The sequence below is a fragment of the Neovison vison genome, chromosome 7 (genome assembly GCF_020171115.1).
Source record: "Neovison vison isolate M4711 chromosome 7, ASM_NN_V1, whole genome shotgun sequence".
NCBI classification, from domain to species: Eukaryota; Metazoa; Chordata; class Mammalia; order Carnivora; family Mustelidae; genus Neogale; species Neogale vison.
In genome coordinates this window covers 203,526,388-203,635,044 of record NC_058097.1, presented here as the reverse complement: position 1 = coordinate 203,635,044, position 108,657 = coordinate 203,526,388, and the positions used below count along the sequence as shown (strand labels likewise).

General features: G+C 56.6%; 3 protein-coding genes and 1 pseudogene across 3 annotated transcripts; all 4 read right to left on the bottom strand.

Moving 5' to 3' along the window:
* Positions 1–37,386: 37,386 nt before the first annotated feature.
* LOC122913714 (peroxisome proliferator-activated receptor gamma coactivator-related protein 1-like) lies at positions 37,387–46,001 on the bottom strand. Its single transcript, XM_044260355.1, has 4 exons — positions 45,966–46,001; positions 45,590–45,907; positions 45,225–45,439; positions 37,387–37,483 (listed from the first exon to the last, which is right to left on the bottom strand). Exons 1-4 carry the CDS (start codon positions 45,999–46,001, stop codon positions 37,387–37,389), a joined length of 666 nt encoding a protein of 221 aa, XP_044116290.1.
* Positions 46,002–80,737: 34,736 nt separating this feature from the next.
* Positions 80,738–87,659, bottom strand: LOC122913713 (pre-mRNA-splicing factor CWC21-like; the record flags this gene model as incomplete). Its single annotated transcript, XM_044260354.1, is given in 4 exon segments — positions 80,738–80,927; positions 86,745–86,824; positions 86,826–87,190; positions 87,389–87,659. Coding segments are annotated over 4 exon segments (906 nt in total), but the record flags the coding sequence as incomplete, so codon positions are not given.
* Positions 87,660–91,201: 3,542 nt separating this feature from the next.
* On the bottom strand, positions 91,202–95,980 carry LOC122913712 (CLK4-associating serine/arginine rich protein-like; the record flags this gene model as incomplete). The annotated part of the gene is made up of 3 exons (XM_044260353.1): positions 91,202–91,337; positions 95,271–95,582; positions 95,733–95,980. Coding segments are annotated over 3 exons (696 nt in total), but the record flags the coding sequence as incomplete, so codon positions are not given.
* Positions 95,981–107,473: 11,493 nt separating this feature from the next.
* Positions 107,474–108,395, bottom strand: LOC122913711 (annotated as a pseudogene).
* Positions 108,396–108,657: the final 262 nt, after the last annotated feature.

The window sequence follows — 108,657 nt, the reverse complement described above, 5'->3', positions numbered from 1 at the left end:
CGGCCGACGGGCTGACGCGTCTGGGTCTCTGGACGGGGAGCTGCAGACAGCCAGGGTCCGGGGAGGCCGGTGTCCCCGCCGACCGCTGAGTGCTGGAATTGGAGGGGGGGGGGTGTCCGTGCCCGACAGGACGGAGTAGACGACGCTGTCTGCGGACCCCCTGCCCTGAGCCGGCATGTGGGGGTGCCCGGCGGAGGACGGTGTGCTCCCCGACCTGGGTGTTCCCGCGGGGTGTGAGGCCTTCAGTAGACGGTCACAGGGCGGGGGGCTGCAGCTCAGACAAGCTCCGTGGGAGCACGGCGACTCGGTCCAGACACAGCTGGGTGTCCCAGAAGGTGCCGGAAGGACCGTGGGTCTGAAGCACCGGTGGGGTCACGCCCCTGGGCATGGGACCACCTGGGCGTGTCCAGCGGCTTGAGGACAGAGACCCCAGGACGTCCCGTTCGGCAGCGTGTGGGGCCGGAGGGGTCCCCTGGTCCAGAGTGGGGGTCTGCAGAGGGAGCACCGGCCCCCAGGAGCGTGAGGAGGGGCCCGAGTCTGGAGAGCCCCAGCGCCCAGGCCCCTGCGGTCATGCTGCCGGCACCCGAGGGGGAGAGGGACGCGAGGCCCAGGGGAGGCAGCACACGGCCCAGGGACCCTGGTCGGGGCGGGCAGAATGCATGTCCCGAGGACCACAGAGGACCAGCTAACTGCGGGAGGGGCCGCGCACCCAGGTGATGGAGGAGGAAGGGGGCGATTGTCACAGGGGAGGGACGGCGGCGGGACATGGACTGGAAGGAGAGGTGCGGTCCAGCCCCCCTGGAGAAGGAGGGCCTGAGGTCGGCCTCTGGGGCCAGGTGCAGCCAGTGGACGCCTGGCCTGGGGAGGGGGTTCCCGGGAGTCTGGGGACAGCCGCAGGGGTCTCTCGCCACACCCGCAGCCCAGCGGCCCCAGGAGCAGCCCGGCAGCCCGTGGTTCTAGCGGCCCGAGGGCAGAGCGGCTCGGACGGGCAGGTGCGGAGGAGAAGGTCGGGGCCTGCCGTAGGGGACAGGAACCCCGTGAGCCCTCCGTGGCCGTGCCTTCCCAGGGCCCCTTCTGTGACCCCCGGCCGTTCCTCTCGGGCTGCCCCGACCCCCACACGCCCCTGCGGTCGCTGTCACTGCGGTGGACCCCGGGTCCCCCGTGCACGGGGCCCTCGCTCGGTCTGTGGACAACCCCGGGTCCCGCTGCCCCCTCCGGCCTCTGCTCTCAGGACGCCCCAGAGGCTTCGGCCATGGTGTCCAGTGTCCTGCCACGACGCTGGTCGTGGGGGCTGGCGAAGGCCTCCTGGCCTCCTCCTGGGGCCTGCTCCCGGGCTGACGGCCGGCTGGGTTGTGTCCCACCTGCACGGCCGGCCCGGGCTGCGGCTGACCACCCGGGTGGCCGGGCTGCGGGCTGATGCGTCCCCCAGATGGGGCCGTTTTCGGAGATGGCGAGCCTCGCGTGATGGCGCAGACGGTCCCCGGGGACCCCGCAGACCTGCAGAACATTACCCCAAATGAAAGGGAAGGAGAGGGAGAGACAGACGCGGTGTCCTGTAAACAGTCTGATTTCTCGATGTAAACCAGATTCGGGCCCGGGACGTCAGGTAAGCATCTGTGCCAGAGCCCGGGCCCCCCACCCCCGGGGAGGCCCGGCGGTCTGCATCGCCTACTCTGGGACACGTCAGAGTGACCGCCGAGACATTTCGTAATTAGGCAAAATTGGTCTTGCATTCCTTCCCTAAATCCCCCAGATCTCCGCAATTTCAGGTCTTCTCAAAAACGAAAACATTTGGTAATTCAATGACACAAGTGAAAAAAGCATAGGATGTTCTCTCAACTGGAAAATACCAATTAAGGAAGCAATTCTGACTTTCCACCCACCTCGGGCCGAGCGGGAGCTTCTCTCCGGGGAGAGGGATCTGCGGGGACCGGGGCCCCGCGAGGGCCGAGGCCGGGGCTGCTGCCGGCGGCTTCACCGAGAGCGCTGCCCCGCGTCCGGGCTCCGGGGAGGGCCGGGGGCGGCTGCGGGGACGCAGGGGAGGGGTGCGGGGGGCCCCCCGCCGTCGAGGTGGGCATTTGGGAGGGGCCGAGACGGCCTCCCGCTGTGTGGCAGCACCAAGGACAGTGTCTGGGCCCTGGGCAGCCGTGGGGGTGGTCGGTTTCCCTGCAGCCTGGCCGTGGGCCGTGTCCCCCACCTGGTCGTGGCTCCTGCGGCACCCCGGGCCCCTCTGCGGAGGGCAGGGCGCTGAGCAGGACGCAGCCGCGCATGGGAAGTCAGCGGATGCTGCAGTGGCCACGTCAACCCCGTTTGGTCCCGTCGCACACGGCCGGTCTGTCCATGCCGTCTGTTTGACAGAAACGGTGGGAGCGCTCGGTCGTCCCCTCAGCCCCGGCCGCTGGCTCTGGGCGGCCTTCCCTGGGGGTTTTGCTGTCGGTTAAGTGCTCACCTGCCCGTTGCTGCTGCTCCTTCTCTCTCACACGGAGGGAGAACGCGGTGTGTTCTCCTCTTCATACTCATCGTTAGGAGGAACCTCTTTATTCTGAAATAGTTAGAGATTCGCAGGAGTCTCTGACACGGGGACCCCGGTGTTCCGTTCAGCCATCCCCCCGGGGACATCCCAGCCAGCTGGCACCCAGGTCCCGGCAGGAAGCTGGCCTCGCCGTGGCTCGTGCGTCACGTGGCTGCTCAGTGACACGACTGTCTGTCCCACCACAGCCACGGTCCCCTTGCTACCCGGGACCTGCCTCGCCTCCCGTGGCTAAAACGGCGTCATCCCGAGAATGAGGCGTGGGCAGAACCACACGCCTGCGGCCTCGCAAGGTTGGGGTCTCTTCCTGGAGCAGATGGCGGTGAGGTCCTTCGAGGTCATCGTGCGTGTCCCCCGTGGTACGTGTGACAGGTGTGTCTCACGGTCTCCAGGGCAGCGTGTGTCCAGCGGTCAGCGGTGCAGGAGGCTAGTTTGCAGCGGGGTCTACGGCAGCGGCGACGAGCCGTCGCGGGCGGTTTCCTGTTTGCGAGCTCGGGTGCTCGTGTCTCAGGTACGTGTCCGGGAGCGGAACTGCCCAGCCACGGGATGAGTGTCGGTTTCGGTTTTTAGGAAACTGTCCAATGACCCTGCAGGGACCCTGGGGGTCGCGTTCCACAGTCCCGGCAGCTCCTGTGGCCGCGATCCCCCGGTGCCGGTGGCAGCCGGGCCGATGTCCCGAGTCCGTCTCTGAGCGGCTCTGACGGCCGATCGGCGGCGACCTGTGGCGCTGCCGGACCCGCCCGTCCCCCGGTGTCGTGCACGTCCCTGCGTCTCCTCGCCCTCCCACCCCGTCGACAGCCCGTCTCCGCGTCCGTCCTCGTCCCTCTCGTTCCCGCCCTGTCTGTGTCCGGGTGCGCGTCTACGGTCGCGGGTGTGGCTGTGAGTACTTGCGCCCGGTCGCGGGGTCGCGGGCTGTGCGCGGGGCCTCCGGCTGGACAAAAGTTCTCTGTCTGTTCTCATTCCGGTGCAGTTAACAGCGTTCTTTATGCCGGACAAAAGTTTTTAATTCTGACTAAGTCTAACTCATGGATTTAAAAAATATTGTAACGGATCGTGCTTTTGGGGTTACGTCTAGGAGCTCTGCCCAGGGCCGGGTCCTGAAGATTTTCTCCTATTGTTTTTAAAGGCTTTTATTTTGTGTTTAAATTTATGATCCACGTGGAGTTCACTCTTTCTATAAGGTGGCGTGAGGTTCGGGTCAGGGGTCTTTCTCTCCCCTCCACGGACGTCCGGTTCCGGCAGCGCCATTTGCCGAAAAGCCCGTCCTTCCTCTGTCGCCGCCAGCTGTGTGCCGCACCTCTGCACCTCCGGGCTCCATCCCGCCCCTCCCGACGCACACGCGCGGTCGCTGCCGCTTCCCAGAGCTCAGCACGCTGCTCGTTCCCTCCACCTGATTCTGCTTTACAGAAAACGTGGAGCTGACCTAGCTTTTTTGTCCTCTATGAGTTTTAGAATCGGTTTTTCTCTTTCCACAAAAAGATTGTCCCTGTGCTTTGATAGGAACCGGGTTCATTCTGCACGGATCAAGGTAGGAAAAATCCCGACAACCATTTCCTACGTTCACCAGCGTAATGAGGCACACGGTGTCGCCCACACTGTCGCCGGAAACCCGCTCCTCCGTGCTCAGCATGCTTTTCTGTGCAGCGCCGGTCTCTGATTTAGGGATTTGCGTAGCCAATGTGGCGATTGGGATATCAACATTTTCACTGTTACATTTGCTAGAAATGTTTTTTTCTGGTCTGCGGGGGCCACGGCCGAGAGATGTTCACGGAGGAAGAGCCGAGCCGCGGACCCCGGCATCCACGCTTGTCTTGCCGACCCCTCCCGTGTCCTGCAGGAAATGTCATGGTTAAGTGTGTCTCTGTGGGTTCTGGTTGCCATCAGCTTCCTGCCGTGTGTCCATCGGGACCCAGACACCTTGCCCTCGAGGAGTGAGTGATCACGGCGATGGCCTTGCCATCGTGCCACGGGCTGTCCTGCCAACTGGGGCGCCCCTCGTCTGTCCGTCCATCCGTCCATGCATCCTCTGGTTCCGCGCCACCTCACTTGCCTCTGACCCCGAGTCCGCGCGCCGCTCCCTGACCGTGGGCCGTCGTCCTTCGCGCTCGTGGCTGTTTGGAAAATTATTCTTGTTATTCTTTCTTCCCATGTTGCCTTCAAAACCGCCCAGGCCTCTCCGCGGACACACTCTTCGCTGAGACTCTGAGGGAAACTTGGTCACATGGAAACCATCGCCGAAGTGGGATGGAATGAAGTTTGTAGATTCACACTCGCAGAACTCAAGTGCAAAGTCTTTCCAAGCATAAAACAGGATTTCTCACCCTTTATTTAAATTTGGGGTGAGTCGACTCCTAAGACTTTTTTTAATTAATTTTTTTCATCTACTTTAGTTTTTCTCTTGGGAATTCCCTATAGCTTATGAATGGGGAAAGCCACATGTTTTCTACACACGGCACACAAAAGTCTGTTAGTTTGTGGTGTCGAGTGCCACACGGGTGTTTGCTCGCCGTGGTGTCCCTGCCCTTAGACGGCCCGCGCCCGGTCACCCTCCATCCTGTCCCTATGCTGTGGCAGCAAAAAAAAATGATAGAAGCTGCTTTCTTCAAATGTTTCCCGTTTACCTGAGGGCCAGTGGCCATCTCTGGTGGACATCTCTCAGAAGACAAAGATACTGGCAACCAGTCAGGCTTCCCCTTACTTCTAAACACCGGACATTGAGCTCGGAGTGTTTGGGCGTGGAACGGTGTCGAATTTACAAGCCTCTGCGGCTGAGGCTCCAGACACTCACAGATCAACGGTTCGAGACGCTTTGGGATTACCCAAGCATGTTGTTTTCTGTCTGTCTTCCTGGAATAACTCGTATTTGGCTCGGCACCCAGACGTAATAGATGCTCAATAAATAATCCCGTTGCATAAATGAGTGAATGACCAGCAAGGACGTGGAGGCCACCCCACTCCATGGCCTGGAAGTGGCGGGCTCCCTGATGGGGGTGGTGGACACTGAGGAGCCCCGGCTGGTGCCCGGGCTCCACGCGGAAGCCCGAGGCCATGACCGCTGCCAGAGATGCGGCCCAGACGCGGGAGCCGTACAGCCAGACACGGGCCCTACCCTGAGGCCCTGCTGCAGGCCACACAGCCTTGCTCTGGACCGCAGGCACCTTGGTCTCTGCCGTGCATCACGGGCCACTGATGGCTTATGAAGTGACGGCGAGGCAGGTCCAAAGGTGCCCAGATGGCGGGAAGCCTGTCGTCAGGCAGCCGCATGGGGCCTGTGCACACGGCGAGGCTCTCCCACAGGGACGTGACAATAAGGGACTGGCCCGCGCTGGGACCTGGGGTGGGGGAAGCAGGACACACGCACTCACAGGGGAGGAACCCCAGCAGGTAAATGAAAACACACAGAAAACGGTCGCGTGGAAACAACGCAGGAATCCCCAGCGGCTCGGGCAAGACGCGGGCAAGAGCCTGTGCACCGGAGCCCGCGGCAGAGGACGGTGCGAACCGTGGCACGAAGGGGAAGACCGTGGCCGCGGTTCCCCAAAGTCGTGGGAGACGACAAGCCACAGATTCCTGAACCACGGAGAGCCCCCAGCCAGACACACGTGTGCACACCTGTCCGAGGGGACGCGCCAGGCCGGCGAGGCGGCGGGTGCCCGCGTCCCCAGACCGAGGGCCACTGAATGTCATTGTGTTAGCGACAAACACTCTGAACATGAACTTAAGAAACCGGTTCCGTTCGTGACGGTGGCACACAGAGGAAGATACGTAAGGGTTCCAGCAGCAGCGTCGGGGCCACACCACGTGCTGGCTTCCCCGGCGTGGCCCGCGGCACGAGGACGGCTCAGCACGTGGGGCGCACGCCGTGCTCCTGGACAACGGGAGTTCACCCCGGAAATGACTCGTAAGTTCAAAGCCCTGTCGCAGTCCCAGCAGGCCTATGTGCAAAGGTTCCCAAACCGACCCTCGTGTTGATAGGGAAACAGAAGACCCCGTGGAGACGAATAATTCTGAAGAACAGAGCGGGACGGTCCCTTCCCGGTCTCGGAACTGGCCGTGTGGCTACGGTCACTGAGACGCGGCCGTGCCGGGGGCTGGTAGACGCACCGGAGGAGCGCGGCGACCGGGAATCCGGAAATCACCCTCCGTTGACCGCCTGTGAGCGCTCGCCACAAGCGCAAAGGCAATTCGACGGGAAAAAAAAGGCCTTTTCGCCTCCGCCGCGCAGGCATCTGGATGTGCCCGTGCAAAGGGGCGCGCTGGGAGCCCCCCTCGGGCGGCCGCGGAGGTGAGTGCCAGGAGGAGGCGCCGGGCAGCCGTTCGCGGCCTCCGTCTGGGCGCGATTCCGCAGACACAGCAGCGAAGTGTCATCTGCCGCAGAAAACACGGGCAAGTTAACGTTCCGTTATGGTTACAAAGACGCCACTCGGGAAAGAGCAAGATAAGCTGCGGGTTGGAGGCAGCATCCGCACACCGTGCGCCTGCCACGGGATTGTGTCCGGAATGCGCGTCTGTGCGCGCGGAAGCTTCCGGTAGGAGCCACACGAACGAGCTAATTAGGAGCCGGCAAAGTGACCGAGCAGGCGGCCCCCGACTCGTGACTCGTGATGGATTTATTCGATGCCACGTTTATTTACTTAACACCGTACACGCCCCAGCGAGGACGGGCTCCGCGGGCTGCGTTCCGTGCACTCTGAAGTGCGCTGCTCTTATCAACGTGATTTTCAGTATTTCATGCTTCCGCCGGTGAGTGCCTCTTTAACCTCGAGTTTACAGAGTAATTTAGCTACCGCTTTTGTGACTCGGTTTCTCACGCTTCTGCCTCGGGGTGGCAGGACATGGGCTCTGCGTGCTCACCCCCCGCCTCTCAGAACCCCGCTCGGGCCTTGTTCCCGAGACCGCTGCGATGGCCCAGCGCGGGGTCCTTTCGTTTAAGCCGTTCCCCCCGCGGGCCACTGCGCGCTCCTGTGGTGGCTCCTCCAGGCCGGGACCTGCTCCGGCCCTCCGCAGCCCTGCCTGCCGCCGGCCTGTGTCCCTGTCCTGCTTCTTACTCAGTACCGCGGAGGCGACGCACCAAGTTTGGTCCTACGGCCTTAGCACGGATACACTGTTTTTATTCTTATGTGGCTACACTTAACTTTTAATTTAAACAAAACAGCGTCTACGTCTTCAAGGTAACAGAACCCGTGCCTTTGCCAACTCTCATGTTTATCCCCACACGTGACTATTGCACAGAAAATGCAAGAATATAATTTTTCTTATCTGGTTCTTACCTTTTTTCTCCCTAAAGGTAATGAGTTTAGTAAAGGAAAAATATTTGATCATCCCATTCTATGGTACTGGATATTTTTCTTCAATCATTTCGTGTTTTTGCAGAGCGGTTTTGTAGGGTAATTCCCCAGACTCCGTGTTTGTCTGAGAACGTTTCTTGACACCCTCACGTTATTATCCGCTCACGGATCCAAGTATTTTTGTCTGGAAATGATATTTTCTGTTGAAGGTTCCTTTGGGCCAGCCTGGCGCTCGCTGCCGTGGCAGCGACTCTCCTCCGGGGCGTCCCGGCTTCGTCTTCCCTGTGTCCGCCCGCTACCGACACACGCCGGCCCGCTTCTTCTCCAGCCCTTTCCATAAAAGGGTCTTCCTTCCCTCCCTTCCTCTCTCCCTCTTTCTTTCTTTCTCTCAATGAAGTCTTTCTTTAGCTCTGGGAGAATTTCTCTCCATGACTTTTTCTCCCCCAGAGTATTTTCAAATCCCATCATTTACGAGGCGGACGTCCCGCCATATCACTTCTTTCTCCTTTCAGATTTTCCTCCCTTCGCCCTTTCCTGCTCATTTTTGGAGAGGATCCTCCACCTGTCGCCCGCCCCGCTCCCGAACACGGCCCCTGTGGCCCATGAATACACGTGAGGGGGGACCGGTTGGACACGCCTGGGACACAGGAGGGCATCTCTGCGCGTTAGCTTGGAGAAAATAGCAGCGAGAGGACAGATCTCTGGGTTTAGAGAAAGACTTTATTCAGACATGCCGTGGCATTTGGTTTTACACACGAGATGGGGACCAACTGGTAGAAGGAGGTGGGGGACACTTGAATACACTGGTTCACAACTCCCAACCACGGGGGTCTCTGGTCAGAGCTCAGATCTTGCACTGGCAGCAAACTGGGACACAGCAGCTGGACTGGGAGCAGCAGGGGACACAGCAGCTGGACTGGGAGCAGCAGGGTTTGCAACAGCTGGACTGACAGCAGCAGGGGACACAGCAGCTGGACTGGGAGCAGCAGGGAACACAGCAGCTGGACTGGGAGCAGCCACAGGAGCCACAGGAGCCACAGCCTCCCTTGCAGCCCCCACAGGAGCCACAGCCCCCCTTACAGCCCCCACAGGAGCCACAGCCCCCCTTGCAGCCCCCACAGGAGCCACAGCCCCCCTTGCAGCCCCCACAGGAGCCACAGCCCCCCTTGCAGCCCCCACAGGAGCCACAGCCCCCCTTGCAGCCCCCACAGGAGCCACAGCCCCCTTTGGAGCCCCCACAGGAGCCACAGCCCCCCTTGCAGCCCCCACAGGAGCCACAGCCCCCCTTGCAGCCCCCACAGGAGCCACAGCTGGAGCAGGAACAGGCTGGCACACAGCAGCACACGGGCTTGCAGCAGCAGACGGGCACACAGCAGCCGGAGCCACAGCCCCCACAGCCGGAGCCGCAGCCCCCACAGCCGGAGCCACAGCCCCCGGAACAGCCACAGCAGCCCATGGTTCTGGTGGGTTGAGGGTGGATCAGGTCAGAGGAGCAGGTGCGGAGGACAGTGCTCAGGTGCAGGGCCTCCTGGGCCCGGAGCCCTTTATACACCTGCCGGCTGTCTCCAGGCACCTGCTCACTTCCTTGTGTCTATTTATGCCATTACCCAGAGAAATTTGTTTGTTTGTTTTAGTCTTAAAATAATGACATTAGTCACTAGGATTAGGTCACGCTTAGCATGTTTACTGTTTTGCAATTAAGTAAAAGTAAACCTAGGGAGTCATGGGGTTCAGGTCACCCCAGCTTCACGGCAGTGGACGCGGTTCTAGGGACCCTCTCGCTTTCTTCCAGCTCTGCCCCTGCCTGGCCTCCGGCTCTCCCTGGGGGAATCTGCAGGGAAGGGGGACGCTGAGGCCAGATGCAGCTGTGTGGAGGTGAGCTGCTGCACAAGATTCTGCTCTTGGGGTGGCAGAGAGGCAAAGGCTAGGGCCTGGGGGTGGACCCCAGTGCTGGGCTCAGGGGTCTTCAGCCCTGCTGGGAGCCTTCCGCCGGCAGAAAATTTGAGAAGCTGGTGGGAAGCGCAGCCACGCCGCGTGGTTGGGGCACAGGAGACCCGGGAGCACAACAGCCTCCGTCTGAGGCCACAGCACAGGATGGTGCCCCTGGACGTCTGGTTCAGAAGACGCTGCCTGTCACCATGGAGAGGGGGACCCAGTGACCTGATTGCCCTCCCAGCACATTTCTGCTGCCCGAGGGCCGCTGGTATGAAGCCCTTCTCTTGTTCAGCCTCCAGAACAAGAGAGGCCTCCGTGGTCAGTGGGCGTAAGTGGGTAGGTCCGTCCTGTTGTATGTCAGAAACAGGCCTCAGCAATCACTTCATAACAACGGGCATGAGTGACTCCTGGAACTCTTGCACAGGACACAGGTGGTAAGGGACGGGTTCTCTGGGAGGCCTGCGGTCAGGACGGTGTCCAGGAGGCCCGGGCTGGGCTCCGCCACACACACACGCTCCCCACCCACAGGGGCCGCCTCTCCGTTTCCCCACCCGCAGCCCGCCCCGCCCCGACTGCTCCACAGCATCTGCCCACAGGCCCTGGGCAGCGTCCCCTGCTGCCAGAGAAGGGCTTCGGGTCCGCCCACAGTGCACAGCGAGGGCCGGGGGGAGTGGCTTTGTGTCCCGGCACGGGTCATTTGAAGAATCACCAAAGGAAGACCCCCCCGTTGCCCACAGCAGCACCAGCAGCAGCAGCATCTGGAGCCGCCCCCTGAGTGTGGGGCCCGGTGCAAAGGGCCCGGAGCAGTGGGGCAGGTGCAAAGTGTGCCCGACAGACACGTAGGGCCTAAGTATTTTCGGAGCGAATTCGGGAAAAACCCGAGAAAGCTGGCAGCTCCGAGCCAGGAGCAGTTAGTTCCTGTCCCCAAAGAAGCGGTGGCTTGAGTCCCCTGGGAGTACGTGCCGTCTCAGTCTGGGGAAATCAGTGCACGGAGCCACAGTCAGGAAATGGGGAGGCGTGTCCGTGCGTGTCCCGGATCCAGATGATTCAGAAGAGGAATGCGGAGCTCGGTGCAGTAATGCTGATTTCTGCGCATGTTGGCACTCCCGCCTGTTTTTGCCTTGACCCCGCGGCAATGCGTGGCATTCCCCAGCAGGACGCCCACGAGCCCACGTCTGACACGGGGCCAAGAGTCTAGATGAAGCCCTCCTCCCTCCCACTGAGCATCTCCTCCAGGTCCTTACCTCCTGCCCCAGGATCAGCCTCTTCCTGGCAGGACTGGCGTGGGGAGGTGCCCCTCGGGACACTAACCGAGAATACGAGGTGGATTTCGGGGGCTCCGTGCATGCAAGGTGCCCAGCAGAGTGTCCAAGACAGCAGCGCCCAGTGGTCCCCCGAGGCTCCGGCCTCCAGGGTCTGGGGGGTGTGCAGCCCACCCTGCCGCGGGCTCTACCCAGATCCCTCATCTCTCAGAATTCGAGAAAGTCGCCGACACCGAGGCTTCCCTTCCTGGTCTAATCAATAAAGGAAAGAGAGAGAATCCGGAGGGCGTGGTCACGGCGCTGCAGAGGGGAACGGGGCATCTTACCAACAACTTTCTGTCCAGGAATTTGACAGTTTCAGTGTCAGGGACAAATTTCCTAAAAGACACAAAACCATCGAAGCTCTCCACAGGCGAAACGGATAAAGCGCGCGGCCCGAGGTCTGCTCAGGAAATGGCGATTGTCGTCACACGTGTCCTGACGGGGAGAAGCAGGGACTGGATGCCCCACAGCTGGGTCTCAGCCCCTTCAGCAGAGACACGGTGTGTCCTCCCCACGGCTCACCCAGGGAAAGCGAGAGCCGTTCTGGGAGCTGGAATCCCTCTCGTACCCAGAGCAGACGGACCACAGACCAGCCTCACAGACACGGACGCACCGGCTCCAGCAGGTGGGAGCCCAGGACGCGTCTTCAGGGACGTGGCCACACGGGAACCCCGTACATTGTCGCCGGGACTGTAAGACGGAGCAGGGACGTTGGAAACCAGTTTGGCAGCGCCCCCCCCCCGGTGCCTGGCAGTCCTGGTCCTGTACACACCGAGAGACCCAAGACCACGTCCATGTGTTCACAGTTCACGTTGTTTGTAACAACCAAACCGTGGGAATAACCCAAACACCGATCAGCTGGTGGACACGTGAGCCAGACGCGCTCTGTCCACACAGTGAATAACCCTCCGCCACCAAAGGAGGGACGGCCTGAGCCCCGAGGGTCACAGCCCGGATGGACCTTGAAGACATCGCTCAGTGAGAGACGCCAGATGCCGAAGCCCCCAGATTTTACTCCCGCCGAGCGCCCGGAGTCTGCCGGTCCGTGGGGACCGGAGGCAAACTGGTGGTGGCTGAGCCATCGGGGTCATCGGGCGGGAGTCACGGGGAGTGCCAGCTCGGGGGGGTCATGAGAATGTTCCAGAATTGCATCATGAGATGGGGATGGTGCCCTGCCTGCGAACATACCGAAAACCACGGGCTTGCTGCCGTCAGCGGGTCCGTGCCGCGGTACACGGAGCGTATCTCCACAGGCCTGTTAACATCAAGTGCATTTGCGTATTCCGCCGATTAACGACTGAAACTCTGAGAAAAAAAAAACATGTAAAACCAGAGGAAAATCTGAAGTCTTGAGGAGTGAGTCAGACAAAAGGTGTGCAAACCCATTCAGCAAGAAGCCCGAGGCTCTGCGGACAGAACGGGAGACGCATCAAGTGCCCAGAGACGCGCACCTTGTCCCTGGGTCACAACGCGACGCGGTGCCGGCAGGAGCTCGGCTCCTCCGTGGGACTCTGCCGCTGGCTGCGCGGTCCCCGGAGGTCGTGGGCACGCGAGGGGCCTAGAGAGGGAAAAAGCACTTTGAGGAGAGGAAGCGGAAGGGCGGAGGGGCCCGTGTCCGTGAGGCTGCCGCCGCTCAGAGGGGCAGCGTCGACCCCAGGAGAGACACGCAGGCGCGGGCGACTCCGCGGACGGGCACCGCCACGTGAGTCCGGCGGAGAAGGACGGGCTTCTCGACGCGGGTGGGTAGCCAGGGGCTCAGCCATGGGATGCCCGTTTGCCGAAAGATACAGTGAAATGCTCGGCCTGCGAGGTTGAGCAGCGTCAGGTCTGCGTGCGCGGCAAGACGCTAGAAGCCCCTGAACGAAATGTCAGCGGCGGCCTCTGTGCCACGGCCGGGGCCGGGCTTCCGGACGCAGCGCCGGAGGCACGGTCCTTAGCACAAGCCCATCAGTCAGACAGCACCAGAATTAAAACCTGCCACCTCAGCACCTCGGAAGACACGCGCAGGGCAGGGACAGACAGCACAGATGACGGGCATTTGCAGGCCGAGCGGAGAGGCTCGCGTCCAGGATGTAAAAATAACTGCGCAGCTCCGACAGGAGGAAAACGTCCCGATTTGACATCGGGGACAAAGGCACAGTCCCGCCACTGAAATGCGCTGATGGGAAGGGAGCGCGTGAGGAGACGGCGCGTCCGGGGAGCTCGGGCCTCAGCGCGTCCTCACCCCAGAGCTCCGCAGCTGCCAGGACGGGCTCCGGCCCCCGTGGGCAACAGGTGGGGGCCCGGCCGGCTTGGGGCTGGGGACGCGCAGGGAGACGGCTGCTTCGGAGGACGGTTGGGGGTTCTCAGCCGCGGGAGCGAGCACCTTCCCGGGGACCGGACTCCCGCCCCGGGTGTGACAGAGACCCCGGGGCCGTGGCCAAGAGGCTCCTGCACTCCGTGACGGCCGCTTCCTTGCAGCAGCCGGACCTGGATGTGCCCGGATCCAGCCCGCCGTGCCCCTCGAGGCGACGGAGAGAAGAACCCACCGTGTTCAACGATCCCACGTCTCTGAAACCGGCAGAGCACGTGCGCCGGCTGGGGGGCCCGGCAGCGGGAGGACGGCGGCGGAGGCGGCGGAGGGCCCGAGGAGCCTTTGGGGTGACGGTGCGTCCCTCCCGGTCGTGCCGACGGTTTCATGGGTGAACACGGGTCGACGTTCGTAAAATTACACACTTCACGTGGAGCTCACTGTACCCATGTGCGCCTCTGTAAAGATTCCCTTAGCACACGTTTTTACTGTTAAAATACACGTGACGTGACATCTACCCTCTGAGCCACGTGCACGCGGGGGCTCAGCTCGGCGGCTGTCACGCGCCTCCCCGCCGCGCAGCGCACCTGCGTCCGAGTTCTTCCGAGTACGAGGCCTCGAGCGGGAGGCCCCGTCTGCGTCCGCGTCCACCTGGGGAGGCTGCTCCCTCGGCCTCTGGAGTGGTCCTCCCTGCCCAAGCACGCGTCAGGGTGAGGACCACGGTCTGAGTGTCCCCGGCGTGCTTCTCCACACTCCTCCCTCTCTCTCTGGCCAAGCCTGACCTTCGAGCTGAAGGTCAAGTTGAAAAGTCTCGTTTTGAACATCACGAGACAAACATTAACGATTCTGTGAGGGTTACTTTCGTGCGTCAGCTTGTTGGGCATCTGGGGAGACGAACATTTAAAACCGTGGACTCTGAGTAAAGCAGGTTGCCGTCCGCGGTGTGGGTGGGCCTCATCCAATCAGCCGAGGGCCTGGATAGAACAAAGACGAACTCCCCGCCGAGGCCTTCCCCCGCAGATGGCCTCCTGCGCTTGCCGGCCCCGTCGGGTCTCCTGGGTCTCGGGCGGGCCCTGCAAGGTCTGGACTCGCCGGCCCCCGCGGCCGAACGAGCCTCCTCTTTCAGAGACGTGGCTGCCCATATTTATCTCTGCTTCTGTCGGCTCTGCTCCCTGGAGAGGGCTGACCGACCCGACTCCCAGGGAAGGCTGGAGGCCCGCGTTCCCGGGGAGAAGGGAGCTCCTGCAGCAGTCCTCGCGGGGCCCCAGCCGTGGGCCGTGCGTGCGTGCCGTGAGAAAGCGGCCAAGGACGCAGCTGCTCGGAGGCCGCCGTCCCAGGGAGAGGTTTCAGCGCGCGAGGGCCGGGGAGGCCGGCCAATGTGAGGGGCCCAGGCTGTCCGCGGAGACCCGGGAAGGGGCCACGTGGTGGGCGGGGGGGAACAGCGCGCCGGCCTTGACTGACTCACCGTGACCCGCTGTACTTTTCCTGCTGCCAGAAGAAAATGTGCTTGGCTCTGCCGGGGCTTACCTCATCTGGATCCGTTACCGACGTCCGCGCACGGGTCTGATGCAATCAGCCCTCGGAGGTGACCGCCCCGACCCCTCGTCGCCTGTGACCCTGGACCGCCTGTGACCTTGGGCTGCCTGCGACCTTGGGCTGCCTGCTTGGTTTCTGGGAGCCTCAGTCTCCTCACACGGGAAACAGGGCCGGGGCGCAGACGCAGGCCCGGGGCTGGTCGCGAGGCCGTCTGGCATGAGTGGGCGACGGGAAACGCATCCGGAGTCCGCCCAGGGCAGGCAGGGTCGGGGGGATGGGGACAGGACGGATGAGCACCCACCCTGCGACGGCCCGCCCGTGCGAGGGACCCCCGCCCCTCGTCAGAGCCCCACACCGGCGGCTTCCAGGGCCGCCGCTCTGCCCAGAGGCCCCACGTCCTGGCAGGTCCTCCTTGCTCTGCCCGCGCCGTCAGCGGGCTTGACGCGGGACCCGCTCTTGCTTCCAGCTCAGTCCTGCAGAGTGACCGCAGCTTCGGGCTCACTCCTGTAGTGCCCGCGGCACACCCCCATCCCGACCCACCTGTGCTCCCGTACACGCTCGGGCCATGGGGCGCCGTGCAGTGCCATGGGCGTGCCCAGACCGTGTGTGTGTGTCTGCCTGTCTGCGTGTCTGTCTGTGTCTGTGTGTCACTAGGACCCTGTCATTGTCACCTCACTGAACCCAGCAATTCTGTTCTAAAAAAAAAGAACGAGCCCCACCCCCGTAACCGCTGGCTCAGAACCGTGCTCCCTGGCGCGAACGGACCCAGCACCCCGAGCGGTTCACCTACGTGATCCGGGTCCTTCCTCTGGAGCTGGCGCTATCGTCCCTCCCGGCCGAGCATCCAGGCCGTAGCCGGGCTCCGGGGGACCGACTTCTGTGTGTTTCTGGGAGGACAGGGACGCCCGTGAAGACCAGGGCCACGACTCCGTCTCCCCGCTGGACGGCCTGGCGCGAGCGGGTGTCGGGAACGTGTGTGCCCTGACGGGCGTGTCTGCGCAGCTGCGCTTGGGCCGGAAGCAGCACCTTCTACGGGCGCGTCCGCTCCCCTGAGAGGGGGTCGCTCGGCGCAGGTAGAGACCGAGGCCGGCGCTTTTCAGCCCGGGGCCTGCACGGTTTCTGCGTGTGGACTTGGCTCAGGACACAGCAGCCCCAGAAAATGGGTATTTCAGGCTCTGCAGGCCACAGGGTCTCAGGGGTCACAAAGGACACTTTCGGGTTTCCGGGTCAGCAGGCCCCGGGCCCCCAGGAAAGCTACACGTGAACTTCCACCAAGGTCAGAATGACTTCACCAAACCTCAAAACACGGGCTCTATTTCTGCTGAGAACTGTGCATCTGCCTCGTCAGCAAATAGCCTAAAGGAAACATTTCAGTCTAAAGATAAGAGGAGAAATCTCTGCGGGTTTCCATCCCAGGGCTCCGCAGCTGCAACCTTGCACGTCCCGAGCACACGACATCGAGTGAGTCCTTTGTCCTGAAAGTCTGTGAGTCTTGGTGCAACAGAGACTGTCGATAACCCCGAGTCCCCCCTCCCTTCCCCAAGCCCCCCCATCCCGGGACCCCATGCAGCCTGAGCTGGCCTCACCCTGGCTCCGGCTCTAGAGAAACCCTCTTCCTCTCTTGAAAGAAATTTTAAAGGTTTCTCGTTTTGTGTCGATGGGGCCCCCCGGCCAGCTCTGCCTTCACAGCAGGAAGGTGGCCGAGGACGGTCGGGAAAGGATGGGCACCCATCCACGGCTCGTGCGGCCACCGAAATCAGAACGCCGTGTAATTTTCCTGTGTCACAACGTATTATTCTGTGCTTGATTTTTACTCAACCGTCTGAAATGGAGAAGTGACTGTGACAGTGTGGGCCGCACAGAGGCAGGGCCGAGCAGGGCACCGGCTCCAAGCCGGTCTGGGGGTCACGGTCACCCACAGGACACAGGACCACGTCCCCTGCCGTGGAGTCCGTAGCACCAGTGTGAGGTTTGGACGCGAAGAAGACCCCGAGGACCCCGGCTCTGTAGCAGCGAGAGACTCGAAACCCCGAGTTAGCAGAGCAGACCCCGGCGGGATCCACACACAACTCACAGACCGGAGGACACTGGACGGGTCAGGACGATGCACTGAGCTGGGCCACGAGCAGGAGGAGGTGCCGAGGCCAGACAGTGGGGATGGTCAGTGACTAGATCACACTGCCCTCCTCAGAGGGGCCCGGGGTGCCGCAGGAGCCACGACCAGGTGGGGGACACGGCCCACGGCCAGGCTGCAGGGAAACCGACCACCCCCGCGGCTGCCCAGGACCCAGACACTGTCCTTGGTGCTGCCACACAGCGGGAGGCCGTCTCGGTCCCTCCCCAAATGCCCACCTCAGACGGCGGGGGCCCCCCCGCACCCCTCCCCTGCGTCCCCGCAGCCGCCCCCGGCCCTCCCCGGAGCCCGGACGCGGGGCAGCGCTCTCGGTGAAGCCGCCGGCAGCAGCCCCGGCCTCGGCCCTCGCGGGGCCCCGGTCCCCGCAGATCCCTCTCCCCGGAGAGAAGCTCCCGCTCGGCCCGAGGTGGGTGGAAAGTCAGAATTGCTTCCTTAATTGGTATTTTCCAGTTGAGAGAACATCCTATGCTTTTTTCACTTGTGTCATTGAATTACCAAATGTTTTCGTTTTTGAGAAGACCTGAAATTGCGGAGATCTGGGGGATTTAGGGAAGGAATGCAAGACCAATTTTGCCTAATTACGAAATGTCTCGGCGGTCACTCTGACGTGTCCCAGAGTAGGCGATGCAGACCGCCGGGCCTCCCCGGGGGTGGGGGGCCCGGGCTCTGGCACAGATGCTTACCTGACGTCCCGGGCCCGAATCTGGTTTACATCGAGAAATCAGACTGTTTACAGGACACCGCGTCTGTCTCTCCCTCTCCTTCCCTTTCATTTGGGGTAATGTTCTGCAGGTCTGCGGGGTCCCCGGGGACCGTCTGCGCCATCACGCGAGGCTCGCCATCTCCGAAAACGGCCCCATCTGGGGGACGCATCAGCCCGCGGCCCGGCCACCCGGGTGGTCAGCCGCAGCCCGGGCCGGCCGTGCAGGTGGGACACAACCCAGCCGGCCGTCAGCCCGGGAGCAGGCCCCAGGAGGAGGCCAGGAGGCCTTCGCCAGCCCCCACGACCAGCGTCGTGGCAGGACACTGGACACCATGGCCGAAGCCTCTGGGGCGTCCTGAGAGCAGAGGCCGGAGGGGGCAGCGGGACCCGGGGTTGTCCACAGACCGAGCGAGGGCCCCGTGCACGGGGGACCCGGGGTCCACCGCAGTGACAGCGACCGCAGGGGCGTGTGGGGGTCGGGGCAGCCCGAGAGGAACGGCCGGGGGTCACAGAAGGGGCCCTGGGAAGGCACGGCCACGGAGGGCTCACGGGGTTCCTGTCCCCTACGGCAGGCCCCGACCTTCTCCTCCGCACCTGCCCGTCCGAGCCGCTCTGCCCTCGGGCCGCTAGAACCACGGGCTGCTGGGCTGCTCCTGGGGCCGCTGGGCTGCGGGTGTGGCGAGAGACCCCTGCGGCTGTCCCCAGACTCCCGGGAACCCCCTCCCCGGGCCAGGCGTCCACTGGCTGCACCTGGCCCCAGAGGCCGACCTCAGGCCCTCCTTCTCCGGGGGGCTGGACCGCACCTCTCCTTCCAGTCCATGTCCCGCCGCCGTCCCTCCCCTGTGACAATCGCCCCCTTCCTCCTCCATCACCTGGGTGCGCGGCCCCTCCCGCAGTTAGCTGGTCCTCTGTGGTCCTCGGGACATGCATTCTGCCCGCCCCGACCAGGGTCCCTGGGCCGTGTGCTGCCTCCCCTGGGCCTCGCGTCCCTCTCCCCCTCGGGTGCCGGCAGCATGACCGCAGGGGCCCGGGCGCCGGGGCTCTCCAGACTCGGGCCCCTCCTCACGCTCCTGGGGGCCGGTGCTCCCTCTGCAGACCCCCACTCTGGACCAGGGGACCCCTCCGGCCCCACACGCTGCCGAACGGGACGTCCTGGGGTCTCTGTCCTCAGGCCGCTGGACACGCCCAGGTGGTCCCGTGCCCAGGGGCGTGACCCCACCGGTGCTTCAGACCCACAGTCCTTCCGGCACCTTCTGGGACACCCAGCTGTGTCTGGACCGAGTCGCCGTGCTCCCACGGAGCTTGTCTGAGCTGCAGCCCCCCGCCCTGTGACCGTCTACTGAAGGCCTCACACCCCGCGGGAACACCCAGGTCGGGGAGCACACCGTCCTCCGCCGGGCACCCCCACATGCCGGCTCAGGGCAGTGGGTCCGCAGACAGCGTCGTCTACTCCGTCCTGTCGGGCACGGACACCCCCCCCTCCAATTCCAGCACTCAGCGGTCGGCGGGGACACCGGCCTCCCCGGACCCTGGCTGTCTGCAGCTCCCCGTCCAGAGACCCAGACGTGTCAGCCCGTCGGCCACCACGGCTCAGGGGACAGAAGACAGTGCCTGAGCCCGGCTGCCCCTGGGTCCCGGCCCCACGGGTCTAAGGCTCTACCCTGGGGTCGCTGTGACCCAGACCCGAGTCCTGTCTGGCTGCCGCCCCCTTGCCTCGGGGTCTGTGGCTCCCGCTGCCCCTTCACACACAATCACGACCCGGGGACGGGTCCGAACGCCGCCTCTCTGTCGTGGGAAAGCACGGGCTATGCCGAGCCGGACGGTAGGCTCGGCGCCTTCTCTCTTGCGGCCTGACCAGACGGTTCGAGGTCTCCCGCTCGAGGCGGGGGGGTGCGGTGGGACGTTTCCTTTTGCTCCTTCCCGGTGGGTCTGGTGCTTGAATCCTCAAGCTCTCCGGCAGGAGGGGCGGCAAGCGGGGACGTCGCGCCGAGCTGCCGTTTTCCCGCCCTCGGGCCTGGCGGCTGCGAGCCCAGCTCGGGCGGTTTCTCGGAGCCTGTGTTTGCTCCTTAAGGACCGAGCGGCACGTGCTAGGGGGACGGAGGCCACCCGTGCCTCCGTGTGTGAAGTCGCGAGAGGAAGCCCATGTCTTTTCTCAGCGGCCACGCGGACGGGCGGGCGGGGAGCGATAAACACCACGGGTCACCGGCGCTGATGGAGAGATACGGTGCGCACGGTCGTGCGGGGGCTGAATCCTGCCATCGCCCCTCCGGCCTGTCACGGCTGGGAAGGGCCCCTCTCCGTCATTCCGGAGCACACGCGCGTCCTGCAGGCCCCCGCCCCGCTGACCCACCGTGGCCCGCAGCGGCTGTCGGCGCCGTCGGGAACACTAAGGCTCGTCTCGGTGTCCAGAACCGGTGGCTCCGTCCCAGAGAAGGTTCTCGAGGAAAAGCCATCCTTGGGCCGGTGGGATGCTGTGATTCTGGATGTAGGGCCGATGACCGCAGCCTGGCTGGAGGCCCTGTGCGTCCCCCTCTCCCATGGCCCCCGCCCTGCCGGGACCTACAGTAGGGGAGCCTGGAACCCAGCCCAGCGTCCTATGCACATGGACAGCGGTGTCCTGGCAAACCTTGGCCTTCAGGGAACACCTGAGACCAGGACGCTGACAGCATGAAGCCTGTAAGTCACGTCCTGTTACGTTGCGGCCGTGCCGGCGGTGCTGGGCTCCATGGGCCCGAGCATCCATGCATGTCCTTGTGCTCCAGACCACAAGGTCTGACCGTCCCCGGACGCTGAGCCCTTTCTCTAGCCAGTCACACAGGACACTCCGTGGGGGGGAGGCGACCCCAGTGTGACCACCCAGGGGCTGCCTGTGCCCAGGCTGGGGGATGAGTTAGCTCACTGCCCGCTTCTGCTGGCTGCACGCTTACTGTCCAGCTGGGCAGGGGTGGACACGGGGTGCCCGGTGTGCTGTGTGCTACGCTACTGTTGGCTAAAATGTTCCGGGCTGTGGGCACAGCCCCGGGGCCCATTGTCATGGTGTCCCCGGCCCTGCTGGGCACCTGGGGGTGTAGAATGGGCCGCCAGCGTGAGAGTGTGGGTCGCCGGGCAGCAGGGAGTCCTTGTCTGACCCAGGATGGATGGGCGCTGGCCAGAGCAAGGTCCTTCTGCAGGAGCAGCAGCTTCCTGCGTGATGCCGGTGGCCAGAGGCTGTGGGCCACAGCGAGTGTGGCTGTCTGTTGGCCTCTGGGTCTGATGGTATCTGTCACCAGCACAGATCTTCCAAACCACCGAAGACAGTTTTCAGTTCTCCTGTCCCTCGGCACCCACAGTCACCCTCGCAGCCGCCTTTTCCCCGAACAGACCCCGGCCCGGCTTCCCGGCTCTCTGCTCAGTCCTCCAGCAGCTGCTTCTCCTTGTCCGCTCAGCATGGAGCTCCTCAGGGCCTCACTGCTCCCCTCCTGCTCCTGCTTCTTCTCCCCCGTCCTCCTTCCGTTCTCTTCCCCTCCCCCTTCTGGCCCCGTCCCTGCTCTTCTGTCCTTGTCATCTGTGCGTCCAAGACCCGACACCACCCCCGAGCCCACAGCGTGTGCACAGCCCACTCCGTGCCTGGCACTGCGGGCGCCTCTCAGACACGTGTGTCCCCGGGTGCCCCCAGCCCCTGGTGAGTAGCCGGCCCGCTTGTCCTGCTGGGGACGAGCTCACTCCTGCTCCAAGATGCAGTCTCAGAGCTGGCTGATGGCCCCCTCCGGCCGTCACAGCCAGCATCACCCGTAAGGTGCCCGGGCGCTTGGCGGGTCCCCCCCATCCCTCCTCCTGTCTTCACAGGGCAGCGACGGGGCTTCTAACCAACACAAGCTGGGCCCCCGCACTCCCCTCTTCCAAGCCTCAGTGGCTCCTGCTGTACTTAGAACAAAAGCTAAAAGCCTCGGAGACTAGACCGATGACTGGGATGGGGTTTTCTCTTGGGGACCGTGTGAACGAGGCCACGGGGCGGGGTGCGACGGGCCTCCAGGGGGTGCATCTCCCAGAACAGGTCTGTGGTGGGGCTTTCCTTCCTTCCCTATATTTTACGGATTAAATAAAGTGAGTTAATTTGGTGTCCAAGCCCAGGGCCTGTGGCTCTGTATCTTTCTGTTAAATGTCTATCTGGTCACACTTGGCCCCTTGGGCTCCTGGCGATGGCAGGTGCGGTGACAGCCCGCAGAGCGTGTGTATTTACCTTGTCCCACTGTCCCCGCGCGTGTAAACACGTCTCGGTCCCGCTGGGGGACGCACACAGCCTCCAGCCCCCGGGCCGCCGGCTTCGCTTTCCCAGCCAGACTTGCCAGGACCTTGTCGAGGACCCAACACCAGCCCTCCGTTCTGTCAAAATCTCTGGATTTTCTTTCTTTCCTGTTTTTTAATGTATGCCTTTATCTTTACCCATTCACTTCCTTTTTCTTTCCTTCTTTCTTTCTTATACTATTATTATTATTATTGTATTTATTCAGTTAGAAACTGTGTCTCCAATTCACCCATGAACTGTTTTAACTGAGCGGGAGGGTCCCAGGCGGGCGATGTCTCGCAGCCGACGAGATCCCCTCACTCTGTGCGTCGCTGTCTTACAGAAGGACGGTCCGGTTGGGGTTACGAGGTGACATGGTGGCAACTGGACGAAGAGGGAAGGCTTCTGCGAGCTCCCTCGGGTCCCCACCGTGCACGGACGACGTGAGCCGGTGTTGGGAGCAAACGCTCCCCGCGTCGCGAGCTGGGGTGGCCACGTGCGCCGATACACCTCGTGTGTCGCAGACCAGGAATTCTCTCGGCCGGCGTGTGTCGGTGCGGCTCCTTCCGTCCCGCGGTTGCCCATGTTCCCTCACGTAGGTGTGTCACGTGCATGAAAGAATCACCCTATTGGTGGAAAATCACGTTATTTCCAGATCGTCCGTTTTGTATTGTTTTGCTGTTCCATGACACGTAGTGCGGCGGGGCAGACATCCGCGTTTGGGAATCACGCGGGCACGCTTCCGCGAAGACTGAGATCCAAAATGGCCTTGAAGAGCCGGAGGATATCTGCAATTCAAATTAAAAAGACAAAAACAAAAGGACTAGTGGAAACAGGGACAGATAATGTAAACGGGAAATTCACGAGTGAGAAGAAACGCTGACGGCCGGGCACATCGGAGAGAGCCCAGGGGGCCGCACACATGCGAAGGAAGCCGCAAGTGAGCTCATCCATCCTGGGTGCACGGGGGCGCGGGGGTCCCGTCCGTCACGGCCCGGAGGACAACCTACGTGTCCCCGGTGCCAGGCACTCTTGTTGCGTTCACACAGCAAGTGTCCAGAAACCCCCTGGGCTGGGGCTGACTGGGCAACCCAGGGGTCGGAGCGAGTTTGAACGTCTACGAGTACTTTGTCAATAGCAAACAAGAGGTCAGGCCACAAGCCTCCCACCCGGGCACCCCACGCGGCAGGCTGTTCCCTTCCTGCACACGCGCCACGAGCCCCACCAGCCCCAGCCCCAGCCCCAGGCCCGCCCAGCAGCAGGATGGAGAGTGATCGTGACTCCCCAGGAAAGTCAGATTTCATCCCGTCTTAGTGACGACGCATTGGGTCTCGTAGCTTTAAATCGCGCTTCCACTGGCCTTTGAAACCAAGCGCGCAGCTTCTTCCTGCCTTTGCTTGACCCTGGGTTTTGTTATAAGTGGGTATTAAGTTCTATAAAGTGCTTTTGGGGTTTAGGTAGAGAATACTCGTTACGTCATTTGGTTTTCCAGCAACCAGCCGTCTCTCCTACTGGTTCCATCGTTTCTTTGCAGGGACGCCCCCGCGGTGTACCCTGCGCGTGAGGGCCAGTAGCGTCTCCCCACCACGAAGGACCAAGGAGCCAGATCCTTCGTGTCGGCGGCCGGGGACAGGTGAGCTCAGCAGACCAGCCCTCGCTCGATGTGCGCCCACACCTACCGGCCTTCCCCAGACAGCCGTGGCCTTCCACGGGCACAACCGTCTCGAACCGTCCGGGGACTGCTGAGCCCAGATTCCTGGGGGCAGAGCACAGCAGGGCCGTGTACCGGTTAGAGCTGGGGGTGCGGGAAAATGACAAATGGTCGACCGTCAGCTCAAACCCAGCTCCGGGCAGGCCCCGCACCGACCTGCGAGCCCGTTCTCAGTCGCCAGACCCCCAGCAGGAGGAGAATTCCCCGAGCGTGTGAGGCCCTAGAAAGCAGGCAGGCACTAAAAGGGCTGCAGTCCGCTTGTTTGGGCTAATTTTCAAAATAACGAATGTGTCCAAATTTGAGTTTGGTGCGGGTGGGCTTTTGAGCTAAGGGATCAGGCCCGAAGTGAAGAAGTGAACAGCCCAGCGGCCACGACCCAGAGACCAGCACGGGGTCCCTCTCCCGACGGCCGCACAGCCCCTGCCCAGAGTTCGGTCCGCGCGGGGCTAATGGTTCCGTGCCCAGGAAAGGCCCAGCTGAGAGACGGGGCGGCTCGGGTACAGCCGGAGCTGCAAGTGGCACGTGGCGTCTGGGCTCTGTAGGCCGCCGGACACGCAGCAGGACGGGGCTCCGGAGCCGGCCGGGGAGGGCCTGGGCCTCGGAGTCCCGCTGCGTGACGGCCGCTCGAGGAGGACCCCCCGCTTGACGGCACGTGCTTCCTTCCCATCACCGGGAGGGCCGACGAGAGACCCGAGCTCACGTCACCTCTTGCCAGAGCCTCGGCCCGATTCGAGCTGTGCGGTGTGGGGTCCGAGGCCACCGACTCAAGAGGTAAACAGACAAGCAGACAGGGGCTATCACAGGCCTAGGGACTTCTCGCCCAGGTGCCCATGCTTTCGCCCTCCGGGGGGAGGGAGGGACACAGACCCAGGGGACCCTTAAGATGCCTGATGCTATTCCGTGGGCTCACGCTGACGGGGTGCCCGGTGCGTCCTGTCTGAACTGCCCGCTCGGGGTTCAGGGCAACGACTCCTCACCGAAGGTCGGCGGCTGAGGGCAGACAGAGCAGGCGAAAAGGAAAGACAGGGGACACACTGACAATGCCTACAGCATGCGCAACCGGGGCGGGGAGGGTCAGGGCAGGTGGCTGGGGAGATGGGGCCCGGCATCCTGACCCAGGGGACCAATGATGAGCCTCCAGGAAAATCTGGTGCTTCTCAGGTCAGCCTGCTCTAAGGGGGACACCCAGCTCGGCACCTCACGGGAAAACCCACTCACAGCTCCCCAAGGGCCCGCTGCCCCATCTCCCGCAGCCCTGCCATGTGGACGGCCCTCCCCGCCCACCCAGGCGGGTCCCCCGCCAGGCCAGCCTCCCCTGCCACCCCTTCCCGGGACCCTGAGGCCCTGGAGCCGCTTTCTTTCGCCGGACAACAGCGCCATCTGGTGGCCGGCTGTGCCCCGCCGCCTCTCCTCTCCCGTCTCCATTCCAGAACCCATGTCCGCAGTAGCACCGAACAGTCCAGCCTCCAGGAAGCTCAGTTCCGGGATCAGGAAATCCAATCTCCCCTTTGGGCTTCAGGTTTGCTAGATCCCACCGTCTTAGGAGCTAATTCCTTGAGGTAAACTGAGGGAGAGAACGGGCCTGCGTGCCGACAGCCCATACACGCACCACCGGCCCGTGTCTGCAGAACCCGGATCCACCCTCATGCACACGCAGAAACAACAGTGAGAAGGTCCATGTGGACGAGAGCCGGGCCGGGCAGGGGCCACGGTGCCTGAGGGTAAGGGGAGAGCGTGGGGTGCGGCGGGAGCCTGGGACTGGGACTCCCTCCCGAATCCAGACTCCGCCGGGAAACCTAGCAGCACGCACCTGTCGGCTGCCACTGAATACCTCCCCTGACCCACTAGCGGACGAACCCGGGGGCCTGTGGTGGGGCTCTAAATTTTGCGATTTGGTGCTTTTTCTGAACTGTGGGCTCTCCGCTGGCAAAACAGGAAAGAGAGAGTGCTGTTTCTCACGATCCGGAGCAGCAGGGCAACTCTGGGTGAGCCCTGTGAGCTCTGACCTACGGGCGCTGGAAACAGGTGTGCAAGCAGGTAGCAGGACGCGAGCCCGTCTGGGAGCCCAGGCGTCCCACGCTGCATGCGCCTTGCGTGGACTGTGTGTCCTCTTTCTGTGCCTCCCAGGGTTCCGCTGATTACTGGCGCGTTAGAACCGGCTTGGAATCTTGTACTGATCACTGACGAGCTACAGCACCTGCAAGGGTTTCTTCTCGGGCCTCTGGCCTGGCAGTCTCGAAGGCAGGATGAGTCTGAGGCCCTGCTGAGAGCAGCGGAGGAGAGCTTCGGCCTGGAGAGACCTGCAGGAGCTGGAAGGTGGGCCAGGGGCACGGACCCCGAGAGGACAGAGCTCAAGACACGGGTCTCAGGGGAGCTGCCGGGGCGGCCCCACCATCCCAGGGACGGGAAACAGGCGCTGATGGATTCGGCCACAACCGCAAACCTGGGGCATCGGCTGGTAGGCAGGAAACCGCCCGCACGCCTCTGCCGCGCCATGCAGAGAGCCACCCACCGCTGTCCAGGTCCTCGGGTGGCCGCGGCAAACCCAAGCAGCTTCTGGTTTTCCCCCAAAAGGAACTTTCTCCCAACCAGGAGCTGGTGCTCCACGAGCCGCGGACGCTCGCGGACCACACTGGCCTTCTCGCCGCCAGAGGGCGCAGAGCGCCAGCTCCCCGCCCCCCCCACCCCCACGCCCGCAATGTGGGCTCAGAGGCTGTCCCCGGCCGGTGGCATCCAGGCCAGCGTGACCGCCAACGAGCACAGCTGGGCTCGGCTGCAACCAGAGCTCTGAGTTACTGACCGAGGCCGGGCTTCTCCCCTACCCTGTCTGTCTGTCATCCTTCCCCACGTGTCCGCATTCAGGGGCCTATAAAATTCAAACTACCTTTTATATCATTTTAAAGACCAGCAAAACCTCAAGCTAAAACACAATTGTTTGGGGCGCTTTTACATTCAGAAATCAGGAATCCGGAAAGGTTACCCCTCCTCACAAGACAGAGGCCTCCTTCCCCTGCCATGACTGTCCCCGGTGCCCCAGGCCTGGGACGCCGCCGCGCCTCTCCTGCCCCTTAGCACGTGTCCTCCCGTGCCCCTCCCCGCCCGAGGGACAGCAAGCGGGAGGCGGCAGGGACTGGCTCTCCGCAGGAGCCCCACAGTACAGATTTCCCAGCAAGTGTAAGGTGTCTGTGGATACAAAGTTTCAAACCTAATGTCGTACAAAGTTGCCGAGGCCCACCCGGAGACAGGGCTCTCGGCCTCTGCGGCTCTAACCCATCAGGCAGCTGAGAAGTCGGGTCCCTGCGTCCGAGCCCCCGCGAGCTGCTGTCAGGTCTGGGGCACGAGGCCGGGGCCTCAAAGGCGGACGGGCCGCTTCTCTGAACATCTAGTCTCACTGTGGCTCACCGACCCCCCACTTTCCTTCAGAGCAAACCAGCCGGATTTTGGTATTTTAATGTGCAAGGAGTTAAGAAGGCGTCCTTGGGACGTGATAAGCAGATCGGGAGCCTTTGAAACTGCCTGTGGAATCTCTGCAATGCACGCGGCTAAGTGCGGAGAGACTGGGAACAGGCCGTCCGAGCCAGCGAGGACTCGGAGCGGGTGGTCCCCCCCGATGTCCCCGGACCCGGGGGTCATGACCCCCATGGACACAGCCCGGCCCTGAGTCATCCCGGCTTCCTTCTGGAGCCAGAGCCGTGGGGCAGGAGGGGATCCGGGGGAGCCTGGCGTGCAGCTCTGACGGCCGCTTCAAAGACGCCCACCTCCGGCTTATCACATCGCCCGCTCGGCGGCCGAGATAAGGAGGCCAGCCGCCTACCCGCAGAATTCCGCGGGGGAGAAAGCGGCGGGTGACCGGGACAGCACGCTGCCCGGCTGCATTCCCTTGCCGCTCCCCCTCACCCCGCTCCTACTCTCATGCCTTTCATGCACCGACAAAGAGTGAACCCGTGAACCCTCAGCCCCCACCCCAACCCCAGAGTTAGAGACCGAGGCCCATGCGGCCTCCCTCTCCTCTCCCCGCTACCTTGACCTGTGGCCCCAGATGTGCCTACGCCCTCCAGGGCCTGGGAGTCGGGAAGCTTCCGCAGAGCCCCCCGATGGCTCTTGCTCAGGTGTGTCCTGTCATCGTGAGAAGGACCACCGGGGCCCGTCCAGCCACGACACTGGCCCCCATGGGGAAAGGCGTCTGGTGGCCCCCCACCAGTAGTGCGGGCGCAGGGGAGGGTCCAGGCATCCCCAGCATCACTACCCAGGCCGAGACCCACAACACGCAGGCAGCTGGCTGCGGGGTCTCTCCTGAGTCAAAGACCTCGCCTGACCAGAGCCAGCTCCGGTGACAGGCAAACCAGGACAAGACTGAGGGCTCTAAACAGAAGCCCAGACCCACCAGGACAGTGAGAATGCAGAATGCAGAGCCCTGGGCTGTCCCAGGCACCCCCGAGACCGAAGCTGAACCTGAATGACACTGCCCCGTCCCCAGGGGGCGTGGAGCTGCTCACAGTGCCCGTCCGCCGCCGCGCCCGGTGCCGGTCACGGTCAGCCATGCTAGAAGCCTTCAACTTTGGGGCACCTGAGACTCAGCGGGTTACACGTCTGCCTTCAGCTGACTTCGGGGTCCTGGGACCGAGCCCCACAACGGGCTCTCTGCTCAGCGGGGAGCTTGCTTCTCCCTCTCCCTCTGCCCCTCCCCTCCCCTCCTCATGCTCTCTCTCCCCCTTTCTGTGTCAAATAAGTAAATAAATAAATGAATATTTAAGAAGAAGATGGTGACAAGGAGGAGGAGGACATGGAGGGAGAAGAAGGGGGAGGGGGAGGACTTTCCGACTTTGCTGGGCCCCCAGGGAGCCAGCTTATTGTTTCGCGGACAATTCTCTTTCCCGGTCCGGTTTCCTTGGTTGCATCACTTTCTTCCTCATGCTGCGCTTGCCACCAAGTGCTCAGCGCGGGGTACCTGCTCACTGACTGATGAGGCGCCTTTCCGTCCTCCCGATGCCCCTGGGGATGCAAGGCCCCCACTAAGCGCGGCCTCCGCGGCCTCTGCTGCGCTGCCCGTTCATTGTCACTCAGGTTCAAAATATTTTTTTAATTTCCGCGGAGACTCCCTCTTTGACACTTGGGCTGCTCCGAGGCGTCTGGTTTGGTTTCCAGTTCACTAGGGAGAGCTTCGGCTGCAGAGGTCAAGGTTCGTTCTGCGGCTTTGGGAGAGGCAGTCATGAGACCCCCACGCGGCCGCGGGAGGTTGGACCTCGCTGGAGGCCGGGTTCCCGGGAGTAAGGAGCCCCGCGCCTGTGCTGGTCTGTCACCTTGCGGGGGACTCTCCCTGTTCCAGACTCCCTGTGTGTTCCTTGGTTCTGCTTAAGCGCGTGTGTCTGGTGGTGTCTGGCCAGACCTGCTGCCCTCTGGGTCCCCGTAGGGCGAGGACAGGGTCCTTCTGCGGTGGCACAAGAAGGGGGCGTTCAGGCCAATGGCCCCACGTCAGCTACCAGGAGGGGACCCGCTGGCCGTGGGGCGCCAACAGCCGCGGCTGAGACTGACCCCGCTCTGTCTCTTCCTGTGAGAAGAGTATTGTCCCGTCCAGCACGTGACTGCCGTGTGTGTTTCTTGGCGATTCCAATGCGGCAGGCAGAGGACAGAAGCGCTCAGACGTCTTCTCCCGGTGACGGGAAACAGATGCCACTTGCTCAACACATACTTCATGTGATTTGCATTCTTCTAGGTCTGGCAAGCTTTGTTTTATGGCCCAGAAGATGCTCTATCATGGCAAATGGTCTATGTGTGCTTGACAGGAATGAATTTTCTCAACAAACAAGTAAAAAAGGCTGAAGCAGACCCATAAATACAGAGAACACACTGGGGGGTGCCGGGTGGGAAGGGGAGATGGGCAAAATGGGTGAAGGGGTAGGGGAACGGGCTTCCAGTTTGGGAGGGAATGAGTCACAGGGATGAAAGGTCCAGCCCCGGGGATACAGGCCACGGTGTGTTCTCTTGGCGCGTGGTGGCCACCGGCGGCCGCTCCCTTGGGGGCCCAGCACAGCGTACGCGCTGGCCACATCCCTGTGTCGTACCCCCGCCCCCAGTGCTAACGTGGAGGCCTAACTCGACGTCAGGTCTTAAAAGCCGCTAAAAGAGAGTAAATTTTCCCTATTGTTGGGAGAAACGCTCTACAAACGTCGTGAGGTCAAGCTGCCGATGCTGATGTCGGGTCTTCTCTGCTCCCGTTGACCTCTGTCTGCCCACTCGCTCGGCCGAGGGCCGGCAGGCCGGGCCGAGACCGCGGCCGTTCTCAGGGCGGGTCCTCCGGATCAGCCTTGGCCTCTTGTGTTTTGGAGCGCTGTTATTATGTGCCTAGTGTTTGCGATTCTCGGCGAGTTGGCCCCTTTATCGTTGTGTGACATCCGTCTGAGGGTCAACACGGTCTTTCTCTGTCCCCTCACCGTTGGCCGGCTAAGCTCTAGTACTGAAGTGGGTTTTGGACATCGCCTCTATCCACCCGGACAATCCTGGCCTCCAGCTGTTGTGTCCGGAACATTCACATCTTCAGCGACAACTGGCGTAGATCAAACTCTATGACTTTGGGTGGCTGTTTGATATTTTTCATGTTTGCCCTCTGTTTCTTTTTCCTTCTTTTTCTGTCTTCTTTAGGTTTAATTCGGCAATTTTTATGATTCCATTACTTGTCTTCTATTGACTTATTTATATCTCTTTTTTCAAAACACAATTTTTAGGGGTTGCCCTAAAGTGTACAACATACACTTGAAATGATTTACGTCCACCTGTAAATGTGACACTGCTTCATGTGCGTAGTGAGGCCTTGTGCTCCCGGCCCCTCCCTCCTACACCGATTCAAGGGGCTGCCCTACCCCCCATTTTACCCAACTTATACTCACCCAGTTCAGTGTTACTATTACTGTTTTGAGCAGCTGGTTATCTTGTAGAGCAAGCAAAAATACAGACAATATTTTACTTTCATTTTGTCCATTTCCAACATTCTTTTTGTAGAACCAAGTCTCTGACCTACCTCTGACCTTTCTTCCACCTGAAGAATTTCTTTACATATTTCTTATAGGGTTGGTCAGCTGGAAAAATGTCCCTCTGTTTCTACCTGTTCAGGAAAATGTTTCTCCTTTACTTTTGAAGGATAGACTTACCGGATATAGATTCTGGCTTGATGGTTATTTTCTGTTAACATTTTTTTTTAAGATTTTATTTATTTGGCAGACAGAGATCACAAGCAGGCAGAGAGGCAGGCAGAGAGAGAGGAGGAAACAGATTCCCTGTGGAGCAGAGAGCCCGATGTGGGACTCGATCCCAGGACCCGAGATCATGACCTGAGCCGAAGGCAGAGGCTTTAACCCACGGAGCCCCCCGGGCGCCCCTTTCTGTTAACATTTTAAAGACACCAGCCCATTCTTTTCCTCGTGTGGTTTCTGGTGAGAGCCCTGCTCTAATTCTCATCCTTGTTGCCCCGCAGGTGATGCGGTCCTCATGCTCGCGGTCTGCGAGATTTTCCCACGGTCACGGGCTTTCAGCAAGTTCCATACGATTGGCCGCAGTGCGCGCGCGTGTTTCGGTATGAGCCGTGCCTGGTACCCTCCGAACTGGTGCGGTGACTATCATTGATTTTGGCAAATCCTCAGCCACTATTTCTTCCGCCTCCTCTTTTCCTTTTCTTCTTAAGCAGCCGGGATTCCAGCTGCCTGTGGGTTGTTTGGTTTTATCGTGCGGCTCCTGGGTGAGCTGGTTTTCTTTTTCACTCTTTGCATTTCAGTTTGAGCCCTTTGGGGGCGTTTTTATTTCTGTTGCTGTGTTTCCAATCTCTACTATTTTCATATTATTCTTTCTGGTAGTTTGCACGGCTCTGCTGAGCAAAGCATCTGCTGAAATTACCCATGCGTGTAAGGCTCCCACCTGTTTCCTCTCGCTTAAAGCCTGCAGACCTAACCGTCATCCTCACCTGAATCACCACAGACTAATGTCGTCTTTTTTGGTCAGTCCCAAGTGTGGACTCATGCAGGATACATTGTTTTGTCACTGGCTAATGGGGTCAACGTTTAGGACTGTGAAGTTTGTCCCCACGCTTGTATGTGGCAATTCCTTCTTTTACTTGACACGCAGAGTTCCATCACACAAATACCTCTCGATTTACTTACCGGCTCTGTATTTCACGGACATGTGAGGTGCGCCCGGTTCTGAGTCTTAGGAATACGATGGCTTTGGAAGCTTTTGCATGGTCTTTTGGTTGACAAGAGCATTCGTTCCTGTTGGGTATATAACCGGGGGAGGGGGTTGCTGAATCATAAGGAAATCCCTTTCAGAAGTGATTGTGCCAGGGACACGTGGGTGTCTCAATCGGTTAAACCCTTGGTTCAGGTCATAATCCCGGGGTCCTGGGATCAGGCCCCTAGTTGGGCTCCCTGGTCAGCGAGGAGCCTGCTTCTCCTTCTCTCTCTGCCCCTCCCCGTGGCTTGTGCTCTCTTTCTCTCTAATAAATAAATGAAGTCTTAAAAAAAAGTAATTGTGCCAAGTTGTGCTTCTTCCAACAACGCACAAGAGCCCCAGCCGACCTGCATCTTTACCACCACGTGGTAGTAGCACATTGTGACTAATTCTGTACTTTCCTGATGACTCATGAATCTGAGCAGTGTTTACTATGTTTAGCCATTTGGCTATTTTCTTTGTGAAACGTCTGTTCAAATCATTTGCTGATTTTTCTCTTGGATCATGTGTCTTTTAAAAAATGACCCATGAGAGTCATTATTATGATTATTATATTTAACTTATTCACAAGATCCTGATACTAGTTCTTCATCAAATACATGCTTTCTCAGTATCTTCTCCAACTCTTCTGCTTGCTTTTCATTTCTGAAGGTTTCCTATAACGGCAGATTTCTTAAAATTAAATGCCACAAACTGTTACATTGTATGCTTCAGGAGAATGCGGAGCATCACAAAATGGCTCTAGGTTTCCTATAGAAGTGTCGCTGTTTTTCATCTTTCACACCTGGAAATGCAATGCGTCCAGAATTATTTTTGTGTATGGTACGAGGTGAGGGTCAGCTACCTTTTCCGAAATCCGGGTAGTCTCTTTATCTCAAAGCATCATCGCACACTGCACTAACCATCACCTTGGTCATAATAAGGTTGTCGTACAATATGTAGGGCTAGAACTGGACACCGCGTGCCGATACCATAGTCATGACCACGTGTACCTATATACATTTGAAACCTTCCCTCACGGCCACTTTCTGCTAGATACTCTCCCTTCCTACCAGGCTTGATATGTGGCAAAGCAAACCAGCTTTGTTCTTCAAGACTGCTACGGCTTTTCTGGGTCTTTTGAATCTCCATATAAATTTTGGAATCAGCTTATCAACGTCAGCAAAATTTACTTTCTGGGATTTTGATACGAATGACGTGGATTCCACATATTAAGTTTTGGAAGAATTGACATCTTTATAAATGTGACTTTTTTTTTTTTTTAGATTTTATTTATTTGACGGAGATCACAAGTAGGCAGAGAGGCAGGCGGTGGGTGGGGGGGAGCCGGCTCCCCACTGAGCAGAGAGCCCAATGCGGGGCTCGATCCCAGGACCCTGAGATCATGACCTGAGCCGAAGGCAGAGGCTTTAACCCACTCAGGCACCCAGGCGCCCCTAAATGTGACTTTTCAAGCCCATAAATACAGTACTTGGCTTTATTTACTTAGAACTTTAAATTCCCTCAAAAATAGGTTGTAAGTTTCTTTGTTCTTTTTTTGCCTAAGTAATTGATTTTTTAAATACTTTATAATTTAAAATTGTATTTGATCTGTCTTAAACTTAATTTTTAAGAGATTGTTGCTTGTCATCAAAACATAATTAATTTTTTATGGACTCTGTTCCATCTGTATTGCTATATCAACTTTTTAATAGAAGTATTGGAACTTCACACGTTAAAAATCACATTACTAAGCAGAGCGATTTTATTTCCTCTTTTCCAATCTGTGTGGTGTTATTTCTTTTCCTCGCCTATTGAACTGGCTGGGCTGTGTAAGTGAACACTTAACCAACCGAGTGATTAGGCACATCCAAGTCTTGTTTCTGAGTTTAGGACAAAATGTTTAATATTTCAACATATAGTTTGATTTTGTAGACTTAAAAAAATCAGACAGGATTGTTCATTTCCAGCCATAGATATTAAATTTTTATGATGCTTAGGCTTCCAGCTGGGAGAAATTTTGCCCCACAAGGACATTGGGCACTACCTGGAGACACTTTCAGTTGCCACGACTTGAAGTGTGCGGGCCTCCTGACATCCAGCCGAGGGAAGCCAAGAGTCCCTCTGAACATATGACACACAGGACAGTCCCTGCAGCAAATCCCCATCTTGGTGCTTCAATGTTAAACTCTATTCACGAGGGGCGCCTGGGGGGCTCCGTGGGTTAGGGCCTCTGCCTTAAGACTCCCTCCTGAGATCACTGCTGAACGACCGGGAAGCCCAGGACAGGGGCACCTCCCTCAGCCCTTGTGGACAGGGGGGGCTCACCCCGCAGCCCTCTAACCTGCATTGGGCAGCCCCCAGGGGCTCAGGCCATGCCTGACCTCACAGCCGCCCCGCAATCTGCATTTCAGCCTCAGCCCCTGTGGGGGAAGAAACTCCAGGAATTGTCTCAGCAACGGGGATGAGCAAGGAGGAGCCCGGGGTCCCTCTGGATGTGATGTCCTGCGCATAAGGAAGACCGTCCCCCACTGCGGGGTTTAGGCTGGGGCTTTGTTTCACTTGCAGAGGCCCTGGGGCCGTGAGTGGGCCAATACCGGAGCAAGAGAAGCAGACGGAGGTTAACAAACCCCTGAAGAGACAGGAGGAGTCGCGAAGCCTCGGGTGGACGCGGGGGCAGGGGGTCCCGCTGCTCCCGAAAACCCAACCTGGACTTGGGGGCAGCCTTGCAGGGGGGCTGTTGCGATGTTCCCAGCCCCCGTTTCCCCTCATCCTTTTGGGGGACGTGGGGGTGAAGGGGTGGAGGAGATGGGGTTGGTGGGGTCTGTGCGGCCCAGGGTGTCGGCTCAGAGGAGTCACTGCTTCTCGGGGAGGCCGGAGGGCCCTGCGGGCTGAGGCCGCGTCAGAGGGCTGTGCCTGGGGACCTCCACCCACCCTGGGGCTAGAGCGCGTGAGCATGCGAAGTAGGGGTGGGAGCAGGAGGGGGAGAGGGAGGAAGGGGGTCCCTTTGGAGACTGCCATGCCTGCGTGGTCACCAGGGTCTGGGGCAGGGACTCGGCCCGGGAATCTCCCTGAGCCTCGGGCTCCGCCGGCATCTCCTGGTCAGCAGCGCCCCCTGCCGGCCGGCCGCCTCCAGCCGTCCCCCCTAAGCAAAGTCTGGCCACTGAACCACACCCCCCCACCCCGTCCACAGCAGGCCAGGGGCACACGACCCGTGCACGCCTTCCGCGAAGTCATCCAGTATCTGCCATGTGCGGGGCACTGCGGTTGACCCAGAGCAGCGGCCAGAACGACAGAGGCCCTGCTCCGCAGGCCAGTCCTGCAGCGCACTCCCTGGGTCGTCCCCCCACGAGGGGCGGTGTTAACAAAAGCCTCCCCAGCACGTGCTTCCCTTCCCGGCCCAGCGGTGCCGCGTGTCCTCGAGGACGGTGACTCACCCTCTGCTCTCACTTTCGGGACTGTCCCGCCGGCCTCGATGTTCCGGTTCTGTGAACTCCTTCCAAGCACCGCCTGCGCTCCCTGTCCGCTGCGTTCACCTGGAGACCCCTCCTTGGCTGTCCCTGGGTTTCTGTCCCTGTTTCCAAGCCCACCCAGCCGGCTTCTCTCCACTGCTGTTTCCTAGAAGAAATGATCTATGGTTCATCACTGTCGTGTTTTCCTGTGATGCTCAACCTAATCCCGATTGATCAGGCACTTTCCGGTCGACGGGTCACAGCTGCCGCCCACCTTGGGTGTCTCCTCAAGCGCGTGCATTAGTGACTTCTCCTGGGGGGTCGGGGGAAGTGGCTCCCACAACCGGATAGCAAACACCAGTGTGGCTTGGAGGGGCCACAGTGGGGCCAGACACCAAGGGGCAGGCCTGACCTGGGGGTGGCCGCCGCGGACCAGCAGAAAGGTGGTCAGAGAGGTGGGAGCAAGGCCTGGGGAGCAGGCAGAGGGGCGGGCGTGGCATGGAAGGGTTTCCAGAGTCTGCACGGCCCCTGGGCTGCTGTCGCCCTGGGATGAAGGGAGGACCTGTTCGGGGCCCGCGTGCCCGGGAGCTTCTGGAGGCAGGGGTACGGCTGCCCGTGGGTGTCGGGGATCCAGCTCCAGGTGAAGAGAAGCCATCGAGGGGGACACTGCCACCAAGCTGGGAAGAAGGGCGGGAAGTGTGGGCGACCCCTCTCATGGCTCTCCGGAGCCACCACCGGGTCCCGGTGGGCTCAGGTGCTGCCCCCGCGTGCCCCCAGCCAGGGCCTGGAGGCAGGAGGTGGCAGCTCCCCACCCTCCCGTTGGCGGCCCCGCTGTGGGGTCTCGCCAGCGCAGCGGCGTCTCAGTATCCAAGCCACGCTCGCTGCTGAGCCACGTGGACGGACCACAGACACTGCTGCCACCACCCGTGGGCATCGCAAGGTGGCTGTGGCCCCTGGGTCAGCATCCCTATGGCTCTCGGGCCTGGGACCCGGTCCCAGGGTGTGCTCGGGGCTCGCAACAGAGCCAGAGGCAGAGGCCGAGGCCCGCCCCTGGGCCAGCGCTGTGGACTTGGGGGAGTCCTGGGGGTGTGGCCTCTGGACCCGCCACCAACCGTGGAAGCACCCAGTTTCCATGTTGCCCCCCTCAAGGCTCCCAAGGCCACTGCACACATTCCGTGGGGCCACGGAAACCAAGGGCCCCCTGGGGGCATAGGCCGCAGACTGTTGGCACAGTCTGGAGGCCGGGACGTCCCGTCCTTCCGTCCTGGGTCTTTCCAAGGAACCCGGCTATGCTTGGGGTAAAACTCGGACTCTTTCAGCAACTTCCCTATAGCTTCCTCCGAGCCCCAGGGGCTCCCGCAGGTTCCTCTCCTGCACAGATGCCACCGACTCGCTTCCGCTTGAAGAGTCTCAGCCTCCAGGAAACCTCCACCCCACCCCCGCACAGGATGGCCCGCCACGGCCGCCAGCCCCAGCCCCCCTCCAGACGGTGGAGCTCCATTCCGCACTTGACCCTCAGAGCCTGACGCCATGGGGGCAGAGGGCAGAAACCCATAAATGTCAGATTTAGATCATGAAGGAGATGAAGGCAGGAGAGATGGAGCAGACTCACGGACGTGGCTGGGAAAGGATGCTCCGGGGGTTACAGAGAGGAAGGGAGGGACGGAGATTTCTGCTTATCAGCTGTTTATTTGGAAGACTGGGATCAGGTTTTGACATACAGGGAGCCAGAGGGTCATTCCAGCTCCTGAGAGGAGGGGCCGCTCTCATGGTCCCAGGAGTCCTAGCTGCCTCGAGGGCCTCTGTTGGCCAGTTTGGGTCTTCAGTTGGGTGAGGGGGAGAGAGGGTCCTGGAGGGAGAGGAGCCAAGTGGAGGCCCTGTCACTGAGAAGGGGGTCCCAGGGTCCTGTCCATCCTGAGAACATGTTGCCCAAGCTGGGGTGCAGATGGTGAAGTCAGGGCGTGAAGTCAAAGAGCCCCAGAGCAGTGGGCTGGGGGTGGGGGCCCCCGCGTCAGCACGGGCCACTTGACATTGCTGTCCAGACCCTCAGATCTTGCACTGGCAGCAGCAGGGGCCACAGCAGCAGGACTGGGAGCAGCCGCAGGAGCCACAGCCCCCCTTGAAGCCTCCACAGGAGCCACAGCTGTAGCAGGAACAGGCTGGCACTCAGCAGCACACGGGCTTGCAGCAGCAGACGGGCACACAGCAGCCCATGGTTCTGGTGGGTTGAGGGTGGAGCAGGGCAGAGGAGCAGGTGCGGAGGACAGGGGCTCGGGTGTGGGGCCTCCTGGGCCAGGCCCGTTTATACACCTGCCGGCGGTCTCCGGGCACCTGCTCCCCATGGCCGGGCCTGTCAGTGCCGTGACCACCTGTGTTCTCCGCCTTCCCAGGCGACGTGCTGAGGATGGGTTTTCAGAAGGTCCCTTCCCCCAACAAACGCCTCCCACTGGCCCACCATGTCTCCGCATGATTAGTGGCACACGCACGATCCGTTGCTGCTCCTAGAGCACAAGCTGGCCGTGCCAGGAAAGAGACTCAAAACACAAGGGGAAATGTTAAAAGAACCAGTAATCTCATCACACAATGGTAACATTTTGGTTAATTTGCCCCAATTTACCTTTCCCCTTAGATAGCTCCATTTCATTTTAAATCTTAAAATTTTCTACGTAAACCTGGTTTTCGTATTTTTGCCAAACTTTCATCCATGTCATGAAAGAGGCGTAACTGAGGAGGGGACTTCCTAGCTCTGGCCCGTCTGCAAACACGGGCGAGCAGGGCGGACTGTGCCTTTCGGCTTGCGCGGGCCCCGGACGGCGCCCGGTGCCGGCTGCTACGGGGCGGCCGAGACGCCGAGTGTGTCGGTGTGACCTTCTCTCGTCTCGTGGCTGTCACAGTCGGAAAGGGCACCGCATTTTTGGCTTTACTTTCTTTTCAGTGAGGGTGATTTTTTTTTTTTAACTTTCTTACAAATTATGTTTTTTGGTTTTTTTTTTTTTTGCATTCTCTGTTGCTTTGAGACGTAATTTACACACAGAGGAGATGAGTTTCCTCGAACAACACGCTCTGCTTTCCACGGCCGCTCACGTGGGAGCTCGGACGGGACGTATGTATTTCGTTGGGTATTCGGTTAGCTATTGCAGAGAAAGCGTGAGAATGCGGCAGACAGAAGGAGAGGGAGAAGGAAGCGGGCTCAGGCCCAGGACCCTGAGATCATGACCGGAACCGAAGCCGGGAGCCCCAGGTGGGGACACGCAAGGACCCCACCATGTTTTCATGGTCTGGTGCCGTTTGTCTGTCTTCCTGGCAGAAATATCTCTTCGTGACTTCTGCCCCTTTCTTGACTGGGTTTCTTCGGGGGGTGGAGGCTGAGTTTAACAAGCTCTTTATAGGTCCTGGGCACCGGCCCTTTCTCTGCTAAGACCTTTGCAGATGTCTTCTGCGTTCTGTGGGCTGCCTTTTCGCTTTGTTGACCGTTTCCTCTGCTGGGCAGAAGTTTCTTATCTTGATGAAGTCCCCATAGTTCATTTTTGCTTTTGTTTCCCTGCCCTGGGAGACGTGTTGTTGCGGATGGAACTAGAGGGCATTACGCTCAGGGAAACGGGTCGGTCCGAGAAAGACAAAGACCGCGTGATCTCACTCCTGTGGAATGTGAGAAACAAAACAGATGAACATGGGGAAGGAAGGAAAAATAAAATAAGGAGAAAACAAAGAGGAAAACAAGCCATAAGAGACCCTTAACTCTAGGAAACACACTGAGCGCTGCTGGGGGGGGGGGCTGGGTGACGGGCACGAAGGAGGCACGTGATGTCACGAACACTGCGGCTTAACCCCGACGGGTGAACCCCTGAGCTCGACTCCTGAAACCAGTGACATGCTACATGGTAACTACATCGAATTTAAATAAAGAATCGAAAATACATTAAGAATCTGAAAAAGGAAGCCCGGGCAGAGGCGGGCGAGCAGGGGCCGGGCGCCGGGGAGCCCGGCAGACGGCACACGGGAAGCAGGGCCCGCAGCCCCCCGGGATGGCTCGGAGCAGGAGAGCGGACACCAGGGAAGGCGTGGGAAGCCCCCGGTGCGCGTGGGAGCCCGGAGACAGGGCCCGGAGGAAGCGGAGGCCCCTGAAACGTGGTGCAGGCCTCGCTCAGTGGAGCTGAACTAGGCTAAAAATACAGGCGGCCTTCCGCAGCCTGAACGAGGGATGGTTGGGGCGCCCGGGCGGCTCGGTCGACGGATCAGACTCTTGATTTCGTCTCGGGTCACCATCTCGGGGTCGTGAGATCGAGCCCCTCGGGTCTGCTTGGGATTCTATCTCTCCTTCCCCCCTCCCCACGCTCTCTTTCTATAAGGTAAATAAATAAATCTTTAAAAAAAAAAAAAGGAGTGACACGTTCTGGGAAAAACGAAGCCAGAACACCACCGACTAAGACATATGATTATCAAGTTACAGAATTCCAAAGATTAGCCCCGAAAATGTTGCCAAAACAGCAGATTCCCAGCCCTCTGTGGCGTGGGGTGAGGTGGGTGCGGACGTCTGGCTGGTCCCAGACGTCCCGTGGACCGTCCCAAGCCCAAACACACTGGAGCGCTGTCTCCAAACACCTGATAAAAGCAAAGCTTTCCCCTGGGACGTGTGTGTCTCCACAGAGCCCCACCCTGGCGACAGAGGACAGGCCGGCAGCCCCAAACATGCCCGAGCCCACAGCACCCCCGGGCGCCCTGATCCAACAGAACTGGAGGCCATCGGCCTGGGACCGGCTCCGGGGGAGGAAGGGATGAGCCCGGGCGGCCTGGAGCGCTGGCACAGGGCGGCCTCAGCAGAGGCCTGACATGTAATCCGTGGGTGTGGGTTACGGACGCCAGGACCTTTCTTCCCTGTTCTGACTCCCCCTCTATCTTCCCAGTGAGCACGGGGATTAGAGTCGGCTGGGATCACAAGCTCCTTTGAACATCGTTTCTGGTTTGTTCGCAGCTGGTCGCTGCCACGCTGCCTCTCGGACGGGGTGGGGGGCTGAAGCCCCTCTTGATTTCCCCACGTCCCTTCCTTCCTCTGAAACAGAACCCACTCACGCGGGGGGGGTCCCTCCTGAAATACACGGAGGGTCGTGTTCATGTTCTTATTTTCAAACCGGCCTGGAGGCCGGCGGCAGACGGACGCGGCCCCTCCTGCTGAGCCCTGCATTTTTTTAATTAAGCCGCGCTTCTTTACATCAGTCCAGCCGGCGATTTCTCTGATACGCAGTTTGCTCGCGTAAGCACATGCCTCGTTCTGTTTATTCTCCCCGTTTTGGACACCATCCGTGCTTGCAGCCGGCCTGTCCACGAACCGGCCCCTGTGAGCAGGGCTCACGGCTCCTCCGTGCCCCGGGCTCCGGTGAGCCCCGAGGGGTGCCTGGGTCTGGTCACCTGGACGGAGGCTCCGTGCCGGGACCCATCTCTGAGGTCTGCGGGGGGGCTCAAGCCAGCACCACGAAGCAAGCGTTCAGAGGGTCTCCCGACACGGAGGGGATGCCACGGGATCCCCTGTGATTGCTGTCCCGGATTCGCGACGCTCTCCATCAGGGCCCAAACGCCCGCCATCCCCCCTTCTCCTGGCCCGCCCCAACGCTGCCCTGCCCTGATTTATCGCCCAGGTGATGGGTGGGCTCTCCCTTCCTCGTGATCCGTGAGACCTGATTCTCCCACGTAATTCAAGAGTTAGGAACAATTCTCCCGTGACCTTCCGGGGCTGTTAGAATCGCACTTCGATTAGTTTGGGGACACTCTTCTTTCCATTGCCACGTTGCTGTCGGGGGGGGGGGTTACGCGAGGGCTGGGGGTGTCCCAGGTGCCAGCACTTTTGTTCTTGCGGAAACGTCCCTCTCATTTCCCACCTCATGGCGGGAGTTCTGAGACTTTTGTGACTTGAGCGACAAGAGCAGTTGCTCCGGGAGCTTTGAGCAGGAGGACTTCTGCGACCTGGCTCAGCTCTCTTATCCTGATTTTCTCCATCTCCATTCTGGCTGCTTTTCTCTGGAGATGGACGTGTCACATGCCAACTGTCCGCTTTTCTTTCCCCACAGTCACGACGGACCACATCTTCATCTCACACGTAAAGGTAAAAGGACGTGTCTGAACTTTCTCCAGTAACCGTCAGGGGTGCTGTGGGGACTGGACAGACAGACTTGGCCGAGTTTTTAAGGAAGATTCTTCTGTCTCTCCACCTCTGGGCAGAAAAGTCGTATGTTGTTCATGGACCCTTTTCTTCACACCTGCTGAGATGATTGTGTGAATTCTTTTCTCCTTTGAGCCTCGAGGTAGGCCTGAGCGTGAATCACCTTAGCCTTCTTAGAATAAGCCCTCCTTGACTATGACTGGCTGCTTTCAAGGACCGACCTGATCGTTCCTGTTTACAAACTGTGCAGTTCCATTCATACTGAAGCGGATCGACGATTTTCCTCTGTCTTACTGTGCTTTGCCTGATTCTTTTTTTTTTTTAAAGATTTTATTTATTTTATTTGACAGACAGAGATCACAAGTAGGCAGAGAGAGAGGGAGGAGGAAGCAGGCTCCCCGCCGAGCAGAGAGCCCGATGCGGGGCTTGATCCCAGGGCCCTGGGATCATGACCCGGGCTGAAGGCAGAGGCTTCACCCACTGAGCCCCCCAGGCGCCCCTGCCTGATTCTGAAATGAAAGTGGTAACAGCGGCATGAGAGGGTGTGCTCAGCTGCCCTTCCAGCTCACCCCAGCATTTGCAGGGGGGCTGTGGGACCTCATCGGTAAAGTCATCTGCGTCTGGGGCTTTCCAGGACTCAGGATTTCTGGTGAAAATTTCACTGACTTTCAGGGTTATTGGTCTGTTCAAGCTTTCAAGGTCTTTTCGGGTGAATTTTACTATTTCATTTTATTTTGGAAAGGTATTCATTTTTTCTAGATTTCAAATTTCCAGCAGATTTTCTCCCCAGATTCCTTTCTTGTGAGATCTGCTACATGTCCATGATTTAACTTTGCTCAGGTTGTGTCTTGTTCGTGTGTGTCTTGCTTCCTCTCCCGTGGCCCGGTTCTCAGACAGTTGTTTCCTCCGTTTTTCCAAAGATGCAGCATCCCCTGTTGCTTCACCGTTATTTTTCCTCTGCTTCTTTCTTACTATTTTAATTTCATCCTGTGCTTTTTCTCGCACCTTTATTTGAATGCTTGCCCTGTTTCCATTCTTTTCTCTTAAGCTCTAAATTTTCCTGGGTGGTCCTGGCTCAGGATCTCTCCTGAGGTTCTCAGCAAGGCATCGGTGGTGGCTGCGTCATCTGAAGGCTTGAGTGGGGTTGGAAGAGCCATTTCCAAGATGGCGCCCCACGTGGCTATGGGCCTCGGTTCTTCACCACGCGGGCCTCTCTGTCGGCTGTGACATGGCATCTGGCTTCCCCCAGCAGGGGTAGTGAAAGGGACCACACTGCCTTTTATGACCTCTCCTCCGATTCACACACCGTCAGTTCATTCCAAGGGAATCACTACGTTGTTGGTATTCTCATCTGAAGCCCTGTCCACGGTCTTCAGGTGACCTTTCCTTGGTCACATAAATCACTTAGCCGTTCACCACCTGACACCATATCACCCTGTCTCCTTTGCTTTCCTCTTACTTTGGGAGAGGTAAGAAAACCCACACAACCAATCCTTCAAGCTTCATGGGAAGCCCACAGGAACTATCAAGGTTCACTTAGAGCCTCCTGTTCTAGTGGGTTCCCAACCGGATCTACAGACCACAGGTGGACATCAGGTCCTATAGGAATTCTTACAAATTTTACACACAATTCTATGTTTATGTGCATATGTATCGACTTGTCTAAGGAGACTCTCATTTGAATTTTAAAGAGGAGTATATGAACCACAAGTACTTAAGAATGGGTCTACAAGTGTGGTCCCCAACATGGATCACAGAAAAGCATCTTAAAACCTATTTGTGCTTCAGCTTCGAAAATGTGAAAAAGTTAGCTAACATGCAATATACGACTGGATAGATCATATGCATATTACAGAAATTCACCTATTTCAGGGATGCATGCTATTAAATAAAAGCTGTTTATTGGGGCATCTGGGTGATTCAGTGGTTAAGCCTCTGCTTTTGCCTCAGGTAGTGATCCCAGGGTCCTGGGATCAAGACCCACGTCAGGCTACCTGCTCAGCAGGAAGCCTGCTTCTCCCTCTCCCACTCCCCCTGCTTGTGTTCCCTCTCTCAATCTCTCTCTCTCTCTGCCAAATAATTTTTTAAAAAAATTTTTAAGTTGTTCATTGAGGAGTTTCCCATGACAAAGGGCAGAGCCCACTGTTGTGTTGGTAGTTCAGTGGGACATTTTGGGAACCTCTCCTAATGCGTGTGCCCAACTGGGTGCAGACACCCCGGGTCTTAGAAGTCCAGAAGGGGACCCCAGCTCATTATCTGGGTCCTATCCTGATCCTCAGTCCTATTCTGATTCTGGGTCTTGTTCTAATTACTGAGTCCTAACCCGGTCCTAACTTTTGTCCTGATCCTGACTCCTGTCCCCATCTTGAGTCCTACACTGATCCTGGGTCCTGTACTGACCCTGAGTACTGCTCTTTTTTTTTTTTTCAAAAAGATTTAATTATTTATCTATTTGAGAGAGAGAGAGAGAGACAGAGAGAGAGAATGAGCAGAGGAGGAGCAGAGCTAAGCAGGGATCCCAACATGGGGCTTGATGTCAGGACCCTGAGATCATATCTGAGCTAAAACCAAGAGTTAGACCTTAACCAACTGGGCCACTCAGGCACTGCTGAGTAGTGTTCTGATTCTGAGTCTTATCTTGATTCTGGGTCCCATCCTGACCCTAAGTCCTTTCCTGATTCTCAATCCAATCCTGGCCCTGGGTCCTTTCCTGATCCCGAGTTCTATCCTAGTCCTGTGTCCTGTGCTGACCCTGAGTCCCAGCCTGATTCTGAATTCTGTCCTGATCCTGACTCTTTTCCTAGTCCTGGGTCCTGTCCTGACCTTCAGTCCTGTTCTTCCCAGAGGCGACAGGCAGGACGGGACTGACCGTTCTAGAGTATTTCCCTGGACTCCATCCCCTGTGCCTTCTGTGGACACTCCCTGGGCTTTCACGGTCAGGGCAGCACCAGGGGCGACATCAGGAACGTAATGAGACGGTGCAGGGGATTGAACCATGTCCTCCTGGAACTTCAGAATACGCCCTTATTGGGACATCAGGTCTTTGCAGGCGGAGCCAAGCTGAGGTTGTCCCGGACAAGGTGACAACCTAACTGAAGCCCGGTGTCCTCGTGAGAGCAAAGAGGAGAGGTGAGGTGCAGACACACGGGGAGAAAGGCCACGTGAAGAGGGGTCAGGCTCCAGCACGATGCAGGGCGCGTCAAGGATGCCGGCAGCCCCAGGAGCCGGAAGAGGCAGCAACGATCCTCCCCCAGAGCCTCGGGGAGCCCACGACCCTGCTGACTCCGCCGAGGACCAGCAGCCTCCAGACTGCGGGAGCAGAAACGTCTGCTGTCAAGCCCTCCACCTGTGGCCGCTGCTCTGGAGCCCCAGGAGACCAATACAGTCGCTGAGATGAGCCCGGCCCCCAAGCCAAGAGCCCTGCTCCCATCACCTTCCGCGGACACACGGAAGGTGTGTGTCCCGTCTGCCAGGGAGCACACGAGGGGAAACGGCGGACTGGAGGAAAAGTGCAAAACTACGACAGCACTGAGGTTATTTTCAGATTAAAAACAAACAAACAAATACGATTTCCCTGGGGAGTGGCACAACAGGGACCAGGAAGTGACCGTGTGTCCAGCATCTCACCTGACCCTGGGCAGGTGTATAAAGGGCTCCCGGCCCAGGAGGCTCCACACCTGAGCACTGTCCTCCGCACCTGCTCCTCTGACTTGCTCCACCCTCAACCCACCAGAACCATGGGCTGCTGTGGCTGTTCCGGGGGCTGTGGCTCCGGCTGTGGGGGCTGTGGCTCCGGCTGTGGGGGCTGCGGCTCCGGCTGTGGGGGCTGCAGCTCCGGCTGTGGGGGCTGTGGCTCCGGCTGCTGTGTGCCCGTCTGCTGCTGCAAGCCCGTGTGCTGCTGTGTGCCAGCCTGTTCCTGCTCCAGCTGTGGCTCCTGTGGGGGCTGCAAGGGGGGCTGTGGCTCCTGTGGGGGCTGCAAGGGGGGCTGTGGCTCCTGTGGGGGCTGCAAGGGGGGCTGTGGCTCCTGTGGGGGTTGCAAGGGGGGTTGTGGCTCTTGTGGGGGTTGCAAGGGGGGTTGTGGCTCTTGTGGGGGCTCCAAGGGGGGCTGTGGCTCTTGTGGGGGTTGCAAGGGGGGTTGTGGCTCTTGTGGGGGCTCCAAGGGGGGCTGTGGCTCCTGTGGCTGCTCCCAGTCCAGCTGCTGCAAACCCTGTTGCTGCTCTTCAGGCTGTGGGTCATCCTGCTGCCAGTCCAGCTGCTGTGTCCCCTGCTGCTCCCAGTCCAGCTGCTGCAAACCCTGCTGCTCCCAGTCCAGCTGCTGTGTCCCCTGCTGCTCCCAGTCCAGCTGCTGCAAACCCTGCTGCTCCCAGTCCAGCTGCTGTGTCCCCATCTGCTGCCAGTGCAAGATCTGAGGTTCTGTTAAGGACCTCAGGTGACCCCTGCTGATCCAGTTTTCCCAAGCTGTGACCTGTACTTTATTGCTAAGTTTCAAATCACACCCCAGGGCCATCGCCCTCTAGAAAGAAGACAAATTTGGTTGACGGTTCCTTGGGAGAAGCCATTTTAATGTTCATTTTCTGCCGACTTTCCCATCACCTTCCGGAAGCATCTCCCTCCTCCCCAGACCCCATCCTGGTTGGCCCACCGAGAGGCATGTGCTCCAGGTGATGTCCTGTCTCCACTTTAGGAGGCTGTTAGTGTTGGTGTTCCACTGGGAACAAGGTTGTGGTTAAAGAAACACTTGGAGCTGCTCTGCATGTTAAACACTGCTTTATCTTAAATCGCATGTTTCCAATTAATAAAAATATGTTCACGGATTGAAACCCATGGCTTGTGCCTTCCTGTCATTGGTCCTGACGACCATGAAGGTCGCTGCTGTTCTCATTCTCTTCTATTCCATGCTTGGGGGGCTTGATGGATTTGTGGGTGGCGGTGTTAGTGCCCCACCCCTGGGGTACAGCTGGCAATCACCCCGGCCTCCCCTCTCCCCTGTGGTCTCTCTTCTACCCTCGGGACCCTCTCCAGCCATTGATGTGATAGGAAGAGGACAGTCCCCAAGGCCTGGGTGATAGAGGCCTAACAGTGTGGGACAGTCCCAGAGCTTCAGACTGTCCCCTCCCTGCTTCCAGGGCTCTGCCGCCTTCCTCCTTCTCCTGCCGCCACAGGCACAGCTGAATCCCTCGGTCCTAGTCAAGTGGCTGCGGCCTGGGGACCAGACATTGCCATCCTCATTCCACATTGGAGGACCGTGGTAAGACCAGCCTCTCGCCGCAGGAAACTCACACACTGGCTTAAGGAAGGGAGTTCACCTTCTGTATCCGTGTCCCGGCCCTTAACCTATCTGTTCCAATCTGCATAAAACATAAGGGATTGTCAAGAAAAAGAAAAACAGTGGCTGTTTCCCAGACTGAGGACCTTGGGAAATCATACTGTGAGGCCTCCCTTGTTATTTTGAGGCCTCCAACCACATTCTTTCAAAATTCTTAAAAGGCAGTATTAATAGAGATGAGTTATTTCAAGTCATTTGAAAACACGGTAATCTCCCGGTGTGATATGCCCTCACCATAGAAAAACACAAAAACAGAAATCTTAAGCCGTTTCCAGTAAACATTTTGTTGGTGGGTAACACCGATATTATTACCCGGAGACAGCTCTGACCGTCTCAGTGAAGAGCAAATATATAATTAGGTCAGGACCAGAAATGTGAGTGTGGGTGCGGGACTGATGAAGTTGAGTAAAAACCCTGTAGTGCTAAATGTGAATTTAAAATGTCAGTGTGAAGTTATGATGTATATTATCTTTAAAAAACTGGTTTCCTATTCCACCGAAAGACCTAGAAAAATGGCCAGCCTGGTAGCTGTGAGCACTCCTTGTGCCAAACCTGTTGTTGTTAAATACCACTCCTCGTATCTAAGTGGGACCCGGGTTCTCCGCAAAAATGGGATTGGAAATGAGTAAAGTGAATATAGAACACCTCAGTACTCCAGAAAGCAAAGCGATAACAAAGACTTCTCAGGTCATGTTGGAAGAAGCAGGGCATTAAATTCAAAGAGGTCCCCAGGAGGTAAGTTTGGGGTAATGTTTACACCAACGTTTAAATGGACTGAAACAGAGGCACCTGGTGACTTAGCCAGTTAGGTGTCCATCTCTCAGCTCAGCTCAGCTCATGATCTCAGCAACACGAGATGGAGTCCTGAGTTGGACCATGTGCTGAGCAAGGAGTCTGTTTGGGGGTCTCCTTCTCCATCCCCCCTGCCCTGTGCCTGCGCGCTCTCTCTCTCTCTCTAAAATAAATAAATAAATTTTTTAAAAAATGGACTGATACACATCAAGTATGCTTAAATCTATAAGCACATAGTGATGCACAGATAATAATACAAACAATATACAAAATGCATCGTATCACAGCTATAAGGCGTTTTATGTAAGCCTCATGGTAACCACACACAAAAAACATTATGGTGGATATACAAAAGACAGACAGGTTCAAAGTATATCATTACAGAATATTACCAAATCCCAAAGGAAGACAGCAAGAAAAAAAACAAAGGAACTACAAAACAGTCTGGAAATAATTGACAAGATGACAACAACTATAGTAAGTTCTTATCTATCAATAATTCCTTTAAATATAAATGGATTAAACTCTTCAAAAGATGTGGAGTGGATGGTTTTAAAGGAAAAAGGAAGTCCCAAGTCCATGCTGCCTACAAGGGACTTGCTTCAGCTTCAAGGTCACACCAAGGGTGAAAGTAAGGGATGGAGAAAGATCCCCTGCAGATGGGAAATAAAAGCCAGTGGGGGCAGCTGTACTTCCACCAGGGAAAATAGACTCAAGGCAAAATGGTAACAAGAGACAAGGAAGGGCATTATTAATGACAAAGAGGATGTAACAATTATGAGTATTTACCCACCCAGCATCAGAGCACCTAAATATAGCAAATACCAACAGATCCGAAAGTAGTAATAGACACAATAATAGTAGGGAACTTCAGTGCCCCCTTTCATCAACAAACAGATCGCTCATACAGAGAATCAGTGAGGAGACATTGGGTTTGAACTATATTTTAAAGCAAATGGACCAAACAGACATGTACAGGGCACCAAACACACATTGTTCTCAAGTGACATGGGGCGGTCTTCAGAATAGATCATTTGTTAGGTTACAAAACAAATCCTGAACTTAGGAGGATTGAAACTGTATCGCGTGTTCTCTCTGACAGTAATGTCAGGAAACCAGAGAACAGTAATAGGAAGAAAATGGAAACATTCACACAGAAGAGGAAAGTAAGCAACATACCCCTGAACCACCAATGAGTCCAAGAAAAAATCAAAAGGGGCATCAAAAAATATCTTGAAACAAAAGAAAATGGAAGTACATCGTACCAAAACATACAGGTTGCAGCAAAGGAGGTAAGTTGCCACCATTTCAATGTTTGTGTCCTCTCAGAATTCATATTAAAACCTTAACTCCTTCTCCCAATGTCCTCCATGTTATTCCTTATGCTCCACAAGTAAGTGAGACCATAAGATAATTAACTCTCTCTGCTTGACTTATTCCACTCAGCCTAATCTCCTCCAGTTGGGGGAAATCAGGGGGGAGACAAACCATGTGAGACTGTGGACTCTGAGAAACAAACTGAGGGTTTTGGAGGGGTGGGGGGTAGGTGGGTTGGATGAGCCTGGTGGTGGGTGTTGGGGGGCACGGATCGCATGACGCACTGGGTGTGGGGCATAAACAATGAATCTCAGAACACTGAAAAATTTAAAAAAAAAATGATGGTGCTAAGAGGTGGGACTTTGGGGAGATGCTCAGGTTATCAGAGTGGAGCCCTCCTGAATGGGATTAGTGTTCTTATAAGAGACCCTGCAGAGCTCCCCAGCCCCTTGTACCCCATGAGGACACAGGGAAAGGCATCACCTATGAACCAAGAGGTGGGCCCTCGGCAGCCACCATATTGAGTCTGCCAGCACCATGACCTTGGGCTCCCCAGCCCCACCATATAAGAAATAAATTCTGTAGTTCATGAGTCTCACAGTCTGTGATATTTTGCTGTAGTAGCCCAACGGACTAAGGCAGGGGGTTATGTGACAAACACCTAGCTGAAGAAACAAGAAAGATGTCAACTAGACAACTACTCTTACATCTTAGGGAACTGGGGCCAAAAAGACAAACTAAGCTCCAGGCTGGCAGAATGGAGGAAATGACGCAGCTTAGGGGTGGAGGAAGGGAAAGAGGCTATAGAAGAATAATCGAAAAGATCAGTGAGGATGAAGGAGGTTTTTGAAAAGATAAAAAAGAGAGTTGATAAAACTTGGGCTAGATTGACTTAGACTCAAATAAAACCTGAAACGAAGCAGGGGACGTGACAACAGACCCCACAGAAGCACGACGGATGGTAAGAGATTACCACGGACAATCATTCACCGGCAGAACAGATACTTTTGACGTGTGTTTTTTTAACGCCACCAACAAATCCTTCATCGCTCAGCGCTCACGGACTGGGTGTCCCACAGTGAACGTGAACCTCTTCCGACAAGACGCACCTGGTGTTGGCAGGCGAAGTGATCTCACAGGCGAAGGGCACAGTCCCGCAGGAACAACGCCGGCCCCGCGGCTGCTGGTGTCGCAAGCCCAGGTGTCACCTGTGCTTCTGACTGACCAGTGAGACGTCCAAGATCCCAACACCCCTCCTCGGGCTTGACGGATTTGCTGGAGCCACCACAGAACTCACAGAAACGCGTCGCCCACTAGACGAATGCTTGCTGAGCGAAGCGTAAACTCAGGTGCAGGGGGTAGAAGCGATGCGGGGAGCAAGGTGTGGGGACAGGGTGTGGGGCTTCCGCGCCGGCGAGCGCATCACCGTCCCCCAAATGTCCCCGTGTTCGCCAGCATGGGACCTCATCAAGTCTTGGTATTCAAGAGTCTTTATTGAACCTGACCTCTAAGGCACCCCCTCCCCTTCCCAGGGGTAGGGGATGAGGCTAAAAGCTCCAAGACCGAGGGCCCCCAGTCTGAGTCCCCTCAGGAGCACATACTCAGGTGTGTTCTTTTGCAGACTCCTAAGAAGTGACAGGAGATGTTCTTATCACTTGGGAAATTTTAAGGTTTTTAGGAGCTTCTTGCCAGAAGCTGGAGACAAAAGATTGTATATATTTCTTACCCTACAACAATAACCTAGAAGAAAGGGATGAATTCCTAGAAATGTACAACCAACCAAGACTGAATCATCAAGAAATAGGAAATCTGGGGGCTCCTTGGTGGCTCAGTGAGTTGAATGTCTGACTTTCAATTTCAGCTCAAGTCATGATCTCAAGGTTGTGAGATCAAGCCCCGTGTCGTGGTCCACGTTGCGCTTGGAGTCTGCTTGAGATTTTCTCTCTCCTTCTGCCCTTCTCCCCACCCCCACTCATGCCCACTCTCGTCTCTCAAAAAAAGTAAGGAAGGGAGAGAGGGAGGGAGGGAGGGAGGAAGAAGGAGACAATCTGAGCAGACCAAGAAGACTAAATCGAAAACTTTCCAGCAAAGAAAAGTCCAGTCCAGACTGGTTTCGCAGAAAACAGAAGCAAAATAAATAAGCGGGACCACATCAAACTAAGAAGTTTCTGCACAGCAAAATACAGAAACAGAAAAACCATCAAAAGAGTCCTCATGCAACCTACAGGACGGGAGAAACATGTGTAAACCTTGTATCTGATAAGGGGTTAATATCCAAAACATTTAAGGAACTCGTATAACTCAATAGCAGAAAAACAAATAACTGTATTAAAAAATGGGCAAAGGGCCCAAAGAGACATTTTTCCAAAGAAAACATATAAGGGCCAACAAGTACATGAAAAAGTGCTTACGTCCCTTATCACCAGGGAAATGCAAACCAAAACCACGAGGAAATACCACCTCAGCCCGGTCACAATGGCCGGTATCAAACAGGCAAGAAACGGCAGGTGTGGGGGAGGCTGTGGAGAAAGGGGAGCCCTCCTGCTCTGGGGGCGGCCACGCTGGAAAACAGTCCGGAGGGTCCTCAGGAGGTTAAAAATAGAGCTGACCCAGGACGTGGTAATCCCACTTCTGGGTATTTGTCCAAAGGCAGTGAACTCGCTAGCTTGGAGAGAAGCCTCGGCCCCGTCCAGGGCGGGGAAGGTGCGGAGTGCCAAGTGTCTGCCCGCGGACGGGGCGGAAAGAAGGTGCTCGTGCTCACGGTGGACCACGACACGCTGCCTACAAAGAAGGGGATCCTGCCGTTTGTGACAACGTGGATGGAGCTGGAGGGCGTCAGGCTCCGCGGAGGGGGCAGACCCAGAAGGACGACCACTGCCGAATCCCACTCACGGAGCTCACAGCCGTCAGCCCCACGGCGGCGGCCGTCCGGGGCCGGCGGAAGGGGAGGGGACGTCGGTCGAGGGGTCCCCACCTCCCGCCGCAGGACCGCCCGCTCCCAGGATGGCACACACGCCGCGGGCCTGTCGTTGGCAACACCGGGTTGAGCGCCCGAGCGAGCAGCCCTGCGGGTTCTCCCTGCAGGAGCGGGGGCGGCGGGCGGCGGGCGCTGGAGGCCACCGGGACGCGTGTGCGAACCTCGACACCGCAGGGGACGGGCTGGTGTGCACCTGCCAGCCACCCTTCCGTCAGGCTGGGAACAGCATGCAGGGCCCTCGGCTGCCTTTGGAGGACGTCGGGAGTGTTGCCCTGCGCGAGAGGAAGTACGGGACAGAACCCTGTTTCCTCCCGCGGCTGCTGCCCGCGCTCCTCCGTTCGGGGGCCCATCCCGGGGCGCCAACGCCGCTCGGGTCAGAGCCCCCCGTCGTGTAACCCAGGGCAGAAGAGGGCTGTGGGGGGCAGTAGTGAATCATTGCCGGGGAGACTGGGAGAAGGCTCAGGCTCTCATCGCACCCCGGATAAGACGAGGCTGGAGATCATTAGCCAAAGGCCTGACGGGGCTGCCGCATGGAACACTGAATTCAGGCTATTTACGGGCCCCTTGTTCCTCCTTTCCTGGGGACAGGGTCAGATGGCAGGTGGCAAGCGGCCCCCTGGGTCCCCCCACCCCCCCCCCCGGCCGCCGGACATGGCCATGTGACTCGCACGAGCCCGTGAGCAGAAACTGCGGCGCCGGTTCCCACGGACGCCTTTCCTTCCTCCCGACGGCCCCGCTCCCAGCGCCCAGGCCGCCCCAGCCGCGTCCCGGGGGAGGAAGGGCAGTGAGCCGGGAGCGGGGCCCGAAACAGGCACTGAACCGTGGGCAGCTCGCTCAGAGGCATAATTGGCTGACCCGTCCTGCTTGACCCAGAAAGGTAATAAAATGAAAGCAGAGCCGTGGCCTTGGTTCAGTGGCCAGGCCGGGAGTGGAAAGGAAATGGTTTTCAGAGGCCGGAGTGACGGCTGAGAGGGGGTTGGTATCGCCGTCCCGGGTCATGTGTCTCTGGGGGGGGCTCGGGACGCCCGCTGCTGCCCCTGCTCCGGGCGGTCCCAGGGGCCACACTCCGCAGAGCCCCGTGAGGAGGAGGCGAGCTGGAGGGACCGGCGGGCGCGGCAGCCGGAAGGGAAGGGATGGAGTCGGCCCAGACACGCGAGGAACCGCAGAAGTGTCCCCCGAGCGGCCGCCAGTACCCCGCGGGAGGTGCTGAGCAGCGAAGGGCGCTCAAAGGTCAAACGAACACGAGGCCGCCGGCCGGGAACCCGCGGTTGTCCCCAAGTCACGAGCTGATACGCAGAGTCCCTGTCGGCGGGAGCCCGTTTCCAAAGAGCATGGCTGGACACCCGGCCCGCAGGAAGGGCCCCGCACGCCCCGAGCCGGCGGTGACCGTGGTGCCGGTCAGATGCCACCCGGGCTTCCAAAGCAGAATGCACGGCCTCCACCCCAGTCCGTCCTGGCGTCGCCCCGGGTCCCAGCACGGCTCCTCCGCCACTCGGGAATGTCCTCGGCAGCCAGCCCACTGGCTCAGCGTCCAGCCCACTGCCCAGCCAGACGCCAGGTCGGGGGGAGCCAGCCCTCCTTACCCCAGCGCCCCAGACCTGCGTCCCCAGGAGCCCGGAAGGGCCATCATGCCTTGAAAATAGTCACAAACAAGGGCGCCTGGGTGGCTCAGTTGGTGAAGCACCTGCCCTGGGCTCAGGTCATGGTCCCAGGGTGCTGGGATCGAGCCCTGCGCCGAGCTCCCTGCCCGGCGGGGAGCCTGCTTCCCCCTCGGCCTCTGCTACGCCCTCCACTCGTGTTCTCGCTGACTCTCCCTCAGTCTCTCAAATAAACAAAATCTTAAAAAGAAAGAAAGAAGGAAAATAGTCACAGACACACGGACGCATCTAACATCGCTTCCCGTCAGCACAGCTCGCCCGACAGAGCGTGTTACTCCCTGCCTGCCCTGCCCCATCCCCAAGCGTCCTGTCCCTGCCGTGACCTGTCCCCATGCATCTCATCCCTGCGGGTCCTGTCCCCCATGTGTTGTGCCCCTGCCATGACCTGTCCCCGCACATCCCGTCCCCAAGCCTCCTGTCCCTGTACATCCGCCCTCATCTGTGAATTAATCGGTGCTGACCATTCGGGGCGGTGTGATGACAAGGCATCCTGTCCTCTCTACGTGATGCTTTTATTTACAAAAATGAGCAACAACTGACTTTTAAGGGGGGGTAAAAACACCAGCGCCCAGGCTCGGGGGCATAGAGGGCCCCCTGGGAAAGTCAAGGATAGTGACCCCCCAGCCTAATGGCCAGACCTCGGGACTCAGCAGCGAGCCCCTCAGGTCACGAGAGCCCGCAGTGGCCTGTCCCCTCTGCCACTAGAACCTCTCAGGGCCGCGAGTCCCGCCACTTGGTGCCTCCAGCGAGCTCACTGGGAGCGTCCTGAGTACGGCGCCCTCTGACCAGGGCCCTTGCCGGCCCCCTCCCCACCCCTGCCTGCTCTCGGCCCCCACGACCCTCCTTCTCCAAACTGCTTAGGCTGCTGGAACCTGGATGGCCGTTGAGCATTAGCTAGAGGACACAGACGCATCAGTACCCGGGGGTCCTCCCTGAGGGAAGGGGGTCTCAGAGCCCTTCCCCTCCTGCCAGGTCACGGTTTAAGTGCCCTGCCGGTTGCCGGGACCCTCCCTTTCATGGATGTTCAGTTTGGATCTTCTAAATAAATAGAGTCTGTACCTCCCAAAGGTTTACTCTGTGAGCCCTTATTTCAGCTTCTACAGGGTTAAATAAATGTGTAACTTTCACCTGATTCCGCCGCCCCGCTTTTGGGACCAACACCGCTGCCCCCACCGCGCTCCCGACGGTGCGGGTTTGCAGAGCATCACAGGCCATGGCTCAGAGGCTCCCTGTCCCCAGTCCTGGAGGCCAGAGCCTGAGGGCCAGGCACGGGCACAGCCGGGACCCCCTGGGGCCTCTCTCCTCGTGTGTGGACGGCCGCCCTCTCCCTGGGCCATGGGTCATCCCTCCCTGCATAGCTCGTCTCTGCGACCCAATTTCCGTTTCCATAAGGACCCCAGTCCTGTTGGAACAGGGGTCCCCACAGGGGGCGGCGTCCCCCTAGCTAGTTCTGTCTGCCCCAGCCCGGTTGCCCCAGAAGGCCCATCTCTGAGGCCCCGGGCTCCGGACGCGGACGCGAGCACGGGCTCCCAGGAGCTCGCACACGCCGGGGGCTCGTGGAGCAAGGCGGGCAGATGCCGGAGGGCAGGCTGCACGGCCGGAGCCCCCGCCCCAGGAACCCGGCCCCGCTCGGCTCCGCAGCCGCTCCGAGGGCCTCATGACCCTCACGACAGGCATGCGGGCCGCGGGGCCTCATGACCACGACGGGAGCCCGTCCACTCGGCAATGCGGCAACGCCTCAACGTTCCGACCACAGTCCTCCCGCCAGAAGCCTGTAGAAGCACTGGGTCCCCAAATGTCATTCTGAAAGGTCACCGAGAGCCTCAAAAAGCGAAGATTCCTCAGAGCCAAGCACGGACCCGGGGAGATTTGAGCCCACGGAAGAAGGTGAACCAGGGCCACTGGCCTCCGCGCAGCCTGGGGACGGGCAACGGCTCGCTGGGACCTGCCTTGGTCAGGGAGGAAGCCGGGGGGCGCCGCCCCACAGCCGCCATCCTCAGCTGCGGGATTCCGTGTCAGGGCAGCCCGCGTTGGGATGTTCCAGGGCAGAAGACACGGGCGCCCTCAGCCCGCAAGGAAAGTCACCCTTAAGCAAATGTCAGTGATCCCCACAGATGACGGTCCGGGAGCCAAAACTCACAAATCAACACACACACACACACACACACACACACACACACGGACCTCGCAGGGTAGGGCAGAGCCAGCAACAGCTACAGACAGAAGAATCCGTCAGGCCAAGGCCCCGGGCCCTGGGACTGTCAGACACGGCACAAAACAAGTCCTTTAGAAATAACTAAAGAGGGGCGCCTGGGGGGTTCAGTGGGTTAAAGCCTCTGCCTTTGGCTCATGTCATGATCTCAGGGTCCTGGGATTGAGCCCCGCATTGGGTTCCCTGCTCGGGGGGGGAGCCTGTCTCCTCCTCTCTCTCTGTGCCTGCCTCTCTGCCTACTTGTGATCTCTCTCTGTCAAACAAATAAATAAATTCTTTTTTTTTTTTTAAAGGAAAAAGAAATAACTAAAGAAAGAAAACTCCTTTGGAAACAGGAGCGGGGGGTGTTGAACAAAAATGCTGTGGAGCACAGGGGAGCAGCCGACATGAAATTCTACGAAGGAAAAGCAAATTAATTGAATTTTAAATTCCAGCTGGGTCTGGCTGGGCCAGATGCAAGGAGGGCCCAGGCGCGGGCGTGTAAACAGCGGTGCGTTATCTGCCGTTCCGCACGGGAACACGGGCGCGGGGGGATGTGTGAGGGAGGAAGCCTGACACACAGACCGCCAGGCCTCCGGAGGGGCTGACGTTCAAAGAGATAACGTGGGAGAATTTTCCAGAATTTACGAGAAATGCTAATACCGAGCTTTGTGGGTCGCAAACAGGATCTAGAGAAACACGCACTCAGCACAGTAAAGCCGCAGAGAATCCGCGCTTCCGAGCAGCCCTGACGGGACATCTGCTTTGTGCCTGGCACTGTCGTGACGCAGGGCTGGATGAAAGCAACAAAAACTCCCGTCCTGGGGGGCTGCATTCTGGGGGGCGGGGGGGACCGTCGAAAAGCGACGCGGATCGTTCGGTTACAGACATGTGTTCCGAGGGAGGAAACCGGGCAGGAGTGGGAAGAACTCCCCGAGGGAAGGTGGCCCACGGTAAAGGGTGGGTCTCCTTGGGCAGGCGTCCGGCGGCAAAGACGTGAGCCACACGGTTACCCAGAGCAGGGGGTGCTTTCTGGGCCAGCCCGCGCAAAGGCCCTGAGGCAGAAGCCTGCCGAGAGCGAGCGTTTGGGGGAATCAGCAGATCCGTTCCCAAGGTGGGCGCCTTCAGCACGTCTCCGATACCGTAGGCTCCACCGCCAGGGAGGTCGGCGAGTTTGTAGAAAGTCTGAAGCGCCCAGTTAACAGGCTACAGACGCTGGGTGTGCACAGACCCCACGTTCGGCTGTTGGAACGGGCATTTCTGAGCCGGGACAGGCACGATAAGGCTAATCTCAGCACAGCTGGAGGGAATGTTCTCCAACCCCTCACTGACTTTTGAAAATCAACATCAAAAAGATAACTGGAAAAGCCCCACATTTCTGGAAACTTAAAAACATACCTCCCCATAATGCATAGATTAAAGAAATAATTCCAGCAATTAGACAACATTTTGAAAAGATTTTGCATCAAAACCAGGGAGACAGGCCTGAAGCAGCACAGACCCGAAGAGAATTTATGGCCTGCCTGTTTACATGAGAACACAGGCAAGGGGCCTTCTCACAGGATGTAGAAAGTGCAAGAGGAGGTCACCCGGAAAGCAGCGGTGGGAACAAGCGTCCCCCCCGGGCCCTGCCGGGGCCCTGCCGAGACCCTGCCGCCATCCCCACCCCGGCCGGTGGCGTCCCCTGACCCCCGCTCTCCTGCCCCCCCCCGCAGCCTGGCGGGGTCCTCCTGACCCCGGCACCCCCTCCCCGAGCCACCCACCCTCGGCGGCCGACTCGGAGGCCCGGGAGGTCACTGCGCTCTGGGACCTCCAGAGGGCAGAGGCCCAGCCTCTCCCACGGGCGCCTGAGCCCACGGCGCTCGGCCTGAGGCTGGGAGGGTCCCGGCTGGACTGCAGGGCCCTGTGAGAGAATGTGCTGTCCAGCCGCAGCCCCGTCCCTCACTCTGCAGCTGCAGAGAGCTGGGCGTCCTGCCCCCACTCCGTGGCCCTTGTCACCTGCCCCTCCTGTGTCCTGACGCGGACACTTCCCACCTGGGGCTCCCCTGTGATGGGGAGGGGCCCGGCTCTGCAGCTGCTGCCCAGCAGCCCCAGCCCGTTCCTGGGACTCGGCAGAGGACTTCTTGGGGATGTGGCCTAGAAGTCAGGGTCTTACCAAAAAGCGGGACCCAGAGCCCTTCCCGGCTGCTGCTGATGCGACTTTCTGGGAAGCAGGAGGGAGGGAAACGCACCCCAAGAGGAGGGATGTTCGAAGTGCTGTTACATCAGAACTGTGTCCCCCAAAGCCATAAGCTGGAGTCCTACAGCCTGGACCTCCGAGTGGGATCGCAGCCCCAGATGAGGCCTTTACAGAGGGGCTCGAGGGAACACGGGGTCCCTGGGCCCTGGTCCCGTGTGACTGGGATCCTTACGGGAAGAGGGGATCAGGACACAGACACACAGCAAGGGACGACCCCGTGGGGACCCAAGGGGAGCACAGCCGTCCACACACGAGGAGAGGGGCCTCGGGGGACACACCCTGCCCACTCCTGCATCCCAGGCGTCAGCCTCCAGGACCGGGGACAGGGAGCGTCTGCTGTGTGGGCCCCATCCGTGGTGTGTGCTGTGGTCACCCCAGTGACTAACACAAGTGACACCGGGTGCTACAGGCAGAGAGCCATGAAGGGCTCAGCTTCTCGCGAAGGCGACTGGGTCTCGGGGATGGCAAGTGGGTGTCCCCTGCAATCATCGCGAGAGACGAATCTGCGTTGCCAAGTGGACGGCGCTGGGCAAGGGGGGACTGAGAGAGAGGACAGACAGGGCCAGAGCCAGAGATAGAGAGACAGAGACAAAGAGACACAGAGACAGAGAGAGACAGAGACACAGAGACACAGAGAGACAGAGAGACACAGACAGAGAGGGAGAAACAGAAAGGTAGCTCCTGCGTGGGGCCTGGGGGCTGCAGGGCCCGTAAGCCTCTGGCATGATTCGACCCTTTAAATACAAGAACTTTCTCCACTTTATTGCCCTCATACCCGGGAGCTGGTACCTCGCGGCTACCTTCGCCGTGTCCCCCCAGCAGCCAGCAGGCGGCTCGCGGCGGCCGCGGCTTTGTCTCTGCTCTGAGGTTCCGCACGGGAATGCTGCGGTCTCCGGCCTGTGTCGCTCGGCCTAACAGCCCCAAGGGCCGTCCACACGGCTGCCAGCGGCAAGCGTTCAGCGATAAAACGCTGGAGATGAACATCCACACGGGTGTCCAGTCCCCGGGGCGACACGGGGACCGTCAGCCTCCCCTCTACAGCGAGCGGCCCAGCCGTCCGGACGCAGCCCACGGTCCCAGCGGGCACCAGGCATGCAGGAGGGCAGGCCCGTGGCCCCCACAAGAAATCCGAGGCACCCAACTCTGCTTCTGGCTCCCGACGACCAGGGCCACGTCCGTAAGGGGCAGCTGCCCTCAGTGAGGGCTGGTCCCAGGGGACACCCTGGCCAGGCAGCTGCCTCCAGTCCCTCTGGGCACAGCGGAGCCTGCCCCAACCCCTGGGTCCCCGCAAGCTGCTGCCATGGGGCAGCCTGTCCGGACCTGCTTGCACAGGGTCGCGCTCACGCAGGTAACAGCCACGCCAGACCCCGGCCCACATCCATGCCCGTCCGAGGCCACTCAGTGAAGGGCTTTCCACTGAGCCCTGTCCTCACCGCGGCTCTGGCCCTGCGGCCCCTGCTGGATCCGGTTACACCGTCCGCCCCCAGCTGCCGGGACCACGTCCGACGTTCTCACACCTGCCAGAAAATTCATGTTCACCCTGGCCCCCACCTTCCCACACCCCTGCCCAGCCCACCGTCCTGTGAGGGTCCCACGACCTTGTCCGGCCCTGCAGGCCTGGACTGAAGCCCAAAGCCGAAAGGTTGGAGACTCCCTGCTTTTCCCACAACATGTGAGCTTCCTGGCTATCAGGGCAAAGAGGGAAACACTCTGGCTACAAATCGTTCATGGCCTCAGAGAGAGACCAGACCAGACCCGCCACTGATGGCAAGAAAATCCTCCCGACCTCGGGGCCGTCAGGGGGGCAGGTCTCATTCGTGCACTCACAACACCGTGGCCCCGTGGCTGGTCCCCCCACCCCGGAGGCCACGTGGACACGGGCGGTTACAGGATGGCCCGCAGACCAGACTCTCTGGCCCTGAAGTCCGGCTCCTCCGCAGGCCAGCTCTGGGTCATCTGGGAAGTGGGGTGCACGCCGCCTCCACCTCCAGGGCTGTGGGGTTCAGCGCAGTTAGCAAGGGCCAGGGCTGGGTCTGCGCTGCCCCCCCATGACTGCCCGCTGGGTGTCGGGTGGTCTCTGGAGGCGGCTGCCCCCAGGCCCAGCACAAGCCCACCTCGTGCCCCGGCCTGGCTGCCAGGAGGCCGCACGACGGTGCAAGGATGCCACCTCCCGGCCAGCCGGGTCTATAGCAGCGCTTCCGGACCGATCCCCGGGCAGAGGGCGGAGGGCGGAGGGAAGCTCCGCCTCCCAAGTCTCCCGCAGAGGACGCCAATGGCTCCTCTGGGCCCAGAGTCGGTGCCTCCCAAGGGGGCCGGGTGTGGGGGGGCGGCGGGCAGGTTGGGGGAGGTTGCAGGGGACTGTGGGCTGCGTCCCTGGGTGATGGGAGCCTGTCCATGCTCCAGTGGATGCTTTGGAGCAATTAACTGCAAATTCATGTCTGTGCCAACATGAACTTCAAAGGCCTGGGCAGGGGCGGCGGGGGTGGGCGGCAGAGCAGCAGAGGGGGAAGGAATGCTTGGGCTTCCGGGCCCTGACCCCTCCTGGCCCTGCAGCTCTAGCTACAAACCCTTGAGAAGCCCGTCTGCCTGGATCCCAACCCCTGCCAAGGTGTGGAGCAGGTCGGGGCAGGGCACACGTCCAGCGCCCGCTCAGCCCATCTTAGCTGGGTTGTGGAAAGATGCTCCTGCTCTCTCCTCCTGTCCAGCTCTCCTGCTCCCCAGGGCCCAAGTCACTCTGCTCAGGATCCCCTGACAGTCCCTGATGGCCTGCGGCCCGCTCAGGACTGTGACTGCGGGAACAGGCGTGATGGGAGCCACGTGGGCCTCCGGCGGAGTCTCCAGGGCCCTGGTCCACCTCCCCCACGACACGCACACCTGGACCAAGTCAGGGCAAGACGCGGTACTTGGGGTACTCGGGAGTAAACGTGCAGAACAACGCGGGGAAACCACAGGCGTTTTTAGATCCTGGGAAGACAAACAAAATCTCCCTGGAAGAGGGGCACAAACGGACCAGGACGTGACCGTGTGTCCAGCAGCTCAGCTGACCCTGGCCGGTCTAAAAAGGCCCCGCACCTGAGCACTGTCCTCCGCACCTGCTCCTCTGCCCTGCTCCACCTCAACCCACCAGAACCATGGGCTGCTGTGGCTGTTCCGGGGGCTGTGGCTCCGGCTGTGGGGGCTGCGGCTGCTCCCAGTCCACCTGCTGTGTCCCCACCTCCTGCCAGGGCAAGATCCGATATAACGGCCACAGGCCTCAGGTGGTCCGCGAACGGGCGGCACCCCAGGCAATGACCTGCTCAGGCCTAGACCCATGGAGCCCCGTTCTTTGCGTCTGGAGTAGGACAGTCTGCATCTTTTGAACCAGAAACAGAGTCCCCCACTTGTACTCTTGACGTCCCCCCAGAAATCTGCTCCCTGTGCACCTCTGCTTTTGCCCCCCCCACCATGGGAACCTGAGGATGGGTTGTTCCCCCTCTGCCTGTCGCCACTGCCACACCAGTAGCTGGGACGAGACCACCCTGGCCCTCCATGCCCCACGGAGGAGGGCCGCATCCAGCCTACAGGCCGGGGGGCAGTGGGCGCAGGTGCACCCCAGACCTGAGCGCCTCTCTCCCGTGAGATCCCACCTTGCCCAGCACTCAGGAGCCGCCCGCTCTGCTCGTTAGCTTTGCTACTGGTGATCTGCTACAGTCCGGCCGCACCCTGTGTCCCTCTACATAGATGCCCCGCCCCTCCCAGTCCCTCTTCTCTCTGTGGCTCTTCTCTCTCGCCCCTGGGGGGCACAGGGCAGCCTTCCAAGAGCTGCCTCAGCGCCTTCAGCCTCCTGCTGCCTTTACCATGGCCCAAACCCTTCTCCAGGCATCGGCGTGCCCCCAGTATGCGTGGCGTCGAGGGACCTCTTACCAAAAGGATCTGGACCCACGTGGGTGTTTCTCCTGGTCTTAAAGGAGGCCTGGGGGGCCCTGAGCAGCAGCGACCCTTGTGAGAAGCATCTGGTCTGCCCGGCCAAGGTCAGGGTCCACCTGCCCTATCCTCCTGACCCAACCACCTGAGAGAAAAGGGGGCAGATGTACTGTGTGGACAAACGCTCAGTCTCAGCAAACCCTGTATCATCTCACGGTCCAGAGAGCCCTGCTGTAGCACAGCACAGCCACGTCACCGGCTGACCCGGCCGTGGGCCACGTGCCCGGGTTTGTTTGGTCAAGCAGGGTCTATCAGTGCTGGGAAGGGATTCTGTTGCGTGACCAGCCCTCGAATCACTGGACTTTGAGTAAAACCTTCCATAATGCGGGTGGGCCACAGCCGATCAGGTGAAGGCTCTAAGAGTAAAGACGGAGGTTTCCTGCGAAGGAAGGAGTCCCCTTAGGATGGGACGTGGAGAGCCTGCCTGGGCTGCACGCCTGCTGCCCGCCCTTCACACCGTGGACTCTCCAGTCCTCACAATCACATGAGTCGTTTCCTTAACATAACCCTGTTTACACAGACACCACCCGGTGGTGTTTCTCTGGGTACCGGTGCCGCCCCCACCGCAGAGGCAGACAGCGGCCCTGCCGTGCTCCGGGTTGTAAGTGCTGGTGGCCTGCCACCCTGTGGCGGGGGATGGTAAGAGCACCTGGAAGCTCGCCAAAACCCAAGCGACTCGAGGCGACACCGGAGACCCTTCGTGTGGCCCCAGAAATTGCCAGGGGGCTGCCCTACCGGTCGGGAGCTTCCGTTCGCAGAAGGGAAGGTCTCAGGATAGCAAGCTTGTGTCTCATAATTTCTCCCGAGGCCAGCAGGACCTGAGCGCCGCGACCACAAGGGTGAAGGGTGGTCCTCGGGGGGCCCACGGCACCTCCCCCTGACCGTTCCCGAGGGTCCCAAAGCCCTTTTGTTTCTGCGGGTCCGTGTGTGACGGGATAGCGGGCGTTGGCGCCGGCCGAGGTTTAGAACAGCCGTTGACGAGCTCATTCTCGGTCACGCGGCTCCGGCGGTCAGGAGCTGCAGGTTTCCGGTGACGAGCAAAAGGGTCTTGGGGACGCGACGCACCGCATGGCAGCCACCGTCGGCCGCGTCGTGGGGGGTGTCGCCCGCCGCTGAGCGCGGATCCGGACCGTTCTGGCCGCAGGGAAGACAGTGCGACCCCGCGCGGAGGCAGGTGGGGACCGAATGCGTCGCAGCCGCTGTTTCCCGGTGGATCCGGGTCACCTCGCCGGACGCCGGACGCCGACGCTGGCAGACGTTGTGACTCAGTCACGGCGCAAGAGAACGTGGGAGAAATAGGATTAAATTCTACAAGGAGGGAGTTTATTTCCCTGATAATAAAAGGTTAACACTGAAAAAATTTAAAAATCAGTAAAATCACACGAGTAAACCCTTTCCGTGTAGACACACGTGACACGTTCCTTGGAAAAGCCGCTGCCCCCTCCTCCCACCGAGAGAGCCGCGGGGGGCCGTGTTCTCAGGCGGGCGCTCACCGGCCTCTGTCGCCATCACTGTCGCCACTACCACCGTCCCTGTAGCTTCCGGAAACTTCCTCCACTCACTCACGAAAGACAGAAAGGGAAACCGATGTCTCGTCATAACTGTGAAGAGAGTGTTGACGTCCCAGACGCCCTGATGGGGTACCGGGGACCCCAGTTTGAGAAACACTGGGATAGCGGTGAGGACACTGGGTTCTGGAGCCGGAGGCCTGGAGCCTCGTGGCAGACCCCCCGCCAGGTCACTCTGTGACCATGGGAAAAGGCATCATCATGGACTCTCCCCCACAGGGTTGTGAGGTCAAGGAGAAGCCGACCGGGGTCCCAAAGCCATGCCCAGTGCAGTAGCTTGGACCCCCAGAAGAAGCAGAGAAAGCTGCGGTGGCACCGGCTGAGTGAGGAAAACCCCGCAAGGCAGTGAGCCCCCGGCCAGAAGCCGCTCTACAACACCACCCCCAGCATGTCTCACAGGCCGCCGCGTCCGTAAAGAGGGGCCGGCCGGCAGCTATGGGGTTAGGGGTCGGGGTCGGCAAGTGCTGTGGGACACACGCACCCAGACCAGGGGCCTGCACGGGCCTCGGCGGGGAGAGCAGAGGGCCGTGTGCTGGGCAGAGGCCCGGGTTCCCCCCAGGTCCCGCCGCGCACCAGCTCCCTGGACAGAGCATCCCGGGGGCTGAGTCCTCCCCCTCGTGTCCCTCTGAAGACAAGCCACCTGTCACCTCGCCCTGCGTGGCAGCTCCGCCTGGGCCCTCAGAAAGGGTCTTCTTCCTGTCCACTGACTGATGTCGCCCGTCCTCCGTCACGACACGGAGAGTGACTCTCCGCCCGGGCATATTCCGTGGGGCCTGTTCCCGCCACTGCCACGTCACGGGACCACAGGCAGCCACGGCGCGGAGGGCAGCCACGCGTTCAGGAAGAGACGACCGTGCCTTCCTGGGACTGCCGTCACCACCGGCTTGAGAGCCACGGGATCCCTCCCGTCTGGAGGCCGACGTCCGACATCTGGTGCGGGCCAAGCTCCCGAGGCGCTGGGGGAGGGACACTTCCCGCCTCCCCTGCTCCTGGGGCTCCAGGCGCCCCTGCCTGGGCTTGTGGCCACGTCGCTCCTGTCTCTACTCTGTGGTCATGGGGCCCCTGTACGTCCGTCTCTCCTCTTCCTAAGAGGACACCGGTCCTGTTGGATCAGGGCGCACCCCAGTGACCTTGTCTTCATTCACTTACATCCACAAAGACCCTGTTTCCAACTAAGGTCACACTCCCAGGCGTCAGGGGTCAGGATCTGAGCAAACACTCTGGGGGGTGCAGGTCAAGCCTCACTGAGTGCCGTCAGCGTCTCCCGGGCTCCGTTGTAACCACTGAGGACTCCGGCCGGCGCAGCGGCTCACCGTCCTTCCCCGTGGACACTGGAAGCCAGGCCGGGTGGAGGCCAGAGAGCCGGGAGGTGGGGGTGGGGGGAGACGCGGGCGTGGGGGTGCACCTTCCTGGGGGCCAGGGCGCTGCCTCCCTCCCCGCGGCATGGCTGCTCTAGCACAGCCCACGTGGGCGCTACATCCCAGGACGGGAAACAAACAGCAGACAAGGTCACTAAGCTGGTCACGTGTGAGAACCGGGAAAGTGGGGGCAGGGGTGGGGGCGGGGCGGGAACCACGCGGAGCTGTTGCCCGAGCTCACGGCCCACGGCTGTGTCTGCAAACGTGCGTGCGCGAGCGTGTTCCCGGGGCCCGACGGGGTGGGTTGCAGGCGGGAGGTGCAGAGAAACAGCTGTCTGGGGGACGTGAGCCTAGGCCGGGAAGCGCCGAAGGACAAGGCGGACGAGGTCGGGGGCGACGTGGCGCCGGCAGAACTTCGGCTGACATCCCCTCTGCACGAAGAGGACGCGCACCCACGAACACGAAAGAATGAAACACAAAGAGCAACGAGGGGGTCCCCGTTGAGAGAGACAGAGACGGGGACAGGGAGCCCGAGAGACAGAGACGCCAAGGGAGAGAGAGGGACAGGGCGCACCGTGGAGCGCGTGGTGGAGGGCGCCGCGGGGGTCCCGGGGAGGTGGGCTGCCGCAGCACCCGCTGCTCCTGCTTCCCAGGAACGTTCTCCCGGACGCCCGGCTGAAGCTGCGTCGCCTGGAGAGCCCCAAGGGTCCCCTCAGAGTCAGTGAGCCAAGGGGCACTCACACGACAGGACGGCAGCGCTTTAAAGATAAAAACATAAAAATTTGGGCGCCTGGGTGGCTCAGTGGGTTAAGCCGCTGCCTTCGGCTCAGGTCATGATCTCAGGGTCCTGGGATCGAGTCCCGCATCGGGCTCTCTGCTCGGCAGGAGCCTGCTTCCTCCTCTCTCTCTGCCTGCCTCTCTGCCTACCTGTGATCTCTCTCTGTCAAATAAATAAATAAAACCTTTAAAAAAAAATAAAAGTAAAAATAAAAATTTAAAAAACGCGTACAACCAGGACCCCGCCAGCAAGCTGCCCCTGGACTGTCCATGGGGAGCCCCTTTGGGGTCTGGACCAGTGGTGCTTCCATGGCCTGGGAGGAGGGAAGGAGCAGCCGGACGTGCAGACGGACTGTCCTCTTCAAACCGCACGAGCCAAGCGGGGATTGCCCCGGGCTGAGGTGAAGACTTGCCCGATGTCCAGTGCCCCGGGCTTGTCCTCGTGCCGGCCACACGTCCGAGAGGCTCCCGCCGCACAGGGGCCGCTTCACGTGACATCTCACTCCCCTCCAGGTGAGGCGACGGGAGCAGCCGGATTCAAGAACCCCGTCCACCGGCGCGTCTAGACGGCCTGAGTCGGGACATGTGGGACCCTTCTCTGTCACGCGAACGGGGTCTTGTTTCAGATTTCCTGTGGAAGGACCTCCCAGAGCAAGGCTATCTGGAATGAAATCAGCCCAATTTTCTCCAAACAAATTTTTTATTTTGCTATTTTTAAAAGGATTTATTTATTTGAGGGAGAGCACAAGCTGGGCAGAAGGAGAAGGAGAAGCAGCCTGTCCGCCGAGATCCCAGCGCGGGAGCCCATGGCTGGGACCCGGGTCAGGGCCCCTGCAGTCCCTGCACCGGCGCCGTCACATCCCGCCTGCAGCCCAGGTCGCCCGCCCGCCCCTCGCCGGCCTTGCCCGCCAGCCCGTGTGGCTGATGACCACAGCCAGGGCCCGAACAAGCTGGAAGGGCCCTAGGGGGCGGGGGGGGCTTCACCAGGGAGGGGCTGTGTCTTCAGAGGCAGAGGCGGCCCCTTCTCCTCGCCACCTCTGCCCGTCTGCTCTGCACACTGGCTTCCTGGAACGCCAATCCAGCCCACCCCGAAGCTTCTGTATCTCCGCGGAGAGTGCGGGCACCTCCCACATGGCTCCTGGGCGTCTGGGCCTGTGGACAGAGGGGACCCCCATTCTTGTCTAGAAGGGGTAAGGCAGCTCCAGGGCTCCAACAGCACGAGATGGAAAAGAAAAGCGGGGACCACAGAACAACTCCGTGTCAGAGAAGGAGGGAGGAGGGGCACAGTCCCCACGGCAGACCCCACAGAAGAGCCTTCTCTACAGCCGCGGGAGCCCCACCCGCCAGCCCGGCACCTCTGTCCTCGGCTTCTGGGCCCTCGAGGGGACGCACCGCCGCGTGTGGTGTCCCCAGCATTTGATGAAAACACCGAAAAGGGTAAACATAAAAAAATGCATGTAAACAAAAGCTTGTGTGGTTGGTTTAAACACGAAAAGAAAGAGGCAAAATTTCCCTAAAGAAAGTATATTAATAGCAACAGGAAGTGATGACCGTCTAACATCTGGGCAGGTGTATAAAAAGGGCTCCCGGCCCAGGAGGCCCCACACCTGAGCACTGTCCTCCGCACCTGCTCCTCTGACCTGATCCACCCTCAACCCACCAGAACCATGGGCTGCTGTGGCTGTTCCGGGGGCTGTGGCTCCGGCTGTGGGGGCTGCGGCTCCGGCTGTGGGGGCTGCGGCTCCGGCTGTGGGGGCTGTGGCTCCGGCTGTGGGGGCTGTGGCTCCGGCTGCTGTGTGCCCGTCTGCTGCTGCAAGCCCGTGTGCTGCTGTGTGCCAGCCTGTTCCTGCTCTAGCTGTGGCTCCTGTGGGGGTTGCAAGGGGGGCTGTGGCTCCTGTGGCTCGTGTGGCTGCTCCCAGTCCAGCTGCTGCAAACCCTGCTGCTCCCAGTCCAGCTGCTGCAAACCTTGCTGCTGCTCTTCAGGGTGTGGGTCATCCTGCTGCCAGTCCAGCTGCTGTGTCCCCTGCTGCTCCCAGTCCAGCTGCTGTAAGCCCTGCTGCTCCCAGTCCAGTTGTTGCAAACCCTGCTGCTCCCAGTCCAGCTGCTGCAAGCCCTGCTGCTCCCAGTCCAGCTGCTGTGTCCCCGTCTGCTGCCAGTGCAAGATCTGAGATGCTGACCACAGACTCAGGTGATTCACTCCATTTCAGGTTTCTCAGGATGCGTCCTAGGCTGTGTGTTGTAGCCCTAAAGCTGGAACGCCATCCTATCCTCAGTGTCCACAGCTGGGCAGTCCGGCTACAGGTGAAGACCGGTAGAGATGCCATTATCCTCATGCCCATCACGTCCTAAGAGAAAGCCAGCATCCCCCACCTCCAGCACCACCCGCAGGGGAGTCCCATGTTCCTCCCTCCCTCCACTCACGGCTTCTCGGAGCTTGAGCCCAGAACCTCCCGGGATCGCTCAAACCAGGGGCCTCTCTGAGCACCTGCAAGTCCATGGTCACTTCTGCTACTCTTCTTGCATTTTTTTTTGGTCCAAACAAGGCATGGTGAAACCCTGAAGTAAACACACTCCCTCCGCACAAGACACCTTCTCATGGGGAAGCTCTCTCTGGCTCCCACTTGATGAGTGAAAGCCCGGTCTACGCCCCCACCGCGATCACTCCTCCAAGTGTCTCGCTCTGGCCCTCTCACTCCTGCAGAGGAGGGAGCACAGGACCCGTGCAGGACACTGAGTGGGACCGAGGGTCTTCTCAGGTACCGAATTCAGTGACGGGCACATGGGTGGCTCAGGTGATTAAGTGTCCAACTCTTGATTTTGGCTCAGGTCATGATCTCAGGGTCCTGCGATAGAGCCCGGTGTCGGGCTCCGCTGTCCGAGCAGTCTGCCTGTCCCTCTCCCCTTCCCAGCCTGTGTCCTTTCTCTCTCTCTCTCGCTCTCAAACAAATAAATAAATAAATAAATAAATAAATAAATAAGGAATTCGGTGATGTCATGCAGGGCTCGGGGGAGCGTGTCTGAGGGCACAGACGAACACCCACGGCACAGGCTGGGCAGTCAGCGCCAGGTGCTGTGTGACCTTCGGTAAGTAACGTGTCCTCCTGGTGCCTCGGTTTCCTCATCTGTAAAAAGAAGTCCGTGGGTACCGACCTCACAGAGTCGAGGTGAAGACTGAGTGTTCGATCCATGCCAAGTGCTCAGCCGCGCAGGGAGGGGCGCCGACAGGATCGGGGAGAGAGCTGAACCCAGCACAGGAGCCTGACCCCCTCGCTGGCAGTTAGAGAGCCAGCGGGTGATGGCAGGCGGGCAGTGTCTGGGGTTTCCGGACGTTCCTTCCATGGGGGGGGGTGTCACTGAAAGCCCAAATGCACAGGCAGAGCGGAGGAGCACACAGGGGCTGCGGAGGCCGCACGATCTGGTCCACGTGGGCACGAGGTTGAGGCTGCAGCAGACCCGGCAGAGACCCCATGAAGAGGACGTGTGTGTGTTTCCGGCCGCTGTGGGACGCGCTACCGCAAACTCCGAGGCTTAACACAACACACACCTATTATCTCGGTTTCCTCAGGTCTGGGGTCCAGGCTCAGCAAGTCTGGGTCCTCTGCTCAGGTTGCCAGGAGGCCAGTGTGGACGTCAGCGGCACACAGTTCCCTTCTGGAACTCCCAAGCCTGGTCAGTGTTTTCCTTGTGATTATAGGATCGGGGCTCCCGTTTTCTTCGGAGCCGCATGCCCACGGCCACTCTCAGCCACTAGACACTACCCACGACTCCTTCCCCCGGGCCCCCAGAGACTTCGCAACGTGGCCGTCTGGTTCCCAGGCCAGCAGGAGTTGTCTCTGACTTCGGCTCCTTCCCCCGGGCTCCCTTATAAGAGCTCACTGGCTAGGGCAAGCCCACCCAGCATAGTCTCCCGTTTGATGAACTTGGCTGCTTAGGAGCCTTGATCACATCTGCGAACATCCCTTTCGCCGTATAGCAGAACAAAACCATGGAGGCCGTATCTCACCCCAACCACAGGTTCCACCCATGCTCGAGAAGAAATTATATCAGAGCAAGCTAATTGAGGGTCATTTTATACTCCTGCCTGTCACAGGAGGAAAGGCAAGTTTGAGGAGATGAGGACAGGTCACACTCACAGTATCCACAGGATACCAAAATGGAGGCTTCCCAAGTATGGTCAGATGAACAGGCCTGGAGTTCAGAGTCTGTGCAGATCTAGAAGGGATCAGCACTGACAGTGGCAACAAAACCAGGAATGAACAAGGCCAGATAATTTCAGCCTTAAGGTCAATGATAGGGTGTAGAGAAGAGCAGTTGAGGACAGAGCCCTGGGGAGCATGAGCTCTGCGGATGACGGAAGAGAAGAAGCGGCTGTCATGGAAGTCACAGGGGTGACAGCAGCTCGGAGGAAGCCCAGTGACCTGGGAGCCTGCGGGGAGCTGCGCTCTGCTGGACTGTACTCACAGTAAGATGTGATGGTGTAGAAAATCCTCAGGAATCTACAAACAAAACAAACACAAACAAAACTCTTGGAGTCGATGAACGCATTCTGCGTCCGGTAAAGTCATAGGATACAAGGGCAACACACAAAAATCCCTCATATGTCTATACGATAGCAACGAACAGTTGGAAACCAAATTTAAAGCTCATTTAGTTGCTCTAAAAAATAAAATGCATAACCATAAGTGTAACAAAAAATATACTCAGTGTGCTGAAAACTAAAAAATGCTAATGAAGGAAACCAAAAAAGATCTATATAAACAGAGAGATACACTATGTTCATGGATTGGAAAACCCACCATAGCTAAGACGTCGACTTTCCCACAATGATCTACAGTAAGAAATTTCCATCAAAATCCCAGCAGGGTCCTTTGTAGGTATAGACAGGCTGGTTCTAAACCTTACATAGAAAGATAAAGAAACTAAAATAGTCACAGCAATTTTGAAAAAGAATGTAGTTAAAGGAATAGCTCTACTTGATTTTAAGCCATTGTATATATCTACAAAAACCGAGACAGTGTGTGGCATCAGGAAAGGAAAGGCACATAGATCAATGAAACAGTATAGAGAACAGAATGTAACTAATAGAGAAGAGACAGTAACAGAATAGAGATTAGTATGTAAGAAATAGGGGCGCGCCAGGATGGCTCAGTGGGTTAAGCCTCTGCCTTTGGCTCAGGTCATGATCCCAGGGTCCTGGGATTGAGTTCTGCATCAGGCTCCCTGCTTAACAAGGAGCTTACTTCTTCCTCTGCCTGCCTCTCCCCTTGCTTGGGGATGCCCTCTACCTCTCTCTATTAAGTGAAATCTTTTTAAAAAAATATTTATTTTATTTTATTTATTTGAGAGACAGAGAGCATGAGAGGGGAATACCAGAGGGAGAATGGAGCCCTATGTGGGACTTGATCCCGGGACTCCAGGATCATGACCTGAGCCAAAGACAGACACTTAACCAACTGAGCCACCAGGTCCCCAAATAAAATCTTTAAAAAAAAAAAGAATGTAACAAATAGAATGCAACAGAATAGAGAATACAGAAAGAAGAGCACACAAGTAGGGCCATCTGGCTTTGACAAAGATACAAAAACAATTCAATGGTAGAAGTATAGACTTTTCAACAAATAGCACTGAAATAATTAGATACATGTAGGGGAAAAGGAATCTTGACCTAAACCTCATATTTTTTAAAATATTAACTCAACAGAGATCATAGTATGCAAACCACAGAGCTATAAAAAGTCTAGAAGAAAACAGAAAAATCTCCATGACTTAGGGTTAGACAGAGAAGACGTTCTTAGATGTAGCACTAAAGACACAATCCGCAAGAAAACAACCTGCTGAATTGAATTTCATCAAAATTAAGAAGGGTTACTCCGTGGAACTCCCATGAAAAGAGTGGGAAAACAAGCTCAGACAGGGAGAAAATACTTGAAAATGACAAATGTGACCATTGGGCTACAAGACATTTAAGACTTCTCCAAACACAACAGTGAGAAAAACACTCTGATTTGAAAAATGGACAAAAGAGATGAAAAGGCTTTTCAATGAAGAAGCTGTGTGAATGGTCAGGACTCACTCACTGGAGAAGATGTTTGGCATCATGACCTTCAGAAAATTCAAATCCGGGACTCCGGGGTGGCTCAGTCGGTGAAGCTTCTGCCTTCGGCTCAGATCATGATCTGGGGGTCCTGGGAGCGGGCTCCCTGCCCAATGGGGAGTCTGCCTCTCCCTCTGTCTGTGCTCACCCTATCTCCGTCTTCCAAATAAATACACAAAATCTTTAAGAAAAAAAAAAAGAAAACACAAAGTAAAGGCGCAGTGAGACACCCCCACACGCTCACTAGGGTGACTTAAAGTTACTAAAAATGCCAAGTGCTGGAGAGGATCGGAAAGGACCAGGTCTATGACGCGCCCCGGGCGGGGACAGCCGCTCCGCTGGAGGACAGCTTGGCGTTCCCTAGACGCTGACATGAACACACTGCACGGCCGGTGACCGCACTCCGCATACTCTCCCCGGAAGACGTAAAACCCCCAAATCCACACACACAGGCAGGCAGCGACCCGAATGCCAAGAAATGGAGGCAGCTCCACGCCCTGCCGTGAGTCCCCAGACAAGGGCGGTGCGGGGCTGTCACTTCGTCTCTGGCGCTGGCGCCGACAGCTCGTAGGCGCAGCCTCCCCTCCCTCTTCGCCCGACCCGGGACCGGCCGGTAGGGAGGCCTGTGTCCCCACCACGGTGCAGGCCAGCAGCCCGCCCTTTGCCCCCTGACAACCGCACACCCTCTCCGGGCCCTGCTCGCTCTCCCGTGCTGGGGGCCGCTGTCGCCGGGAAGCCTCCTGACGCGAGCAGGACGTGCCGTGCCATGTCAGCACGCCCGGGCACCGCCGCACGCGGACCTCGGCGCGTGTGGCTTCGTCCGTCTTGACATCGAGGCAGAAGCTGGGGCGGAGGACCGTCTTGTCCTTGCCGGGCTGAGCGGCGACACAACACCACAGAAAGCCCCGCCCCCGCGAAGGCGGACGGCGGCAGGAAGCTCCGCCCACCAAGGGCCACCTGGGCCGACCTGGGCGACCTGGGCGTGGTGGTCGCGGACGTCACCCAGGCAGGGTCACACGCTTACCTCACGCTCCCCAGCAGAGTCACTGCCAGGCTGGCCAGGGCTCAGGACTGTGGGGACGGTGGCGTCCAGGGACGGATGAGGGCGTGTTTTCAGGGTGACGGGACAGTGCGGAGTCCTGGCCGCGGTCACGCTTCTCTGAAGGCTCAGAGCCTCACGGACGACGAATGACAAGGTGGAGACTGTGGGATCCGAGCCACTCTGAGCCCGGGTTCACGGTGCTGCCCCGATGTCCGCCTCTCGTCTCTGACAATGTCCTGTGGTTACGGGAAAGACGATAATTGAGCAGAGAGAGTGGGGGTGTCCGTGCCTCAGGGGGAAGATGGAAAGTTCTGGAGACGGTGGCACAGCATGAACATACGTGGTGCCCTGAGCTGTGGGCTGAGACACGGTGGACACGGTACATTTTATGTTCTCTGTACTTTACCACAATCATAAAAAACAAATGCTACCATGGGAGGGAGCCGTGTGAGGGGACCCGAGAGGCCTGCGCGTTTCTTGGGAGTCTGAACATTTCAATATATGAAAGCAGGACTTTGTAGGCGCTCCCCTGGCTCGTAGGATGAGTGAGGGATCTCCCACGTACCCGCAGACCCCTGGCAGAGGCTGCCCTCCTGGGTCTCGAGCCTTCCGGGGACTGACGACCCCCCCCTTCCTCTCCTTTCTTCCTCCTGCCGCCAGGCTGCGAGGTCCGCATCGCCTCAGCGCTGTGGTTTGGAAGCAGATGATTGATGCTCTAGTTTCCCTGCCCTCACATGGAGAGGAAATTTGCCCCAGGACGGGTCAGACCCGGAGTATCACCCGTCCTGACTCGGATGGTTCCGTGATGGGATCTGGGACTCTCGACCTAATGGTGTTAGGGTTAGGGTTAGACCCGACCTGAGTCTGTAACGGGCTGGGAATTTAGGGGCTCTCGGGATACGGTGTGTGCGTCCCGCACATGGGACAAAGGTGGACGTTTGGGGTTCACAAGGCAGACTGTCGTGGGCTGAAGGGTGGCCCCCCAAAATTTATGTCCTGTCCTAATCCCTAGAATCCGTGAGCGTTCCCTTATGTAAGAAAAAAGTAAATGTGAATCTTATTTTGAAAAAGGGTCTTCGCAGATATAACAAGTTAAGGATATTGAGGAGGGGACATTGCCCCGATTATAGGCGGGATGTAGATGCCAACAGCTGTCCTTACAAGAGAGAGGCAGAGACAGACAGACAGACAGAACAGGAGGCAGCAGCAGTGTTTGGCATGAAACGGGCATAAGCCCAAGATGCCGCCGGTAGCCGGAAGAGGACAAAGAACAGGCCCTCCCCTAAACACCCCCAGGGAGTGCGGTCCTCACACCCTGATTTGGGGTCTGGCCTCCAGAAGTGTGAGAGAATAAACTCTCTTGTTTGAAGTCAGCCGGTGTGACGTAACTTACAGCAACCGAACCCACCTGCCAGTACTTGCATCGAGAACCGCATCTGGACCCCAGCTCTCGGTTCCAGGTGACACACCCAGTACGGGGCTCGGTCCTGCTCCTACCGGGGCTACCACAGAGCTTTCTGACCTTTTTTTTTTGATTTTTATTTTATCATGTTACCTTAGTCACCATACAGTACAGCATTAGTTTTTGATGTCGTGTTCCATGATTCATTGTTTTCATATAACACCCAGTGCTCCGTGCAATCCGTGCCCTCCTTAATACCCATCACCGGGCTGACCTGAGCCCCGCTCCCTCCCCTCTAAAACCCTCAGCTTGTTTCCCGGAATCCATAACCTCTCATGGTTCATCTCCCCCCTTCCTATCTCTCCCCCTTCATTTTCCCCTTCCTTCTCCTAATGTCCTCCATGCTATTTCTTATTTTCCACAAATAAGTGAAACCATATGATAATTGACTTTCTCTGCTTGACTTACTTCACTCAGCATAATCCCCTCCAGTCCCATCCACGTTGATGCAAATGGTGGGGATGCATCCTTCCCGCTGGCTGCGTGATATTCCATCGTGTATATGGACCACATCCTTTTTATCCACTCGTCCGTTGAAGGGCATCTTGGCTCTTTCACAGTTTGGTGATTGTGGCCACTGCTGCCATGAACACTGGGATACAGATGGCCCTTCTGTTCACTACATCTGTATCTTCGGGGTAAATCCTCAGTAGTGCAATTGCTCTAAAAGCAAAGGAAACAAAAGCGAAAATGAACTTCTGGGACTTCATCAAGATCAAAAGCTTCTGCACAGCAAAGGTAACCGTCAACAAAACAAAGAGGCAACCCACGGAATGGGAGAAGATATTCACAAATAACACTAGAGATAAAGGGCTGGTATCCGGGATCTATAAAGAACTCCTCAGGGATGCCTGGGTGGCTCAGTTGGTTAAGCGGCTGCCTTCGGCTCAGGTCATGATCCCAGCGTCCTGGGATCAAGTCCCACATCGGGCTCCTTGCTTGGCAGGGAGCCTGCTTCTCCCTCTGCCTCTGCCTGCCTCTCTGTCCGCCTGTGCTTGCTCTCGCTTCTCTCTCTCTGACAAATAAATAAATAAAATCTTAAAAAAAAATACTCCTCAAACTCAACACACACAAAACAGATAATCGTAGCCAAAAAATGGGCAGAAGACATGAACAGACACTTCTCCAATGAAGACATGTGAAAAAACGTTCATCGTCACTAGCCATCAGGGAGACTGAAATCAAAACCACACTGAGATACCATCTTACACTGGTTAGAATGGCCCGAGTTAATAGGACGGGAAGCAACATGTGTCGGAGAGGATGTAGAGAAAAGGGAAGCTCCTACACTGTCGGTGGGAAAGCAAGCTGGCGCAGCCACTCTGGAAAACAATGTGGAGGTTTTTTTAAGAAGTTAAAAATAGAGCTTCCCTACGAGTGTTCTGCTTTTTGATGGACACGTGGGGTGTGAGCTGTCCTGTGAGCCCAGCACTGACCACAAGAGGCCACTGCGGGCTTGGAACGGGCGGGCACCTGAGGACCGGAAGCATTTACTTCACTGGATGTTTTACCACTTTGAAAACAAACAGCACCCTGGTTGGCGGCAACCTTAGTGACAGCTCAGAGGGGCCCTCTGGTGCTGGCCCGTCCCCCTCCCCAGCTGTGGATCTCATCTCCTGCACAGCTTGCTTCAGGGATGCAGGGCGGAGGGCCCCACCTTCGGACTCTGTAGAAGCATCTGTGGCCCACACAGGCTGCAGAGCCTCTGCTAATCGGACACCAGAATGAAGGACCACAGCGAGAACAACATTGGGGGCGGGGGAGTGTTTATTTGGGAATTTCACGGTGCAGGTCCTGACTCAGTACACACACCAGAGGGATCGGGGAACAGGAGCCAGCCACGCAGAGATGCTCAGGAGTGGGACCGACTCTTGGTGGCAAAGGGTCCCTCAGATTAGGGGAACCCACCATCTGCTGCTCCCCTGGGACTCGGCTCCCACTGGAGTCGGAGGCGAGACGGGCAGGAGGATGAGGATTGGGGGTAGAGTATCTTCAGGAGGAGGGATGGGCCCAGAGGCTGTCATATCTGCAGGAGTCCTGGTCAAACCAGAGCCCAAGACGGGGCTGGTGTCGGGACCCCGCAGGGGCCACAGAGTGACCTGGGCAAAAATGTATGGTTCCCCAAGAACACGTAAGAGGGACCCGATTCTACCACATGAATGACGTCTGTCTTCTATCGCAGCAGAACAGGGTCCTCCTGGGTCTGTAGACCAAGCTCCCACACATGGAGAGATAAAGGCTCCAGAAGGGAGCTCAGGATAGGCCATGTGAAAGGAGCTGATTCAGGGAAATCACAAGAATATAGGTTTCACCAAACACTGAGAAAGAAACCCAAGGTCTGGGTTCAGAGCTTTAGATCTTCACTGGCAGCAAATGGGGACACAGCAGCTGGACTGCGAGCAGGAGGGCTTACAGCAGCTGGACTGGGCACAGCAGGGGACACAGCAGCTGGACTGGGAGCAGCAGGGCTTGCAGCAGCTGGACTGGGCACAGCAGGGGACACAGCAGCTGGACTGGGAGCAGCAGGGTTTGCAGCAGCTGGACTGGGCACAGCAGGGGACACAGCAGCTGGACTGGGAGCAGCAGGGTTTGCAGCAGCTGGACTGGGAGCAGCAGGGTTTGCAGCAGCTGGACTGGGCACAGCAGGGGACACAGCAGCTGGACTGGGAGCAGCAGGGCTTGCAGCAGCTGGACTGGGCACAGCAGGGGACACAGCAGCTGGACTGGGAGCAGCAAGGCTTGCAGCAGCTGGACTGGGAGCAGCAGGGGACACAGCAGCTAGACTGGGAGCAGCAGGGTTTGCAGCAGCTGGACTGGGAGCAGCAGGGCTTACAGCAGCTGGACTGGGAGCAGCAGGGGACACAGCAGCTGGACTGGGAGCAGCAGGGGACACAGCAGCTGGACTGGGAGCAGCAGGGTTTGCAGCAGCTGGACTGGGAGCAGCACGGCTTACAGCAGCTGGACTGGGAGCAGCAGGGTTTGCAGCAGCTGGACTGGGAACAGCAGGGTTTGCAACAGCTGGACTGGGAGCAACCACATGAGCCACAGCTGGAGCAGGAACAGGCTGGCACACAGCAGCACACGGGCTTGCAGCAGCAGACGGGCACACAGCAGCCGGAGCCGCAGCCCCCACAGCTGGAGCCGCAGCCCCCACAGCCGGAGCCGCAGCCCCCACAGCCGGAGCCGCAGCCCCCGGAACAGCCACAGCAGCCCATGGTTCTGGTGGGTTGAGGGTGGATCAGGTCAGAGGAGCAGGTGCGGAGGACAGTGCTCAGGTGTGGGGCCTCCTGGGCCGGGAGCCCTTTATACACCTGCCCAGGGTCAGGTGAGATGCTGGACACACGGTCACTTCCTGGTTTCTATTCACGTTCTCTTCCCAGGGAAAATGTGTGTCCTTTTAAAATAACAAATATTGCTTTATGCCTGTGACACACTTCCTCCTTACACAATGTTTCCCTCTAAACCTTCAAGGCCAGAGTCCTCTCTTCTCTAGCCGGCCTTTGGAAACGAGGCAGGATTGGTCGGCTCCCGCGCACCGTCCTTTGTGTCCTAGATAGGGTTCTCTCGCTCTTCCGGAAAGACTCATTACAGAGTTTTTAGTGGTTTCTTTGTTTTGTGGGAACATTTATAAATCTTGGGCTCTCCCGATTCCTGACCCAAATCAAGCATAATCAGAAGCTATGTTTTACACTACGTCTGGGAGCAGAAGCACCTGAGAGGTCTCTGCCCTTGTCTGTCATTTGGGAATCTGGGATTTTCTCAGGTTCCTGGGTCACCAGGTTTCCCTGGAGCTTGTCTTTGTCTGTGACCTCATGACAAGTCCTGTTGCTGTTCTTCTTGGAGTTCATTGTTCCGCAGTGTCCATGCCCCCCCCAGCCCGGTCCTTGCCCCCGCTGCCAGGTTGTGGTTCCTGGAGGAGTTCCCCTTCCTGCCCGTCACTGCCCCTGCTCCCTGCACACCGGGAAGGCGTCTCTCTGGCAGTCCTGAGTCTGAAAGGCTCAGGGGCTTCTCTTAGTTGTTCTTCCTTATCCTAGTTTTCCCTTCTTTTTTTCCAAATTTTTTATAGTAAAATACATAGAACATAGAATTTACCATCTTAAGCATTTGTAAAAGATTTTATTTGTTTTTCTGAGAGAGAGCGTGAGTGAGAGAGCACAAGCAGAGGGAGGGGGAAGCAGGCTCCCCCCTGAGCAGGGACCCCGACGCTGGGCTCGATCCCAGGAGCCCGGGATCATGACCCGAGCTGAAGGCAGAGGCTTGACCCACGGAGCCGGCCGGGCTCCCCAGCGTGACCATTCAGCGGCATTCACTCTGTACTCACCCGTCACTACCGTCCACCTCCTCAACTCTTCATTTTGCAAAACCGAGACTCTGTCCCCCTGAGACGCCGACCCCATCCCTCCCCCGGCCCCGGCGCCCTCCGGCCACTGTGCGTCCCCGGGAATGCGACTGCTCGATAGATCTCGTATGAGTCGCACACCCAGGTTGTGCCCTCTGCGTCTGGCCCATTTTCACTCAGCGTCACGTACCCACATTTCCTCCACGTTGTAGCGGGCGTCAGGATTCCCTTCCTTGGCACGGCTGAGTGACGGTCCCGTGAGGGCTGGACCACACTCGGCTCATCCTGTCTCCCGAGGACGGACGGCTGGGTTGTGTCCGACCCTTTGTGGCTGGGAACGGGGCTCTTGGAGACCCGGCTTTCAGTTCTCCCAGGGACATGGCCAGGAGCGGGGCTGCCGGGGCCTACGGTGATTCCTTCTGTAACTTTCTGGGCAGCCACCACGCTGCTCCATGGAGGCGGCCCCGGTGGACGTCCCCGCCGACACTGCACGGCGTCCCCGTGTCCCCACCGCCTCGCTCACATGTGCCACTTTGTGTTTCTTGGAGAGCAGGTGTCCCACGGCGTGTGAGGTGCCTGGGTTTTCCCCCTTAAGGAACCAGAGAGGCTCAGGGGCCTCTTGCTGGGCTCCCAGCATTTTCTGGCCGCCCTGGACACGGTGAAGCCCCAAGGGATGCCTCTTGGGTGTTGTTCCTGCCCCTCCTTCCAAGCACTCGAAGATCCAGGAGAAGAGTGGGCAGGTGGTCGAAGCTCCGAATCGGGGGCTGCAGGGAACCCTCATCTGTCCCCCGGCCCATGGAAACTTCTTAAGAATTTCTTAGGGGCTCTGCTCGTCCCTCTGGCTCTGTCTGGGGCACTTTGGCCACTGAACCCCCAACAGGCATGAGAGCCGCCCTGGGGCTCTTCTCCCCTGGAGTTTAGTGAGATTTTATTTTCTTGTGTCCCTGCCTCTTTGGCGGGTTCCCCACAACATCTCTGCTCTTGTAGCTCGAGTCATTTTAGTTGATGAGAGCGACGGTCTTCCGCGCCGTCCTCCGTCCGAATGAGTGTCACCTCCAGCCTCTGTCGGGGGGAAATGATATCACAGAGAAAGAATACGGACATCTGAAAAAAGACAACTATCGAAAACACAGCATTTGCTACCAAAGAAGAGAAAAAAGCAACCGACCCCCCGCCCCCAGCCCGGAGACGTGCAGCACCGATGAGGTGCGTCCCTGCTGGTCGTTGTCGGGCTGGAGTCGTTGGCGACCCTGCCTGCCTGACCGCCCTGACCGGCCCAGGACGGATTTCTTTAACGAGGAACTGATTCTTCAAGGGTCAGTGTGTGGATGGAGTCCCGAGGCGAGACACGGAACGGGAAGGAGCTTCCAGACAAAGCAGTCTTCCCCTCATTCATAAGAACACAGGCGACGCAGCGGAGAACGGACGAAGCACTTACACAGACATCGCCCCGGAGAGGACGTGTGCGTGCGTCACGCCCCGGGAAGGGGCCGGACCGCGCTGGCCGTTTCGGAACTGAAAACGGAAGCAAGACACCGCCTCGCTCCCAGCAGCGCGGCCGTGGTCCGGAGACGGGCAGGAGCGGGTGCGGGCAGCTCGCGGAGACCGGCCCGGCCGCACGCCGCTGGCCGGAGTGTCCGTGGGGCAGCCGACGTGGACAACGATCTTTGTGAATTCTCGAAGAGTCCAACGTGCACTTACCGGGACACTCGCGCGCTCCAGAGCGAGGCACCTTCCCAGAAGGAGACACACAACCACACCAGGGTCTGCGCACGAGCGCTCACTAACCAAAGAGCCCAAGAGCGGGAGCGACGCAACGGTCGCCCGTCGCCCGCGGGCACAGCGTGTCCCGTCCCCACACAGCAGCAAGCACCGCGGGCCGTGGGGAGCGCGGCAGCAGGCCGGCACCGCAGACCCCCGGCTCGGCAAAGGAAGCCGGACGCAGGGAGCACCTAACGTCCTGCTTCCGGAAATCGTCCCCGGGGGGCGGCTGCCCAGAAGCGGGGGGCCCCTCACGGTCCTGGGCTGGCGGTAGGAAGAGGAGCCAAGCACACAAGCGTCGGGGATCGCACGGGGGGCGGAGAAGGTCCCCAGACTGCACAGTGGGGACACTTCGCCACCTTCGCCCACATAAGGAATGTCACTGATTTGTGCACGAAGTTGTTCCGGAATGCGGGCAGCGAGTGTGCCGCGACGTGGGCAGCTGGAAGCAGAGGGAACCGGTGACGGCCACGTCGCCGCTGCCCGCCTGGAGGCGCGTCCGGCTGCAGCTGCGGAAACGGGTCCGCAGGGCACGGGGTCGGCACTGAGCTGTGGAGGCAGACACGGTGCTGGGAGAGGTTAGGACAGCTGGGAGGTGTGGGGGCACAGCCCGCGGGAAGCTCGGAGACCTTCCGAGACCAAGAAGACACACGCAGGAGAGAAATGCCTGGGATTCCGCGGACGCGAGACCCTGCAGAAGCGACGTCTCCCCGCACGCTCTCAGGACAGCAGGGGTGGCGGGCACTGCCCGGAGGGGACACAAGGGAGCTTGCCCCCTACAGAGAGAGCGACCCCTCCCTGCCTCACAGACTAACCTTTAAGGGCAAAGGCCATGTGGTTGGGCCTGGTCACTCACAGGCGGCCAATGAGATTGTCACACACAGAGAAAGCTGCACAGTCACGCTAGGTCACACATGGGGGCCAATTGAACTGCAATTTACCCTAGTAGACATTTGCACTGGCCTATCACCTTGGTCAGAACTGGCAGCCAACAGGAGGGACCCACACTCCTTGGTAGCTAAGGAGACAGCATGCGCCCCCACGGACTGGATACCTCCACCTGGCCTGACACACCCTTGTATTTGGGCTTTGTTACCTGGGACTGGTTTCCCGGGCTTGCTTTTAAGTAGGTCCCTGATGGGGGGCAGGGTTAGTTTAAGTTTTACTGCATAAACAACAAAACCACTGTTTAACCCAAGATGGAATCCCTCTGGCTAAATAGGCCCTTACAGGAGGAGTGAACGAAAAAAGGCCTCTCGTTAGCGTAGAGGGAGATCCCGCCGAGCCGAAGTGGGATTCAGAGTCTGTGTTTGTCGCAGTGGTGGACGCGGCTCCTTCGCAGGAGACGACCGTCCTCAGAAGGGATCCAGCGTGTGATCTCTGTGCCCACCCAGGCCCCAGCGCACGAGTCAAGTCCACAGAGAGGCAAGTGAGGCGAAAGCAACCTGTGCTCCCGACATGTTCCGTAGGACGAAAGGAGAAGCAGAGCGGCATCTGGGGCCGGAGAGTGTGGCTCAGCGCAGGGCCACGAGCTCTCGGTCTCGGGCTCCGGGTCCCGGATGCCACAGCTTTGGTTCAGCCCAGGGAGGAACACAAGGGGATCTCCTCAACCTGATACAGGGCAGCGACCGGTACCCACCGCTGACACCACACTTCATGGACAAAGCCTGGAGCTTTCCTTCTAGGTTGGGGACAAGAAGAACAGGCCACATCCGCCATGTCCCTTCCACACTCCACCGCACGTCTACCCAGGGCAATAAGGCAAGAGAAAAATATAGAAAGCATCCAGGTTGGGAAAGAAAACGGAAACTCTCTCAATGTACAGAACCTATCATCTTGCTTATGAAAGCCCCTAAGAAATTCACACACACACACACACACGAATTCAGCAGGTTGTAGGATACAACGTCAATATACAAAACCACTTGTATTTCTATACACTAGCAAGGAGCAATCATCATTGAAATTAAGAAAATAAAAAAAAATAAAAAATAAAAGTAAAGAAAATAATCTCATCAAAAAGAACAAAATACTGAAGAATGAACTTAACCAAACAGAAGAAGAAGAAGAAAGCAAGACTTGCGCACTGGAAACTGCGAAACATCATCGAGACACTGAAGACCAAGATGAGCAGAAAGGCACCCGCATCCGCAAACCAGATGTAACATTGTTGAAACGACAGTCTTCCTCAAACGGATTGGCGGACCGAACGCAACCCCTACCAAAATCCCGGTTGCTTTTTGCAGAAACTGACAATCTGATCCCACAACTCATATGAAAACTCAAGGAATTTCAGGTAATCAAAACAATCCTGGGGGGAAAAAAAGGTGGGGAGGTCATCGCTCCCCGTTTCGAAGTGTGCCTCAGGACGGCGATAACCGGGGGGATGCGCTGCTGCCCTGAGGACAGACGCACGGACAGTGCCGTGGAACTGAGAGTACAGATGGTGAGTTCGTCCCACGGATCGTCCACAAACGTCCCAGAACACTCCGTGGAGCCTCTTGGTAACAGACGGCACTGAGGCAACGAGACACCCACCGCCACAGGGAGGAAGTTGGATCTTCACCTCCCATCCTACACAAAAGCAGCAACAACCACACCAACCCTCTACCTGGATCAAGTACTTAATCATAAGAGTTGAAACTATACACCACAGGGGCCCCTGGGGGTCTCCGTCACGTAAGGCTCTGCCTTTAGCTCAGGTCATGATCTCTGGGTCCTGGAATCGAGCCCCACGTCAGGCTCCCTGCTCAGTGGGGAGCTTGCTTCTCCCTCTCCCTCCCTCCACTCATGCTTTCTCTCTCTCTCTCTCTAATAAGTAAATAAATAAAATTTTTAAAAACAATAAACCACAAGACGCTCAGAAGAAAACAGGAGCTAGGTCCTTGTGACCTTAGACCAGGCAATGGCTCTGAGATGTGACATCAAAAGCACAAGAAAAAAAATCAGATAAATTTGACTCCATCAAAATTCAAAATCTTGTGATTCAAAGAACACTGTCAAAAAAATGAAAAGACAGCCTACAGAGGGGAGAAAATATTTTCAAATCACACATTTCTCAACTGGCTTATATTCAGAATACACAAAACCCTTACTACTCTAAAAAACTATTTTTAAGACAAATAATCCAATTAAAAAATTTAGTAAAGATTTTGAATAGGCATTTTTCCAGGAAGACACACAAATAGATAATAGGCCAATAAAAAATGCTGAACGTTATTAGGAAGCAGGGGTGTGCCGGTCAGAACTCAGGGAGGTCCCACTTCACACTGCCTTGGACGGCAATGATCAAAAAGTCGGAAATAACAAATGTTGGTGAGGGTGCGGAGAAACTGCAACCCTTGCGGCCGCTCCTCAAATGCTAAACAGAGTTACCGTAGGACTCAGAAGTTCCACTGCTAGACATTCCCAAGAGATCTGAAAACTGAGGTCACGCAAAACTCACGCAGTAACGTTCACAGCGGCACGGCTCCCAGCTGCTGCAAAGCGGAAACGCGCACATGCCTACCCACGGATGCGTGGATAAACAGAACGTGGTATAGCCCACGATGGAATGTTACTTAGCCCCGAAAAGCTACAAAGTTCTGATCCATGCTATAACATAAACTTCAAAGAAACTACACTGAGGGAAAGAAGACGGACACAAAAGGCCACAGATAACCCCATTTATATGAAATGTCCAAAGTAGGTGAATCCAGAAAGCCAGGAAGAAGGTTAGTATTCTCGGGGGACAGGGTGGGAAGGGAGGAATGATGCTACCTGCTAACATTACGGGGTTGCTGTGGGGGGTGATGAAAATGTCTGGAAGGAGATGGGAGTGATAGTTGTATTACTTTGTGAATCTACTAAAAGCCACTGAATTGTATACACTAAACGGTTATTTTGTCATATATGAATTATATCTCAATTTTAAAATTCATGTCCTATGACTTTGTTTTGGAATAACCCGTATAGTAAACATACCGAATCACCCGTGGTTTCCATGGAAGGTGTGTAGTTAAGTCACTGACTTCAGACTTTGAAGATAAAAATTGTAGGTAACTGTAAGTAAATTTAAAGACAGTACTGACATATTTAGAATAAGTTGGTGTTTACTATATTCAAAGGCTGTATTTATCTGGTCCATATACATTACATAGTAAAAGAGTCTTCGATTTTTAGGGGATTTTAAAGTGTCTTACAGAGGGAAACCACTCCAGTCGGGCATGTAGGGAGTTTGGAAGTGGTCACTTTCAACCACACAAGAAAACGTTGACCTGAAAACCAACACCCTGCGACAGACCCACCGGAGAACAGAGGTCCCTGGGCCCACGGCTGCCACTAGTACCTGGAGAGACAGGGAATCACGACTTATGGAAGCAGAGAGCTCTGTGGGAACCAGTGCCGCGGTGCTGACGTGTCCGAGAGTCATGAGCTCCAGGTGGACACAACCAAGACTCCCTCGTGCTTCTGGCCAGAGAGGACTGGAGTAGACATTTTGAAACATGCCAGAGAACTCTGTTCTCCATGAGGTCTGCCCTCAGGATAAATCATTTTACGAAGCCTAACCTTGCTGGGGTTTTCTCAGAGCCCAAGGGACCTGGAGGGAGGGAAACGCCCAGCTCCAGCCCCCGGCCCTCACAACCAGCTGGTTGGGAGGAGGAGAAACTCAGATACATGTGTAAAGGTCACGGGCCTGCTCACTAAGAGACTGAGAACACTTCCCCCACACACACACCTTATTAACACACCCCTACGGGCCTGTTTACCACAATTCCATCCACCTGGTACGTCACGTCTGGCTTTCAACACATAGTTACAAGGCAGACTAGAAGGCAAACAGCGTAGCGGGAAGACACAGAGCAAGCGCCCGAGTGGGACGCAGACATGGCTGGGATTTTGAAATGAACAGAAAAGGAGGCTGGTTGGTCATGCTGTAAGGGGACAGGCAAGAGCAAGCGGGCAAACGTGAGCTCCGAGGAGGAAATCCTGAGAAAGAATCAGAGAAACGCTGAGATCAAGTACCCCAAGACAGAAATGAAAATCCTTGATGGGCTCTTCAGTAGACCAGACGCAGTGCGGAAAGAATCCATGAACTCAGAGGCAGGTCAGTAGAAACCTCCCAAACTGGGGGGCCCTGGAGGGCTCGGTCTGTGAAGCGTCTGCCTTCGGCTCAGGTCATGATCCGGGTCCTGGGCTCGAGCCTCCTGTCGGGCTTCCTGCTCAGCGGGGCGCCTGCGTCTCCCTCGCCCTCCCTCTGCCCTTCCCAGCCTGCTCAACTGCTCGCTCTCTCTCACTCCGCTCTCCCTTTCAAATAAACAAATAAAAATGTTTAAGAAAGAGAGAAAGAAAGAAAAGGAGAGAGAGAGAAAGTTCCCAAACTGAAAGAGAAGAAAACGTCTGGGGAAACGGAACAGAACATCCAAGAACTGTGGAATTTCAAGACCTCGAGCAATCTAAATGCGCTCGCACGCGGATCCCTGTTCCAGCTGGAGCGTGATGGCGGGGAGGCCGGATGGAGCCGCCAGACGCCATCCCTGCGAAGAGAGTCGCCCTAGACACACAGGTCGCTTTTGCCACCACAGGCTTCCCCACTATTTTCCCTACGGACCCACTAGCAAAATGTTTGTTTCCAAACCCCATGACCTTGTGCTCTGCTGGTGGAAAGGTCTTAGATCCAGAGGGAGAAATGCTCCCCCCTGGGACACACAGCCCTTCCCCTGCACTGAAGCTTCAGGTGACCAGTCTGCCACTTTGGGCCCCTCATGCCTCGGAGTCAACAGGCAGCTGGGAGGCTTTGTACTGACTGCAGTGACCAATCCTGATTCCCAGGAAAACTCCGGCCGCTGCCCACAGTGGAAGTATGGAAGAGGAGACCGTGCCCAGCAATTGAACTCAGAGGAAAACTATGTTAGCGCAGCTCCAGAAGGGCTACAAGTAGCCCAGGCTCTGCACCAGGTCCCAGCCAGAACCCCGGGTGCCACCTGCTCCGAATCCCCACCGGCCCCTGCTGCCCCCAGATGAGCAGGAGGGACACAGCCCTGCTCCCCACCGCCATGGTGGTTTCTGGCTTCCCCCGCTGCCCACACCCTGAGCCCACCCCTCCCACCTCTCAGGTGCTGTTTAGGATTCTGTCAAGACTGTTTAGGCTCCACACAGAGTCAAGAGCTGTGTCAGGGTGATGACCAATAGGTCCCTGAGGCACTGCTTCTGTCTCCCGACAAAACACGAGACAGGAGCCCTGCAGGAGATGGAAGCCGTGTGCTGGGGGATGTGCGGAACACAACAGGGGTGCTCGGAAATACCAGAACGTGTGCATTATTAAATTCTAAAAAATACTTGGAATTTTTCTGCTGGAAAGTGGCACAAACAGGAACCAGGAAGTGACCATGTGTCCAGCATCTCACCTGACCCTGAGCAGGTGTATAAAGGGCTCCCAGCCCAGAAGGCTCCACACCTGAGCACTGTCCTCCGCACCTGCTCCTCTGACCTGCTCCACCCTCAACCCAAAAGAACCATGAGCTGCTGTGGCTGTTCCGGGGGCTGTGGCTCCAGCTGTGGGGGCTGTGGCTCCGGCTGTGGGGGCTGCGGCTCTAGCTGTGGGGGCTGTGGCTCCGGCTGTGGGGGCTGCGGCTCCATCTGTGGGGGCTGTGGCTCCGGCTGTGGGGGCTGTGGCTCCAGCTGTGGGGGCTGCGGCTCCGGCTGTGGGGGCTGCGGCTCCGGCTGTGGGGGCTGTGGCTCTGGCTGTGGGGGCTGTGGCTCCGGCTGCTGTGTGCCCGTCTGCTGCTGCAAGCCCGTGTGCTGCTGTGTGCCAGCCTGTTCCTGCTCCAGCTGTGGCTCCTGTGGGGGCTGTGGCTCCTGTGGGGGCTCCAAGGGGGGCTGTGGCTCTTGTGGGGGCTGCAAGGGGGGCTGTGGCTCTTGTGGGGGCTGCAAGGGGGGCTGTGGCTCCTGTGGGGGCTGCAAGGGGGGCTGTGGCTCCTGTGGGGGCTCCAAGGGGGGCTGTGGCTCTTGTGGGGGCTGCAAGGGGGGCTGTGGCTCCTGTGGGGGCTGCAAGGGGGGCTGTGGCTCCTGTGGGGGTTGCAAGGGGGGTTGTGGCTCTTGTGGGGGCTCCAAGGGTGGCTGTGGCTCCTGTGGCTGCTCCCAGTCCAGCTGTTGCAAACCCTGTTGCTGCTCTTCAGGCTGTGGGTCATCCTGTTGCCAGTCCAGCTGTTGCAAACCCTGCTGCTCCCAGTCCAGCTGCTGTGTCCCCTGCTGCTCCCAGTCCAGCTGCTGCAAACCCTGCTGCTCCCAGTCCAGCTGCTGTGTCCCCTGCTGCTCCCAGTCCAGCTGCTGCAAGCCCTGCTGCTCCCAGTCCAGCTGCTGTCTCCCCATTTGCTGCCAGCGCAAGATCTGATTCGTCAGCACACACCCCCGCTGGCTATAGATCCAGTGCCCCGGGCAGAACTCAGTACTCCATCTCAAACCCCTGAGTCACAGCCCTGGCCTGCCGTTTCCTGGAATCAGAAGCAGATGTGTTTGGGGCAAGAGTAGCCCACAACACCTGAGAGGGGCCTGTCTCCCTTGCCACCTGTCATCTTATCTGGGAAGGCTCTCAACAACTCCATCTCCCCGGTCACCGCAACCTACCAGGACGTTCTGATGACTTCTCCTACCCCAGCCCCAGCCCCTGGGCGTCTCCCTGAGGAGCTCCTGGTGCTCTCGTCCCCCGCATGTTGCAGTACGAGAATTCTGAGATTCTTGACCTTGTCGGACCTTTAAATAAACGTATTCATTCCCCACAAGTCCTAGCGATAGCGTGATTCTTTCCTTCCTGCTTCTGTCAGTCTCCCACTTCCAACCTCTCCCTGGAGTGTTCCCCCCCTTTGGACTTTCTGGGTCCCAGCAGGGTACCCAGTAACCCCCTCTTCCAGGGAACACGGTGTGCTCAGCACCCCTGCACGCACCACACAAGCGTCTGGGGCCCAGGAAAGAACATGCCTGACACCTGCTCAGAGCCGCCCTGGACTGTGGTGCTGGAGGACAGCAAAGGCCCGACAGCCACGAGGGCAGCCAGACAACACAGGGAGATAGGGACCCGCCAAGGCAGGAGTTGGGACAAGCCAACACTCTGGCATGGTTTGGGGGTAGAATTTTGGGCTGGGGAGTTGAGGGGAAGACAAGGCTGCCCTCCTTGTTTCTGAGACAGGGAACCCGAAGTGACCTTCTCCATTGGTCTTAGACATAATTTTGCATAAATATCACAGGATAATATCAGTTGGTTTAATGGTTTGCTGTTTGTTCTAAAGGGATTTATATTTTCAAATATTAATAAAACAAAAAGGGAAATGCCACATTATCCATCTACCATGCCTTGAAATTGCTTGTGTCTTGGAGGCAAACAGACCATCTCCAGAAAAGCCATTCTCTAATCAGGGGAAGAGTGAGCTCTCTGCACAGAACCCATTTCTCCCAAGATCTGAAAGTCTGAAGTCCTCAGACACCAGATATGTGTGTGGATGTGTGCGTGTGCGTGCGTGTGCAAGTATGTGTAAGTGTGTGTGTGACTGTGTGCAGGCTTGTGCGTGCATGCAGGGGTGTGTGTGCGAGTACGTGCATGTGTGCAACCATGTGCGAGTGTGTGTGGGTGTGCATATGTGGCAAGCGTGTGCATGTCCACGTGTGCAAGTGTGTAAGGTTGCAAGCGTGCCCTTTTTTCCAGAGCAGGAGCCGCCACTTCTACCATCAAAGTCTTGAATGAACCTCTGCCCCACTCTGACCTTTATTTTCGGTACCACAGTGTACTCTGGGGAAAGTAAAACCTTCCTGTCCCCTGGGGGCTGTGGGGCTGGATGAAGAGCAGAGGATGAGGACAGGGAAGGAAACCGACAGTGGTGCTTGTCAGTCCGCCTTTGTGGGCACCAACAGAGAAACATTTCCCTGCTCTGACCCACCCTGGATTCAGACTGGGGCCGGGGCACCTTCAAGTGGCAGGGGCGGCGAGGGTCACCAGAAGCACCATGGGTGAGGGCAGCCACTTCTGACCCGGGAGAGGCCAGGACAAGATAAACCTAAGTCATGACTCTCACGTGGATTGTGAGTGGGAAAGCGAAGCACCTCGCTGTACTTCCCTCTATTTTCCTGCGACTCTAAAACTGTTCTAAAAAGTCTATTAAAACTAGGGTCGCCTGGGGGGCTCAGTCAGTTAAGCCTCTGCTTCCAGCTCAGGTCATGATCTCGGGGTCCTGGGTTCAAGCCCCACCTCGGGCTCTCTGCTCAGCGGGGAATGTGCTTCTGCCTCTCCTCCCCACTCATACTCTCTCTCACTTGCTTCGCTCGCTCAAGCAAATAAATAAATAAATAGTTTTAAAAATAATATATGGACTGATAAATCCAGGGTGAGAGGATCATTTGCCCCTTGGCTAGGCCTGTGTGGCTGTTAATGCAACATAAAATCACATGTAGCACGTGGCAGCCGCACCGCACAGAGCCCCACCTTGAGTGTGCACAGAGCTCAAACACCCCAGGCATTTCTTCTACTAGCCAGGTGTCCCCCTCTGTGATCTTGCGATGGTTTGGGATGAGAGAGCAGGGTTGGTTGCATACAGTCCTGTCACATCTTTTCCTACAATTCTATTTTCAACAAGTGGATTTACACAGGAACGTTGGAATGCAGTAGTTGGGAGGATTTAGAGCAATGGGTGATTTTTGTTTCCAGAATGATTCCGTGTGTGGTTGCTGCGATGTTACGGTGCAAGAGTCAAGAGCAGCAACCACAGTGGAAGCAGACCCTGAGATGCAGACTTGGTGGCGTGCCCGCACGGTGCCCCGACCCGTGGGCAATGCTGGCGAAGGCCGTGCCCAGGCCTGAACGTGAGGGTGCAGAGCGGTGACGGTAATGAGAGAAGCCCCAGGACCGTGCAGGAGTGAGCAAGAGTCCCGGGAGTGTCCGTCTGCAAACCGAGAAGGGGCCAGATACTGCCTGTTGTGTTACCGGGAGTCTGGGAAGCTAGAGTGAGCAAGGGTAGCCAGTCAAATAGGGTCAGGCCAAGGGGGTGCCCCTGGCATCACAGTTGTAATACCGGGCTCAAGCACAAGGGTTAGGGTCAGGGTTAGGGCGTCTGTTGTCTCCTGGACTGGGTGGCAGAGGACCAAACTGCACAAAGTGCCCACAGTCAGAAGGCTGGCTTGCCAGGACTTCCCGGGCACACGATAGAGCCTGCGCTGGCAAACCTCTTTTGTGACGAGCCAGGTGGGACATGCCACAGGCTTCACAAGTCAGCAGGCCACTGAGGTGAGAACCAGCCACAGACTATGTAAATGAACAGGCAAGGCTGTTCTCCAGTAAACTTCACAGATGAAAATGGAAGGCTGTATTGCCAGCCCCTGCTGTAAGGGAAGGGGCCCAGGGGTCCAGGGAGAGGAGGACATTTCTCGGGGTTGATTAGGGATGACTTGTCTGCTCCTCTCTCCCACAAAACACTGCCTGGTGAGGTCAGGAGGCCGAGTCCCTGTTGAGGGATGAAGAAATGTGTTGGTGAGGAGAGTCTCGGCATCCTTGCAAAGTTCTTTGTGGCTGTCCTCTTCTGGCCAGGATATTTACCATGGGGGTCGCCACAGGCATCCCAGGCCCCCTCACGCCCTCGCGACTCCAGCTGACCCTTGGCTGTCAGAGGCAAGTGCTCCACTCACCCCAGGAACCTGCAGGCATGGACCGATGAGACCGAGTGTGCTTGGACCACAGGCATTTATAGCAGAAGCAGCTGATCAGGGCTGGATGGCCCACTGAGCTGCTACTTGATCTATATCAGCAGGGAAACTCTAGGTCCAGTGGCAAAAACACCACCCAAAGCACCATGATGGAGATTTTCAACCTCTGGCCGCGTTCCTAAACCTGAGTCACATCACAGGTCTGGAGCCCAATGATCAGCAGCAAGGCCAGATCTCCCTGCAGGAGGGCCCTGCAGACAGCGACATGCATGGCTGTTCTCCTCGGCCCCTCTGGAGGGGTCCACGGCCTGGCCCTAGAGAAAGGGCAAGAGGGTCACCAGATACCAGCCTTAAATCAGTGCTGGTCCTCGGGGCCCCAAATACTATGGTGGTGCACTACTCAGAGTAAAGGCCCACGGAAGTCAGCAGGAGCATGTGTCGTGGCCTTGGGAAGCCTAAGAGTGGGTCTCGTGGGTCTGCGGACCCATCCTGAGTCTGCGTGCCCACGGGGAATAGATAACAGGAAAACACTACTGATGGAATCTCCATACTGGTTTCCAGAACAAGAGTGTGGCAGCAAGATGAAAGCCAGCAGAACTACCCCAGTACGTGCATGCACACACACACATACATGCACACACGCACACACACACACATGCACACGCACATGCACATGTGCACAAACACTAAACCAAAGTCAGCATGGCTTCCCCAGGGGAATCCAGAGCTCAGAGCCTCCAGTACAGATCTGGAAGATGCAGGACCAATGATCCCAGCCCGCCCTCATGAGCCTCTCCTGTCTGACCCGTACAAAATCCAGATGGTTCTCAGACAAAGGCCGTGGGTTATTTGAACAAGTGCGTGGTGATGTCACTCACAGCTGCTTTTCTGGGCAGTACCGACCAGGCAGAGGTCTTCTCCTCCAGTCCCCACAGCAGAGATCATCAGGGCAGTAACATACTCCTGCTGTTTCCCTCAACACGAGACCACGCCTCCACCCTGATGTTCTCCATGACTGCTTCGATGGTCCACATGTCCAGGAACATGGCACTGCACTGCTCCACGATGGAACCATGTCAGCTGACTCAGCAGAAACACTTCACCCCCCAGGAGAAGCCCCACAGCCCCACAGTGGGACACAGGCATACTCGAGGACAGGCGCAGACCCTGTAACACGGGTGTGGCTCCTATGGATCCCACAGTCGGGGAAGCCTCAAAACATTCCTTCTGAAGTGGGGCAAGGTTGCCACACCTTCTAAAACATACCATCTGCTGAGCCTTGTAGGATTTTCACATATCCTACACTTGGGCATGTCAAGTTCAACCATTAAGTAAACAACTTCCAGGTGTGAGCAGGCTCCCGCCGACAGATTTTGCAGGAGAGCCAGGCTGTAACCCAACTGGCCGTTAGAGCCACGTGAGCACGTGCACCCACTGGCGCATGAAGGGTCCGTGGCGGGCAAACACTTTCTGGAGCCTGGCAGACCCCACGCAGCCGGTCCCCTATGCCACAAGCAAGCCCAAGTTCTCACCCCCACCTCCAGCCACAGAGTGAAGGCACAGGGCTCAGCAGAAGGGTGGGTGGGGCACTCCATGGTGTGACAGGTCAACCCCCATGGGAGGAAGCCCCGTGTGGCTTCCATCTCTGTGTCAACGGCAGCCCTGCAGAAAGAATCAGGAATGACTGTTCAAAGAGGAAGACATCCCACAGAATGGGCCGCCTTGTCTCCCTGCCTATGGGGAGGTCCTCTGAGGTGGGCCCCCTCCCCAGGGCACGTAGACGAGACATGAGTGACTGCACTCTGTGCCCATTTCTCACCACCGAGCTTCCAGTCGTGCAAACCTTCAGTGGCTTGTGATGGTGCAGCCATCCACCTCTGGTTCAGAGAGAGGCACAGGCCAGGCCCTGGGGTGTCTTCATCCATGGGGGCCATTGGGAAATCTGCTTGAGGCCCCATGTGGAGGGCAGAAGCTAACCTGGAAGTCCTCCCGTGTGAGCCACAGTCCAAAGGGATGGCAGAGGGGGCCCAGGAGATGTCTGCAGTGTGGGTCAGAGGGAGCATGAGGGGAGCCACCAGCCAGCGTGCAGGATAGAAAGCACACCTCGGGATTCATGGGCACACGTTATTGAACAGGGACAGCGCACACTCACCAGGACAAGGGCTCGGATAATTCTTATCTGGTTGGTGAAGAACCTGTACTTCAAGAGCTCAACAGCGCACAGGACGTGAGATGACAGACCATGAGATCTGTCTGTTTTTAAAGAATTCCACGGGATCAACCAAGTCTTAGTGGTGTTGGGCCTGGGGTTATGGGTGATTTGTTTCCTTCTTGAATTCTCTACTTGTATTTAACTAAGACCGCCTTGTTCTTTCAGTACAATATGTAACACAGTCTTGGTTTCAAGTGTGCGGCACAACGGGTCTGTTTGTACCTGTTGTGATGTGATCGTAGCGTGACCAACACCCATCACCACTCACGGCCACAAGGCTGTTTCTCATGGTGGGAGCATTCAAGAAGTCCTCTCAGCAGCGTTCAAATAGGCAGCACAGTCTTGCTGGGGCACCTGGGCGGCTCCATGGGGTGGACATCCCATTCTTGGTTTGGCTCAGGTCATGATCTCAGGATCGTGGGACTGAACCCCATGTCGGGCTCCATACTCAGCTGGGAGTCTGCTGGAGATTCCCCCACTCTCACTCTCTCTCTCTCTTTCTCCAAAACAAACCAAAAAACCAAACACTTGACACAGTTGGCTGTTGACTGTTGACTCCGGCTGCCATGCTGTCTGCCACACACACAGGACTTACCTATTTCACAACTGAAGTTGGTAACTTTTGCCCCTTCACCCATCTTGCCCACTCCCAAGCCCCACCTGGGCAACCACCAGTCTCTTCGTTGTGACTGTGGACTTGGTCTTGGGGTGTTGTTGTTTTTAGGTCCCACATGTATGTGAGATCACACGGTGTTTTTCTCCCACTATCTCATTTCACTGAGCATGATGGTCACAGGGTCCATCCCTGATGCTGAAAATGGCATGATATCCTTCTTTTCATGGCTGAGTAATATTCCATTGTTGATGTACACCACATCCTCTCTACCCGTTCATCTTCAGCAGACACAGGCTGCTTCCATATCTTCGCTGTTGTCAATAGTGCTACAATGGACATGGGGGTGCAGGGATCTTTTCAAGTTAGTGTTTTCATTTCATTTGGATAAAGACCCAGAAGTGGAATTACTGGATCATATGGTAATTCTATTCTTAATTTTTTGAGGAACCTCCATACTCTTTTCCACAGAGGCTGCACCAACTTCCATTGCCACCAATAGGACATGAGGGTTCCCTTTCTCTGCATCCTTACCAACACCTGCTGTTTCTTGTCTTTTTGATTCTAGGTATTCTGATAGGTGTGGGGTGATACCTGACTGTGGTTTTGATTTGTTATTTCCCTCATGGTCAGCGATGTTGAACATCTTTTCATGTGTCTCTTGATAATTGTAGGTCTTCTTTGGAAAATTGCACATTTCTTAATCAGATTGTTCTTTACTGAGTTGTATAAGTTCTTTATATATTTCAATATTAATCCCTTATCAGATAAGCAATTTGCAAATATTTTCTCCCATTCAGTAGGTTTCATTTTCATTTTGTGGATGGTTTCCTTGGCTGTATAAAAGCTTTTCAGTTTGATGTAATCCCACTTGTTTATTTTTGCTTCCGTTGCCTTTGCAAAGACCTCATTTTTATTTATTTACTTATTTTTTTAAATAATGTCTACACCCAACATGGGGTTCCAACTCACGATCCCAAGATCAAGAGTTACTCTACTAACTGAGCCAGGCATGTGTCTCTGCAAAGATCTCATTTTAAAAAGTGAAATATTAAAATTAAATATGGGAACAGTTTGGGTACCAAAAACTACAGCAAAGGTGAGAAAGAGCCCGGGATCCATCAGTTACATGTTGCTACAAGATAACTAGAAACATCATAAATCCTGGAATTGTTTCTTTTTACAGGAAATAAACAAGATGAGGTCGAAGACAAATTTAGACACTTAGGAAGGCATCTGTTGGATGAAAGCCAACAGAGGGCCATGGATTCCTGAAGTACAAAAAAAGACATCACTCCAGAAAAATAGCACAAGCAGAAACCAGGAAGTGGCCATGTGCCCAGCATCTCAGCTGACCCTGAGCAGGTGTATAAAGGGCTCCCAGCCCAGAAGGCTCCACACCTGAACACCTGCCCTCTGCACCTGCTCCTTTGACCTGATCCACCCTCAACCCACAAGAACCATGAGCTGCTGTGGCTGTTCTGGGGGCTGTGGCTCCGGCTGTGGGGGCTGTGGCTCCAGCTGTGGGGGCTGTGGCTCCGGCTGTGGGGGCTGTGGCTCCAGCTGCTGTGTGCCCGTCTGCTGCTGCAAGCCCGTGTGCTGCTGTGTGCCAGCCTGTTCCTGCTCCAGCTGTGGCTCCTGTGGGGGCTGCAAGGGGGGCTGTGGCTCCTGTGGGGGCTCCAAGGGGGGCTGTGGCTCCTGTGGGGGCTGCAAGGGGGGCTGTGGCTCCTGTGGGGGCTGCAAGGGGGGCTGTGGCTCCTGTGGGGGCTCCAAAGGGGGCTGTGGCTCCTGTGGGGGCTGCAAGGGGGGCTGTGGCTCCTGTGGGGGCTGCAAGGGGGGCTGTGGCTCCTGTGGGGGCTGCAAGGGTGGCTGTGGCTCCTGTGGCTGCTCCCAGTCCAGCTGCTGTAAGCCCTGCTGCTGCTCTTCAGGCTGTGGGTCATCCTGCTGTCAATCCAGCTGCTGTGTCCCCTGCTGCTCCCAGTCCAGCTGCTGCAAGCCTTGCTGCTCCCAGTCCAGCTGCTGCAAACCCTGCTGCTCCCAGTCCAGCTGCTGTGTCCCCTGCTGCTCCCAGTCCAGCTGCTGCAAGCCTTGCTGCTCCCAGTCCAGCTGCTGTGTCCCCTGCTGCTCCCAGTCCAGCTGCTGCAAGCCTTGCTGCTCCCAGTCCAGCTGCTGCAAACCCTGCTGCTCCCAGTCCAGCTGCTGCGTCCCCATTTGCTGCCAGTGCAAGATCTGAGGCTATGTCCATGGACCTCAAGTGGCCCCCACAGATCTGGGATCTCTAGGAAATGATCAGTTCTCCATACCAAAGCCACTAATTGCAGATCTAAATCCATCTTTTCCAGAATTGGCAGTCCAAATCTCCAGTCCCAGTGGGGTTGCTCTCCAGATAATGAAAGAGAAGTGCATCTAGTCTTACCTTTTGTCCTACTCTAGATCCCCTGCCTCATTTGCCTTGGAGAAAAGTACTTTCCTCCCCCCTCAACAATTGCAGTCCCCTCAAGAGAGATCCGCAGAGTCATTACCCTCTGCCCCACACGTGGGACTTGGGTGAGCCTGGAAATACCACCAGGTCAGTGGCTGGAGTCCAGGCTTGGGAGGTACGCCCTGTTCTCCCCTGCCCCACACGTCACTGGGCTTAGCTATGCACCTCCTTCTGACTCCCCTGTGCTTCTTTCACCTAGGAAGGTCCAGAGTGGACCTTGTGACCTCACTAAATAAACACATTTCTAGCTCAAGCACTCTCTGTCTCCATGATGCCTCTTTAATAAATATTCCAGTGACAAATTAACAAACACCTGCGCATCACCTATGAGAGTAGAAACAGGGGCAATTATTTTTTCTGAAGACGACTTGGCAATATTTACACCAATTTCACTATTGTCAGTATTATTTTACTTGCTTTGGGGAAATTATTCAATGTAATTATCAAAGAGAATGAAATGCAAAATATAACAACTGAAAAGAAAAAGAAAAATGATCATTATTTACAGATGGTTCCATTGTATAACTGGAAAAAAGTAAAAACAAGTCAAATGAATAATACTCAAAATGGAAGTATTTGGATAGAGGGCCAGGCGTGTAATTAACATGTGAAATTAATATCTTTCTATTCGCATATAACAGACAGAAATATGATAAAAGGAAGCCCACCCACTAAATAGGAGGCTTGTAAGAAACACTTTTAAAAGAAAAGCTGCACTTCTGGTGCTAAAAACCGAAACTGTCCAGATGGCCACTAATAGCAGGAAAGAATGTTTATTTGTGACATAGTCACTCAGTGAGCCACTTTGTGGCAATGAGAACCCTACGGACACAGTGTTGAGTAAAGGAAGCCAGACAGGGGCACCTGGGGGCTCAAATGGTTAAATGTCTGCCGTCGGCTCAGTTCATGATCCCAGGGTCCTGGGGTTGAGCTCCGGATCGAGCTCCCTGCTCTGCGGGGAGTCTGCTTCTCCCTCTCCCCCACCACTCACACTCACTCACTCTCTCCCTCATATATAAAATGTTAAAAACAAGAAGAAGCCAGACAAAGGGATATATATCGTATGACTACTTCTATATGAAGCACACATGCGACAATAACAACAAAAAACGCTTATCTATTTCACCAAAGGTCAGGATAGGGGTCCCTTTAGTGGGAAAGTGGCTGGGAGGGGGACACAGAGAGTTTCTATGGTCTGGTGATGATCTATTTCTAAATCTGAGTACTGGTTACATGTGTATCCCATTGGTGGAAATTCAGCATGCTGCCTTACATTCATTTTTCTCCATGAATTTGTATTTCAGTAAAATTTTTCATGAAAGTCTTTAAAAATCTATGTGAAGAAAGCTGGAATATACTGAGACACAAACAAAAGAATAGATAATTCTTATTTTAATAGGAAGTTTTAATATTTTAATCAAGTCAATTCTCCCTAAATTAATCTAGACATTTTATCTGAATAAATATACCAAGAAGGTATTTTAAGTAGCTTTGCTGGTTGTAACATTTATACAGAAAACAATAGCCATGAAAATGCTAAAAAGGAAGTGGGCCAGATATCAAAACTTACTACAAAGTATGATAATTCAAACAACCTAACATAAACACATGAAAATCCAGTAGATAAATATAAAAGAAAAGAGATACCAGAAACAGAACCAACCATGCATGAAATACCTACATGAAAAAGATAGCATTTTAAATTCATAAGAAAAAATATTGTTCCATATATGGTGTTAAAACAATTATGTAGGATAAAAAAAAAATTATGTAGGATCTAAGAAAATTAAAATTGGGTGCTTACCTCACCTCTTAATCCAAAAATAAATTCCATACAGAGTATGGGATAAAGACATAAACAGAAATAGAAATAAAAATAAAAATAATTAAAAGTAAATAGGAATTTTTAAGTAACATTATAATAGAATAGTTCTTTCTAAGCATGACACAAAATTCAGCTGTCCACTAAAGAAATGAGTGATAAAATTTGGTATAAAAGAAAAATAAATGAAATACCTGCATGGCAAAAGGAAAAATTTCTAACAATGTCAACAGATAATTAACAAAGAACAATCTGATGTCTGAGGTGCTGGCATCTGTCTTGTCTGACACACAGAACTGACTAGAATGGTGGCTTTGTTTAGAAGCCACTCAAATAAAAAAAAAAAAGCCACTGCAAGCATACCCGATCACGTGACACATTAAAGCCACAGTTCCAGAGCAGATGCCAGGGGGTTCCAAAGATTATAGGCTTCTGAGAAACAGGGACAAAATGTTTAGAGATTTTGGGATGACTGAGAGCACACACACACAAACCCCAAGAAGACACACATCCTCAGAAAAGGTTTGAGAGGTTCCAGAACCTCTAGCTAGGCTAATCAGTGAATGTACCCACTGTACAAAGCCAGTCAGTAAGACTGGGAAGGGTCGTTGGTTTTTTAAATAACCAAGTCTCAATGACAACAATAAAAATGCAAATCATACAAAGAAACAGGGAAACATGGGACAACCAAATGAATAAAATAAAACTCTAGAAACCAACCAACCCTAAAGAAATAAAGATCTATGAGCTGTCTGACAAAGAGTTTAAAATAAATGTCATAAAGAGGCTCAATGAGCTAAAAGAGAGCACAGAATGACAACTGAATGAAATCAGGAAAATAATGCAAGCACAAAATGAGAATATCAACAAAGAGAAAAAATATTTTTCAAAAAAATAAAACAGAAATACTAGAGCTGAAAAATACAATAATGGGACTGAAAACATTTACTAGAGGGATTAAATTGAAAACTTGTGAGTTTGAAGACAGGTTGTTGAAATCAAATCAGAAAAGCATGAAGAAAAAAGAATGAAGAAAAGTGAAGAGAGCCTAAGGGATGTGTGGGTCATCGTAAAGGAGATCGATATATGCATTGTGGGAGTCCCAACAGAAGCTGCAGAAGAGAAAGAGGCAGAGAGTTTATTTGAAGAAATAATGGACAAAAACTTCTAATCTGAGGAAATAAATGGACGTATAAATTCAAGAAGCTCAAAGAACTCCAGTCATATTAAATCCAAAAAGATCCACATTGAGATACATTACAAACTGTCATTTGCAATTTTCCCCTTAGAACATATTTCTTGAAGGTTATTTGCTAGGCAAATGGGTATATACATTAAGTGCAGATAAATATATATTTTGAATTACTGATTTGTTTTTGATAAGCAGTAACCCCACATAGTAAATATAACACACTCTATTGCAGCTGTGCAACTTATCACAAATTAAATGTCTTAAAATGACACCAATTTATTATCTTACAGTTCTGGGGATTGGAAGACTCACCAGGTCTAAATAAAGGAGTCAGCAAGTCTGAGTTTCCCCTGGAGGCTCAAGGGAAGAATCCATTTCCTTGCATTTTCTAGTTCCTAGGAATTGCCTGTGTTCCTTGGCTCATCCCCAACCCCTTTCCATCTTCAAAGCACATCACTCCAGTCTCCAGTTTTGTGGTTATGTCTCCTTCTCTGGCTCTCAAAGGACCTTCATATAAAGATTCCCTCTCACAAAGACCTTGGTGATTCCACTGGGTACGCCAGGATTATCTAGCATAATCTCCCATCTCAAGACTGTTAATCACATCTGCACAGTCTCCTTTACCATGTGAGGTAACATATTCATAAGTCCCAGAGATTAGGACATCCTTGGGGGACTGGAATCCAAACCACCCAGGACATAGGATTTGCCCTGGGAATGGTTTAGGAGTGAAGGGAAAGGAACAGAAGAATAAGCACTGCTAAAGATAAGTTTATAATATATAAAAATTAAAAAATAAACTTTCATGAGCTATCATGAGCTATCAATATTTTCATGAGCTATCAGTATTTACAATAAACAGAAGGATCAAGAACCTAAACTTATAAATTAGAAGAAAAACAATATGAAAAAAATGCTATAAACACATATATCTAAAACTATTAAAAATGTAAATAACTGCATTTGTATAGAAAGAATAAACTTTATAAATAGATTTATAGGAGTGTTCATAGAGAATTAACAATATGAAATACAATGTCACTAAAATTAAAAATCCAAAATTCCAGTTAAACAGAAAAGTACATACAGATACAGGAGGGTAATAGCAAAGGAAATTAATTGGAATGCAGTATGGAAAAATATTTAAATATGAAAAGACCCTTAAGACACATGAAGACTAGAATGAAAATGTTCAATATATATATCTTATGTGAATTTTGGAGGAAGAGTGCAGAGACAGTAGATAAAATTCAATATTTGGACACAATAATCCAAAATTAATAAAAGGATGAATTTCATATTGGATAATTACAAATCTAAAGCATGACAAATAAAAATATAAGTAAATCCAAACCTAGTCCCATCATAGCAAAACCTCAGAATACAACATTAAGTAAAAAAATATCAGAGAAAAAAATTAACTTATAATTCAACTGACAACACACTTCTCAATGAAAGGGCAAGGAAGTAAAAATTGTGGGGAGGGTTCAAATACTAAACAGAAATTTTTCAACCTAGAATTCTATATCCAGCTAAATTATCGGCCAATAATTAAGTATAAAATAAAGATACTTCCAGCAAAATTCAGACTGATGGAACTTACCCACCAGCAGACCTTTGCAGTAGTAACTTATTATGAATGTAATTCAGGAAGAAGGAAACTAAGCCGAGAGGCAAGGAACAAGTTACTAAAGGAAACCATCATGTGAGAAGATATAAATCATGTTGGCTAACAAAAACAAACAGAACCTCTTACACTGTTGGTGGGAATGCAAGCTGGTGCAGCCCCTATAGAAAACAGTGTGGAGGTTCCTCAAAAAGTTGAAAATAGAGCCACCCTGTGACCCAGCAGTCACACTACTCGCTATTTACTCAAAGGATACAAACAGAGTGATTCAAGGGGTCACATGCACCCCAATGTTTATGGCAGCAATGTCCACAATAGTCAAACCATGGGAAGATCCCAGACGTCCCCTGACAGATGAATGGATAAGTAAGATGCGAGATATATATTACTCAGCCATCAAAAGAATGAGATCTTGCCATTTGTGTTGACATGGATGGAACTAGAGGGTATTACGCTAAGTGAAATAAGTCAGTCAGAGAAAGACAAATACTATATGATTTCACTCATGTGTGGCATTTAAGAAACAAAACAAATGAACACAGGGAAAGGGAAGGAAAAATAAGATGAAAATTGAGAGGGAGGCAAACCGTAAGAGAATCTTAACTCTAGGAAATAAACTCAGGGTTGCTGGAGGGGAGGGGGTGGGGGGAAGGGTAGCTGCGGGACAGGCATGAAGGAGGCACTGGACGGAATGAGCGCTGCGCGTTATATGCAACCAATGAGTCACTACATTCTACCTCTGAAACTAGTTTTTAAGAAGTGAAAAATAAAAATCTTGCAAAATCAAAAAAGTGTACAAAAAGACTCTTCAGTTGGTAAGTGAGATCAATAAGCTTTAGACTCTACTTCAGAATTAGAATTGCTTTGCCTTTAGTAATGCTTTAACCTTCATTTATTCTCACTCAGATAAGTTGGTCCATAGTGGAGAAAGATCTGAAGTTGTACAATCTCTGATTTTAGAAACCCGATTTCCTGTCGTTTTTAGAAAACTGGTACCCGTGTACTGAGTCAACCGTGCATATGCCACACAGATTCTTCTGTGTTTGCGTAGAGTAGGGATTGAGTGTCATGATTTCTCCCCCAACTTTGCTCTCAACTGACTACCTTCCATCCTATTTCACGGAGAAAACGGAACCCTCAGAAGAGGACCGCCATAGCTTCGTGACCATCTACTTCCCATAGCTCCCGTGCCGGTCACCTGGCCCACCTCCTGGGATAGCTCATGAACAGTCCCTGCTCCAGCCTAAGGCCAGCCCCAGCCCAATTGTCCCTTCTTGTCCATTCAAGGCGTCTCTCCAAGACTCTTCCCCACGCACCTGCATCACCTAGGGAAGCACTCCGTCATTATCATCCGTAAAATAACGTGACCTGGGGAAGTTCTGGAGGCGGGTGTTGGGGGTAATGGTACATCACGAATGCACTTAATACTTCTGACCACTGGCTTTAAAATGGTGAAGATGGCAAATTCTAAGTTTTGTGTTTCATTGTTTTCACATTTTAAAAATGGTGTTATTTTTCACATCTTAAACTCTTGAATCCACTTCTCTTCAAACTATTGTCCTACTTCCCTACTCAACGTACCAGGACGGCCTTTGAAAGACAGGTTCACCGTCTCTTCTCTCCTCACTCCCACACTTCCTCTCGTGAAACTTTGTCTTAAAAGTCTACTTTATCTAACACTAAACAAAAATATACTCTGGTCTTTTGGGTTAATATCTCCCTTCTGTATATTTTCCTGTTTATTTTCAACATTCCTGTGCCATTACATTTTGTAACTGTTCTCCTAACAGATTTTAAAAACCCTGAAAATTTGTCTTGGAAATGATGAGATCAATTCTTTTTCATTGGGATCATGGATATGCCTGGCTGGAATTCTCTCTTCTCTCTCGCTTTGATGCTTTCCACTCACTACGTTTTTTCCTTGCCCTCCCTTTCTTTAATGTCCTCAATTGTATTAATCTAATTTTTCCTTCTTTCTTTCCACCCGCACTGAAAACTCCAGGATTTTTAAGAAAGTGTGTGATTTATTTCTGTTGATTCGGGCGTGGGTTTCAGTTGTTTGTCAGGAGAAATGTTTCTGGGTGATTAGAGACAAGAGGTCGAGCACCCACAGCATTGCCTTCCCAAACATGGGAGCCTGAGCGGTGAGAAAAGCTACTGCCCAAACCAGTTAGTGTAGAAACAGCTGCTGTCCTTGCTGAACACGTCCACACAGCCCTCACTGGAGCATGACCAGCCATGGACACAGGACAGGACCACCAGCACCGCTTTTTACAATGCCAAGTCTTAGTTATACGTCCCTGCCCTCAAGAATGGCAGGTCAGGAGAGAGAAAATTGACCATTCTGCCTTTTATCCTGGAAGACAGCTTGGCCTCTGGATTTCCCCAATACAAGAGATGGTTCCAAAACATGCCAAATGGTGTTAAAATATTCTTTTAGCCATTGCCTGTAAATATTAAAAGCAATTCATGGTCAAAGGACAAATTCAGGAGGCAGACACGACATTCTCAAACATGAATGCACCTACCAACACAGACTCAAAATACAGAAAACAAAAATGGGAGGATTATAAGGAGAAATGGATACACCGACAAACATCTCTTGGTAATTAGGAGAGAAATAAAATGTTATTAGTACAATTCGAGAAAATTCAAATCGTCCAACTAAAAGGATGTATCCCCGGAGTATATATTGAGCACAGCACCCAACAGTGAGATAACACACATTCTGTTCTCAGAGACGAGGTGCATTAGTCAAAATTAACCATATTACTGAACTGGACCCATTTTTGCACAAGCCCTTAAAAAGATGTCAAAATGCGAAAACCAATGGGATGGATTTGCCCAAAAGACCTTATAAGCGTCCCACCCCAACAAATAAGCATGTGTACAAAACAAAGCAACATGACAGTCAACCAGATAGAAAGCACTTCTCCACTGTCACAGCTCTGAGCAGGGGGCAAGTACCGGGCCTTGCGGCTGCAACAGAAAGCCTTGTAAGCTGTGTGAAGTATCTCCACCAACTGGAAACCATTACCTGCGATTTTCTTCAACAAAGTGAAACCACATGAAAACCGGGCCGGCTGTTGGATAGCACGTGCTGTTGGTCAGAGAAGTTTGCACCGGTACGGGTCTGGGACTGCCGGCTGCCCTCAGAAACACGAGTACACTTGCCGACACCGTGTCCGTGCAGCTCACGGCCCCAGTCACCCCCAAACACAGCTGCCTCTGGACTCCCTGAAGGCACCCCCTTCCCATCCTGCTGAGGTCGTCCGTCCGTAACTGGCAGATACTGACCTCACATGCGACTGGCATTTTTTTTTTTAAAAGAATCTAAAGGGAATGAAATGATCTGCCAGGGGCGCCTGGGTGGCTCAGTGGGTTAAAGCCTTTGCCTTCGGCTCAGGTCATGATCTCAGGGTCCTGGGATCGAGTCCCGCATCGGGCTCTCTGCTCGGCAAAGAGCCTGCTTCCCCCACCTTCTCTTTGCCTGCCTCTCTGCCTACTTGTGATCTGTCTGTCAGATAAATAAAATCTTAAAAAAAAAAAAGGAAAGAAAGAAATGATCTTCCCAATTTAAGGCAGTTCCAGCCTTGCAACATGGGGTCAATGGTTTAAGAATTCTGAAGTGTATTTTCAAGAATTCACAAGAGAAGTCTGAACACAAACAACATGCAAACGTTGCTTGAGTACAAAAGTGTCTCCTGCACTGCAGTTTGGAAATACGTTGTCGGACATTCCAATTAACAAGTGAGAACGCACTGGATCCTGGATAGAACATAAGCAAAGCAAACCTTCTACCGTCTTTACGTGTATTTGTTTAGGAACTGAAGGAGACTTCACGAAATCAACAGAATGGGAAGTAAGCGTGATAACGTAAGGTGTACATTACTCTGACCGGAGACACAGGCGACAGCAAAATTCTCACGTCACACCATGAGCAGAATCCGGTAACAGGAGGTACGTTTCAAACAGAAGTACTCAAGGCTCGTGAATTATTTGATCACCCAATTAAGATACAGTGGCGAAGCAGAAGTATTTTAGAAAAGATGTCAGCCTCCTGCTGATTTCACGTGAAAATGCTGAGCAGCCAGAGACGCCGCTGAGCGCGCCACAGGCCACCACGAGCGGGATGTCATGGCAGCTGCGGATGGAAGGAGCGGATCGTAGGAGGACGTGAAATCACACGCAACACCGTGCGAAAATAGAAATGCCGGTGCCCGGAGGGTGGCCGCACGTGCGCAAACACCTCTGATACCTAGTAGTTGCCGCGACAATACCACGAGGGCAAAGGAAACTTCGAGGCCCAACAATCAAGAAAGAAGCCGGGAGCATCAGAGCGACGAGAAACCCCTGAGATGTCTTTGTGTCTCTCTGGAAAACAATATCAGGAGACTGTTGCCATAGGAAGGGCGACCAGCAAGTACCTGGCCAAAACGCAGAGTGGAAGGAAGGAGCCTGGGGTCCGGAGGGGCATTCAGGCCATCAGCTCAATGAAATTACGTTACTTTCCTAGACTGGACTGTGTGGTCTTTGCCAACTTCTTTAAATGTCTGGTCTGTTACGACGTCCATTATTATTATTGTTATTTAACTATAATAAATACACACCCTTCCTCCGAAATCAGAGGAAGCACACAGGTCTTCTTAAAATCAAGAGTTTAGGCTTCAGATGAGGCCGGCGCTCCATCAGCCAGAACATTCTGCGGGACGTGTCCCCTACGGCCAGTCTGGGAAAGCTCGGGAGGACGACAGGGCACCGCGTCCCGGGGACCCCTGGATGTGCACCTTCCCCCTAAAGCCTTTGGACAAGGAATCCCCAAATCCCCCAGGATAAACACTGTTATTTAAAAATCCAATTAAACAAATAAAAGTCTGGTAAGTAAAATCCTAACACTCTAGATCGTGTGCTGTCCGGAAACCATACCAAGCCCGGATACCTCAGAACAACGTTATGAAACGTTCAAGGAACGGCCCCCTCTGCCCATGAACGGCTCACGGGACGGAAGAACACGGCACGCTCTCCGGGTCTCTGCTGGGGCGCTTGGTGACTGGGCGGGGTCCGGCCAGAGGCAGATGCCTGACAGAGGCTCTTGCGTGTAAACCCAAGACCCCACGCGAGTCTGGGGGCTCGGGGGACCTGGTGCACCGACTCAAAGTTTTATTCCATTTCCTTTCTTCCCCGCTTTTCCATATGTCGGAGGTAGGAGGCTTCCCCCACGGCCTCCCCAGTTGGGCCCATGATAAGCTTAGCAGAGCAGAAGGAGGGAGACCCGCCTTCCGCACAGAACGGAGACCTCATTGTGAGGTTCACCCAGAGAGACCCCCCCACCGCCCCCACCTGCCCCGCTCCCACCCACACGGTCTCCGCTCCCCACCTATGGAGCCTAAAGCGGGTGCCGCCAGCCCACACACACCCCGAGCCCTTTCCCTGCCTCGTGGCCTTGGCACGGCTCCTCCCCACATGGAACGCCTTCCCGAATGCTGTTTACCGGCCTCACCTCTCCAAGGGATTTTCTGTGGAGGGGAGCCTGGGGGCTCAGTCCGTTGAGCATCTGACTCCCGGTTTTGCCTCGGGTCGTGATCTCAGGGTCGTGAGGTAGAGCCCGTGGCAGGCTCTGTGCTGAGCGTAGAGCCTGCTTGGGGTTCTCTCTCTCCCTCTCCCTCTGACCCTCCACCCCTGCACTCTCTCTCTGCCCCCCCAAAAGAATATTCTCTTGGCCAAATCCCCAAACACACACACAGGAGTCCCCTCCCAGAAGCAGCCCCATCCACCGGGTGCACGAGGAACAAGAAGAAAGCCTTCGCCTCCCCGCCACCGACCCAGTGTGGCGACCGCAGGGGGCTGACAGCTTCAGTGCGGGCACGTGGCAGCTCGCCATGTCCAGGACTGGTCTCTGTTAGCCCGCTGCTAAGCATTCACCCTTCTCAGCTGGGCCAGCCTGGGCCACAGACCCCGCCTGCCAGTCTGAGGTCCCTGGGTGCCACCCAGCAACGGATCCTGGCCCGTGGCCATGCGGTCTCCCGCTGAATGCGGGAGAACTGGCCCCCTGCACTGCCCAGGCGCACAGGCAGCCTGCCCATCTCCTCTCCACAAGCCCCGGGGCTTCTCTCTCCAGCTGTCCTCCGCGTCCGCCGCAGTCAGAGCCCAGCTTGCCCCAGCACACCCCAGCTTTGGGGAGAACCCCACGCAGGGCCCCCAGGCCTTATCTGAGGTCCCACCGGGGACAGAGGGAGGGGGAAGGGGCTGCAACCCAGGCCCGACTGGGAAGAGGGTGTCCCTGTGGGACACACTCTCGTGATCCTGGGACATTGCCAAACAATGTCGGAAAAACGTTCAGGCATCTTGAGCAGAAAAACAAACCTCTGCCCAAGACGGGACAGAATGAGCAGAACACCACCACGGCGGGTGAGAGCACGCGGCTTCTGGGAAGGAGGAAACACAAGGAACAAAGGGCCAGGGGAGGCAGTAACAACAGGGAAGTGACCATGTGCCCAGCATCTCAGCTGACCCTGGGCAGGTATATAAAGGGCTCCGGGCCCAGAAGGCTCCACACCTGAGCACTGTCCTCCGCACCTGCTCCTCTGACCTGATCCACCCTCAACCCACCAAAACCATGGGCTGTTGTGGCTGTTCCGGGGGCTGTGGCTCCGGCTGTGGGGGCTGTGGCTCCGGCTGTGGGGGCTGTGGCTCCGGCTGCTGTGTGCCCGTCTGCTGCTGCAAGCCCGTGTGCTGCTGTGTGCCAGCCTGTTCCTGCTCCAGCTGTGGCTCCTGCGGGGGGTGCAAGGGGGGCTGTGGCTCCTGTGGGGGCTCCAAGGGGGGCTGTGGCTCTTGTGGGGGCTGCAAGGGGGGCTGTGGCTCTTGTGGGGGTTGCAAGGGGGGCTGTGGCTCCTGTGGGGGCTGCAAGGGGGGCTGTGGCTCCTGTGGGGGCTGCAAGGGGGGTTGTGGCTCTTGTGGGGGCTCCAAGGGGGGCTGTGGCTCTTGTGGGGGTTGCAAGGGGGGTTGTGGCTCTTGTGGGGGCTGCAAGGGGGGCTGTGGCTCCTGTGGCTGCTCCCAGTCCAGCTGTTGCAAACCCTGTTGCAGCTCTTCAGGCTGTGGGTCATCCTGCTGCCAGTCCAGCTGTTGCAAACCCTGCTGCTCCCAGTCCAGCTGCTGTGTCCCCTGCTGCTCCCAGTCCAGCTGCTGTGTCCCCTGCTGCTCCCAGTCCAGCTGCTGCAAACCCTGCTGCTCCCAGTCCAGCTGCTGCGTCCCTGTCTGCTGTCAGTGCAAGATCTGATGGCACAGCCTGTCCAGGCTTCCGCTAACCTCCTCCAGCGGCAGCGTGCAGTGAGGCCCCCGTCCCACCAGCCCCCGAAGAGCTCTCGCCCTCTCACCCCTCCTTCCTCCGCGTCCCCGTCTCCAGCACCTGACGCTCCCTTCTGCATGATGGGCCATGGCTCTCTCTGCTGTCCCCCGAGAGAGTCTTACCCAGAGGAAGGCCATATTCTAATGCTGCCCCACAGTCCCACAAGAGGCAAGTGGCCCCTTCCAGGTGCTGACCCCATGCTCAGGCTTTACCAGTGATGGGTCAGCAACGTCCCCCACCGGCCCCGCACTCCAGGGAAGCACGGTCTCATCACGTCTGAGCTGCCTCCTCCCACGGACAATGTACAGTCCCGAAAGGCTCCTTCCTTCCCAACATGTTGC

Excerpts from the sequence above, each read along its gene's own strand:
- LOC122913714 (XM_044260355.1), bottom strand. The coding sequence starts at position 46,001 with ATGGCCCTGGGGTGTGATTTGAAACTTAGCAATAAA. Across the intron at positions 45,908-45,965 it reads ATTTGAAACTTAGCAATAAA|AACCTCAGATCTTGCACTGG; the intron begins GTACAGGTCACA and ends GGTCCTTAACAG. Across the intron at positions 37,484-45,224 it reads CACAGCAGCCCATGGTTCTG|CTGTGGCTCCTGTGGAGGCT; the intron begins GTGGGTTGAGGG and ends TTCCTGCTACAG.